The sequence below is a fragment of the Sturnus vulgaris genome, chromosome 12 (genome assembly GCF_052056855.1).
Source record: "Sturnus vulgaris isolate bStuVul1 chromosome 12, bStuVul1.hap1, whole genome shotgun sequence".
In the NCBI taxonomy this organism is placed as follows: Eukaryota; Metazoa; Chordata; class Aves; order Passeriformes; family Sturnidae; genus Sturnus; species Sturnus vulgaris.
Window position 1 is genome coordinate 15,250,443 of NC_142254.1, and position 132,598 is coordinate 15,383,040.

Sequence of the window (132,598 nt, forward strand, 5' to 3'; positions counted from 1 at the left end):
ACCACTGAATTTGTGATCCCACAATAAAAGCGAGTAACACAGCAACACCCAGCCTGGTTTGTCACAAAGCACAGCCAGGTGACATCCTGCTGACAGGGGTGGCTCTGGCAGCCCTGGGTGGGTCCCCTCTGCCTCTCAGTGTGCCATGGGCTCCATCTGTCACCAGTGGCCACAGATGCCCCAGCCCACAGGGACATTACTCCCCATCCCCACTGTCAGAAATGAGCTCTACACCCTGCCTTGCTGGCTGCCCACTCAGTTGGAAAAATAAATAACTCTTAAATAACACATTAGCAACCTAAACCTTAACATGCAAATGGTCTGTGAGGCTTAGATCCAAAACTGTGTCTGCCCCAGTGCAGACCTTTGCTTTCACCAGGAATTGCTGGCTCAAAGCTCCCTCCAAGGCCAGTTTCTGGTCCCCTCTGTCCCCTGTCCCCTCCCCTGGCACACAGACACAGAGATACTCACTTGCTCAGCCCATAAGCCACCCGGCCGAGGAGCCTCATGGACTTTTCCCCTGTGATGTTTGGGAATTTGGCATTTCTGAAGGCTGCCTGAATGACCTGGGCTGTTTCCTGGTTCACTGTCAGTGGAAGAAAAGGGCAAAGATGTCAAACTGCAATCTCTCCTGGCTGCAAAGCCAAGTCTGCACTCTGGATTAAAGCACTACAGAAGGCTTTTATCCGAGGCGTTTCCATTAGATTCAGGAAGCACTAGAAGTAATTTCAGAGTAAATTAAAAAATTTTAAAATCCCTCACTGTCCCAGCTGATGGCAGCAAGGGACAACAGCATGTGTGGCTCGACAGCCACCAGTGGGAGCTGTCCCCAGGGAGTCGTGGGCACATTTTGGAAAGGTCAAAATGTGCTCATCCTTACACCTCACAAGCTGTTGATTTTACCCCAGTGCTTTGTTTGTTGCTGCTTACTTGTATTGCAGTCAGCTGTTGGGTCTACAAAGAAAAAATTCTGAAAAAATTTCCATGTCCATTTTTCTGAGTTAGGCAGCTAATTACAGCCTCAGACACGTGCTTGTACAGGACTTTTTCCTTCCAGAAATACCCTCTGTTAGTTCATGAATACATCTTTTTCTGCATGTACCACTGTCAGATGGGACAGGACAGAGCTGTTCCCACCCTCCAGAGAAGAATTAAGTTCTTCCCCCATCTGAAAAACTCCCAAATCCTTGCAAATAAGCCCACAGCAGGAGAGAGCCTGTTCCCCCCTTCTACATAACGACCCCAAGAGATGAGATTGCAATGAAAGAAGAAATCAAACACGCATTCGTTCAAGCTCTTCCACCACGCCAAGCCCCAACAGGAACAGCGCTAAATCCTTGGGCTGACGAGAGGGGCTGGGGACAATTTTCAAACTCCTTTGGCTGTTCAGGCTTTAAGCTGTGCTCCCAGGCAGGTGTTTTCACAAGAGACAGAGAAGCAAGAAGCCCCCTCACTTGGCTGGTCTGTCACTAATTTGGGGCAGACACGGCCCCAAGGAGCAGGCACTTACACAGCAATGCCGCGGGCTTGGTCATCCTGCAGACGATCCCTGTGGCTCTGTAGGGGAAGGGCCCGAACTCACAGGCTGCTGCTGCTGTGTGGAAAAACACCAGCAAGATGCTGAAGGTCCCCAGCATCATCCTGCCAGCCCAGCACATCCTCAGGCAGAGCAGAGAGCGCTGGAGAGACCAAGTGATCCTTGAGGGAGGCAGAGGCTGCTTTCATACCCCCAGCAGAGCCCACTCCAAGCAGGACATGACCTGCTTCCTCCACTTATCAAAACTCATCACACATTTCCTAATCTTCCTATAGTTTCCTTGACACCATTCACGTTGCACGCTGCCTTCCTCCCTCAGCAGGACTTGGGCTGCAGGGCTTGGTGCTGCTGCCAAGACTGCTCTAACCCAGGACATGTACACACCAGGGTGGGTGGGAAAAGCTGGAGGGGGATGGAGAGTGGAAGAGGATAAAGTCAAGGGAGCAGCCTCACATGCTGCCTCAAGCCACTTCATCATTTCTTCTTCATGCAGAGATATTCCTTATTTTGTAATCCTGCAGTAATTCCCCAGAAAAGCCCTGTTTGAAAGGCACTTGTATCATTCACTGCTCCCTCCTCCACTGATTTTGTACACACTGTGGGGAAACTGAGGCACACTCCTGGGAAGGAGGTGTTTCCTGCTACCACTGGGAGAACATCTCCTGCATCCCTGGAAAGCTCCATGACCAAGGGACTGGGATGCTTTTTGCCTCTTGTCTGGGTTTGTGAGCAGTCTGATTTGCCACCATCCCACTAAGGCAGATATTTTCATGCACCCAGACTCTCAGCTGCTATTTGGGGAACATCAGAGACCCAAGCTCACACCCACTCCTTGTGCACACCTGCCCTTTATGCCACTGTCCTCCTGCACCTCTGCTATGCTGCTGGAGCCCACCCCAACCCCAAAACCACCTCCAGCACAAAACAGAGCGGGGTTATTTCAGCAAGGAAGGGTTGTTTCAGCAGGGAGCTCCCTTTTGACTGAGGGAGAAGGACAGGTGAGAGCTCGGCAGTGCTGCAGAGCAGCCCCAAAGCCCTGAGTGAGATGAGGTGCCAGCCTCCCTCCCCTCCCTTCCCTGGCAGATGCTTCATCCTCCCTGGGCAGGGAGAGCACATTTCTGAGCACATTTCCCGTGGGGTCCCAGCTGTCCAGCAGCTCCCACCCTGCCGTGCTGTTTTCTTCCTGAGTTGAGAAAGTGAATGGCCTCGGGTACCCTGGGGGAGGGAGGCACTCCCGGTCACTGACCCCAGGGAAGCCGAGCATCTGCAGCTTCCTCCAGGCTTCTCCAGGAGAGCAGCGTGGTGGCCATGGACAGACTGCCTGCTGCCAGCCCAAAGGGCTTCATAAATGAGCAGCTAATTGTTGGAAACACAACGTACAAAGATGAGAAGGTAAAGAACTGGACACTGCATGGTTCGATATGAATCAAGCAAATGCTACTTTATTGTTCTCTTCTACCCTAATACAGAATTTCTCTTCCCCTGCACACAATCACACAACTTATAATTGGTAGAAGCCTTATTGCATGAGGCAAATGTGGACTTTTCTCCTTTTCATTGGCTTCAGAGTTCCTTGGTATTCACCTGTTACCTTTAGTTCTTCTTGTCTCACCCCTTGTTCTCTTGTTAGGCAGCAGCTGTTCTTCTCCTTTTTTTAAAGACAAAGATACAGGCCTAGCTCAGGCTCATAAAAGCGTTCATATCCCTTTCCTGGCTTGTTCACTACATGTCCATTTTTCTCTAAAAACATTCCCATACAAAGACAGCAGAGCTCCCACATGGCATCATCTCAACTTCCACAGCATCCCCGCTGCCCTGGCCAGGAGAGCTCTTCCCAGGGCAGCTGCACAGAGCATGTTACAATAGGATTGGAATTCAAGAGGATTTAACCATCTAACAGCTCTATTTTCTGTCCTCTCAGTTCAAGAGGTGTGTATACAGTGGCCAATGCCTGGCATAAAGGGAATCCTGCAGGCTCCAGGAGGCCACAACCACGTCTTTGCCCAGGGCAGCAATGCACATCAGCATGGGGGAAATGGAAAACTGGCATTTTGATACAGGGGTATTTGTCACCTGGGTAGATAAAAGCAGAAAGTCCAAGACCTCAGACCCATTGTGCAGGTCCTGGTAGATGCAGTGCATTCACAGCTCCCCTGGCCCAGCTCTGCTGCAGAGTCTGCTGTCAGCACACAAATAGAGCTCAGAGAGAAGGAGAACAGGGAACTGCCGGGCATTGACCTCCAGTGGGAACAGGAAGGCTGGAGACTTTCTGCCTACAATAGCAAAAGCGTGTGGAACACAGAGATGCTGCGAGCATCCTTGTCCTGGAGTAACCAGGCAGAGGCCAGGACAGCAGGGACACCACAGCCCACCCTCCTCCCAGTGCAAGGTCAGGCTAGGACAAGTCAGGTCAGATTTTAAAGCCTAAGGAAAGGTTAATTTTGGCTAGCGGGAGGCAGGGCAGGCTTTAAACCCCCAAGGAAAGCTAAACACCCAAGCTGCAAAGGGGATGCTGGAAGATGTTTTGATAAATATTTGCTGTGTAAGGCTTTATGTGAAGGCCATGCACGCACACATGTACTCACCACCTTGCTGTGGACTGTCCTGTAGCTGGGCTTGTTTTTCCCCACGTTGTCCAGGGCAGAGGTACATCACAATGCCATTAATCTTTGTGCTGCATTGACCAAAACATTTGGCCAGTACCAAAAAACAGGTCAATACCCTGCAGATGCTTCCTGAGAGAGCCTTCCAGGTACACTGGCTGCCCCTGTCAGCAGGATGGGCTCTAGCAACACTGCCAGCATTCACACAGCCCTGGGATGGTAGCAGGGTCAGCCTGCTTATAAACAGGGTTTATAAAACTGAGACAAGTAACATTCAAATAAGATTTATTTTATAAAGTAGTTAAAATCAATTAAAGTTATGCAATATTTGAATACAGATTCGTGATGCTAAATGAAATTGGTACTACCAGAGTTACTCTCAGTATTTTAGAAAGCAAGATTAACCTGGAATCCACCATCACACAATAAAATGAGGGCTCTCAGCCTCAAGGAGTCTCCTTGGGTGATGTCCTGGCCCCAGGGGAAGATTCTCCCACTGCAACTCCAAATTCTCCTCAACTCAATTTCTTCTCTTCTGTACCAGTATCATCCATAACAACTTCTGAAAAGAAAAAACAAGCTGGCACACACAGGTGGCCCTAAGTCAGCCCAGGCTTTTCACAGCTGAGGGTGCCCAGGGCAGCTGGGCTGGAGCTGGAAGTGCAGCAGGTGTGTTTCTGTGGCACTGACCCTGCACTGGCAAATCTGGATTGAAAGAGCAGAAAATGCAACTTTCAGTGCTACTGTAAGAAACTGGGGAGGTTCTTCTACAGCACATGGCCCCAGAAACAACATTTCCCAGGATTTGTGTGACCCTCCCAGGCAGGCAGCTGAACATGAGCTGAGCTCAAGCCCTCACTGCAGGTTTGTGAGGGGCTGTCACACCAGAACTGATTCACCCCCATGATATCACTCCAAATGAAATTCACGCCACATTAAACACTATCAGGCATTGCAAGAGCTGTTCTTATGCAGCAGAAGGGCTGGAGGGAGGTGAAGAAGATGCAGTTGCAGGTTTGGTAACACAGTGGGTTAGTGGCTGGGATGGCCTCTGAGGACACTCTGTGTGCACTGCTTTGCAAATCCCACCAGGCTCACAGCTAGAGATGGATCACAGGACAAAGAGCAGAGGGAAGTTTGACACTCAGCTGGGCACTTGCACAACAGCTGGGATGTCCCTGGCTGCTGAGAACAGGGACAACACGCGAGTCGGTGCATAAATGAAACAGCTCTTCAGAGAAAAGGGGAAACCACACACAAACAAACACACCACCATCACCAGCTTATCTGCTCAGCAGCAACCTCACTCTCATGAGGTTTACGTTCCAGGAGCTGAGGACAGGGTCATATCTACAGTGACAAACAGGACTTGAGTGGATCCCCAAGTAAGCAGCCTGTTCGGAGTTTCCACAGCAAGAACAAAGGTGTCTGAGAAAAAGAGATTGTACATTTTTCCCCAGTTTGTTTCTCATTGGGACAGGGGACTGCTCTCGACTAGGAGCAGCTGCCAGAGTGTATCAGGGGACACAGCAGCAGAGGAATGGCTTTAACCTGCGGCTCACTTTGCCACCCTGTGGAGCTTCAGAGGACTTTCACTGCTCTCAGGAGCCCCACACAACCCATGCTGAGCAGGTCAGGGGCTGCAGCTCACAAGCATGCAGAAGAGCTAAACCAGCAGCAGAATCAGAGCTTGAAATGTGAGCCAAGGCAAACCCAGGCTCCTAAATCCACAAGCCTCAAGGCACCTTCTGGTGTCTCAACTTCTGTCCCAGTAAAGGGGACACTCTTGCTCTGGGAGATTCAAGGCTCATATTTACCTTGTATCTAACCTGGATTCCCTCATTTTCAGGGCACCCACAGCTGGCATCCAGGCTCTGCCCCCTTCCTTGCCATCCCTCCTTACACACCGCACTGTTTACACTGACATCCCTCCAAGCTGAGCTGCCTCAGTCCTCTGCTTGCTCCCAGGGTCTCGGGGCTGAGTGACAGGGTTAGGGCCACCCCAAACTCTCAGCTCCACATAACACCAGGCTGGCTCAGTCACAGGTGCTTGGAGCCCTCAGCCAGGCACTGTTCCCCCACATCCCAGTGCTCCTGCCTGGGTGCACACCATTGGCAGCTGCCTCTGCAGGATTACACAGGATTTACTTCCCCATTATGTGTCCTCTGCTCCCCTCCACCCCAATGGCAGAGGTTATGCATTTCACAGAACCATTAAGGAAATGTTCTCTAAGGCTCAGGACTCTCACTGCATCTCTGCAGTGGCATCAGCTACACTTCATTAGTTTTTCAACTAGTTTTAAACCCATCTGCCTGCCCCTGGGAACAGCAAAAGCTACAAGACAACAGATGTTTTGCTGTCTCCGGTAAATTTTCAGATTAGAGATTTCACAAGTAATCCAGCACAACCATATCAATCCAGTTTATTTCTGGCTGCCAGAAACTGCTCTCTCCTGCTAAAACGGAGCACAGGCACAGCCCAGTTACTGAAGGCACTGTGCCAAGACACCCGAGTGATGGTTTGCTGCACCTCGAGGGAGAAAAATCCACAATCCACAAAGCACCCTTGATGTGGAACGTGCCCAGTGCAGCAGCTCAGGGAGCAGCTGCCATGTGAGCTGCAGCTGTGGGAGAGTGGCTGTCACCCACCCTGTGCCCACCACAGGGACATAGACTGTGAGGGTGTAAAAGCCTAGGGATGCCCTTTTTCAGGGAGTGCAATTCCCAGAGCAACACCCGACCATTAGCAAGGCAAGAAAGAGTGGGCACCTCCTCCAGGGACATCCTCAGAGGTTTTTACAGGATAGATCTGGGGTAACAAAACTGACCTCCTCCCAAGTAATTTCATTTTAAATACTTAATTATTTTACCACTGTCCCACCCATCTTCCAAGTCTCCAGTAAATATAGATATGGCAAAAAAAACAAGTCTGGAAAATTTCTTGTTCAAATAAAAAACAGCACCAGGATTAAATGGCTTCCACAGGTAACACCAACAAACCATGTCGAGCATTAGTCTGATCCAACATGGCAAGATCAACCATGACCTGCTACAACTTGTCCCAGCTGATGTATGCTGGCACTGCCAACATTCCTCAAATTGTCCTGCCAAGGGCAGGCAGCAGAGGAAAAGATGACAATTCCAGGAGCAGCAGCTGTTCCTAAACAGAACATTCCAAGCCAAGTTAAACCCTGAGCCAAGGCAGTTTGTTGCAGCTCCACCATGAGTCTCAGGCAGGGTTCAAGGAGCCCAATTTTCCAAATATCTACAGAATTACCCATTTCAACATGGCACCAGCTTTCCATGAACAAACAAACTCCAAGCTCTTCAAGGCACTTTATCTGCTGAAGAACACAGCCAGGCCAGGAACTGAGTTAAGCACCATTTCCCCCTCATATCCCAACTCCCTCATGATGACTTTTCAATAAAAACCAGACAAGAACAGACCCTGTGCCAAAGCACAGGTAGTCTTCTGATTGCTGTAGAGGATATAGACAAATGTAGAGATAGATGCCTGCAAATTTTATTGCAATAAACAGCCCTTAACCATATCAGAAATTAAAGGGAACACAATGAAGTAATACAAGAGGAGTTGCACTGGAGTGAGAATGCAAAGTTGAATACAGAAATTAGACTGCTTTAACTCTGCATCCAAAAGCAGTCAAGAAGTTTACATTTTGCATAAGTTTTTACAAAATATATTTAGACCTGAACACACTTACTATTCCCCCATGGAAGCAGGGCAGAGGGAAAGAAGGAAGGGCAGGGGGAATTAAATCTTGAATTTAAACTGAATTCAGCAACATGAAATTGAGTCTGCAGCTCCACTGAGGTAATTGCTAATCCACATCACCATCTTACAGTCCTCCACTTTGTCCAACAAGAAGATTGCACAATACATTCTTCATAGAGAAATATTTACAAAGAGAATTTAAAATATTGTTGAAGCAATTTAACAATAGGTCTTTCCTAAAAATCTGCTAATGCATATCTAGCAATTTTTATTTGAGATCCTACACTCAGTGTAATTAAAATAGCATTTGAAACATTCCAACAGGAATCACATTGCACAGAAGAAGCAATTTGCTTCCCAAACATTTTTGCACACCCACTCAGAGCCTGTGCCTTTAGTGCACAAGTCCACAATGCCAAGCCTCTACACAGGTACCTAATAAATGCTATGGAACAAAGTTCTTTGGAATGAGGACAAGCATCTCAGTCTCTGGGCTGTAATGATGTAAGGCTTCTTGCAGCTTTATTTGCTTGGTCAGTAAAAGCCAGAGGAAGTGCCATCCCTTTCCATGCCTGGTCTGGAGCTGGTATCCTGTTCTCTCAGGTGTCCACTGCAGTTTCAGACAAGCAGATTGGTGACAAATCAGTTGCGGGTCAGTCCAGGCCCTTCTGGAAGGAGGGATGCAAAGAAGGTCTTGAAAAAAACCCACACTGTGCTCATGAGTGAAGGGTTGGCCTGCTGCAGTTCTTGGAAAGCCTGCCCCTCATCAGGAGGTGTCTCAGACTCACTTGTTCTGCCTCCATTTTCCCCCTGCCAAAATAAAGAATATTTGGTAAAGGAGAATTTCAGAAATGCATTAGAAAAATCAGGCATCAAAGTGTGTTTTTGTTGCCAAAGTGTCACTGTTTGAATATAAAATTTTTCAAGTAGCCCCAAATACAAAGCCAAAAACCCAAGCTGCACACTGGCAGTACTGGTTAACTCACACTGGTGTCCAGAACTGCCATCAAGCACCAGATCAGATCAATTTTATTTACAGCTAATTAACTTTCATTGACATCAAAACTATCAGCTCAAAATGAAAGTCTCAAACTGCTTAGAGACTCAAATCCTACAGAGATTTAACTTGAACCCTGCCCTCAGTTCTACCCCATGACAGACCACTACTCATTAGAACTTCCTAAAGGACAGAAGCAGCTAAAAGATAATCTTCATCCTGAAATATTTTGGTATGGACGACTCAAGCAGCAATTATTCTGCCATGGTAGATAGTGTCTTACAGAAGTTGCAAGAAAAGTTTGAGGTTTTTTCTACTATACAATTATTATACCAAAAGCAAAACTTCACAGGGTTTCATGGTTTAAAAATACAGCAAGACAATACCTGAAAGTTATTGTTCTGGTCCTGGTTTAGAGCAGCTTGAGGAGGAACATTGCCTGGGAAGGGCTGAACTGGTCTTCGTCTAAATGGGAACCATCCAGCATGGTGCCTGGGGAAGGCAACAGGTTCATTAATTAATTAATGCTGTTTCAACATTACTCATCCTGTTACACAACAGCTGCACATTTGACTGCTCAGAGCTGCTGGCAATCATCAACATTTAAGGACTTTCAGTGGAATAATTAACCTTCAACTCTCCAAGTCTACATAGATGTTGGAAAAGCTGCTCCACTTTTAACTCCTAGACCTACAATTCAGACACCTACATCACTTGTTCCACAGGTGATCAAAGAATTCTGGAGGACAGATTATCCTTCTCAGATAAAACATCCCAAGCATAGCAGCTGAGGGTCCATTACCATCTGTGTTTTCATCCTAATTATATTCCCCCACACAGAGAGGTTCAAAGGCAGTTCAGGACACTTCATTCAGTTCAGCCTGGTCTGCTCTCCAGAGGGGCACCACAGCAGAAAAACTGCATGGATGCATGACTGAAACAGCCAAGTGAGACCCTTTTCCCAGACTTAACCACTTGGTTCCCAATAAGAAACTAATTTTCAACACTGAACCTACAGGTCTGTCTGCTCTACGCTGCTGGAGTTTTACAAGAGGGGCTACTTTGGCTTCAAGTAGTTTCCTAAAACAGAAAGCCACACCAGAAACTGCAAAACCCCAGTGAGATCAGCCACAGGCTTAATTACCTTTTTTTCTAAATAGTGTTATACCAGGATATAGAGGAGTGGTTTGCCCTTTCCAGGTCCCAGAGTCCTATGAAGCTCAAACACAAGGACAGCACAGAGCTCAGTACTCCAGTGAAACCCTCCTGAACAGCAAATATTAACACCATACACTTACAGATACATCAGAACAGTGCCACCCATGACGAGGAGGAGTCTGCTGATACTGGAGTAGAAATAGACCATGTTGACAAAAACATATAACAGCGTTGCTGAGTAGAGCCAGTCCAACCAGTCTCGGTTGCCACCCTCCTCATCTTCCTCCATGAGGGGCCCCCCTTGGGCATTCATCCTCAAGTTCTGGTCAGCCACTGCATTAACCTGAGCAGCAACATTCTGGTTTCCAGGTTGGTTTTGGGCAGGAAACGGGTCTGGGAGAGGAGCTGGAGGTGTCACTGGTGCCACTGGTATCTCCTGAGAATGCCGTGCATGGGATGGGTCAGCAGATGCAGCAGTAGAAGCCAAGCTGGAACCAGAGAACAAAGTACAGAATGAGGCTTAGTCAAACCCTGCCACACTTCCCACAGGCCTTGTGTGTGAAAATCTGTCTATCTTTAACAATAGTCAGATCACATGCAAGTAGAAAACATCAAGTTTAGAGGCTACAGAAGCATTTAAGACAAGTTTTAGTTCTACCCATAACAACTGCATAGTGATTTCAACAAATCAAACCAGGCACTATCAACAGCAATGCCAATTCTTCACAAAAACAATTTAGAGCAATCTGCAGGTAGTCTAAAAGCCTTCTGCAACTCTCAGCTTGACCTGTCACTGATGTCCAGTCAATGCTGTGTGCACTTGGAGCAGTCAAAAAAAAAAAAAAAAAAAAAGGCTCATCAGCAGGATCAGATTTACTCTGGAGACACCTGCCCTCACAATGAAAATTCAGACAGGCAATGGGCAAGACTCAGAACCACTGGCCTGAACAGCAACAGAGCAGCACAGTTAGGGGTACATTTCCACAATATTCAGCACAAGTTACAATGAAAAAGTCTCCAAGCATCATTTAAAGATGAAGAATTGCCAGGAGCTCTCAAATTTTCTTGAATTACAGTTTCTACTTCCTACTGGCAGCTTGGAATAGAACACTTACTATTGCATGTAATACTGTCTTGCATAAATCTGCTGGAACCAGGACATCTGAAGCATGCTGTAGGTTGTGTAAGCAGAGAAGCCAGGAGCCACACTCTGGAAGGGACGCTGAGCTGTTTCCAGCCTGGGTCAAAATTTGAACACATTCATTAGCAAACACCAGACTAACAGCAAGAGTAATTTATTACAGAACTATGTAAATAGCTTCTGCCAATTTGTGTACCCAAATAAAAAATTAATTCTTCCTTCTAGACACCTCTTTACCCACATGAACAAAGGGAAAATTTTCTTCCTAATAAACAGAACAGTGCATTTTCCTTTAGATGCCACATCCTTGGAAGTGTTCAAGGCCAGGTTGGACAGAGCAACCTGATCTAGTGGAAAGTGTCCCTCATGGCAGAGGGTTGGACTAGATGGCTTTTAAAGGAGCCTTCCAATCCAAACTATTGTACATCCACTAAAGCTTTTATATAAAGCCTCATCATATTTGGCCCATGTTCTATGGACTTATGACAGTCTATGTGGCATAAGGAGCTGGCATCCAACACAAACATATCATTTTAAAAATCCTAAAGATGTACATAAAATTGTACTTACCCATTACTGGCTTCTGCTGAAGAACTCCTCAATCTTCCACCACTTGAGGAAGACACACTTGATTCCTGTCTGGCTTCTGAGGGTAACTTGGGCTGATCAGCTTTAACCTACAGACAGCAGTGCAGCCAGTGAGGTTTACTCAAGAGACCCCACACATTTTATGCAAAAAGGCTGAACCCCACAAAGTATGCCCTGGTTTTAACACCCATTCCTGCACAGCCCCTCTCAGTGCTGCCCCTGCTCTTGGGCACCACACCACAAGCACCTCTGTCAGTATTTTAAAGCTCCTGGAGCCAAATGACTGGGGTGCAAGACTGATTTGAGGCAACTCTTCCCCTTCACAAGATCTATATTGTATTTGTTATTTCTTATACACACACTCAGTGTCCATCTGGTTATAAAAATATAAAAGACAAAAGACAGTTTGGCTTTTTCCTATGGCAAATTTATACTGCTTGCACAAATTGCTGTACACAGAGTTCAAGAGCTGTCCTGTGGTGATACATCTAATACCCAGCCAAAGCTGGCTCGTATCTAGCAACCACCAGGCACGGGTAGGATTAGCTCACAGTGCCTTTAATGGGCAAAAGGAACACACTTCTAGAAACCATAGCCCAGCCACTTTACAGAAAGAATGGGTTTTGGCCATTTCTACTTGAGACCATCCCTACTGAGCTCAAGCACTAAGGCTGAGCCTGTAGAGAGGAAGCCAGAGATGAGTCATTAATGGGAGCAGTTAAAGTGCCTGCAGTTCTCAGCCTTCTTCCCTCCCCACACAGATCAGAACCACTTCCCTCCACTTCTCTCCTGACCACAAGCTCCATCTGTTAAACGTGCCTGGGACATAGCAAGTCATAGTCTATTTAACAACACTGAATCTACCAGAAAGCATTTCTCCCCTGAGCAGCACATCACAACTAAATCTTTCTTAACAAATGTCATGAGAATATTTACTAATGAACTGTAGAGGCAATTTTTTTACTCAGATTAATCAAAATTCTTACATTCCCAAACAAATTATCACAAATACTGCTGTTGCACTAACACAGAAAACCTGCAGTAACAGAGAACTTTAAAATGGTCATCCAATACATTTTGTTTTCACTTACAAGCCCAAGATTCAGAATTAACTTAAGTCAAATTACCTCTGATTTGGTTTCTTGCATATTTGCAGGAGTCTTGAAGTTGTATACCAAATGAAGAGCATGCAGCTCCCCATGCTGAAATATAAGGGAAGATCTGTTATAAAATAAATCCCTTCTCTGGGTATATTTAAGCACATCATAAAAAATACTTTTTAATACCTTTGGCAACAATTCTCCCAGGCAGTGGTGATCAAGCAGCAGCTTCCCAGAATAAATCAGCTTTTGGTTCTCTTCAGGCTTTGAAGAAAGAAAACAAAGAATAGGATTACTTGCTCTGCCAAGCATTAACCAACACCCCTTACACCTGGTGGAGAGAGGCAGGGAGCTTGGAGCATCCCATATACTAAGGTGCAGAAGGAATTGTGCATATCAAAATTCAGCTGAAGTTATGAGAACAACTGAATGCCCAAGTGGGATATTATCAAGGTGCAAACCTGCATAAGAATCCAAAGTCCCTTGAGCAAAGAACTCAGTTACATGCTGTAACTTTTATAATGCCAATAAAAACATGTGTGTTTCTTAAAAACAGAAGTTTGGAATTCCCTCTAATCTGATCAGCACCAGAGATGGTGTAAAGTAAATCTGTTACACCCCATCCAAGGGGAGCCAGCAGCTCTACATCAGGAGCTGCTGGAAGCACTTGGAGCCTGTTTTGGGTAATCACCACACTCTCAGGAAATCAATGGCAAAAGCATGGGAATCAGGTCTTTTCTCAGGAAACTAGTGACAGGACGAGGGGAAACAGTCTTAAATTTGCATGGCAGACTCCAGTCGGATATTGCGACAAATTTCTTCACCGAAGGAATAGCTAAGCATTGAAATGGGCTAGCCTGGGAAATGGAGTCAGCTTCCCTGGAACAATTCAAAAATGAGTATAGACAGGGCATTTCACAGTGTGGCATTCAGTCGAAGGCTGAACTTGATAATCCTGGAGGTCGTTTCCAAGTTTGTTGATTCTCCGAAGGCCACACACCCTCCTGCGGGAGCAGCGGGACGCGGGGCGCAGCTGCTCGGGCAGCGCTCCCGCGCCAGCTCCGTGTCCTGGGGCTCAGGGGGAAGTCACACTTCTGCATTTCAGCCGCGCCGCCCCGCCGTACACAGCGCTGTGCCTCCCGTTCAATGCGAACGCGCCCCAAACCCCCAGAAGGGCCCTGGCCGCTCGGCTGGGCGCGGCGCCCGGCGCTGCTCCCGCTGCCAGCGGGCTCTGACGTGCCCGCACACCTGCGGGACGCGCCGTCCCGGCAGGCCGGTTAATGATTAACCGCGGCCCGGCCACAAACCAGTCCCAAAATAGCCCAAGCGCGGCTGATGCAACCGGGACACCCCGCGGGGCAGGTACCGGTCCCGGAGCCCCGCGAGACCCCCACGGCAGCTGCAGCCGCTGCCCCGCGGGGAGACAGTTCCTACCACCCACCCACCGACCGCACCGGCGGGACAGCGCGCAGGGACCCGCCCGGAGGGGTTGCGGGAACAGCGGGTTGCGCACTCACCGGCGCGTCGGGCAGGAGCCGGCGCAGCTCGGTCTTGAGGCGGCGCACGGTCCAGGCAGGCTCGGCACTGAGGCGGAGGTCGCGGTGCCGCTGCGCGGGGCTCCGGATCAGCAACGACAGCGACTCCTCCATGGTGGGTGCGAGGCGGGCGGCGATTGCAAAACCTCCCCCGTGAGGCCTTTATAGGGGCCCGCCCCGCCGCAGGGCCGCGGTGGCTGCGGCTGATTGGCCTCGATCAGGGCAGGGGCGGGGGCTGCCACGTGGGCCAATGGGACGGAGCCTCGCGTGCGGCGCTGTGAGGCAACGGAAGCGCTGATTGGGCGGTGACAGGTGAGGGGCGGGGCTATGCGGTCACCACGGTGACCGTCACCCGCCCCGCCCGGGCCCTGAGGGGCGGAGGCCATCGCCGGGCCGGGACTGCTGTCACCCCTCCCTCGTTCCTTCCCTCCACATCACCTCCTGCGCCAACTCAGCTGTTAGGGATCCCTTGCTTCGCTTTCCCTCTCCCTCACAGCTCTGTGGGGCCCTGCCCATGCTTCATCCACAGCCTGACGCAGGTGAAACATTCCCCTTTTTCCATATGGTTATTTTACCCCACCTGTGTAGCTACTTCGGCAGGTTTGCTGCTGGCTTTGTGGGTACAGGACAAACCATACTTCTGGGTGGAACCAAAAGAAGTGCGCAAAGATGCTGGGAAAAGTTAATAATTAATGATATTTTTACTAACAAAAAAAAAAATAAATAAAAAGCCATAAAAATGTAGACCAGCCGCTTCTGAGTGCTCCTCCTCATGCCCATCTTCATGTGAGATGCGATCCAGCACTTAAATGGCCGGTGGTAATGATCCTGATACACCAGGAGGGGGTTTTCGGGTCCTTCAAAACAACTGTAGGAACGTGAGACGTCGGGTTTATCTCTCGGCACCAGGTATTTACTCTGCGTGCTTCAGGAGCTGCTCAGTATTCTTTGGCAGCCAGACCTGTTGCCCAAAGGCACGGATGAGTCTGCAGCCAAGACTAGATTTTGCAACTAGGAAAGGCACTCTGCCACGGGGATGCATCACCCCGGGCAAGAGCCGAGCCGAAGGGCAGCGCTGCCGGGAGAGCCGACTAAACAAAAGCACGAAGAAATGAGCTGAGCCCGGGTCTGGTCGGGTGAACCCTCCGCAGCTGCCAGGGTACGTCCTTGTGAAGGTGGAGGGTTTCACTGGAGCCCACTCCTGTCTCACATCCACATCCCACAGCCAGCACTGGGCTGCACTCCTGCCTGCTCTGTCCTTGCTGTCCCTGGGAGGGACAGCCCAGGTGGGCTTTGCCTCCCCGACCTCTGCTCTGTGTCCCACCAACCCAAGGACACAGTGTCAGAGCTATTTGCTGCTCTTGCTCCATCAGCACAGATCATGATCCCCGTCCCTCAGCTGGCAGTGGGAGAAGACAAACACAGTGTCCAGAGCCACGCTTGCCATCGTCAAAGTCAAGGTGACTTCACTGCTGGCTTGGTTGCAGCCTTTGCTCAGAGCGCCAAGACAGGGGTGGCAAGGACAGGGTAAGGCTGTGCAGGTGTTGGAGTGAAACCAGGATCTTGGACTCTGTGTGTTTTATCTGGGACTCCCTGTGCTGTTGCTGGCCTCTGGACCAGCTGTGCAGCTGTAGCCGTGGTGCTGATCCTCCCTCGAGCTCAGGCTCCTGTGCTTCTCCTTCATCACAGACAAGAGGGGCAGAACTCAGCTGAGCTGCTCTCTGCCCATTCCTTGTCTGAGCCATTGCTGGGAAAAATACGTGTTCATTGGACAAACTTACCTGAATCCAGCACTGACTTGGCTTGGAGGAGCAGAGGCTGGAGGAACAACCTCCTGAGGCACCTGAGTGCTAAACCTCAGCAGTCTCCCTCCATGTCTGCGGTTGCTGGACCCCCCAGGCCCTCACTGCCCTCACCCACAGCTGCCAGGAACTGGTGGATCTGGACTCAGTGGACACATCTGGACATCGGGTAGCACAGTAGCACATGCTCCAGTTCCAGAGGCTGATTCAGAGTTCCTGGGACTGAGGCAAAACAAACACTTGCCCTGATACTGTCTGCTTAGTTTAGCTCTCTCTGTGGCAGCAGATAAGGGGCCACAGGACAAACCAGAAGGTGTGACCAGCACATCATCCCACTGTCCTGCTGAACAATTAACTCCAAGTTACCAAAATTGGAGATGAAGGGCTGCAATCTGTTTTTGTCGCCTGCGTAAATATTAACCACGATGTAAATCAGGATTATCTCTTTGACCTCAAGACAATTACTCTGTTTAAAAAAAAATCCCCAAAACTGGGGGGAGGGCTGAGCGGGGTATTGCTGATGAGTTTACAGCTCTATTTGTGGTCAGGCTGATTTTCATGGTGTGGCAATCACTTGGCACAGCAGGAACAGCCAGAGGAGAATTTGCCAGCACAGGAGGAGATGCTCCACAGTCTCGCATGCTCCTTTGCTCACCCAGGCACAGTGACACTGGGGACGAGTCTGCCATGTGCCACAGACCAGCTAACGCAAGCCTGGTGCTGTGGGGATGCCAGGGTGTGATGCAATTTTGTCCTGACCAAAGGTTGCTCCCTGGGCCAGGATCAAAGGGCAGCAGAATCCAGACAAGCCAAGCTGATTCTCCAGGCTTGGTTTGATATGTTTGTTCTGGCGGAAGCGCTGTGCTCGTTAGGTGTCTGGCTTTAAAAACTGTTTCGTGGTGCTGCTGTCATGGTCCCTTTGGCTCCAAAATTCCTCAGAGTCCATGGAAAAGAGTTTGGTTTTGTTCAGGCACTGGGGCTGGTGACCCTGATACTGGCAGGAAGGAGCTCACAGTGTGCCCTGGCATTGCCAGCAGAGCTGCACTGCAACGGGTTCTGCAGGGAAGGGGTTCTTTGGCTGTCCCTGAGTGTTTCTGTGCCCGAGCAGAGCCAGTTCTGCCACAGACACATCCCACAGGCATCACCTGTGGACACAGCCTGGTAGCACCAAGGAGATGTGCTCTGGCTGCAGGTCCTGGCAGCCTGGTCCTGGGATGGGCACGGAGAGGCTTTGCTGCACACCCGGTGAGCTTGGTCAGTTTCCCTCCACTCGCTCAGCTGTTCCACTGCTCAGTAAAACAAATCATCCCCGAAGCAATGAACCCTGCCTGGCCCACGCTGCTCTGGGGCAGCACGAAACTTCCCTGCCAGACAAGGGAGAAAAACCAGAAGGTGGGGAACGAGGGGCACAGCTGGAAAACATTCCTTGCTACCCGGGGTTGCCTCTTGCCAAAGGCCACCAAGCCAGTGGCATGGGAAGCCCCCCGCCATCACGGAGAAACGCCGCGATATTCCCGGGCAGGGCCGAGGCTTCCACCGGTGACACTCGCGGGGATTCCGTGCCGATGCTGGCCGCGTGCCGGAGCTCAGTGTCCCCAGAGAGGGGCCGCTGTTGGGTTTAATGTGTCGCTAATGAGGTTCCTGACTGCGATGAGATGCCCGAGGTTACCGGAGCGGTGCCCGGTGCCGTCCCGGCGCGGCGGCGGCCCGGCGGGAACCGGAGCCGTGCTAGAGTAGACGGGGTCGGCGTGGAGGGGATTGGGATGGGGACAGACATGGGGATGGGGACAGGGATGAAGATGAGGATGGGGGTCCTGCCGCCCGCCCGTTCCCACCCCCGTTACCACGGCGACGTTGTCAGCAGCCGCCCGGCCACGCCCCGGCCCCCGCCTGGGCCAATGGCGCGGCGGCGCCCGGCCTGCCCGCCGGTGACGTCATGGCCGGTGAAAATCCCCCGTGGCCGCGGGAGCGGCGGTGGCGGCGCGGCCCCGCGGCCCGGCCCGGCCCGCACCATGGCCAAGCACCACCGCACGCCGGCGCGCTCCGCCGAGCCCGTCATCGAGGTCAAGAGCAAGGTAAGCGCCCGCCGGCAACGCGGCCAGTGATGCTGATGCCGATGCCCGTGCCGGTTCCTCCGGGTCACGACCGAGCGCGTCGCCCCCGCGTCGGGCAACACACGTGGGGTGGCACCGCGCACCGGGGAGCGGCGCGGGAGCCAGGCGGTGCGGGCGCTCCGCTCCCTGCGCTGCGGCAGCGCTGCCCGGAGCCTCCCCGAGCCCAGCCCGGCCCGGCGGCTGCGGCGTCCCGCCACCGTGGGCTCTGCCGGGCCGCGGGCTCGCTCGGCGCGGCCGTGGGAATGCCGCGCCGGAGCGCTCGCCAGATGCGCAGGGCGCCGGTGCGCCGTTCCGGCAGCCCCGGTGTGCGGTGTGGCCCCGCCGGTGCGGGTGTGCGGGGTGTGCGGTCACCCCGGGGACACACCTCGCCCAAATGTGCGCTCACCCAGATAGATGTGCGTGCTCGCCAAGACATGCTCATCCCCGGCCATGCCATCACCCAGATGTGCACCCTCAGCAAGGGACCAGCCCCTGCCATGCATCCAGATGTGCACACCTGCATGACTGTGCGTTCGCCCAGTTGTGGTCTCCCCCAGACGTGTCTGCTCATCTAGATATGTGCTCACCTGGCACACCCTTGTCCAGATGTGTGCCGTCACCCAGATATGCACCATTATCCACCTGTGCCCACCCACCCATCTTATGCTCAGCCAGATGTGTGCACTCCCTTTCTGTGCCCTTATCAGCTGTGCACTCGCCCAGCTATGCCACTGCCTGCTCGGGACCCCCGGCAGGGTGCAGGATGCCTTCCTTCCCAGGACGTGGTGGCCACCGCCTGCCCCAACAGCTGGGGTGTGACCCCCGCGGGCAGCGCGATCCTCGCAGTGTTCCTTAGCTCGTTCATAATTGGCTTCCCCTTCGTCGTGACGGAAGGAGGCATTAATTAGCGCTGTTGCTCACCAGGTGCTACGGCAGCGCCCGTGTCGCAGGGAAGGGCCTCCCGGCAGCACGGAGTCTGCCACGGCTGGTGGTAAAGCCAAAGGGTCCTTCCTCTGCCGCGGGGCCATCTTTCTGCCCCATCACTTCGGCGTTTGGGCAGAAAAACGGCTTCGCTTCTTTTACTTTGTTTTTGGGACGGGCTCTCGGTGCTGCCAGGCTCCGGAGCTCTGCCTGCCCCGTGGCAGCTCTGTGTGGTGCCCTGCCTGCATCAATCCTGCTGGCCGGAGCCAGCCCTGCCCAGAGTCACTCTCTTCCTCCTCTTCCTCGTCTTCTTCGTCCTCCTCTGCAGTTCGACGCTGAATTTCGCCGCTTTGCCATGAAGCGCTCTGGTGCTGGCAGCTTCCAGGACTTCTACCAGCTGCTGCAGACAGTGCACCAGATCCCACGGGTGGACGTGCTTCTGGGCTACACTGACATCCACGGCGACCTCCTGCCCATCAACAACGATGACAACTACCACAAAGCCCTGTCCTCTGCCAACCCCCTCCTCAGGGTCATCATCCAAAAGAAGGGTAAGCGGGGCTTTGGATGTGTCCTTCTATCAAGAGAGATCAGCCACATCCCACGGTACTGCTGGTTCCACCTCTGGACTGTGCCAGTGGGGGCATGGCTGGTCACATACCCTCCAGCCACTGCTTTGGTGGATGGATGTGGAGATGGTGGCACCAGGAGGCTGCCAGAACCCTGCCGGGGCTGTGGCACCCACAGGGGCTCTCCCTGGCTCTCTCAGCCCAGCCCCGTGTGACCTGGTGAGCAAAGGCAGATCCTTGCAATTCACCCCTCTGAAGTTGTGTTTTCCAGCCAAGCTTGCGTGGGCTCCCAGATAACACCTGTGTTATTCCTGTGAGCTCTGTGCCAGCAGCCCCATCCAGCTCCCTGCCCTGAGGAGGCAGCAGCCATCATTTTGGCAGAGTTCTCAGGGTGCCAGGTGCTGCTGGATTTTTGGCGTTGGGAAGAGGCTTGGTGCCTCCATGGCAGATCAGGAGCTTGCCCTTGCCTCAGTGGCATATTCTCACAGGTACACCTCATAGCATCCTGATAGCAGCATCCTGGCAGGATGAAAGCCTCCAAGTGACAAAATCTTCGAGTATTTCTCCTATTTGCAGGGAAAACAAGCCCTTCCCCTTCCACTCAGTTTAGCAGCACTGAAGTTTTCTCTTTCATAGCATCATCAGTCAGCAGTTCACAGAGCCAGAGTCTGACCTGGAGCCCTAGTTTTCCCTGCACAGCATCCAGAGTGAGTCTGTGTTTCCAGCTCATGTTAGTGGTATGAAGCCTCTGGGTGAGGGGTGATGCTGGTGGCCAGCCCTGGCTGCTGTATCAGTTTTCCTGGGTTTTGCATCAGGGTGGTGTGGGATGCCCTGGACATGTGTTTCTTCTGCGGCTGCATGGTGTGGGGGCTGGCAGCAGTGATCCAGGATGCTGGAGCCCATGGTTCACTCAGGGGATGTCGCTGCCCGTACTGAACCATCCCCTGCTCTTGGCCCAATGCTTGGACCCAGGCTGTGGCATGGAGAGCCAGTGCAGGGGTGGCTGTGCCAGAGCTTCTGTGGGAACTTCACTCCTGCTCCCAAGAGCCACCCTGTGAGCTGCTGGAAAAGCCTGTGAGGGCCCACGGCTGACTGTGCCAAGACAGCCCAGTGTGGAGAGGGAGCAGGCAGTCTGACTGCATGGGCAGCATGATAAGGAAGGTGGTGAGCAGGCAGCACCAGGGAGCCCCAGCACCCAGCTGTGCCTGCAGGAGAGGGTCCGTGGCGCTGGCACCACCACAGGGAGGTGAGCAGAGAGGCCAGGAGCAAGTCCTGGGTGAATCACAGCTAATTTAAAATGGATCCAGGTCATCCCGAGGCTGGGCTGTCGTTGAACCGGTCTGGGTCGCTGAGGAATGTGGCTGCAGAGCCTCTCACGCCGCCGGGTGCAGGGAGCTGTGCACACACACAGGTGTGCTCCTGGCAGTGGGCTCTGCAGCAGCCAGCCCTGCCACAGCAGGGCAAAAAGCAAAGGCTGCAGATGGGCTCCCCTCTGTGCCATCACCCCGCTGGGTGAAGCCACTCCTGCGGGGCAGCCCAGCTGGGACAATGTCACTGGCCTTCCTTGGCTGGGCCAAAGCTCATGGGAAGGGCAGGGGAAAGTGTGGGACATTGCCAGGGCCACCATCAGGCTCATCCTTGGCATGCTGGACCTGCCTGGCCCAGCCACTCTGCACCCCTTGGAGAGGAGCTGTGTGCTGAAATAGCTGTGGGAAAGCCTCCGCCGCCCTTCCCCGAGCTAAAAATATGCCAAGACTGTGTGTGCAGTGAGATATTTATAAGCCAGGAGCCCTGGCAGGCTGGCTTGCCTAGGGAGAAATCCCATGTCCCCTGGGCTTGGGGACATCCCTAGCAGCCCTGCAGCTGGAGCAGGGTCCAGATGCTGGTGGGAGACACTGTGAGGAATGTGCTGACCATGGATCTGGGCTCCCCCATGGAAAGAGATGGGGAAAAACCAGAGAGGAACCAGGAGACACTCCTCAGCACCTGGTGGATGAGGCCAAGGATGATGGGTTGGAGTTGGGCCCCACAGAACAGCCTCAGGCCATGGTACAGGAGGAGGGAGTCAAAACCTGTATGAAGGTGCCTGATGGTGGAATAAGAGACATGGGCACAAATCACAGTCTGGCATATTCAGGGGCCTGAGGATGCTGCAGCCCTGGCATGAATTTCCAGGAGGTGGGGAGTCTCTGTCCTTGGGAATGACAGAGTTCTGCAGGACACAGTGGTGGCTATCACCAACCCATGCCAGTGATAGCCCTGCTCTGGTGGCACAGAGGACTCTGGTGATGTCTCCTGGGGTTGGACTTGCCCTAAGGGAGTTGGCTGCCACCACAGCACACATGTGTGGAGGATCCTCTCTCCCCAAAGCCAAACTGGGGCATGGCTGCAGCTACCAGGCCATCAGGGCTGGCAGCTCTAGTGTTAAACTGCAGAGTTTGGCTTAAAGTGTGATTAAGGCTGAATCACTGCCTCGATCCCACTAATCCTGGCCTGTGTGCCTGTGTACACTGGGTAATCCCAGGAGATGGGCCCCAGCAGAGACAAGCTGCAGGGAAAGCCAGGCTGATGATCTGGGGAGGAAAAGCCGGTGAGACCTGTGAGCAGGGCCCTTCTGCTGACTGCTGCCCCACCACCTGGGGCTGAGGCCACGCGTCCACATCCCCAGCAGCTGCAGCGCCTGACCCGTGTCCTCCCTTGCTCCCTACAGCAGAGTCCGATGCCAGCGTCTTCGCCTCCAACTCCTTGCAGCGGAAGAAGAAAGGGCTGCTGCGCCCGGCGCACTACCGGGCTAAGCCTCACCTCCTGATCGGGATGCCCCAGGACTTCCGTCAGATCTCCTCCATCATCGACGTGGACATCCTGCCCGAGACGCACCGGCGCGTGCGGCTGCACAAGCACGGCTCCGACAAACCGCTGGGCTTCTACATCCGCGACGGCGTCAGCGTGCGCGTGGCCCCGCAGGGCGTCGAGAAGGTGCCCGGCATCTTCATCTCCCGCCTGGTGAAGGGCGGCTTGGCCGAGAGCACGGGGCTGCTGGCGGTGAGCGACGAGATCCTGGAGGTGAACGGCATCGATGTGGCCGGCAAGTCCCTGGACCAAGTGACGGACATGATGGTGGCCAACAGCCACAACCTCATCATCACCGTCAAGCCGGCCAACCAGCGCAACAACGTCATCCGCAGCAGCAAGGCCTCGGGCAGCTCCGGCATGTCCACGGACAGCACCCCCAGCCAGCAGACCCCCAGCCCGGCCTCGCAGTACCTGAGCAATTACAGCACGGCCGAGAGCGACGAGGAGGGCGACCTGGTCATCGAGAGCGACAGCGCGTCCCACTACATCCCCGGGGGCTGCCCCAACGGGGGCCCCGCGGACGGACCCCTGCAGCGGAGCCTGTCCCCGCACAGCTCGCGGGGCTCCCTGCAGTCCCTCGGCAGCCACGACGGCAGCCCTGGCAGGGGCAGCGGACGGGAGGATGGCACCCTCCTCACCCTATAGCTGCAGGGGCCTGTGCCACTCGGTGGCTGCCCAGGTTTCCGCTCATCCGGGCTGGATGTGGACACCAGGGTGATGATGTGGCCAGCGAGCAGGGGTGGAGAGGGGCTGCCCGCTACCCTCTCCCACCCCCCGTGACCCCGGGAGCTCCACTGTGGCACCCACTCAAGCTGGGCACTGCCCCTCTGAGCCCCCTTGCCTCTCCTTCCAAGCAAGCGGGGGTTTTTAATTGTTTTATTGAAATATGCATCATTAATATATTGCAATGGACAGTAAAACTTTTTCTAGAAAGCACCACGCTTGTCTCTGATTCATGTCACTGCAGAGAGGAGAGGGACAGTACCCCGGCCCTATGCATGGCAGGCAGTGCCTGAGGGCGGTGGCCTTGACTTAGCACATTTTGTGACTTCAATGCTGTGCTGGGTGATCCCCACCAAGACCCATTATGCCGTCCCAGGACACGTGTCCAGGCTGTTTTGGATATCCCACTTGGCCTGATGCAGTCAGCCTCGCTTGGGCCCCCGCATTCCCACCTTGTCCCTGCTACTGGGCCCTCACTAATGCAGGGGAGGGACACCTGATCTGGCAGCAGCACCTTGGCTGTCACTCAGCCCTGCAAAAGCTGCTGGGGATAGTGCAGCCCCATCCTCCTTCTTCAGCTCCAAGCTCAGGGCAGGGGGCGTCCACACCTGCCCTTGCTGCTCTGCTGGGGCTCCCAGCACAATCAGTCCCTCTCCCAAAAGTGCCAAGCTGATGGAGGCACTCACTGCTGCCAAGGGCTTGTGGTGGCACTGGCAAGGAGGAAAGACCTGCAGTTCTCAGAGTCTGAAAAGCCCAGCTCTCCATTAAGAGCCTCAGGCCAGGGCAGGCACGGAGTGCAGCAGGGGCTGAGGACACTCATGGCACACAGCCAGGGCCCAGACAGACCAGAGAGCAGATCTGACAGCAGGGCTGGTTAGCCCAGGCTTGTTTTGGGCAGGGAGGTGCCCAGGGGCTGTGCCCATGGCCTCCAGTCATTCTCACCCAGCCGGCTCAGCCTGGCTGTGGGGTTTGCCCTGAGGTGGCCCCAGGGCCACATGGGGTGATTTTTCCAGTTGGCATCTCACCTCCTCCAGCCCCTGAGTGCCAAAATATTCCTCAGCCCTTGGCAGCAGCGTCAGCCCTGACATCCTAGGGCACTGCAGTGTGCCAGGTGATACAGGCAGGGCTAGAATACTCCACAATATCCCCCACCCCACAAAATCCTGCCCAGAATGGAGCAACCCCTGCAAAAAGGCAGCTCTTGAGGGATCCATGCACAGTATCCCCACCCTGTGAAGCAAAAGGAGATGGAACAATGGCACAAGCCGCAGGAAGGGAAAATTTGATGGGATTTCAGAGGAAAAAGTGTTTCCCTGAGGCTGGCACAGTCTGGAGACAGAGCCCAGCAAGGTGATGGGGACAACCCCATCCTTGGAGATTTTCCTAATTCAGCTGGATATGGCTCCAAGCTGTGGCACCAAGCCCTCCAGCTATCACTTACAGCTTAAAATTTTCTTTGCTTCATGCAACAAGATCCCTGCAAAGGTCTGCACACGTTCCTGCATGGCATCTGAAGGCAAGGTAGCAGTGAGCTCACCTACATGATAGCACCTTCCCAGCTCTGTCCTGCCAGCCTGTGGATGGAGATCGGGCAGGATTTTGCACATTCTCCAGTGCATGTCCCATCACCATGTCCCAGCACCCAGCCCTGTGAAAGCCAGGGTTCATCCCCTGCCTGCACTGTGCCAATGCTGATGATTTCTGCTGCCCACACCATTCCTCAGGCCCTGCTGGGCCCACTGGGAGCTGCACACACACTGTGAGATGGAAATGATGATTTATTGGAGTCTCTCCTGCCACACAGACAACAAAGGCTTCTCCAGACATCCAACCAGACCCTCCTGACAAAACAGCCCTTCCCTGGGCAGAACACGCTGAAGCTCTGTACCTCTTTCTTGTCCCCAAGCTGTCCCCTGAGCCCTCAGGTGCTCAGGATGAGCCATGACCATGGTCCTGCTCAGAGTGGTGAAAGAGGATGACAAGGAATACCACAGGCAGCACCACAAGAGATCTCCTACCAGTTTCTAGAAGTAGGAAAAGAGGGAAAGTAAGAGGTGATGCCACAGATCCAAAGCAGAGAGCTGCTCTGTGAAAAGTCACGCAGCAGAGACAACTGTTCTCCAGACCTGAGCAGGGCCTTAATTAAGGCATCTCCCTCCCTTTCCTGTGGACAAGATATAGCACTGAAAGGTGAGCAAGAGATGCCAGCTGCATATTGGATACTGTTATGGGCATTTGCATGGGCCCATGATCTGGAACTCGGCTTCCTCTCCTTCCTTCACAAAAAGTGATGTCCATTCCTGCCCAGCAACAAAGGATGTTCAGGCAGAGCAGCGCAGCACACCTGGTCCCACCAGCTCAGGAGTCCAACTTGATGAAGACTTTCGGCCTTGAGAAAATTTTGATTGCCTCATCTATCTGGGAGAGCTTCCTCTCAAGCTCTACTCGCCTCTTCTGCATCTTGAGGCTGTCTCCACGCATTGGCAGCAGAACCAGGTCCTTTATCAGCTGCTCCTGGCCTGTAAAAAGAGAAAACAAGAAGTTTTGTAAGTTGAGGAGCAAAGAAATCCATCCTTTTTCTAGTGCTATGATCATGAACACAACAGCAGCACTGGGAAAAGGACCTAGAATCCTTCAACTTAAAGCTCAGCTGGATGAGGACCTGAGGGACCGGCTCCAGCTTTGAGAACCAAGGATTGGACTAGAGACCTCTGAACGTCTCTTCCAACCAAAATCTTTCTAAGATTTTAGGAGCAATAGCAACCCTAACATCAGGTCCACTGGACAAGTCTGCTCCAGAGAGCCAGTCCTGTAAGCTGCAGGACGCTGATTGCTCTTTCCATGCACACAGCTCACACCCTGCCTACACATGCCTTAATCTCCGAGTGGTAGGAATCTATGTCCCTGTGTCTCTTCTCCCTTATCCTGTCTAGGGTTGTGTGTTTTTCTGAGCTGGAATCCCTGCTTCTTTTCCTCTTACTCTGTTTCAGACTGCTGAGGGTGTCCAGGCGCTGGCTCTCGGGCATCATGGTGTGGCCGGGTGGCGTGTCGGGGTCCGGCAGGTTTCGCAGCCGCTCCTCCATCTGCCTGCGCCACTGCTCCTTCCTCTCCACCAGGCTGCAGGCAAAGGAGAGCAGGTGTCAGCACATCTGGCACGAGGGGTGGCCCAGGGGCACAGGCACAGGCCAGGAATGTGCCATTCAAACCCTGCCAAGTTCTCTGTCACCGGCTGAGGACCCCTGTGCTGGCACACACCGTCATGGTGGGGGATACACCGTGTTTAAACCACACGTGTGGACCAGCAAATGTGCTCCACATGCAACAAAGGGCTGCTGGGAGAGATGCACTCAGGCCAACACGTGCTCCTGGGAGACAAGGGCTGCTGCTCCTCATTTCTGGCTCACTGAGTCCTAACCAAACCATCTGTGGGTCAGTGGCAGAATGAAGTCAGACAGAGCAGCTCATGGGGAGGGATGCTGGCAGAGGACAGCACAGCCAAAGGACTGGCACCACAGTCAGTCATAGGATCTGTTTCCTATGCAGAGCCCCAAAATGCACAGCACTAGCTGGATGTTCCTCAGAACCCAGGTCCAAGGCAGGATGAACACTTGTGAGGCAGAGTGAGCTCTCTGCCTCTCCAAAGCCAGAGCTTTTAATGCCAAAGCTACACCACATAGAACAAAGCTTACAAAGGGGCAGGAGCACATTTCTCAAGGTACACAGAGCTTCCCCATATCAGCATCATTGTACAACAGCAAGCAAGGGAGGAGGAGAGAAAACTCCCTCTGAGCCCTGCGACACTGGGCATGGGACGCTGGTTAAGTCAATAAAGCAGGAGGGACAGCGTTCACACCCCAGGTCACTGCTGCACTCTGTGAGTGCACCTCTGTGCCCAGCCCATCTCTCTAGGCAGAACCTGGGGGGTGCAATTGAGGTCTCATGGAGCACAGGGGGGCACACATACTACTGGGGGACGTGGCCCTTTTGCTTGGTGTTGTATTCCTCCTGCTCCCGGTGCTTCTGCTCCATCAGCTCAGCCAGCGCCTGCAGGGACTGGGAGCGGCGCAGCGGGGCTCGCTTGGCAGTGCAGGCGTTGTGCCTGATGAAGTCAACGCTCCTGCCCTCCACCTGCATCTGGAAGAAGAGAGAGCAGGGCATCAAGGGCAGGCTGGGCACCTGCATGCAGCCAGCTGACACTGTTCACATGAGGAAAAAAGCAAAAATGCAGCACACAAGATACTGAATTGTATGACAGCAGGACAGGCATAGCCCATCTCAGTGTGCAGCCACAGACAGGCAAGAGTTATGGCCACGGTTTGGGAAGGAAGGCAACAAAAGCCAAGCCTAAACCTGGCCTCTTCAAGGTCCCCAAGATGAGAACATGCCTTAGAAAAAAACAGGCATGACATAGTCCCCATGGCTCCTACTGGTGCATTTTGAGGGCAGAGGAAAAACAGGTTGGGCGCTCACCAGGCCAGGAAATGCAACAGAATCCCTGGCAAAGCAGGAACTTTGCTGATCCTTGGGGCACTTCCCCACTGACAGCACCTCCACCACAGCTCCTCTGCTGGACAAAACAGTGGAGAAGGTGGCTGTGTTTGCATTTAAGATTTCCCTGGTCTTCCTCCTTTGAAGATCACGTCCTGTTTAATTAAGTCATTCATGGCATTTAGAAGCCAACAAACTGACAATCTCACACTTGCCAAGGGAAAAGGACATGAGTCATGGAGCTGTTTAGGACCTCCCAAATAGACTACTTGAAAGGATTAACTTCTAATGTTGATTTAACTCTCCTTACTAAAATGTACACTCATTTCCCAAATTTTTATCTAACATTCAGAAGCCTCAGTTCCTTTGATTACAGTGGGAACAGCCTCCAAACCCCCAAGACCTCCTGCAAAACCCTTGGAAGAGCAGATTTGAGATTGCTGGCATGAGGAGGTGGAATTTTCACTGGGAACTTCATGATCTCCTTAACTATGAGTGAGGATGAAGCTAGAATTATCAGTCCCTGATTATCTATCTCACCACCCCAGTGATTAGGACCCTGTTTCTTCCCTTCAGCCAGGAACAGTATTTACAGATCTCCCACTCATGCAGCACATCTGACCCAACAGTTTAGAAGACATGAAGAGTTCAAAGCAGGAGCAACGGATCAGTGCCAGAAATCCCTGGGATGCATGCAGTTACTGTGTAACTCACCTTGTTTTCAGCACCCTGTGCCTCTGGAGCCTCTATGTCTGCTCCTGCTTTTGCTCTGGCAGGCCTTGGGGACAGTGGTCTGCATGGCTTGATCCCAGAGCCACAGCGAGAATATGCCCTCAGGAAATTCACAGCCTCGGGATTTGTAGGTGGGGAGGTCTCCTGGGAAAGACAAGAAAAGATCCACCACTGGAGGGAAGCTGGAGGAAAGAAAAACCCTCTCAACCAAGTTTGGGTGGTCAACCACCAGCTCAGCCACAGGTTTGCAGCAGGCACACGACAGCACACACCTTCTGCTATGGCCTGGCAGAAGTTCTTGGGGGAGCTTGGCTGGTAGTCAGCCAGCAAAGGCCAACAAACAGCAACAGATCCAGGCCTGGACACTGAATGAATTGCTAAGAAACAGGGGGGGAACTCTGCAGAAACACATTTGGATCAAGCAGGTAGGCACGAAGCTGCCTGCCGAGGTGCTGTTCTCAGGTGCTGCTCTGCTCAGCACCTCATATCTGTGGTTGCATCACTAGAAAGAAAAAGGAGCAGAGAGTGAAGGAGTCTGGTGGAATTGCATCTGAGAGGCATCTTCAAAGGCTGTGGCACAAGGTGACAAGACTTGATGTCTAGCAGTTAGTCCGGGCCTATCTCAGACAGTTTTGCTGCAAACCAACCCTGAAAACTGAAAGTTGACGCTGTGGCAAGTGGGTGACCTTACGAAAAATGCAGCTGGGGCACTGCTCTGCCCTTGGGAGTGATGGGAACTGCACAGGGCCACCCCCAGATCTTTACAAATGCCCAAGGTCTCAGCTGAACTGCAGCTCCCTGGGGAAGAGTCCTCCTTGCCTGGCCCGTTCAGCTGGGCAGAGCTGCAGACTGATGGTGGAACTGGACAGCCACATTGGTGGGTTTGGTGTGAGGAGCAGGGTATGGGATGCCCTCAGCACTGCCCAGATTGTTCATGCTCCAAAGATGATCAACAGGAGATCTGGATCTCTCTGGTAAGTTAATCAGAATTGCCTTTTCCTAGCACAGTTGACTCGAAGTTCATTGAGTCTGTGACCTCAGGAGCACAGAGCACAGCTTGCCCATCTCCCTCCATGGGAGCACTGGGACTGCCAGAACCCTTTCCAAAACAACTGCTAGAGTTAACAGCCTCGGGGACAGATGACAGAGAAAAAACTCTGCATTAGTCATCAAGATCCAGCAGAATCAACTGAAACTCTGAGCAGCAGTAGCAGCTCCACAGAAGATGGAGATCCTTCACAGGGAACACCTCAGCTCCAGGAGAGCCACGGCAACAGTTAAAGCATCATGAGTCAGTGCCAGGGCCTCTCTGGAGGAATACACAGAGCACAAGTAACACACCACGCAGAAACTGCCTGCGCAGAGACCACCCCCTTTCCCCAAAACAAAGGAAGAAATGAGCTCAATCTTCCTCTAACCAAGAGGATTTGTCAAACAAGAGCGTAGGCTTGTGTTCTTGAAGCACTCGTGGGTTTGCTCCCATGTGTGGAAGGGTCACAGATATCAAAGAGGTTGGTGACACACCAGGAAGAAGGGACACAGCAGCTGGAACCACTGGCTTGGGAATCATCTTCCCAATTTTTGCAGTTCTTATCAATACACGTCATTTTAGCATCAAAAGCTGGCCACAGATGAAAGGGAAGCAATGCAGAAATGAGGAAGAACTTAAAGGCTCCAACTCAGCACCCTCACAGGCTGTGCTGACCCATGAGGCCTCAACCTTGACTGCCTGGAGATGTCTGTGTGCCCCCCCTGAGCAGTGGTTATGCACCAGGACAATCACTTGGGGAATAAGGTGTGCATACACACTGCCCACTGTGTATCCACAGGGTGGGAATAGCTGGACTGAGGCTCAATGCAGCCTGCAGATCTGCCTCTGAGAACCATGATCCACGGGGTGAAACACCACAGCCTTTAGCACAAACCCCAGAGAAGTGCTGCCCCAAACATGGGGAAGCTGAAAAGCAAGATGGGAGCATCCCTTGGCAGAAAATATGGCTATGAGGGGGAAGCAGGGCAGGGATTATTGCAGCACACCCACTGCCACATCTGCCCATTGTGCTGAAGCACTGAGATGCTGCCAGATCCTGCAGGCTCCAGGATTCCCCTGTCTCCATCATCCCACCCCCACTCATGGCTGAGCCACACCCCAAGCCTGGAGAGCTCAAGTGCTCCTCCAGAGATACCAACCTGCAGTTTGGCCTTCACCTTGGACTCCACATTTTCATATTTTTGGGATTTCCACAGAGCTTTCACAGGTTTGGGCTGGCTGCGCTCCTGGGCTCGCTCCTTCTCCTTGCACTTCTTCTGAATCTCCTTTATCCGCCTCACATTTTCCTTCTCGTAGTCCTTGGCCTCTTTTCCTGCTCAGCAAGGGGAGACACACCTTCACCTCCCAGACACTGCCACAGGATGCAGGCTCTCAGAGTGCTGGCACCAGAGCCACAGATCCCTTCCCAAGCTGGTCCAACAGCCCACAGAACCAGCAAGTTCTTCCCTCTCCTGCAGACTAGACCATCTCTGCATCCTGCCCCTGTTAGATGCACACTCCCAGACTGACTCTTCTGCCACAGGATCCCACCGTGCCCAGATGAGCATCAGAACAGGTCTGTGCACACTGCTGCTGTTCACAGACTCCCTTTTTCTCCACTTGTCCCAGTATGGACTATGCCAGACAAGCCATGCCAGCATCCTCTCAAGAGCAAGATCAATTCCCAGTTCAGCTCACATGGTGTTTCTGAAGTAGAGAGGGCTGCAGAGCCCTGAACTTTCACTGTTCCTGGTTTCAGGGTCAGCCATTGTCCCACTTTCAAGTGGACACAACCAAGATTACAGATTAGGGGTTTGTTTTGTTTAGCTTTTGAATCAAAAATTAACCTTCCTCGGGCCCCCCAGGAGAGGGAATATCTCAGCTGACATAACCAGATGCTCATCCTTCCCCCCCTGTATGGGCACAGCAGTTGTGGCATCTACCACACTGGCACCAGCTCAGGGCAATGCCAGCACATGAAATAAATTAAAATGACACACAGGGCTCAGCCTTATCTCCTTCCTGGACCTCTGAGTGTCTTCTGGGTGACATCCCTGCCCTGGAGAAGGGAACATTTTTTGCAAAGATGTTCTCACATCCACATACACAGACACTCTTCCCAAATCCTGCCTGGCTTCACCAGCTAGGAACTCACCATGTTAAACATCCTCAATACATCGAAGTTTTGTTTGATTCATATAGAAGTTTGACTACAAAGAAACTCATTTTTTTGCACCTTTTCTCCAGTCCCTCTTCCTATTCTAAACCTGAGACAGGAGCCAAAACATCACTGGTGACTCCACAGCCAGGCCAAAGCTGCAGATGGGGTGACCAGCACTGCTCAGGCAGCAGATCCTGGGAATCCACCCCAAATCCCTGATGTTTCATCCTTTGCCACAAAGGCAGCTGAGGCCAGCAGTGATCTGGCTGTACTTACTCTTAACTGGCACCCCCTCATCAAGGGAGATCCCGTCAAGCTGCAGTAAGAGGCTGAGTGTCCCTTTCTGTCCCCTCTCCAGGAATTCCTTTCCGCTGGGGCGAATGTGAGGGGCTGGCTGAGCCTGGCGGGCACTGCCCAAAGCAGAGTAGGGGTTGGGAACTGGGTCCAGGGGGCCACAGGTTAAATACAGCTTCTGAGCATTTCCTTCCAGCCTCCCTCGAGCTGCAGAGAAAGAAAAAGAACCTTGTCAGGAAATGATCTTACCTCAGTTTTCTGCTGAGGTAACAAACAATGTCAAGGTCCCCTCTTCACCTCTACCTTATGCTTTCCCATCTTTCAAACAGCTGTACAAACCACTTTAGGATCACCATCAGAACCACCCTCATCAGTGTGAACAGAGACTCTCCAGGACACCAAGGGATAAAGACATCAAGCTGTGTCATGGCAAAGCACAAACCCCCAAACCTGTAACAAGCATCAAGGACTCACCTGAGGAGGGGCGTTTGTAATACTCTGGAAAGAGCGTTGGGTCTGGAGGAATGGGTCCAGAAATCCTGGATGGCCCTTCACACATCCTGCCACACGTTGAAGCCAACCACCACTGAGAACAGAAATGAACAGAGCTCACTGAGCCACTGAAAACCGACATTTTATATATATATATATATATATATATATATATATTTACACACACATATGTATAGGGCAATTTCTTACTTTCATTTGACACCTCACCCCCAGCTCCAGAGATGTCCTGCAGTTAACAACCACCCCAAACTGGACTTCATGCAGCTGAAACAAGGAGTCCAACAGCACTGTCTCTATTGTGGCTCTAACCAGTGTTTTTACCAGTGCTGAAAATGTCCACAGTTGCTGTAATATTGGTACCTTCGGTACAAAAAATCCTTCCGGGCTTTGATCTCCCATATGGGAACATCTAATGCAGAAACAGAAGTGAACAGGAAACACGAGGTAGCTGGCCATCATCTGACAGGTTTCAGGCTGAGATTTGAATTATCCTGCACCCTGAGTTCCCTCTAAAAGGCCCATGTGGTTCAAACACAGTTTGTCCAGAGGAAGCTGAAGCTCCTGCCCCACATGGCCATATCCTCCCTGAGAACACATCTGTGCTGTCACCACCCCTGAGCAGGCTGGGGCTGACCCCCAGAAGGACAAACACTTCACAAAAAGACAAAACATTTCACTCCAGGACCATGTGGGGCAGAGACTGGATTTCTGGGGAAGAGCCCAGATGATTCCTCAGGTCTTGGAGAGAACAGAGTTACCTGCTTAGAGGAACACGTTTTTCATTTCTGAAGTACTTTTCAAAGCAGCACAGACCCACAAATCCCTGCCCTCCCCACACGAGTCCCTGTTGCTTCTCTTCTTTCCATGACAGAAGCACAGACCCTTCCACCAGGGAGGGACAGGAGAGCCAGCATCAATTTCCCTGCGCTGTTCATCAAGATCTCCTGGATAGCATTTTTATACCTACAACAAACCCACTCAGAACATGAGTCTGCAGGATGCCACAGCAGCACGCACAGACTGCTGCTGAGCTCTCAGCAGATGCCACAGGAGCCTCATCAGAGTCACACCACGACTTTGACAGGCGCCAGGGCAGCCTGGCTGGAGTCACTGCTGTAAGAGCTGGGACTACAACCTGCACTCCCTGACTCCTGAGGCAGTAATTTAAACATTTCTGAGACACCTCAACGGGAAGAACCCCTTCCAGGATCCTTGGCATGCCAGCACTGACGGGACGCAGCATCTGCAGTTTAATTTATAAACCAATAAACGATCAGCGCAAGGCTGAGTGAGTCTGAGTCACAGCAACTAATGCACTGCAGTCTTCCTTGCTAAATCACCCCTGTTGACATGAGACCCATTAGCAGAATGCTGTTATTCATCTCCTGGACACAACAGCAGAGGCAATGCAAGCAGTGCTGACTGCTGCACACCAGCATGCATGTGCAGCCTGCAGCCAGCTGCTCTGGAAAAGCTATTTCTGAAAAGCAGGCACAGACTCTCAGCCAGAGATAAAAGGATGCTGGCTTGGTATTATTTAATCTCCTCAATAATGGATCCAACTAAGCCAGAACAGCCTTTCTTATCCTAGAGAAAAAAAAAAAGCATTCACCATGAGATCACTCCAGAACAGCTACTGGCTTTGAAATGCACATCTGGTCTTGATCTGAACTCGAGTCCCAACCCAGTGATTTACATGCAAAACGACAGGTTGAAATCAAGACCTGTAACAGAGCAGACAATTACTGTGGGGGATTGAAGGAGGAAAGGCAAGTTGATGGGAGGCGGGGGATGGAAGGCTCATTTTATACCTTCACATCCCAACTGCACCCTGCCCTGCTGCAGGGAATTTGCAAATGACACCCACTCCCTGATTTGCAAGTCACATCACCTCTGGCTTGGGATCTTGCAAGATCAGACAACCTCATTACAATAGGGAGCACCTTGCCCATGCAGGGACTCGGGGGACACAGCCCCCAGCCGCAGTGTCCCAGCCCTGGGAAGCAGCTGCCAAGCCTCAGTCAGCAACCACTGGCACAGACTTCCCAAGCTGTGCTCTGCTTCTGCTGACCTTGGGCCTATTTGGGGGACACAAGTGAGGGACCCTCATGGCTCTCTCCTGCCAAGAGGGCCTGTTTGACCTCTGCTGTCATTCCCAGCTGCTTCATTTCTCGGGACAGCTTTGCAGCACCAACAGTCCTGTGCTGAGCCAGTTCCATTCACTGCCCCTGCATCAAACAAGTCACTTCTTTCACTCGGTTTGTTTTCTGCCTTTTGTCCAAAAGGAACACGACTTTTACATGCACAGGGGATCAGAGAACCACTGGAGCAAGCACCAGGGAAATACAGCAGGAGCCATACTTATGAACACAGAGGAGAGGGATGAAGGAACAGGATCAGCCCTCCTGGGCAGCGACCTGATCACTGCCTGCACCCCGGAAAGCATCTGCTTTACCACCACATCAGAAACCTAAACTAAGCAGTACCCGACCTGCTGCCACCAGACACACACCATTTAAGCATTCACAGCCTGTGAGATGCAGGCACACTCTGCACAACCAGTTGAATAAATCCAGACAAGCAGATATATATGTGCCACTCCTCTCTGTTCCTCCCCCCCTCTGCCAGCCTTTGGACTTCCTAGGGAAGAGTCACAGCTCCCAGCACCCTGCACAGCTACAGCAGGCACAGAGCAGTTACTGGAGTAACCCAACAATTTCAACACTGCTCATTCAGCCCAGTGTGCTGCTCCCTTCTCCACCAGAACCACGGCTTTATGCTGGCCTAGGAGCCAAGCAATGCAGGCTCCAGCACTCTCTCTCCCAGTGTCTGCAAGTTTAATAAACATTAACTCGACTCTATGCCCTTTGCTGCAGCTGACCAAGTGGTAAAAATGCTACTTATTCCCCTGGTAAATCAAGCCCTTTCAGAGCCTGTAAGAACCACAGCTTCCTTTTGTGGCTTGGTTTTGGCACTGTAGTTAAGGTAACTGTAAAACATGGGAACAGACAAGCCTCAGGCAGGTGCATTTCACAGCCTTGAACCCTCGGCATCTGACTTTGAAGCATTTCCTCTTCTTCACAGATGACATTTTCACTGTGCCTGGGTCCCTGGCCAGGAAGCTGCTACCACACACAGAGCTGATGCCAGCCCAGCTTCTTGCCTTCATGAGCCAATCTCTGCAAAAAGCATGGGAAAAAACATCCCACGGTTGTGATAAGCTGTGATAAGCAGAGCAAGTCATCTGCAGCAAATCAAAGGGCTAATCTCAGTGCAGCTGGTCTTGCATGTTTGATTCCTTCCTCAACAGTTTTAGCTGAATTGGAAAGTCACATCAGGATAACTTCCATGCCCGAGGGATGCACCAAAACAGCACCAATGGATCTGTGACCATTCCCACTGAACAAATGAGGTTTGGGACCAGAGGTCAGTGTGCTGTGAACCTAACCAGTGGTTTTTGCCCCTGCCTAAGCCTTCTCCTTGCTGACTACTATGGGAGAGATTAATATTCTCATTTTAATACTATTCTCCATGTGGGTTTCCCCAGTTCTTCCCCACCCGCGAGTCTCAAAGACTCATTTTTCTTTTTGTCTCTCTGAAAACAGAGGGGCAGGTACAGCCAGGTGCAATTCTGGCATTTACATTTCTGGGAGCTGGTGTCTCCCAGCAGTTCTTTAGTAATAAAGCCAGCTTGGACAGTCTGCCCAGGGAGTCAGACGCATTTCCTGCAGCAGCCGCGGCAGGAGCTGATCGAGCGCCGTGCTCGGCACTGGAAGATGGGCAGAGACTGATGTGGCTGTAACAGAGCTGCAGCCCAGTCCTCTCTGCAGGGCAAGGACAGATGACGACACGGAGGCCCCACCTCAACGCGTGGGATCCCTCTGGGATGCAATTCCCGTGCTGAGATTGGAGCTTGTGGGGCAGCCTCCAACTCCGGCGGCCGGGCTGGCCCGGGAGATCAACACCAGCCCAGCCCGGGAACACGTGCTGAGAGCCGGCACCGCGCTGAGCGACAGCGGGCACCGCCAGGGGACCGGACACCGCTGGGGGACCGGACACCGCCGGGGGAACCGAGCACCGCCGGGGGACCGGACATTGTCCGGAGAACCGGCGGAACCGAGCACCGCCGGGGGAACCAGACATCCCCGCGGGACCTTCCTGGCTCCCTCCGCGCGGGGCTCAGGGCTCGGGAGGCGCTGCCAGCAGCGCGGTACCGGGGCCCGCAGCCTCCCCCCGCGGGCGCTGCCCCTGGCCCGGGCCCGGCGTTTCCCGGCCCGGTTCCCCGCCGTCCCCGCCGCCGAGCCCCGGGCCTGTGCCTGTGCGGCTGCCCCAAGAGAACTCACCGAGGGAGGCCGCGGAGAAGCGCTCCCGGCCGGGCCGGGCTGGGCTGGGCCCGCCCGCCGGCAGCCGAGGCCCCGGCCCGGCCCCGGCGCTCCCCGGCAACCGCCGCTTCCGCCGGCATGGGCGGGCCCGGACCCAGCGCCCCGCCGGCACTGCCCGGGCTGCGGCAGCACACGGGGGACAGCGAGCCCCCGGCCGGCCCCGGTCCTTAATGCACAACATCTGCATTAAACGCAGAGGGATGGCACGGGGAAATCCAGGTTTCGCGGCTGGAATGTGCCTCGTCCAAAGGGGCGCTCCTGGGGTCGCCATCCCCCTCTGCCTGTGCCCACGAGAGGCCCCTTTCACCTCTCCGCGCAATTCTCCGATCATCTCTTTCTCACCCAGGAGTCTTGGCATTCTCCCTCCCTTCACGGGGATCATCGGGAGATGTTTTGTGCTTCCTTCTTCTAGAGAAGGAGCTGCACTTTAGATTTTTTTCTGCCCATTACAAACCTAGTGACAAAGGCACAAAGGAAGGTTCTCCATTCCAGAATGACACCTTCAAAACCAGACCCCAAACTGGCATGAAAACAGTCAGGGCTTTTCTATCCGAATGAAGGTAGTGATTGCAAGGTGAGCTCAGGACACATTACCTCATCGATTTTACATAGCACACACACTCCATATCATTAGATGCTTACACCTATGGCAGGATCATTGAATACAAATCCTGGCCCTGCACAGGACAACCCTAAAAATCCCACCCTGTGCCTCCCAGAGCTTTGTCCAAATTCTCCTTGAACCCTGGCAAGCTTGGGACCAAAACCACTTTCCTGGGGAGACTATTCTAATATCCAATCTAATCCTGCACTTCCTTCATACCTCACAGAGATGAGATGGCACACAGCACAAGAGCAGCCGAGTTCCTAACCCTTTAAAACAGCACAGCAGTAGACTTGTTTCAGTCAGAATCTGGAAAGTAAATATCCAAAGGTAAATACCTAATTTACACACCAAGCAAAGAAAGTGGTCCCATCAACACTGCAGCGATTTTGTTTCTTTCTTGGTGTCTTCTGGTAACTTCTACAATAAGTTCTTTTATCACCAGATACTGAGTCCCATCTCTGAGTCTCCTGTTCACTTTTATTAAGATGGTTTTAGCTTTACCAAATCAAACACACGCACACAGCTGCATAGAGAATTCCCTCAACAAACACAACCTTTTATTTCTGTAGAAAACATGATACTTTTCAGGAAGGTCCAGCTTATGAAACAGCAGCGTGCATGTTAATATACATAAATACACAGGGTTACAATTTAATGGGAAATACATTTTAAAAAAAGCTTTCAAGTACACAAAACAAATGTAGTAAAATTAGACTATCCTTTCCACATACCTGCCTCAGAGAGAAACATTCCTCAAAAGGAATGAACTTCCACCCCATCATCTGCCAACAAATCTCTCCACTGGACACCAGCTGCAGGAGAGTGTGAAGATGAGCTGGACCAGAGGGTTAATAGCGAGTGTTTGAGATCAAGAGCACATTTACCCATGGCAGTTCAGTCCCTGTTCTCTCAGCTATCAGGATGTGTGTAGTGTGACAGTTAGCCAGCCAGCACATTAAGATTGCTGCGAGAGGTAGGAAATACCTCCTTCCTTCCACTTTCAGGTCCCTGAAAGGTTCATGCTGTACAACTTTGTTCCGACGCTGTGGCAATCCCGTGACCCTGGGAGGCATTTATTTATTAACAGTCACAGAAATGAGAACGTGGCCCCACAGGCACGGCACTGGTGCTGCCAGGCAGTAAACACAACTGACATAAGCACAGAGCTTATGGAAAAACAGCTGCTGGATGCAGACAGCCTCTTGAGTAGAAGAAATAGTGTCTACAGATATGGAAGAATAGCTCAATGCATCACAGACTTCCCGAAGATTTTCCTGCCAAACATCAACAACAGAGAATTATAGTATCATTTAAATAAAACATCCGTTTGAATGAATTTGAAAGACATTTACCACACACAGGAAGCCAAAAGGCTGATCCTTATGTTATTAATTTTAATCCATTCCTTCTACTTTTTGTCCTATAGGAGTTTAGAGACCTGTTACATCACTAAACTCTTTCCTAAAAGTTTACAAACTGAGGATTGAAACATAAATCGGTCTCCAAGAGAGAAGAAAAAGGCATCTGAACAACAGATACTCCCTGATCTTGCTCCACATGCTCTCATGGTTAAATCAGCAACCTGTGCAAGAGGGGTTGTGTCCCATTTCCAAGCCATGCAATGGCAGAGATCCCATAATTCACTTCAGCTACTGCAAGTGCAAAGGGCAATTCAAGTTTTCCTACCAGTTTCCAAGACAAAAATTAAATGTTTGCAAAAAACAGAAACATTTAAAACTCTTTAAACAATTTAAACCAGAACTGTTCCTATCAGAACACATTTTACATGTTTTAAAAAACCAAGAAACTCACGCTATTAAATAAGAATCTACATATCTTAAAAACTGGGTTTTTTTACATTACAGCCAGAAGTGTTAATTGTCCTATTTTCCAAGGCAGGAATGTTCATAAGTTATTTCTTTGAAGTGCCTCACAGAGGTTTTGGTTGGCATCTGGTTCCTCAGTCATCACCTCCACAGTCTCCCACTCACCTGACCTACTCGATTTCTTGATGGCCTCTACCACACTCTGCATGTACAGCCCATCTTCAAAAGAGGCTGCCATGGACACAGGTTTATGATCCCATGTCCGACGGTCCTCCTGGTCTTGGAAAGACTGCCGCAGAGCTTGCACCATGTACACCATTCCCTTCAGGTAAAGCAGCGGGATGTCCTTGAACCCCTTATCCAAAAGGCCCTTGTTGACAGGCAGAGAGTCTGTAAACAGTAGTTCTTCCTGGAGAGCAGTGTTCTTCTGCCCGTACAAGTCTGTGCCACGAGCTATGAGGCGACCAGCAGACCCCACAATCATGACCTCATGGATGAATGATCCGGGCATGTTGAAGTTGAGAGTCACAGTGCAACAGACGCCGTCACCCATGAGCATCTGGAAAACGCAGAAGTCATCGCTGGTGACGTGGCGGATCCCGCTGATGGCCGTGTTCTGCTTCACAAAAGTCTTGAGCAGACCGTGGACCTTCTCAGCCCTCCTGCTGGTGAGGTGAGTCAGGAGGTCGATGATGTAGGTGCCCATGGTGTGCAGCCCGCCCCCTCCCATGAGCTCGTCACAGATCCAGTTGTACTTGTGGCTGAGCAGGCTGCCCCCGTAGACGCGCACGTCGCAGATGATGACGTTGCCCACGTAGTGCTCCTCTATCAGCTGCTTCATCTTCACAAAGGCGGGCAGGAAACGCAGGACGTTGCCAACGATGCTCATCAGCTTGGGGTAATACCTGGCAGCTGTGACCATCCTGAAGGCATCCACAGAGGTAGCAGCTTTCTCACACAGCACGTTCTTCCCTATTCCTGCAACAAATGAAAAAAAAATGCAATATTTAGCACACATGAGCAAAACATGCTCAGATGCCTCAAAGGTTGTCAAGAAGTGGTGTTTTTAAGAGTTGCTGAAATTTCTAAGGTAAAGGTCTGGGAACTAAAGTAGGAATGCCAAGTGCAGCAAGACTCAGTGTTGTTCCCAAGATGCTCCAGTTGCAGAGCTGACAAATTCTCACAGAGGGAGGCTCCAAATAAAAAGAGCATTTTTACATCATGAAAGAAAAATGTCCAAATGGCATCACATGGCATCAAAACAAGACACAATATGAGTGCTACAGTTAAAACATTATTTGAATATATTTGAATATAGCCAGAAGAGGAAAAAAAGCCAGGTACTCTACAGAGAAGAGGTGGGGAAAGGAAAGATTTGATTTTCACTTTGTATTTCACCATCACTATACCATTTTATTTTTAAAATTAATTAATATAAATAGGACATACCATTTACTTAAATATAAAAATGTATATATATAAAAGACATACATACAGATTCTGTGTACAGAGCACAAGAATCTGAAATAATGTTTTGGTAAATGGACTGTTTTAAAACACCTCTTCCTAATTAGAAAGCGAATAATTTTGGTCTGCACATAGAGCCTGTTTGTACAATCAGACAAAAGGTGACTGAGTTACATGGACAAGAGCTGCACCCCCAAGCTGACCCACTGCACTGTTATTGCTACTGATGCACTTTACATCATGCTCAGCCTAAATCAATGGAGGCAGTCAATAATCCTCTTTTTCCCCCTAACTTTAAATCAGAAATAAAGCAATACAAAAGAGCATGACAGTACAAGTTTTAACCAACTATTACATTTGGAGCTTTTCTGGTATTCCCCTTCTCGTGGCAGGGCTTTACTTTTACTGTTTTTTCCTGTTTTACATCTGTTCTCATCAAATACTTATCTAAACATTTTTCAGTGTAATAATAATGTTATTCCTAACATGGTTATTACAGACACTAACTGGGCATGCCAGACCTGAAGGTCAGTCCTGGCACACCACAGTTTCTGCCCAAGAATTGCAGGAATCACTGCAAACGGTGGTGGGCACCTCTCTGAGAGCTCCTCCTTAGCCAGGAGCAGACTGTGCTCCCTGCTCAGAACAGCTTTTAGCTGAGTCCCAGTGAGAAGGTACCAGCACAGGAACCTCAATCGGTGTCTGGCACGCGAGGGGAAGGCAGATCCTGCTCTCCGTGCTCCCCCTCCCGGCTGCACCCAGCCAGCCCTCCAGGAGCCCTCCGAGCAGGCCAGGGGCCAGCAAGCTCCTGTGACACAGGAGCCCGGGGACAGCTACAGGAGACCCAGAATCTCTGCTTCTAACAGACACAAGTGAAATCCAGGCAGAAAATAAGAAGACTACAAGTGAAAAATCCCCTGTATTGATACGAGCCTACAGCAGCTTTAATGAACAAAGGGTCAGGTCAAACTCCCAGTGTACACCCTGGCTGTCCATTGGTAATCTCCCATTTCAGGGACCATTTCTGACTCCCCTGTCCCCAGTCCTACTGCTAAGGCAAGGCACAACACTAATTTCAATATTTTTCAGCTAGCTGAAGCACCTGGGCAAGCATCTAGAGTTGATTCAGTCCAGTTATCTACTTTGTTTCAATGGTGGTTGTCTCCAGGCAGGTTAAAGCACCACCAGAAAAAGCAAAGGGATGCTCACAGCATGCTGAGCAGATCTGCCTCCTCAGAGCTTGCAGAAAACCACGCTGACTCTTGCTCCATGCACACCCTGGTAGAGCTCTGCAGCCAGTGCTCTGCTGGTGCTGCTCCCCTGCCTGCCCAGGCCTGGTCCCTGCAGGGGGACTGAGAGCAGAGACGGCTGAGCCTGGGCACAGCCCCAGCACGCTGGGCAGTTCCTCACACCGGGCTGTCCCTGCCCTGCTGACCAGCCCCGCCCTCGCTCAGTGCTGTGCCTGTTGTGGCAGCCCAGGCCAGGCCACTTGAGCAGCTAAAACTGGCTGATGCCTTTTTTTGGGATGGCAGCCAGTGCAGAGCACTGACACAGGCCACTGTGTGCTGCCAAGTGCCAGGATGGAGACCTGGGAACACACAACAGCTCTGGGATAATCCTGCTGTTGCCTTCAGTGGAACATCCCTCCAGCTGTCCCCAAGCTCACAGAGATGGCCATGAAGCAAGGACAAGGGCCAAGTCAGAGATGGCTACAAGGTCCCTTACCAACGTCATGGCCATGCCTTTTGTTTTCCAAGGCAGTGCAGCTTAAATCCCTGGGATTGTTACTATTGTTTTGGTAATGAATAACCTCAACTTTGTACCATATTGTTTTCCTAAACCACAGCTGCAAAATTTTCAGTTGAGGCCCTCACCAGCCAGGAGATGAGAGCATGGATGGGTGCATTTAACTGTGGGACATGAACCACAACACAGACATTTGGTGAAATGTATTTAGCTCCTCTGAGATCAAAAGAAGCATAAATTTAAAGAGAGCTTCTTGCTTTACCTGGTGTGGAGATAAACTACAAGATTACACTGATTTTCATGTGAACTATCCCCTGGGCTTTGATCCGTTCTGTCTGGTTCATGAACTCAAACCAGTGTCACTGCTTTGTCCCCAGGCTTGTTCATGGATGCCTGTCAGCAAGAAACTTAGGCAAGGAAAGTGCACCACCTAGAAAAACTGGGTTTTTTTCTCTTCTTTACCAGGCACAAAAATGGAAGCACAATTTTTAAAAAAAGTAGAAAAATGTGCAAAAATAAGTGATAAAAGTGTCACCACTTTAAAACAAACAAACCAAGCCCAACATAACATGCAAGACCATTATTACTGCACCACTTCTGACATTTCCTAAAGCCCAGTCTCCTGACAACTAAACACCAATCTGTTATAAACAATTCCCAGCTGATAATTCTCTGATTATAACCATCACTGTATTAATCTCAACTTCCAAAGAAAATGTTGTTGCCATCTTTGGCCCTGACATGGTTCTGTGCTCCTTCAGAACATTCAAGCACAGGAAACCACCCTACACTGGCTGTAGATAAATCATGATATACTGGGCAGTAGGCCTACAAGTACCACTGCAATGAACCTGGAAAGCTGAAAGGCAAGGTCAGCATCACATTGGTCTGAGATGTCTGCATCAGTTTGCAGATCAGAACACCTGAGGACAGAGGAAGTAATTGTTACCCTTTCCTGCTACATCTATCTATTTCCCTGGTTTTTTCAGCCTTCCACTTCCTAAACTTGCATTCAAGCATACATATAACCTCTACTCCTGCACCAGCTTTACCTCTCTTTCCTCCTCTGGATAATGCTATCTTATGGGTTCCCAGCCTTCAATGAAGGAATCTCAATCCCTTTTCGTTAATAATTCACCAGAGAAGGTTCAATACTCTCCTTTTTAGCCCACTTGATCATCAAGAGCCACAAGACCTAGGGAAATGCATATTACCTAACAAGTGCTTTAAAGAGCTTTTAGCATATTTGAAGAGATAAATTCTAACTTACAGTTCAAATAATTAAAAATCAGAGTACCTTAAATTCAAAGGACAATACTCTAACGAGGTAAACAAACAAATCTAACAATGTAAAAAAGAAAAGGGAAAAAAAAGCCTGAAATCTCTCTTTGTATATCTAAGTGGCATTGCAAATGTTTGTGCAGGGACTTATTTACTTCCAAAATAAATTACTATAGAGAAAAGAGGCACAACAAACAACCCTTGCTCACATGGTCTGAGATTACCTGTCCTAAAATTAACTTGTGTATCTCCTGTAAACACAGTAAAAATATCACCCTTGTTATTTACAGAATTACACGCAAACTGACACCCACGCTGCACTACAGGAGGGGACATTAACACTACAAAGTCACACACTGGGGAATTAACAAATGTCAGGATGCCTGGGCAGTTGGCTCCCATCTCCCTGCCCAACCAGTCTGGGGTGTCATCCCTTCTTTCTGATCTAGCTGGATTCCTCCTGCTGTCCCCAGCATCTGCCCTCCTGAGTCAAGGAGAAGGATTCTTCTACCTGGGACCACATCAGCCTTCTATGGACATGCATGTGCCAAGAGGGGTCTCCAGGTAGTGGCCAGGATCACAGCTAGAACAGCATTTCTTAGCTGCTAATTCACAAGATTCTACTGAGTGCACACAAATATTTTTTCAAAGACTTTCAACTTTCAAGTTTGATTTTACGTGTGGGGAAAGCATAAAGCAGAGCTGAATAATCTTCCCCTTCCAGGTAAATCTCAGTTTCCTAGTACAGAACATGGGAAAATCTAAAATGAATTAAACAACTGAAGTTGTTTTGTTTGTTTCTGTTGCTCTGGGTTTTTTTAATGGGAATATAGCCATTTACCCTCTCATTAATATCCCTGATACAGCTGATTTTTATTACAAACTCCCTACCATAACTTCAGTCTGAACTGAGTAAGATATTTTAGTAAGATATTTAATTGGTTCAAGCAGAGCTATAAGCAATTATTAACAGTATTTAAAAAAACAAAAAAAACCAGGTAATCTTTCTCACAAATGCCACACTGCATTTGCCTGTTGGTGCAACCAGAACTATGGTGGGGTAACAGCTTCAAATTTCCATCTGCCAACAAGCTACAGATTTTTGATCCAACTCAAGGATAAGAAGGTACCTAGAGCCTTCACAGCAATTTGCCGAGTTAGTGGTGGAGGGATGTTGATGCAAACCAAATCCACATCCTGATGCAGCAAGACATCATCAGTCCGGCTCGTGTAGAAGGAGATGTTCATTTCCTCTGCCAGCTGTTTGGCTTCCTCTTCAGTCTTCCCCCAGAGAGCTTCAATGGAGAAGCCTTCTGCCCTCAGCAGGGGTACCAGGACCCGGGCAGCACTACCAGTTCCAAACACACCCACTCCAGGGAGCATTTTCATTCTTCATTCATTCATTCAAGCATCAGGGTCTACATACAGGCCTTCAATAAAATACTCGGCTCCTCAGCTTGATGTTCCATCCACAGTTCCTAAAATGTGAAAAGTTACAAGTCATTATGAGGAAAAGACACATTGTGGTATCAAACACACCTATCCTGAATTCTACCTTTTGTCCTTTGTATGGCTTTCAACATTCTCAAACATCCTAATGACAAAAACCAAAATCCTCAAAAGGTGCAGTCTATAGAGATACAGTATTAAGGGACAAGTCTAACAAACCTATTGCAGAAGAATGGTAAGAAAGCAGCTTGACAGAATCATCTCCTCAGCTTCAAAACTCAGCACATGGGGACAGAAACACACACAAGAATGCAGGATAAACCAGACACAGGGAAGCACGAACTGGGAGTGACAGGAAGCACCAAGAGGACAGGACACAGAGTCTGTCACACTGGCAGTAAAAGCAGTGCTGCTCTATTTGTGATGATGTAAGTCCCTAAATGAGATAAAGGTTTTTGAGATGAGGCAATATCTTTTATTAGACCTATTGAAGTAGCCAGAAATAATAGACATGCTTTGGGACACATAAATCTTTCTTCCAAATTAAATACACAAACTGAAAACAACTACTTGGACCTTAACAATTTTATGGCAAATAGATAAGTCAGTCTAGAGAAGATTTAGAAAATATGTCCTGTGGGGAAAGCCTAGATTCAGTGAGCTTGTTTTGCCTGGGGAGAAGAAGCCCAAAAGGAGGGAGAATGCCAGTATTTAAATACCCAGAAAGCTGCTTTTTGAAAAAAAGAAAAAGGGTGCTCCTCTGTTTCCACTGTCAGTAGTTAAAAGCTTCACTTAGGACAGTTAAAAGTATCTCCTTCTGCCAATGCCACTTAATCTCGAGGCATGCAGGGCTTGCACAGAATTATTATATTCCCTACACACAAGCATTTGTCAAGTCACACTCATTTTGTTCTTCCAAATATTTCCTGGTAAATCATTTCTTCGATCCCTACCTGCCAGTCTGTCTTAGCACAGCTGCTGCCTACAGCTGGCCAAACTGCCTTTAGCACTTGCTTTAGCACCAACTTCAAGGAGAGATGTCAGAAGTCTCCTCAATCTCTGACACCACAGAAAGCTTCAATCCAGCTTTTGTTCTGTGCCTTTATGAATTCTCATCTACTACACCCACTTGACCTTTTTTGATTTTTTTTTTTTTTTTGAGAAAAAAACATGATGAATTCAGTTTTCGTTAGAAGCTTACAATGAGAAAGCAAAGACCACATTTGAAAAGAGAACTGGTACCAGCACCAGATCAACACCTTTGGAAAAGACACCTTTAAGCAACAGAACTGTCTCAGAAACAGTGTTACTCATGTCCCCATGCCAAGATACATTCAGTTACAACACATGAAAGCAAACCCTGACACAGCACAGGGCAGTGAAGTGAAACTACTCCCAGTGCAAGTGCTTTGTTTGCAATCAGCATCTCATTAGTCTGGGGGTGCCTACACTGCCCAGCATGTGTTATAAAACTGAACTCTGACTGAATTCCTAGGTATTTCTGTATAGACACGAAACTAGAAAACAGAAATGCTTGAGAATATTTGTCTTGCAAAATGCACAAATATTTACAGGTGCTATAAAACAGCTTATGAAATATTTACTTAATTCAGTATGTTTTTTCTTATTCTGTGTGATGCAGCATTTGAAGTGATACTGTCACTGTCATTCTTTATAAGGATGAACAAAGTTCACTGACAAACTCTTTTTTATCCAACATTTAGCAGGACACTTAAATAAGGCAGTGACAAAGATCAAAAGGATCTTGAAAATATTTACTAGTCTACATAAAAGGGTGGGATCCTGGGATACTGGAAAGAAGGATGGCTTCTACCCGGGCTTGTTTGATACAAATCACACAAACAAAACAAACAAAAAACCAAACCAAACCAAACAAACAAAAAACACAAAACCAAAACAAAATCACCCTTGCAACTGGATGGAGGCATACCTATTGAAGCCCCCACAAATCTGTTTAGCAGTTTATGGTCTAGAAGAATTATAAATTCTTACAGCAGAAAGAACATCATCTGAAGGGACACAAAGTGAGGTGGAACAGAGACCAGGTGAGTGTCTGCCTTCTTGCACCAAATCACACAGATGTGTCTCACTTACACAACACCACGTTTAGAAAAGGCTGAATTAATTGAAAATGCTCTAGGAGAACACCACAGTATGTGCAACAGGAGAGTCCTGCTACTCAGATAAGCTGATTTCTGTAACAATCATGCAGTTTAAGTGTTACCCTTTCATGTTTTCCAACCAACTGCCTTTTAAAAATAATCTCAAGTCAGGTGGAATTAGTCTTAAACTCATCCCAAAACATAGCATGTTTCTACATTGGTATCACTAGGAGCTCTTGGCACAAACCTACAAAATCTAGTGATTAGCTACCATGCATCAGCTCCTGATGCTGCAAGAACTTCAGGTCACCAGCTCACCACTAGTACTACCACAAAGCAAGAAGTGGCCAACCCAGCCTCAGCAATGACTTCCAGCAGGGCAGCCCCAGCTCTCTGGGTATGGGGACACAGCTTGCACAGTAAAAGGGCTGGAAACCCCAAACTTTGCAGCCACAAGGCTCTGCAGAGTGGCCCTGAGCAGAGGACAAGCTTCTCCTCCCTCTCCTGAGAGACACCTGCAGCCTCCTCTTCCCCCACCAGACTTTGACCACCCGGGAAGTCCTGGTTTGGCAGGCACAGCAGGATGGATGTGCATGATGAAGGGCAGCAAAAAGATAATCCTTACGAAAACCACAGAGCACATGGAGCACGAGCAGAAGTGAGCAGATGCTCAAAGACCTGTAATGGGAGCTTTCAGAACGGGGCACATGGGGGTACTGCAGCCTTCACACACACACTGCAGATACACTGCAGGGCTGGCAGGAGAGGGACTCCAGCCCAGGCCACCCTGAGGAAACAGCCTAAACCCTCTATGTCAGAAAAAGGCCACTGCTGAGGAGAAGAAGCTGTAATTAAGAGTTTAGGAAGAAGGAACGGGGATCTCAGAAGAACAGCACTGTGCAGCCACAGAAGTCCCCAGAGCACCATCATCTGGAGCTCTGTGTGCACATCTGGTACTTTTCCTCTAAGCAGGGGGCGAGCAGGACTGGAAGTCCTGCAGAGGTGATCAAAAGCACCAAAATCTTCTGAAAAGGAAGACCTATGTAAGGAAAGATTCCTCAGCTGGGAGGAGACATCACAGGCAATAAAATCAAGAGTGGCTTAGGATGGAGAAAACCGCAATTTTCACTGTCCTTCACCATATAAGAGCACATCAAATGGAGCTCAGAGAAGGCTGGATCAAAACAATCTGAAGAAGGTGGTTCCTTGCAGCAGACTGCTTTAAGTTGTGAAGTGCCCTTGCCATGAGACAGTGCAGACATTTGTCATTTACAGGGAGTGAAAAGAGAGACTCTTGTCTATCCACTGAGGCTCACTGAATGCACAGAAGTCACATCTAGCATGGAACTGAAAACTAGAGAAAACTGGTTTCGGCAGAGCATGGGAACAATTCTGAGAAAGAAATGTCTGAAACTGGTACCAACACCAGCTTAGAATTAGGTATAATTTCTACATATTTATTTTAGAATCCACCAAGCCTCAAACCTTCAAACAAGCCTAAGCAAATTAGTTACAAAAATTAAAATCATAGCACATCAACCTCTCCAGTAGTCAAACATTGGAATGAACACTTTAATGAGAACCCTCCCCCGGAAAACCCAAAAGGCAGAGCTTTTAAGGGCAACTGAAACCATACTGTAACGGATGTCTTGCATGTCAGGAGATAAAAATCAATCTCTTTTTGACAGAGAAGAAATAATCAATTCTGCAACATCATTCTGACTTAAATTTTCAAACAGAAGCACTTAAAAGCTCTGCCATTCCTTTTTTTGGTGGCCACAAAACACCTTCATTTTTGCTGAATTTCATAGTGAGTTTGAAGTCTCATCCTGGTCATAGAAAGGAGTTTTTTGACTCTTTTGGTACACATAGCAAGAAGTTGGTCACCCAGTGCAATGAAAAACCTGATAGCTCCTACAGGATCCCATTCAATTCCACATTGAAGCAGTCTGGGAGCTCCAAAGGCAGAAATCTCCAAAACTAAATAGGACAGTCAAGGCTCACAGGGCTCAGAAACTTCTGTGGACCATTACAGATGGCCAGGTAGTGAAAGGTAGTGAAAGAATAGCAGCCCATATTCAGAAGGGTGCTGGCCAGGGTAGCACTGGCTCTGCATAAAGACAAAGCTTTTCACATGTTTCCAACTTATCTTAAAAAGTTCCATTTGGGTTCCAAGAAAGAGGAGGCACATGGTGGAGGAGCACACCAGCAAGCACATCTGCCCTCTGAGGCTCTGTATGAAATGGTTCACGTGTAGATGTCAAAACTGACGTGCTTTCTTTACTAAATGTGCTTTTGATTCAGGGCCAGCGGGCTGTGCGATAACCCACGAGTCCACAGCCTCAAGGAACTCCCACCACACCTCGAGACAAGCCCAGCACAGCGTTCTGTCCTTCCTGCTCTGGATGCACAGCAGCAGAGGCCCCGTTCCAGGCACAACACTTCCCACAGGTGCCGCCCGAGGTCGAAGGTGGCAATGAGGACCGTGCCGGAGCCAACAGCAGCTGGAAAATCCTGGAAATCAAACCGGACTTCATGCACAGCTCATGGCACGGCCATGGCAGTCCCGGGGATGTCTCTGGCATGGCCCACGATGCTCTGTGCTGCCCGGAGTGCGGGGCTTGGGCAGCTGCTCTTCGTGTGCGGGCTCCTCACAGGGCTGGATGGGACAGAGCTCACCTGACCTCGCCTCACCTCTGGAACAGGGCAGGGCTCACCTCGCCTCACCTCACCAGACCTCCCCCCTTCAGGGGTCTGGACGGGACAGGCCCCACCTCACCCCACCGGCCCACACGGAGCTGGTACCCCCGGCCCCTTCCCAGCCGCTCCCGGCCCCGCGCCCTCTGGCAGGACCGCGCCCCGCTCGCCGCCCAGCGGCCCCGGGACAGCGGAGGAGCCCGGGGGGGGCTGGAGGGGTCCGAGCCGCCCTCACCTGTGCCCGGCCGGGCCACCGGGGTTGTCCCGCCTGGCGCATCCTCGGGCCGGGCGCGCTCCCGAGGCGGCCGCGCGCTCCCGGGGCGGCGCCCCAGCCCGGCCCGCGCATGCGCGACAGCCCGGCACCGTACCGCCCCTCCGCCGGGCAGCAGCCCCGAACATGGCGGCGCCTGGGGGGCTTCAGGCGCAGCGTGAGGGACGGCCAATCCCGCCGCCGGACACGGGCGGGGAGGCGGGGCTTACACTGACTGACAGAGACTGCAGCCAATGGGAGATCAGCATGGGGAAGCGTCATCCCCGCCATGGGCGCTTAGTGAGGCGCTGTGGGCTCTAGGGATGTGCTCGGAGCGGTGTCCTGGGGGTGGCAGCGTTCTTACGATGCTGTGCCTCAGGAGCACGGGACACCGCTAGTGTTTGCAGCACCTCCTGCTCGGTGTCACCAGCACCAGGTACTCTGATACTGGCTCTTCCGTGCCCAGCTCCGTGAGGGCTCAGGGGCCTCAGCTCAATGTACCCCCGAGCCTCGTCAGCCCCACAGTGCTGTGAGGTTCGGGCCGAGGGCAGGGTCGCTTTTGGCGGCCCTGCGGAGGGCAGAGCACTGCGCCACCCAAGGAAAAGCCTCTGTAAAGCCACCACCGAGGACAGGACTTCTCACACCTCTCCTCATCCTCCCCAGCATCACACGGGAGGCTCCTTGCCAGCTCCCAGCAGTTGGGAGAGGAGGACCTTGATGGCACGTTCTGTATTTCCCTCGTTCGCTTCAAGGCAGTGGGATCAGAGGAACTATGCAGCTTCCCTTTTGCTGTGGACATTGTGTAGTGCCAGGCGTAGCTGCTGCTGACACGGGGCACCCTGTTATTAACAGCAGCATTGTCATTTCCTGCTCTCTTCTCTCCTTGGCAGAGAGCACCATGGAGTGTGGCTGTGGAGCTGGAAGGGGCTCTGGTAGGAGAGCAGCTCTGTGGAGTCAGCAGAAGGCAAGACGTTAACCTTTAGTTCCACCAGCACCACAGCTGGGAACACAGGGAAGGCATTTCCTGCTGAAGAAGGTCTTGGCCTCATCAGTGCCAGGAAACGTGAGAACCAGAATAGAAATGAAAAGGAAGGAAGCAAACAAGTACACATCATTATGCAGTTGTGAAATGAGAGAAGATGAAGACTTGAATGCAGAGAGGAAGTGAAAGTCAGAAAGAGCATGGGAAGAGATGAAGAGGTCCAGAGGGGAGAGCAAGAGGGATACAGAACCTCTCACTTGTCATTCTTGTGGATCTTGTACCCTCTCATCAGCAAATATCCTGCTGGTGTTGCTGTTTCCTCATGTGGGTTGGTTTGCAGATGACATCTCAGCTTCAGCCAGGAAGTTCCACTGGCTGGTGGAGCAGAGTGAACACCCTTTCTTCTGGAGAGACGTGTGGCTGGGCTGTGTGTGCCCAGCATGGTGTGGAGGGTGATTGCTATGGATGCTGATAGAAACTAATGGGGAGGAAATGGCAGATGGAGGAGATTTTGCTCTGAGTATGAATAGGAAGAGTGGTGCAGGCAGTGGGGAGCAGCAGAGATTGCACCCACAGAAGCTAGGGAGACAGAGGGGCCTGTGCCTGCTGACTGCTGCACATATGCCTTTGGTGGCAGGGGTGACACAAGCAGTGTCTGGCCTAGTGGATGTTCATGTCCTAATGTCCCTCATGCCAGAGGTGGCAGGGGAGTACAGGGGCTGGGCAGGAGCTGGGATCTGGGTGCTCATGGCCAGAAGGGGCGCAGGGCTCTGCAGGGCCGTGTACACAACCAGAACAGTGATCAAGCCCATCCCCGTGTCAAACCACCATTCCCTGGGGGCTGGCAGGGTGTGTGTGTCCCCACCTGGGCTCAGTGAGCACAGCCGATCACCAGATGGGTGTGGGCATCACCCCACCCCCCCTGCCGTGACGGCAGCACTGCTTCCTCCAAGGGGTCCATTCCCTGGTGTAAAACAAAGCAGACTGGTGGTGTGGGGAGGTGGTGCTGTAAGAAACTGGGGAAGTGACAGGGAGCTGCTGGGCTGGGCCCTAGACCAGTGGGAAATGGCCATCAGCAGCTCCTGGGGCATTACTCGGGTCTCTGGGCCAACAGTATGTGGTCAGGATGAAACCAAAGGAGGAATCAGAGCAGAGAGGAGATAAGAACTGGGCTGAGACAAGAGAAGGGGAAGAGAGGGGAGGCCTGTGAGCACAGAGGGAACTGCCTGGCCCAGTGACAAAGGGGCGAGGTCCTGACAAGGCTTCAGCTGAGCAGTGACCCTGCACTGCAGGGAGAGATGGAGACTCTCAGCCGATCCCACCAGGCACCCAGCATGGTCACCACGAGGCTGTTGGGAAGTTTGGAGTTCTGGCTGGCCAACACCTTTCTGCCCCTGCTGCTCTTCACCTGGCTGTCAGTTGGTGAGTCCCCCAGTGCCTCTGCTCTGAACTCTTCCCTCTTTGCTTATGCCTGCAGAAGGTGTGGAAAGCGCCTGCTGCTGCTTTTACCTCTCCTCCTGCATCATTTAACCCCTCTTCTGCAGCAGCACTTTGCCATGTGCCTTGCAGAGGGGTCTCCCTTGCAACTGTGCATGCACAGACTGTGAGTTCCAGGGGCTTTGAACCAGCTTTGCCTTCAGCAGCAGGGAGAGTAAACAGCTGGGGGGAAGGAAACAGAAATGCTTATAAGCCTGATTACTGAGGAGAGGGGTCTGCTGCACATGGCAGATGTGGATATTCCTTTAAGACAAAACCGACTTCTATAGGGTGGTTTGTTTTTTTTTTCCAGCAGGACTTGCTCACCAGATTTCAGCCATAGTTGATGTGTTGGTTGGGTTAGATGTCATCTTGCAGTGTCTGCCTCAGGCAGGCTTGAGCAGCACTGCCAGGGAGGTGAAGCGGTTTAATGTCACCTGAAACAATGGAAAACAGCAGAATGGAGGTGGTGTAGAGAAGAAAAATTATCTGACCCAGCTCATCTTTGCCACTGTGAACAAAGCACATGCAGGAACATACACATGTAGGGTGGAGAACACAAAGAACACATCCAAGAACAGATGTTCTGAACTAAGCAAGGGTGGTAAGGGACAGAAGTCCACTAACACCCCTCAGAGTGGATAGAAAGGACTGAAGAGAGATGAAAGAGGGAGGACTCAGCTGAGAATCTGAAGTGACTCAGGAGGTCAGGAGTGATTCTGAAGTACTCCAGGGTTAGAGGGTGGGATGAAGTCAGAGAGGCTGCAGGGAGCTGTTTACTATATTTTCTTTGCTTCTCTGGGGCTGACTATTGTCCACTGCCAATCCCCCAGTCCTGCTTCATGCTCTGTGAAATTGTGGAGCGTGAGGCACTTCCTGCTTGGGTGCCTATGTCACAGGTGGAGGAGGTGCCTTCCCTCTGATCCTCATGTTTTCAGTCCTTCCTTAGACACAGAAAAGTTTGTGCAGTGCACAGCATCCAGTGGCACAAGTCAACAAGCAACATTTCAGTGTTGAGTGGTGAGGAATGGTTAGCAGCCAGGTTTGGAAAAGATCATCAGCTGCTGCAGAAAAGGATGGTCACTTCACTGTGTCTTTCATGAGTGACATGTGGGACAAGACCCTTCAGGATCACATATATATATTTCAGCTATCACTTCTGCTTTTGTTTCCCCCAGGAGCAGTCAGTCTGCAGACAGAGCCAGTCAACACTGTGCCGTCCAAGATTTGTTTGGAGAATCTCACAGTGCAGGTGAAGTGCTACAATCCTGAATGCCTGGAGGGGGAGATTCGAACCAACACTGTGGTTCTGGTAGAAAACTCTATGAATTTCAGCATCTCAAAGCTTTGTACTGCCTGCACAGAAATCCCTGTGTGTAGGGTCTCCATCACAAGACCAAACTCGACAGACACTGGAAACAGTACACAAAGAGCAGTTGTCGGAGAAAACTGTATGAATTTCAGCATCTCAAGCCTGTGTACAACCTGCACAGAAATCTCTGTGTGTAGAGTCTCCATCACAACACCAAATTTGACAGACACTGGAAACAGCACACAAGCAGCAGTTCTCAGTAAGTGGCAGTGGGTTTGTTTCTGTGAGGGAGATGAGTGGGCAGACAAGGATGCTACGTCCAGCACTCCTCTGGTTCTTCCATGCATTGTTCCCCCTGAAAGCATCCTGAGAACTGGAGGAGCCAAACCGGCACAGTCCCTTAGTTACAAGAGTGGAGGGCAGGAGGAGTCCTCGGGGAAAAAAGAGGGAGGAGCAGTAAGGGGGAAAATAGCCAGATGTTTTCCCATGAGTAGGTGGGACCCACTGCCAAACTGGGGTAGGCACCAGTGGATCAGAGGCTGTGATGCTGGGAAGGGGCTCTGATGCTCCAACTACCCCCTGGATGAGTTTGGAGACCATTCCCCACAGGATTTTGTCAGCACCCCGAAGCTGGAGGTGGTTCGGGGTCTGGAAGCCCAAGTCTGGGAAGAAGCTGACCCTGCCATGAAGGAGGCAATGGCAGCATGTGTCCCTGCATGGGGGGATGGTGGCTCACGAGTGCCTCTGTGCTGTTGTGTGTGCAGACTTCCTGTGCATCCTCCTTGGCTTAGCGGTCGGGACACTCCTTCACATGCCGGTGATTGGCTTCCTGCTGTGGCAGCGCAGAAGGAACACAACAGGTTGGCATTTCTTCCTCAGCTTCTGGTCTGGACAAAGCCAGGCTTGGGAGATGTCCATCTTTGAGATCCTACTGCTCTTGCTCACTCTGTGTTCCCTTCACAGGTCTGAATAAACTGTCCCAGTGTGGTGAGAAGGTTTACCCCCTTCCCTTCCTCCTGGCTCCTTGCTGGTGGGAGTCTGGTTATGGCACTACCTGTTGAGTGATTGAGGTCTTGCATATCTAGAAGTGTCCATCTCAGAGCTCTTCTCCAGCCCTTCCAAGGGCTTTTAGGCCCTTGCCAACCCCTCCAGCCCGTTGACCATCTTCAGAAACACATAGCCAGTGTCTCATCCTTTCCCACAACACAAGCAGATGTTTGCTTCATTCTTTCATTATTTTCCTTATTTAAAATAATGATTATTGTCACTATTTTAACTACTATTTAAACTAGGTTTCCTTTTTCAGGAGACCTTCTGAGTGAGGAAGTGGCAGAGGAGAATCAGACCAGTACGGTAAGCCAGGGAGGGCTTTGCACATACTGCTTCCTCCTCCCTGTCAAAAAAAGCATTGTCTGTTGAATACCCACTTAAAGGATTTCGTAGTAAAATCAGCTTTGCTTTCTGAAAACATGGTCCTAAACACTTATTAATTCCTATTAAATAAGGGCTTATGAGTGTTTGAGTAGGTGGCACTTCTGAGCAATCTAGGTAATGCTTGGGCAGCACAAAGAATTGTGCCAGTGGAAATATATTAGGAGGGGAGACACAGAAAGAAAAGCCAAGGCTCTACTTATTGCTCTCTCCCTGCAGGCAGCTCCGGTGACAGAGGCTGAGGACTTGACCTATGCCAACCTGAATTTTGAAAAGGGGAAGGGGACAGGACCTGCCTCCTCCAATGTCATTTACACTGAGATCAAGTCATTGCAACAGAAGCAGAGTGGTGGGGATGGCAGTGCTGCTAACACAGATGTAGATGTCTACCCCAAGGAAGAGGGCAAGTGAGGGAGATAAGGAACTTGTCCACCTCTTGGGGTTGCCCTCCTCAAAAACTAGGTGTTAGCTCATATAGCAGTGCAGTCTTGGTGACCAAAGACCCCTATCACCCCTGAGTGGCTGCAGAACCCTGCTTTATATTCCCCTGAAAGAAGCCATGTCTCACGGTGAGAGCAGGGCTCTTGAGCCCATTTTCCCCTTGCCTTCTGCAGCTCCAAGCACTGCCAAGCCTCAGCAACTCTTTTCACTGTCTCCAGTCACTGGCAGGCTCCTCTAGCTACTTGCTTCGTGTTCAGGAATGACACTTGTACACTGTGTGGCCAACACGGTGTTCAGGAAGAGCTTGGTCCTGGATGTGCTGGGTGGTATGGCCATGAGAATTCCTGGAGCAATCTTCTGGATTTTTTCTAGAGCAGGCACCTGCTGTGATGGGGGTTGACCTTACTCTTGTTCACTCACTTGAAACACAAGGGACAAGGATGGAAAAGCATTGCTTGCTTCACAGAAGTGCTGCTGCAGTGATGGACAGAGATCTGCTTTGTACTGGGACTGGCTAGGTATTTTTGCTGGTTTGGTGGTGAATACCCTTCTCGTGGGTAGAGCACTCTCTTTTGTGCCCTCTATTATTGGTAGTGTTGTGTTTATTGTGAGTTTTTCAATAAAATTGTGATTCCCACTTGTGGCCTCACCTGGTGTTTCCTCTGCTGTTGCAAGAGGATGGGGGAAGAGGAGCAACTTGACTGGAGTTAATTTTCCCACTGAGTTTGAAACCAGCACATAGATCTAATGATTTAGTGTTACAGCCACAACAGATGCTGAGGTTCAGAAATGACCCTGAAAAGATAGTCCAGATCTTCTGGATTATTCTCAGAGCATATGATCCAACTTGGGCAGATGTCCAACCATTAAACAAACATCAAACAACTAAGTGGTGTTTGCCTGACACAAGTGTGTGAAATCCAGGAGTGCAACCAAAGAAGGGGAAGAAGCTGCTGGGGGAAGACCATGGCCAGTGGCTGACCCAGAGTGGGATCACAGAACAGAAGCAGTGAGGAACACCTGGAGGTGGTGTGGAGATGGACTCTGAGAATCCTGGGATTGAGTAAAATGAAAAACAACAAATCAAAGTAAAGTGAAGGAATGTCAGTAAGGGTTGACAGAGTATCCACTGGATTTTTGAGTTAATTTAGCTAAACAAATGAGAATGTATGGAGGGGACAACCTTGAAAATTGATCATTAAAATTGACTTAGAATTATTTATAGGGGGATTGTAGACAGAACGAATAAAGACCACCCCTCCCACTGAGTTGTAAGCTTGAGTGGAACCTCTTGCTTTTCAACCTTTCTGGGACCACAGTGCAGCTCAGTCCAATCTTAATCTCAGACTAGGACAATGCTTTATGCCTAATGAATTATCCATACAAAGTTTATTATAATTTGGAGTAACTATATGGATTAGTAATGTTAGTAATTAGTAATGTTTCATCATATATACTCAGCAAACTCTCAGTGACTTACTTGAGGATTTGTCATAGGTGGATACTGAGGATATCTGTCATATCTCCAGCTTGGATGAGGAAGGGTTCTCTTCATCTCAGGTAAGGTATTTGTAATTTTGAGAGGGCTCCCAGTTCAAGAGGGGAGTCACTGGCGTGCAGTCCAGCTGAAATTCAGGGACAGCTCTAATTGGGCTTTTCCTGGTAATGATACTGGTAGAATGAAGTACTGGCATTCTGGTCAATAGGACAGGTAAGATAGATTTCTGCTTAGTACTGATATCCTGTTTGGTGAGGAGTGTATCTGTCATGGGCCAGGTTCTCACACCCACCCCATCAGCTTCTCTGCCAGGCATGGCATGATCAGCACCTGCATGACCAAGTTCCATTCACTGTCCCATCAACATTCCTGCCACCAGTGACACAAACACCTGGCTGTGATGGGGTAACTGTTGGACTCAAACAGTTACCTGTCCTAAAAGGATCCCATGATTCTCTACAGCCAGGATGGGTGGCGCTGGGGCTGGACTAGCATAGCCCTTCTCTTGTGTCTATAGTGTGAAATTACTTAAGTTGTTATTTTAAGGAGAAAAGGGTGTTTAAAAACCTTCAACTAAGAGACAGATTGCTCATGAATTCAAGAAGAGCTGAGCCAGACACCTGAGACTTGTACTAACAACCTTGGTAGTTACTTATTTGCTGAGTGAGGGGAGGAAGTTTCAGAGGAGGCAAATATAGCCGCAGAGTTCTTCAGAATCCCGCTGCTCAAAACAGAAGGCCATGAGGAAAACCACAAAGGACATGAGCAGAATGACATGCTCACTAAATTGCAAAGAGGCAAAATTGGAAAGCTGAGGTACAAATCAAATTAAGACTAACAATGGCTGCCAGAGGCTCTGCATTTGCTTAACTGCCTTAAAAAGAAAAGGAGGGAAAAACATGGCCCATTGCTTCACTAGGGAAGAGTTACTGATCAATGAAATGGAGGAAGCTGGGACATTCATAGTGCTGCATTTGCATCCTCCTTTATGGCCAGGGTTAGTGAGGAAGCAGATCTGGGATAGCATTTTTAACAGGGAATCAGGCAAGAAGCCATGAAATAGCCTTGGAGCAATAACACCAGTGAGCAAGGGGCAGGGAAAGGCAGCCAGGGCAGCTGGAGGAACTCACTGAGGCCACCTCTCCCAGTGCAGGCAGGAAGGGTGGGGGCAATCTTTGCCCATTGGCTATTTTTAAAAAAGTGAAGCAACTTCTACAGGCAGAGCTGAGCTTCCAGATTTCACTTCTCAGAAAGATGCTATCACAAGCAGTTAAGCAAGTGTGTGAAGATAAAGCAATAATAAACACAATGGCCTCCTTGCCCCATACTCCTCCATATTGAGAGGGCCCCTTGTCCCTGTGTGCACCCAAGGCAAGTGGGTGAAACATCCACTATGATTTTTCCTGCCAGGAGCAGGGAGTGTGTCCTTGCTGCCCCCCAGGCTCTGCTGGCTAAAAAAAGGAAGGCTGACTCATGCAGAGAAACAAAAGTAAAAGTGCTGTTTCTCCCAGTTTGGACAAGAGGAAAGCAGAGTTTGGGGTAAGGGCTGCCTTTATCAGGGACCTCATAAAGAGATCTGATCTTCTACTACCAGTGAGGCTGAGAAAAGGCAATAAAACCCCCAAAGGCTGTAAGTGTGCAGAGGCTTTTGCCCATTTCCTTACACCACTAGCAAGGAGCAACAAGTTGGTTGGACATGTGGTTTATCACATAAATCCTGTTGCCTTGGGAGCTGTTCTCACTGATAACAGAGAAAGGGACTGGGGAGGAGTGAAAGGGGGGTCTGGAAGCTGTGCTCTGGGGCTTCAATCCCACCAGTGACAGCCTGGGGCAGTGCAAGTATGATTCCCAGAGTAGCATCTGAGTGGTCAGAAAGGAGTTTTCTTAAGTTTTCATTAAGATCTGTTGTTTCCAGAGCATACCACATCTTCAAGTCAAGTTTTCAGAGGAACAATTCATGGAGAACTCCAAGATGCAACCTAACATTTGAACAGTTTAAGAAGTCACTGAGAGGCTGAGTAGAAGGAGACACACTTAGAATACCACTAATACCAGCCTTAAAACAAAGGCTTTACTCTTGGTCACTTTTATTTCAAGAACAGAACAGCCTTTCATCCCAGCCCCCTCCATGAGTTTAGTAACTCAGGTAGCACACAACAAGAAGTCACATCCTGTTGAGCAAGAGTTCCAAACAAAGCAGTCCCCACTGAGACACTGGACGTGGGCTTTCCTCCTCCCCCTCCCTGGGTGAGAAGCAAGCCCAGCACAAAATGTGAACAGCACCCTCATCCCACACCTGCAGGATGCTTCAGTTGCAGTAACTACACAAATAAATAGGACCTCGTGGAGAGGGAGGAGAGGGCCACCACAGATCATCTAGAAATTAAGTTATTGCTATGTTCTTATGTATTTGACACTGCAGGTAACTCACTTGGGTAACCACCAAGAGAGGTGACAGTCTCAGATTGCCCTTGTGTAATCAGTTCGTGTTGGACTGAAAGCTGTGGGAAGACAAGACAGATCTTGTTTCATCAGCTCTGAGCCTTAAAGGCAGGAGTTCTTGGTGGGACTGAACCTTCCTCATTTTGCTGAAAACAGCTGGGGGTAGGGACTCCCAACACACTTGGAAATTCATCATGCCTGACAGCATTTCCCATGCACACAACTAAGAGTACATACTGCTAAGGGTACTCCCTGCTCCCGACTTGCCACAGGAGCTGCCGAACCACCTCCACATGACAAGGGGCTGCAGGTTCAAATTTCAAAGACAGCAGGAGCCCGGTCACTCCAGGGGTTGAGCCAGAGCTGCTAATTCACCAGGGAAAATCAGGACTAATTAGAACTGTAGAACGTGGGCATGGGAAATGCCACAGGCACACAAGGACAACCTGACACGTGACTGTACCTCCCTCTGCTGGTGGGACACGCTGTGACGGCCAGCGTCCAGGATCAAGTCAGGTCAGCCAAAACAAGGTGCAACATGAAGTCTAATACGTGACTTGTCACCAGAGGATCAGGTAGCCCAAGGCTGATGACAAGCGGTGAGCTCACAGCAGTGTCAGTGCCCGCAGTGTCCCTCCCCACATGGAGTATCAGCTGGAGAGCATGAGTTTGAGAGGATGAGGAGGACTGCAGGAAGAACCTCAGAGTGATGGAAAAGCAGCAGAGTCCTTGGCAGGACACATCTTTGTTAGGCATCGTGCAGCTGGTTCTCTTGCAGGAGAATCTTCTCCCCAGGCTTGAAGGCAGGCATCCCCAGGTAAGGGCAGCTGGCACAACGGAAAGCATCCCCCAGGTAGCACTGGCAAGGGAAAGAAAAGCACTGTGTGTAATCAGGTGCCACTTTCAGGTCTCCTCCCCTGTGATATGGTTTCTCCAGCTGAAGAGATGTCATGGTCCTCAGCATCTATGAGCACAGAGACTGCTTCCCCTTCTACCCCCTTCTCAACACTGATTAGTGTGGATGGCAGAGCTGTGCAGGAATTGGGCTCACACAGAAATGAGTCTCCACCCCACTTGGTGTGCCCATGCTGGGGCAGCCCCCTGAGCTCCCACAAGGCAATTCTCACTGGGCAGATCCCTGGTTAGGCTATGAGCAGACAGGGAAAGGCTCACTGCTCGCTCTGATTCTCCCAGGGAGTCAGGACAGCATGGTACATGTGCTGGTACAGAGCACATGGGCACAGGGCAAAGGCTGAAGCTCTGCAGAAGCTGCACAGGCAGCGTGTGGAAGCAGTGATCCAGATCATGCAGCAGTGACTAGGGAACACAATTCTTACACAGAGATCATATACTGCAAACCATAGTATAAAGACAAAAATTACTAATTACATTTCCACATGCAGATTTGGGCTGTGAGCTCCTCTTCTCCTGTTCTAATTCTTCAGCCAGGCCACACGTGCTGTAGAAAAACAAAGAAGTCACCTGCATCGTTCTGCTTAAAGGTCATCAGTCATCAACACTTGTGCCAGCCCTACCCACATGCAACAGCCCTCTCTCTGTCACAGACACAGCTGACTCTGGGACTCACACTCCTCACTTTGTTCTTCAACACCATGGTTTATATAACAAGTGTTGAAACACTCCTCAAGTTTAAACTGAGTGGGAAATGACACTAAAGCACTTGCTACATGTGCTGTTTCTCCTTGGAATGTGAGAAACCAGGGTTTTAGGCAAGCTGCACAAACTATGCAGCCACCTCCGAGAGGCTGTTGATAATATACACCATTGTGATTCGTAGCAATTCACAGGTCAATTCTCACTGTATTTGGATTTACATTCCAATAATTAAGATAAGAAAGGACATGAACCAAGAGACTTAGGCTATGAAGAGCAGCAAATTGCCTACAATCTTTTTTAAATCCCTCCAACTCTTAAGAGTTTAATGCTGCAATTGAAAGGTTCATTGACATATGAACTCCAACACTGACCAGTTCTTGCAGGCTTTCTTTTTGCCCATTTCTTTGCAGGATGGAGCTCTGAGGGACGATGGATCTGGCTTCTTCAAATCCTCTGAATCCAACAGCTCATCAGAGTCCAAAAGATCCTGAAAACACCATGGGAGACAAAATGCAGGAAATGGACTTTTCAGTAGGGAATGATATTGCTGAGTTATGTTCAAAGAAATTGTGCTATCTGTACACTGGCATCAAAGTGCTGCAGCTCTGCCCTCCTATCCCTGTCTCCTCTCTGCCCTCACCACATCACTGAGCTCTCCAGACCTCACGAAGGAGATGAGCTGTTTTGCCTTAGGAGGGTTTTTCTATCTCTGAAGTTGTAAAGCTTCCCAAGAGACATGACTGGGAAGTATTTAAAATAGGAAAGAATGGGGAGAGAGAAGGAACAGCAAAGCTTCACAAAGAAAACAAACCACTTACCATCCCTTCATCATTCATATCATTGGCAGACAGTGTCCACAGCTTGGCAGCAGTTGGGTCCACAGAGGGTTTTCCTGGAGCCAAAACAAAGGAAGAAATAGCAGTTACTCCAGCCTTTGCCCCATCTACTCCAAACAAATAAGAGTTCAAGCAACTTTGGAAAACCCCACTTCATAGGTTTTTACTGTAGCACTCCCTAATAGGGAACTGCCTCCCTGTTGAAAGTGATGCCTGTCACTGAGAGCCACAAAATCCAGACATTCAGCATGCACCACTCCTTACCTGAAGCACCAGGTGTCTTGGCAAAGGAAAGTTTGAGCTGACTTGAGGACCCCACTTCGAAATTGGGCTTCCTGCCTTCTATCTGAATGATGAGAAGGTCATTGCCTTGGTAACCCAGATGTTCTCCAACAGACTGGGCCTCCTCTGGGGTCAGCACTTCCTTTTGCAGCTGCCAAGTAAGATTTTAGGTTAACCTGATGCAGAACCCCTTCTTTTAACACCAAGCCCAGCATTCCAGTGAACAGATAGTCAGCATTTGCAATCCTAAAGAAAAACACTATGTTGATAGTAACTAAACTTTGTGCCAGGCAATGGCCATGCACATTTATAGCAAACAAGGGTAGCTAAAGACCTCATCATCCAGCAAATCCCCAGGTAACAGCATTTCTGGAAATGGTAAACACATCCCTACCTCCTTCACTTCCACCAACCCAGAGAGAGTCAGAGTTGTGAGGAGCTTGGCTGCTGTCTTGATTTTGCCATTTTCTCCTGCAAGACACAAAAGCAGAGAGTAGGAGAAGGCAAGAACAAGAATACAGCTCAGAGAAAACTGAAAGAGCAAGAATTTTAGAGGCAAGTACTTGAGCCAAATTTCTGCACCAAAATTTGGCCCTTTCTAGTCCACAGCAGAACAAACCAGAAAAAGCATCAGCAGCTTGTTCATCACAATAACAGTGTGGGGTCACAAAGCCATTCTAGCTCCAAATGTGTTCTACATATGCCAAAACATTTCTCAATCCAATCAATACCCATCAAAAAAAGATTTAAAAAAAAATAGCCAAACTCCAAACAACTTCCTCCCAAACATTTTTATGTATTAAACTACTCATGAAGTTTTCAAAACATGGACTCCTAAATGAAGACACTACATTAAGAAATCATCTCGTGTTCACCTTCTCATGGCTCATCCAGCTGTCTCATGGCAGGTGCTATGGCTTTTCTCTTAAAACTCAGTCCAAACACTTTTAACCTTCTCTGAATAACTATTTCTCAACTGACTTCTGGGGCAATATCTTCAGCATCTGTCACCTGTTTTTAAAACCACTCAGAAGCTCCTCAGAAACACACCATCTGCAACTACTTAACACTGCATCTTGAGGAGAAAACAGTGGTCACTGAAGCTTTTCAGTGCAGTTGAGGAACAAGCCTATCCAGCATTTTTGCTAGGAGAGTGAATGCAAACATCTCTGATGGATACCAGCTTAAGCACAGGATAAAAACCTTGTGATTTGGGTTAGTGTGTCAGCAGAATGAAAAATCTCTCAATGTTGATTGGGGTTCCTGTCCTTTCTGTTTCAGCCTAATCCTCATGAGAAATGCTATGTTGTCATGGAAGGAAGATCCTCTCACCTGATTCTGTAACCACTGGTTCCTTCAGGAGGACACGGCCCCCTGGCTTAAGTATCCGAGCTACTTCTGCCAGGAGCTCCACACTGTGCTGTGCTTTACTGCCTGGGACCATGCCAGAGAGGATTACATCAAAACTGGACTCCCTGTGAGCAGCTGCAAAGAAAGAGGAAGATGGTACAATTTTATACATGTAGCACACAGCTTAATACACCACTCCCACCTCCCTCATGATTAAAGACAACTGATTAAAGACAACAATCAGGGTGCATCACTTCCCCTGCTGCAGTGCCCAAGGTAAGAGTCAGCAGCAGGTGCTGTCGATGTTCTGAGTGCTGACTCCCAAAGCAGGAAGGTGCTGGCTCACACAGCAGCAGAAACTTTTAAGGAAACAGTGAAAAATTAAGCTCATTCTTACACTGAGACAGCTGGTTAACGTTTTCCACAGAGACACGATTATCAGCTCCCACCAGTGCCTGGACTTTATCCACCAAATCCTTCAGGGCTTCAACAGGCGAGGAGCTGTCCCAGACGATGGCCACGCGCTGGCCTGGAGCGACTCCGTACTCCCCCATCTCAGCAGCAAAAACCTGGCTGGGGGAGGAACAGGGCAGGAGACAGAGAGGAAGGGTAAGTGCCGAGCACAGCACAAACCTCTGTGCACTGTGACTTAATCAGTTGAGTTGTTTTATAAATAATAATAATTTTCTGGAGGTCTGCAGTTCCAAGTTCCCACAAGCTGAGTGTTAGCAGGACATGAAGAAAGAGCTAAATTTCAGGGCATAATTCAGTTTCTCTCCAATTCAGGCACTAGTTTTGCTGGAAGACTGCAAACCATATTTTAAAGAAACCAACAAAATAACAAAAAAACTTACCTTCTTTCCTTAAAAATCTGAGTAAGACAAACACAGGATTTCTGGATTTCCTGAGCAGTGACAGCTATTTGACATTAAACACTGCCTTGTCTCTCCTACTCCAAACACAACCTAGCAGAGTTTGCTTACGCAGTACATGAGAAGTAAAAAGTAACTTTCATCATTCCCAGCATTCCAGATTGAGGGCTCTTCCCACCGTTATGATTGGTGGCACTGGGTTAGCAAATTACAGGGAAGGAGGAGCAGAACAGAATGTGCGGTGACAGTTTTGAGAAAGCTGTCTCCACTGATATTTTATATGACTGTATTCTCTGTATTGCAATAGCAGCCCATCATCACCTGTTCTCATAGCAACACCAGCTACTGAACCCGATGACCTCCCCTCTTTCCTGTATCCAACACAAACTTTATTTCTTCCTAATTTAACAAGACCACAGAGAACAGAGAGGACTGTTGACCAGTTGCCCAGTGTATCTTCAATTAGCTGCTAATGACACACCTACTTCTGGAGAGACAGTTTCAAGCAAGGTCTTTATCAGGAATCACTACATTACACATCCTGGGTAATGCCTTACTGCCACCACCAGCTCATGGATATGCTGTACCAAATTTAACTGCAGTGAGGTAGGGAGGGATTTTGAACCACAGTTCTTTCTGGCTCTGTGTGCTGTGGACTCCCCCTCTCTCCTGGAAATCGCAAACAACTTCAGAATGGGATAATCTGTGCCTTTTCTGAGCTACCGTGGTAGGAATTCACACTAAAACAACCACAGTGCCAACCCAGCAGGGAATGTACACTGCAGGTTGTAACATCTCACAGCTGGTTTTGCATGTGTAACGCAAGCTAAGCAGCTACAGCAGACAGTAATATTTGTAAACACACATATTAATTCCATTAAAAAGTCACCTTTCTCAAGAAGAAGGCTGAAAATCTCGAAAGATACCTAAGTTGCTATGCTAAGGGTGGGAAAGATAAACCCGAAGTCACACCTTCCTCTCTGAAGAGCAGGCTATGACCTTGCAAGATCAGTGAGCCCAAATTGCATCAACAGCAACACCACCTCCCTGAGCCGTGGGGAGGAGGCCGAGGATCCCGTGTGGGTGGTGAGGAAGGGCCCTTATCTCCATGGCACACACATTTAACAGTCCCTGAGGAACAGGGCAAGGAAAGGGGTTAAACAATAGCGCAGGCTCGGCTTCAGTAGATTAGAAAGTCGCTGTGCTGGAATGCGATGATCGTGACGGTCCCTTCCAACCCAAACCATTCCGGGGTTCTGTAGCACGTCAGGGCTGTAAACTGCAACCTCCTGACGCAGCACAGCCAGCTCCCAGCGGCCGGGAATGCCCCGGTTCCCAGGGCCGGGAACGCTCGGGCTCCCAGCGGCCGGGAATGCCCCGGTTCCCAGGGCCGGGAACGCTCCGGCTCCCGGCGGCCCGGAACGCTCGGGCTCCTGGCCGGGACGCGGCGCAAGGCTGCGGGCCCTACAGCAGGTGCGCATTTTAAGCACATGGAGAATGGGCGCAACAAATCTTTCGATCACCACAGTTCAGAAGGAGCAAGGACAGGATATGTAAGGAAATTCTGTGAAGGAATTACTTACGCGCACACACACAGATCTTCGAGCTCCCTCCCCTAAACTTTTAACGGGTAAAAAGGGGGTGCGCGAGCGCCAGCCCCCGTCCCGCACCGCTCCCCGCTCACCTCCCGCGGCCCGGCCCGCTCGGCTCCGCTCGCTCGTCCCGGTCTGACGCCGTCACCGTGACGTCATCGCGCTCTGCCCGCTTCCAAGATGGCGGCGGCGGGCGGGCTGCGGCGCGCGGGCTGGCGGCTGTGGCGGGGCCGCGCGGGTGAGGGGCGGGGGGGGCGCGCCCGGGCCCCGGGGCTGGGAGGGGAGGGAAGGGGAGGCCGCGCGTGCCCGCCCGTGCGCGCCCCCGTGCGCGCGCCCCGGCGATCGGGGCGGGGCGGGGCAAGGTGAGGTGAAGGGCACGAGGGGAGTGAGGGAACCGGAGCCGGCACCGAGCGGGTGGGTTCGGAGGAGGGGTTGCTCAGTGGTGGTCTTCTTTAGAAGCATGGGTCGTGAAACCAGATTTATTAAGAAAAAAAAAAATAAAAAGGCTAAGCCCCCAAACCAGCAGCTAAATGAAAAGTTTCCCCCGAGCGTCGTTGAGTAATCACTCAGTGGTCAGTGTGTGGTGTCTGTCAGGGCTCTTCGGCTCCCGAGTCGGGCTTGCCTTATATCCCCTGCTCGAAGATCAGCACCTTCCTCCCAACTCCTTAATCAGGAACCAAAATGGGGAGAGGGCATGCTTGGGTGCCTGCTTTCCAGTCCAAGATTGGGAAGCTTATTTGCAATATCTGCCATTTCTACTTTTCTTTCCCTCACAAAACATTTTTGCTTCATTCACACGGACATGAGCTCAGCTGAGAGCGGCACTTATCAGAAGCATAAAAAAGACGCTGAATTTGTGTTCTTTTCAGTTGCATTCACCACAACTCTCCTCACCTTAATTTTCCGTTATTCGTGGTGTTGGAAGGAGATGCTGATTCTTGATTTCCTTTGCAGTGGTCAGCAAGGGAAGCCAGCACTGCCCACCACTCCGTGCTCTCCAGGCCTCGGCCGTGCTGAGGAGAGCCTCTGATGAGCACAAGAAGGAACCATTGACTTCTTCCTCTCAGCAGCACTTTGATTCACCTCCAGCTGGTCACCAGCCTGAACAGAAACCTCAGGGACCTCGCCCCAGGTAACTCAGCAGCTCCTTCAGTACTGTGCTGCCGACAGAGGGCTTTTGCCTTCCCGAGCCTCACATCTGAAACTTGAAGACAATAAGATCCAAAGTTAAGGAGCCCCAGAGTGCAGCAGCTGGAGAAGTGGTTTGCTGTGCCAGTGCAAATTCCACCATGGAAACAGTTTGGGACTTGCTTTCAAGAGGGGAACTCTCTCATCTGCAAAGCGCAAGTCTTTGCTTCTGATTTTTGTGTAAATCTATAAAAACAGGGACCATATGTTATCCATATGCCTCTAGTATAAAGCCCACGTTGGAAAAGGTTATAGTTTAGTTTTCTGTAAAGAAGGGGGAATGTGATTGGTCTCCATGTAGGCATCTCCACTGAGCCCTCCTTCCTTGATTTTTCTCTCACAGCAAAGGTTCATTAAGAATCGTTTTTCTAGACAGGGAAGGATTTTACTGGAGGAGGCCAGATTTGTACTAAACAGGTCTCAAAATGTGCCTGGTGTCAGCGAGAGAGTGGCAGAGCCCAGGGTTCTGATGTTTGGTGGTGACATTCCCCTCACTGTAACAATACCTTCTCATAGTTACACTGGCCAGGGCGGCCAGGAGTCTGAGGACTATGAGAGCGAGGAGCAGCTGCAGCATCGAATCCTCACAGCGGCGCTGGAGTTTGTGCCTGAGCATGGCTGGACTGCAGAGGCCATTGCAGAGGGAGCCAAGGTATGTGGGGAGAGAAGCAACAAACCAGTTGAAAACTGGATGGAGCTGAAGTGCAGAGACAGCCAGGCCTGCATGCTTCCCCCACATACTCTTGGGCGATGCACCCTAGTCAGCAAATGCTACTGGGCAGGAATGAAACCCAGCTGCTGCAGGATAACCCCTTCAGAGTTAGACTAAGGCACAATGTGGAGTAGTGAATCCTAAAGAGAGAAGAACATGTCTAGGAAGTGCTTTTTAATGCAGCGTTGCTTTGTTTAAATTCACATAATGTCTTTCACAAAATAAATACAACTTTTTTCTAGCTGGATCCTGCTTAGCAGTGTCTGACCTGGTCTGTGTTTCTCTTTTCTTCCCTACAGACCCTGGGCCTCTCTGTTGCTGCAGCAGGGATGTTTCACAGTGATGGCAGTGAACTGATCCTGCACTTTGTGTCTGAGTGCAACTCCAGGCTGTCCGAGCTGCTGGAGAAGGAGCAGAAACTAGTGCAGCTGGGTGAAGCAGAGTGAGTACTGGGTGTGAACAAATGTTTTCCTTTGCAGATTTTGGGACCTGTGTAGACAGAGAAGCCATCTGGAACACAGATACTTTAAGTTAAAAATACTATTTACCCAAATAAAACCATCTTCCCAGATACAGACTAGGACCAAGGGCATGAAGGATTATACTTCGCTTATCTATTGCTCAGCCAGGTGGAGATTGGTCTTTCAAGATCAATCAGAATTGAGTTTAACTTGGATATTCTTCCTAAGTTTTTTTTTCCTTACTCAGGAAGAAGCCTATAGATGAATTCCTGAGAGATGCTGTGGAGGCCAGACTGAGGATGCTGATTCCATATATTGAGAAATGGCCCCAGGTATAAAAGTACTATCAACATTGTCTCCTTCGTGTGCGTGTGTTTTAAATACCCTGTGACTTCCAACATAGCCTCTCCACCAGATTAGTTCAAGGTTGTAAATTAAACCCTGACTGGTTTTAAATGATTAGTAGCCTTCAAGAGGAGAACAGCCTTGGAAGGAGGCAGTTAAAGGTGACCTTAGAGCAACTGTTTCTCGCAGTTCTGGAAAGGCAAAGCTCTCTGTTGTTCACTCCACCCGTCTGGCATCTCCAGGGGATTACCTGTGTCTCTGCTCAGTCCTATTTGCAGTGTCACTGCAAGTCAAGTTCTGTGCAGCGTTGTTGTGGCTGCACCGGGATCACCTCACACCTGGAAATGCAGAGCTGCTTTGCTGTAGGAAACTGTCCTTCGAGTATGTGGCTGACAAACCCTTGGCTTGAGGGTAGAGCTGTGAACCGAGAGGGCTCCATGCTTCTAAATTCAGATTTAACTCTCAAGTCGTTCTTCCCACAGTGGGAAGGGAATTGAATTTTGGCTACAGTGACAAGCAAAGAGTTCCTAATCTTGTGCTGCAAAGATTGCTGCAAGGTCAACATCTGTCCAGAACCACTGCTGGCCTTTGGGCAGCTGAATCCTGCACCCCATGTACAGAGAGAGAGTACAGGCTTCATGTTCTTCTTTCAGATTAGCATAATTTGCCTTGTGAAGGATGTGGGTGGTTTATGTCTCTGCTGGCACTGTGTGATTATGTTCAAAGGCTTCAGGATCCCAGTAGGGCCATTATGGCTGGTGCTGTTCTGCCCTTGGTTGCCACTCTGAGTTCAAAGTCAAATTCAGAAAAATGAGAGATGTGACTCCCTGCCCACAGGGGCACAGCACAGTGTGAGTCAGCTCAGCCTCTGATGTTTCCATGCCAGAGAGGCAGCTCAGGAGAGACAACACAGGGATGTTTGAACTGAGCAGGGATCTTTCGGCTCCAGTACAGGCTGAGGCCTGAACTAATGAGCCACCCTGTGTGTTCCCTGCACATCCTGCTGCTTGTAGAGACTGCAAAGAGCTGGGAGGACTTCTCACTGGGAGCTGGAGGCAAGTCAGCAGCAACAGGGAGAAGATAAGAGGGCAGAGCACTGTTGGTCTCCTTTAGTGTTACAACCTTCTCTCTTCACCTCCTATTTGTGTTTGTGTTTCCTTTGCAGGCCCTGAGTGTCCTGTTGCTCCCGCGTAACATCCCTTCCAGCCTCAACCTCCTCACCAGCATGATCGATGATATCTGGCACTATGCTGGGGACCAGTCCACAGATGTGAGTCCTTGTGCTTTGGGGACAAGCTGGTTCTACCCCTCAGCACTTTGGCAAAATCATGGGTTCGAGTAGGAGTGGGGCCGAGTCCCTCTGCAAATGGTCCCTTTGTTGGGTGAAGAAGGCATTTCAGAGGCACCCAAGGCTCCTTATAAACTACAGTCTAGTTTCTAAAGGCACTTAAGAACCACTGAGACTAAATGCCAATTACTACCAATGGGATTAGTGTACATTAAAAGGACCTACTTTACTAGGCTCTTAAGTGCTCTTCGCTTTTCTTTTTTGAAGACACAGACAAAGTTGTTGACATTTTAAGACTAAGAAGTTGATCCAGTTTTCAGGGAGTGAGCAGTGGGTCTGTCAAACAGCTCTCATCTACCAGCAGTAGCATTTACAGACTTGACTTGAAAACCTTTAAAGAACATACCTAAAAATACCAGTAGCTTATTAAAGCTTTCATCTTTCTGGCAGGAAATAAAAGAAAATTATAACCTTAATTATAGCAATTAATAAATTACTTTAATTCTTATAGATGTAGAGAGAGATGGAAAAAGCTAAATGAACCATTTTAACAAACTACTTTAATAAGCTTCTTTTATCTGTGTCTAAAAGAGAAGCTACTGCAGTGAAAAATAAATAAGACAGCAGAAAAATTAAAGGAATAAACCAGAAGACAACTGAAAGAACACAATTGCTTCAGGAACTGAAAGTCTCTTACATTTTATGCAAGTCAAATCAACGTGTTAGAGCCAGTGTCTGCACTGAGCTGTTCCTAAAGTCTCACTGATGCAGGGATTAGGAGAGGTTCTAAAGTTGGTGTTTTGTTTGCACCTCCTGATTGGTTACATGAGTTTTCTGGGGAAGCTGTGGTGCTGAGCCTGCTCCCTCTCCCAGTAATGGGGTTTAAAGTTGCTCACAGCAGATCCCTCTTCCCAACACCAGGAGCCAGGCCTCAGAGACCCTTTCAGGTGGGTTTTTAGGAGCAGGAAGAGAACAGAAAGAATTCTGCCTCAGGCCCTGAGAGATCCAGCTGCAAATGGCAAATTCCTCTGTATGGGAAGGAACGTGCTGTGGGTGTGGGATTTTCCCTTGCTGTTCACTGGTAGCTTCACTCTCAGTGTGCATTCAGGTCACAGCTTTCTCTCTGCTCCTGTGCCCCTGCAGTTCAACTGGTACACTCGCCGGGCTGTGCTCACTGGCATCTACAACACCACTGAGCTGGTGATGATGCAGGACTCATCTCCTGGCTTTGAGGACACTTGGCGTTTCCTGGAGAACAGAGTAGCTGACGCCATGACCATGAGCAATACAGCCAGCCAGGTAACCTTAGGGACAGGTGTGCATGCAGCAAATCCCTTCTCCCCAAGGATATATGCAGGCACACCTGGCTTTTCCATCATGCAGATCCCACATCTGCTGAGAGACCCCCTTGTTGCTGTCAGTTCAAAATCAATAAATGATCATGTGTTTTTTAGTAAACTGACATGTAGGTGCCCTGTTTGTCCCAGTGGTTAGGAGACATCTCAGGAAACCCCTTCCATGTGCCCTGTCTGTGGCTATCACTTGTCTGCAGTGCTGTCAGCACCTTTTTTTAGGAAATACATGCTTGTCGTGCATTCTCTTTCTTTGGGGGCCATGAGTGCAAGTTCAGGAAGCAAAAGGTCATGTTCTCCCTGTGTCTCCCAGGTACAATCCACTGGAGAAGCTGTTGTCCAGGGCCTGATGGGAGCTGCAGTTACTGTAAGTAATGCTGAAACCAGCAGGGCTGTGAGAGCAGAATTGCTTCTGAATGTCAACATGTGTTTTCCTCCCAAATCCAGAGGACAATGAAAAGTGTTGTCCTCTAGATTTGTCTTTCATAACTTTTATTTATTTAATGGTGATTTCCTTGGTAGCTTGAGGTTAGTTCACTGTTTTGTGGTGAAAGAACTTGAATAGATCATAAGGAAATTAAGTCTGAAGTTGCAGAGTGAGCTTTAGGGATGAGAGGTGATGAGAATAAATACAACTGTTCTCCATTGCTTGTCACAAGATCTCTCCCTGTGCCAGGCCCTGTGCTGGAAATCTTGACAGAGGGGCAGTGGCCCCATGGATACTTAGGAAGTGGCACCTGCCCCTGAGCCACAGTAGGGTGACTTCCTCAAGCTGTTTCATGTGACCAGTGTCCTTCCAAGAATTCATTCACCTCTTGGTAGTGTCCTGGACTGCTTTCTGTCGGTGCAGAGGGGACTGTACTTCCTCTGGGATACAAAATAACCCTTTGTGTACCCCAGACTTTTGAAGAGCTTCAGGGCCTCCCTGTGATTCTATTTTTGGACAATTCCCATTGCGTTTAGCAACAAAGTGATTTCCTTGTTATCAGAAATACATTTACCTTGTATCAGGACAAGACAAACAGGCTGGAACATAAGTTAGACATTATTTTTACTGATGAAGCACTTCTCAATAATTTCTCCCACCTCCTTCCTCCTACAGTTGTGGTGGAATTTAGTGTTTCTCAGCCTCTCTGCTCTCTCATACCTGCATATGCCAAAAGGATCCTCCACTAGAGAAATCCTGGGCTCTGTTTTACATCCACACAATGCTCTCAGGTCTGGGATGTTTCCCATTGTCCCTGCAGCAGATCCACTGCACAGATAAATGGGAGGACCTGGATGGATTCTGAAGGGTGGTGGGTGTAGTCAGATGGTTTAGGGTAGAATCATCCCAGTACATAACTGTTAGGGGAGCACATTCCGAACCTCCCACGTCCAGGGTGTCCCGAGGTGCACTCTTTTACAGGAGTGCTGAGTTCTGCGGGTTTCTGCAAAATGGATGAGCGAACATAATGCCCCAAAAGCATAAATTCACTGCCGAGGCCTGTGTGGCCGCAGAAATAAACCTAAGCTGAAACCTACTGACCAGGAGAGCAGGTTCCAGTCAGAGCGGTGGCCGGAGGTGGCTCCAGTTTGATTCTTGCCCATCCCCAGACCACAGAGATGCCTCTCGCCCCCGCATCTCTGCTCGTAGCACACGGGCCTCCCCTCGGCTCCTGCTCGGGCGGCAGCCCGGGACAGGGGCACTAAACTCCGTTCTCCCTGTGCCCACAGATCAAGAACCTGGCGGGGCTGAACCAGCGCCGGTGAGGCGGCAGCGGCGGCGAGCACCGGAGGGGCCGCGGCCGGCCCTTCCCCGGCACCAATAAAGTCGTACTCAGCCTGGCACGGACTCTTTTTGCGGGCGCACCGGGGCCGGGGGGAGCGGGGCGGGGACGGACCGGCCGGGAGCTCCGGGCGGCGGGAGCGGGGCCGGGAGCGGGGCGGGGCAGCCATGCCGTACGCCAACCAGCCCACCGTGCGCATCACCGAGCTGACGGACGAGAACGTCAAGTTCATCATCGAGAACACAGATCTGGCGTGAGCACCGCTGAGGGGCCGGGCGGGCCCGGGGGTGAAGCGGCCGCGGGAGGCCCCGGGAGCAGCTCCATGGAGCCGGGCTCCCCGCGGGCGCCGTCGGTGCGGCTGGGCAGGGTCTCTGAGGCAAAGCCCTCCAGCAGCCTCGGCCAGCGTCTGTGCGGGTCCGCCGCCTCCCTCATGCCTAAACACGGGTGTTTCCCTCCCTCAGGGTGGCAAATTCCATTCGAAGAGTGTTCATCGCAGAAGTCCCCATCATAGGTGAGGCCTTTCGCTTGCCTGTGGTCGCAGTCCCTTGGACTGCCTCCGTGTGGCCCCCATCACTTCCCTCCGTGTTCTCCCGCACCTCCCCTCTACTTTTGGCTCTTCTTACCCGTGTTCAGCCAGTACTGTACCCTGCAGATGCTGCCTCAGTCTCTGTAATGTTTTCTGTGCCCTCTCAAGCTGGATTTCCCCACGTGAGTATTTCTCAGTTTGTGACTTTCTATTCTCTGCAGCCATTGACTGGGTCCAAATAGATGCCAACTCCTCTGTGCTCCACGATGAATTCATTGCACACAGGCTGGGTGAGTGCTGTGGTGGGGAGGAAGATGAAGGTGTGTTGTGGACAAAATCAGTCCCGAGATGCTGAAGCACTTTTGTCAGGTACTGTTCCTCTGCCTGTCTTGGCAGGAGGGTTAGAGGCTCTTGTGGTCTCAATCAGACTTTCCTCTGGTTTCCTGCTTCTCACAGGTCTCATCCCACTCACCAGCGACGACATTGTGGATAAGATGCAATATTCCAGAGTGAGTCAAGTGAAATGCTGTGGGGAATCATTTTGAGGGTGGTGGGTGTTTGATCTGACGGGAAGCTCTGGCAGTTTCTTGCATAAAGAACCCGTGTATGTGCCAGGACTGCACGTGTGATGAGTTCTGCCCCGAGTGCTCCGTGGAGTTCACGCTGGACGTTCGCTGCAATGAAGACCAGACTCGGCATGTGACATCCCGCGACCTCATCTCCAACAACCCCCGTGTCATCCCGGTCAGTGCCATCCCACTCTGCATTCCTGCTGAGCAGGGTGCAAATACATGGAATGTAAACACTCTGAGCACGTTTCACTTTGCCTGAAGCTCCACTTAAACTGTAGTGGGAGAGCAAAGCAGGAATGTCTGCAGAAGCAGCGTGTGTGCCCTCCTCATCTCTACCATGCTGTCCTTCACTTGCTGTCTGATGGGGTGCAAAACAGTGTGGCCTCATCCTGCACTCCTCATCCCAAATTCCTTGGCTGCCCTGTGGTCTCTGGCTTGCTGGTTCTTGGCTCTCAGCATGGCAGAGTGTGAGGAGCCTGGGCCAGGGCAGTGCTGCCAAACAGCTCCTGTGCAGTTGTCTTGGGGGGGGTTGGTGGTGCCAAAGTGGGACAGAGGCAAAGGGACTTAGAGAGAATGTTCTAGTATAATGTTGAGGTGGATCCAGATGTCACCACAACCTGGGCTGCTCTTGCTGCCTGGTGACAGTCTGTGCCTGGGTAAAGCCCAGCTGGAGATTGCTGTTACTTGCTTTTGGCTGAGTGCTCTGAGTGCTGTGTGTCATCTGTAGCAACTGTGGGAGTGACTTTGGGTACTAAGCAGATGTGCTGTGCTGGAGCACTCATCCAAGCTGATCTCGTCCCTAATTGCTTGGCTTTCTGCTGCTGCAGGTGACATCTCGGAGCAGAGACAACGACCCCAACGACTACGTGGAGCAGGATGGTGAGTGGTGGATCACTGGGAATAAGAACTGTAGGAGGAAATTAACTTTTCTCTCAGGTTATTTGAACTCATTCTTTCTTTACTCACTGTGCAATCCTAAGGTAGTGTAAATATGACACTTCTGAGCAATTGGTGTCACTGCATGGGTGGGGTAGCATTTTGTCTTAATCCCACTCAGATTGTCCCAGAACTGAAGTCCCCCACCTGTCAGAGGGTGCTTCTGTCTCTCCTTGTGAGAGCTTAGAGACAGCAAGGAGGTGAAATGGTGTGTTGTTGCTGTTCTTTGGGGGCCTGTGCAGCCCCTTTTTACTTAGCTGTTTGAGGACACAGCTGAGCCTCTATAAGAATCCAGGCAAACCCTGGATGCTGGTGACATCTTCCTGGGCACCAAAAATCTGCCTTTGCTGCAGTGTGATCCCACACACTCATTTCTCCTCTGCAGCCTTCTCACACGGGCATGTGCTTTTCCAGACATCCTGATTGTGAAGCTGCGGAAGGGGCAGGAGCTGCGGCTGCGGGCCTATGCCAAGAAGGGCTTTGGCAAGGAACACGCCAAGTGGAACCCCACGGCCGGCGTGGCCTTCGAGTACGACCCCGACAACGCCCTGAGGCACACGGTGTACCCCAAACCAGAGGAGTGGTATGTCCTGCTATCTGTCTGCAGGGACTGGGAAAGGTTTTCCAGGAGGTGACAACTTAACCTTCAGCCCTGGGGATAATTTGGGTCAGTAAGTGATGAGGAGCGTGCCTGCTACATCCCCTTGTTCAGACTCTGCTCCTGGGGTTGGGTAGCAAGGCCAGTCACTTGTTTGCAGCTGCACACAAGGTGGACTGGTTTGTGGCCATCTTTTGTCCTCCTTCACGTACCGTCACTGCTGGTTTGCCTCACTTTCATGCGCTTTTTGACCACGTGTTGCTTGATTTTTTTCTTCCCTCTTCAAGTGTTTTGTAGGTTAGAGTAAGGTCTGAGGAAGGAACAGATCGATGTGAGATGAAAGAAATTGCTATGAGAGGAAAGAGTGGAAGGTTGGGTTGCAAGACTAATTTTTCAGCCTGGCTTGAGGAAGCTCAGTATGGCTGTGATTTAACCCATGCATCTCCTCATTCCTGGAGCCTGAGCTCTGGCCCTTTCCTCTCCTCTGAAATACCATTCTGCACAAGTTGCACACAGCTTCTTATCTAAAAGTGACATGATTTTACTTTTGGAAAGCTGCTGCCCTGCTTTGGCCTGGGTGAGGACTTTACCCAGCATCACTTTTCATGAATGGGTACCCTGAGCTGCTCCTGGCTCTGTACCCCAATGATCACCTAGCAGACATCCTGTCTCTGAGCACGCTGGAGCCAGAAGCACAGTGAAGAGCCAGGTTCTTTAGGCAGGGCAGGCTGAGAGCAGGGACTGGGCAGGGTAGTGGATTGATCAATGGCAGGCTCAGAAACCTGGTATGGCATACAACAGACTGGGCACTTTTATATGAAAAAGTTGGAAAAATCCCAGAAGAGGATTGATATTGGAGCTGCCAGTTCTTGATGATATGTCTGTCTTTTCAAGTTCATCTGACTCCCTGTGAAGACAATATAGAGCCAAAGGCTTCTGCTGTCCAAGGCTAGCTATGATTTTTGGTTTCGTTTTTCATGCTAGTTGTTTTTTGAGGCTGTTGGCAGAGCACTGGCATGCAGCTGGACTCTCCAAACAGCTGTCAGGGTCATGGAAACCTCTGCACTGTTTTGGTCATGGGTGGTTCTGCAAGTAACAAGAAATCCGATCTCCATTAACACTTCATCTCTCTCAGTGGTTTGTACAGGCAGAGCGTTTGTTTGAGAAATACAGTTTTATTTCAGGCAGCTGATTACAGGGTGCTGGGATCAGTGTTTCTGGGCATTGCTGGGGCAAAGGAAGGCCAGCAGGAGACCTTGGTGGGTACAGGATTTTCTGTGCTGGCTTCTCAGACAGCTCAAGGCTTTGGGTTTTCTTACATAGATTAAGTGGTTCCACACAGTCTCTGGCGTGGTGCTCTATAAACCAAGGGATGCAGCAAGTAGAAAAATGTGTTTGCCTAACTGATGCACAGGTATTGCAGTGATTGTGGGAGAGAAGTGGAGGTGCAGGACATCAGGATGGAGCTCACTGATGCAGCTGGTGTCTGTTGAGATTTTTTTCCTGCTGGGTCCAAGACAACTATGCCTCACAGATTTCAGTGCTGCAGTACTCCAGTGCTCTCCTGGCCTGGTGGGAAGTAGAAAGAAAAGATAACCCAAGATCCATTACTCCATAAAAGCATCCAGGCTCCATAAACACAGTCCCTTCAGGAATCAACATCCCTTCACTGTAAGCACCTGCCAGATGGTAGCAGTGTAGGTGGATGGAGCCACAGTACAGGGCTTGCTGAGTTTGGGCAGAGCAGGGCTGATCCCCTTCTTCCAGGGCTTCTGGATGACTCTGGGGCATTAATGAGGAGCCTGAAAGCACAATGTGCGACTGACCTTATTTCTGTGACTTGGTGTTTGATAACCACCCTGTTGTGTGCTGGATGTGAGCTCCAATGCTTGCTCCTTGAGTGCCTGGGCTCTGTGGGGCCAGGCTGGAGCAGGGGCTCTGTGTAACCTCTCCTGCTTTCTGATTCCAGGCCCAAGAGTGAGTACTCAGAGATCGACGATGAGGATGCTCAGGCTCCCTATGACCCCAACGGGAAGCCAGAGAGGTAGGGAGCTGAATGCAGTGCTGCAGCTGGAAGGTGGGGTGACTGGCTGGGTGCATCTCATGGGCTCTCATTAATAGAAGAATGTCTACACTGTGCTGAAATTGTTAGTCCAGGGAACTGACATTCCCTGAAAAGCAGGGCAGGAGTTGGCATTAGGTGGAGATATACCCAGATGTGGCAGGTTTTCCCCTCTGGGAGATACTAGACAGCTCTGAGTTCATGTTGCCAGGCAAGGTGATGCACACTCAGTGAGGTGTGAGGCCTGTGGGGGAAATACCCTGGCTTAAGGTATTAATTCACTTGTGTGTGTCTCATGCTCTGATTGCTGGTGTTATTTGCACTGCAAAAGTGCCTCAGCCAGCCTTAGTCTCTGGCTTGGGGCTGCTTGCTCGCAGGTCACAGTGCTGAACAGAAATCAATCTCAAAGTGCTCTTGCAGCCCATGAAGTTGTGAGTGTTGGTGTGATGGTTGTAGAGAGGCAGCACTGGCTGTTGCCTTCTTGGGAGATGAATGATGATGATGATGGTTGGGATTCCGGGCAGATCTCCCTGCTGTGGGTGTGGATAGGCTGGGATGATGTGCAATCTGGGTTTGCACCTCCTTGCAGAGCTGATGGTGACTTAATTTCCTGCCTTGTAACTCAGATTTTATTACAACGTGGAGTCCTGTGGTTCTCTGCGCCCTGAGACCATCGTCCTGTCTGCACTGTCCGGCCTCAAGAAGAAACTGAGTGATCTCCAGACACAGCTGAGCCACGAGATCCAGAGCGATGTCCTCACTATCAACTGAGGTGGCCCTTGCAAGAGAGTACTGTGAGCTGTGAGTGACGCCTGGCTGAGATCTGGGGAGAGGCTTTTACCTCCCCATCATCTCCCTCTGCCTCTCCTGGCCCAGCACGTGGTTGGTGACGCCTCTTTCCTGTCCCTTCTTCCCAGGGAAAGCCATTGTGATGTATAGGGTAAAATGTGTAGGGAAGGGAATCAGTCAGTGAGCATCTTAGCTGGGACAAACTTTGTCTCCAAGTGATCTTGGAGTTTTGGTTCTGGTGTTGGATTTTGGCCATGTGATGTTTGGGATTGGGAAACGTGTACCTTTGTTACACAACCCTAGCTTATTCACATGTCCATTCTTTACTGTGCTGAATAAAGCCTTACCCCCAAATTTTTTTGTCATCCGTGAAAGCTCATCCTAGGCTGCTGGAGGAGATGTCACATCATTTACTTCTCTCCAATAGACATTAACTTAATGAGATCTGCTTTGGAGGGAGCATTGCTGCTGATGCTGATTGCTGCTTGTGACATTATCTCCTGAGGAGAGCAGCACCCCTCCTGCAGTCAGCCCGTGGTTCATTGATCCAGTGCTGTGTTTAAAGCAGATGTTTGAGGCCAGGGTGGGCGAAATGCTGCAGAAGGCAGCGCTGCAGGGGAGCCCAGCAGGGCCAGGCAGGCAAAGCTGTACTTACAGAATCCTCTGGAACAGACTCCACCCCTGTGCTGTATAACCCTTTTCTGAGGAGCTGGGTGTGCCCACAGCCTCCAGTGTGTGCTGGGGTGGAGTCTGGTGCAGGTCCCATGCCCTGACCCCCCCGGTAGTGGCTGAAAGCAATAGCCTTTGTCACCCCTCCTCTTCCCCACTGTCCAGCATGACTTGGGATGAGCTTCTTGGTGACACTTTGCTGGAGAGACCTGCAGCTCCTGTACCATGGGGGCTGGGAAGGAGGGGAAGGCCTGTGTGCTCCTGTGCTCATCCCAGTGTGGATGAGGACAGTTCAGGGGGTGGTGCTAGGGTCACACTGAGCTGAGGAGAGCAGCCCATGTCAGCATTGCCTTCTCCTCCAGGCAAAAGCTACTGCAGCCAGGCTGCTGCTTCCATTTCCTTGCCATGGCAGAGCTGGCTGCAGCATGGCTCCCCAAGTCCCTGTCCCTGGATGGATCACTGTGCTGGCTGGCATGGCTCTCTTACCTTGAGGCCAGTGCTGCCAGGCAGTTATGGCATGGATAGCTTACCTGGCACAGCTCTGGGATAGCTGGGAGGTGGTGTGCCTTCAGACTCCTTCACCTGGGGACTTGGAGCCACAGGCAGCTGGAGGTGAGGGTGACAGTGGGGTGCTGGCATCCTGTTCCACTCAGAGTTGTTTGATGGAGAGTGGCAACTCGCTCCAGCCTTCTTCCTATCCCAGCAGTTTTAGGGCTTCACTTGAAATGTCCTGGCCATAGCTGGAGGCAGAACAAAGCCTTCAGCCAAGCATGCTGCCAGGAACCTCAGGAAATCTCCCCCCATCAGCATTTTTCTCTCTGGCAGGCACTACTCCCACTTGCGCTTCCCGAGCACGCTTGGATGGAACAGACAAACAGGAAGGGTGGATGTGGATAAGGGTTGTTTATTCATTGAGCAACTCCTTAAAAAACAGAAAACCCAAACGTTTTTGGTAACAAATGTTAAATCTTTTCCAGATGAGGTGTGTAGCCAGGAAAAGAGAGCAAGTACCACCTCTCACCCTAGGGAGGACACACTGCTGGGCAGTGCTAGGATCCAGAGCCCCTCTGTGCCCTGCCATGCTGCGAGGAGCAGCCTTTCTCTGTCCCCATGTCCCCTCAGCCACAAGCTACATCACCCTGAAACACAGTATTTACAGACCACAGATTCCCACATCACGACACTCCCTGTGCCCAACACATGGACCTGGAGCTTTAAAGGGCAGAAATAAAACCACCAAGCATCCAACCCAGACGGAAAGAAGACTCCAAAGGAACACCAAGGTTTGCACGGCAATAAAAAGATAGCCCTTCTAAAGGAGGTCAATAAATAGGAGAACTAGAAAAAATCAATTGCTTTTAAGTTCAGCACATAAAGCCCAGTTCCACCCCCAGCGGGTGAGGGGGAAGTGAGGGCCATGGGAATGCACAGAGGAATGTGGCTCTCTCCCCATCAGCATGGGTTTCTCTGCCCTGGGGCTTCTCATATCCACAAAGCTGCCCCTTGAGAGACAGATGCTACTGGCCAAAACCAGTCCCATGGTTGCCCACCAGCAGAAAACCAGGGGCATGGCAGGGGGACACAGCTGTGGGAGGACTGAGGGGTGTTGGGGTGGGAGAAGCCAGGGAGCTCAGCTCTATGTGGCCGCTCACCCCAACCAATCCCCCTGGAAGGAAAACCAGTTTCTCCTGAGACATCTCAATTCTACAGCGAGCATTTAAATAGCTTGAAGTGCAAAAATCAGCTCAGGGATGGCAGGGTGTCCTCAGGAGCACCCTGTTCTTCATAGAGGGGTGGGACCCTGCACCATCAGCCTGGCACAACTGCATCCTCTGCCGCTGCTCCATGGCCATGGCAGAGTGATGCTCCAGCCGTCCTGCCACGCAGAAAACTCAGAATTTCTTGACCCCCCACCTCTCTTCAACCTCCCAGTTGGATCCCCAAGAGTCAAAAACCTCTAGGCATCCGCCCAAGGGCTCTTCAGCAGCCACCACATTTGCATTCATGTGAGAAGGAAATACCTCTTACAATACGGATATTCAATATATATTTGAAGTCAGTTGAGGCTGAGCCAGCCATCACCTCCACTAATGCCAGACCAGGACGTGAGCCAGTGCCTGCTTCCTAAGGTCTTGGCACCGAGGTGCCCCAGCTCGGTCTCCTGGAGGTTCTGAGGGGTGACTGCCTGCATCCTTGTCACCCCTTGGAGAAGAAAAAGGGGACCCCCTGACACAGTCCCCCCACACCAGCTCACGGGGACGATGTGGGCTCCCTGCTTTCAGGCTTGTCACTTTTGGAGGACTTTGGCTTCAGCAAGATGAACTTGTTGAGGAGGTCGGTGTCCGAGCTGGCCTGGGCACCTGCATACACCTCCCCTGGGGACAAAACAGAGGGTGGGCTCACCTGGTGGGGAAAGCTCTGGGGGCTGGAGGAGCAGCATCTCCTAGGGGTGGGGTGGGGACACTCACCAGCATAGCTGGAGGACTCGGCCATATTCTGGGAGCCAGTGATGTGGTGCCAGTAGGCGCTGCGGGGCAGCATGGTCGTGGGGGTGCAGGGGTAGGAGAAGTGCTCAGTGCCCTTGTTCAGCAGCTGCAGTAGATGGGGGGAGGAGGGTGACACAGGGCCCCCAGAGTCTTCCCCAGATGTGTCCCCCCTCAACATGGGCTGGAGCTCACCCTGACGTTCTTCTCCATCTCCAGCAGGACCCTCTTGTGCTGCTCAGCGATGGCCAATGTGGCACTGTGCACACGCTGGTAGATCTGCTCACCCTCCTGGGTCTGGAAGGTGTAGAGACCTTCTCCTGCATCACACATCCTGTGGGAACAGGGCACAGGATGTCACCAAGGTCTTCAAGCCAACGGATGACAAACAAAACCCACCCCAGATGGCAGCTGGCACAGCTTCCCATACTGTTAGAGCTGTGCCTTTCATAGTGTTGAGCTGGGAACCAGAACGGGCACATGTACAGGCCATGGCCATCACCCCAGCCTCAGGCATGCTCTGTGGTGATGCCAGCAGTGCCACTGCCTGGAGCACCCAGCTGGATGAAGGCACCCAGCTGTGATCCCTGTCCTGGCAGGGGTGACATCTCACCGTCCAGCCTCGAAGGTGAAGCGGGTGGCGTCGCGGCCGTAGCGGCGCAGGGAGCAGAGGGGCCAGGAGACCAGCTTCACCCGGGGGTTGTGCGTGTCCCAGAGGTAGATGTTTTCGTGGGTGATCTGCAGCTTGCACTCGCCATAAACGTCCAGGTTGGGGCAGGGGAGGAGGAACACGTTGAACCGGTCTGGAGAGGGGAAAAAAAAATAGAAAATAAAATAATCTGCGGGGGGTGCAGCGAGGCGGAGCCCCGGGCGAGCACCCGCCGCCGCGCTCACCCGTCTGCTCGCACTGCACGCCGGGCGCCAGCAGGTCGGGCTCCCCCAGGCTGATGTCGTTCAGGCGGGCGCCCAGGCACTCCACCGACAGCGTCTTGTACCACTCCTCCGCCTCCAGCTCTGCAAGGCACCACGGCAGCCCCTGGGCGACCCTGGCCACGCCGGGGTGCCCCACCCAGCACCCTCAGCCCGGCTCCCCTGGGCGCTGCCCTGTACCTGAGTCGCAGGTGAAGGTCCGGGCGGAGTCGTCTGTAAAAATGATGGCCACCGCCTGTCTCTTGGTCTCCTTTGGCAGCCGCGTGATGCACTTGACATTGCTGATCTCAGTGACCTGCACAGGAGTTGGGGGGGGTCACTAAGGGCTGCACCCAGACCCTCACACCTGCAGCACCCAGATCCTGTTCCCTGCTGCTCCCAGACCCTGACACCTGCTGCACCCAGACCCAGCTCCATCCCCATCCGGAGCGCAGGGGCTGACAGCCTCCCAGCGAGTTTAGCCAGGGAAGGACCTGCCCTGGCATGGGTCCCCAAGCAGTGAGCAGCACCCCAGCACCCGTCCAGCGCACCCCCTCACCTTGGGGCACCCCCGCAGGCACGCCGACTTCTCATCCGGGTATTTCTCTAAGCGCTGGGGCCCTTTGCTGGAGGATTTGCGGAAGACCAGCCAGCACCGCCGGTAGATCTGCCGGACAGAAAACGCGGCTGCTTGGTGCAGGTGGGGGTCCCTGTCCCCACCACATCCCCACGTCCCCCTGTCCCCATCCCCAGGACCCGTGCCTGGTTCTGCTGATCCTGCTGGCCTGGGGACAGGAGGGGATGCTAGGGATAGGGATGTGCCGGGGCTGCCATCATCTGCCCCCACCCCCCGCCAGTGCTAATTACAGAGCTTAATTCATGAACACAGACAAAGCTCCCAAGGGGACCGCTGTTCTGGCATTTCCCCGTCCCCTCTCCTCTATCCTCTGTCTCTGAAGGTGGTGGGGCCACCGTCCCCAGGCATGTCCCCCCCGCCTCGAGCCCGCTCCCTCTTTGTTCTCCTTAATTAGCATGAAATTACCCAGCATGCTCGTGGCTGCCGGCTCCAAACCACGGAGATGGGCGACCAAACCCCCTGACCCCCCACCTATGGGTGCTGCACTCCCACACCACCCTAATTTGCACCCAGCAGCTTCAACCCCTCCCGGTGTGGGGCATCTCCGATGTCAAACTGTGTGTGCAGGGAAACTGAGGCACGGGGGGAAGGGAAGGCTCTCAGATATCCCCCAAACCCTGGGTGACCTGGGACAGGTGAGCGGGTGTTACTCGGTGCAGGATTCGGCCAGTGCAGGAGCTGGACCCCTGGGGCTGCTGGGTGACTTGGGTACCAACAAGTGGCCCGTCCCTGCCATCCCCCACCCCTCTGCCTCCACAACCTCCAAAAGGGGGGCTGCTTATTCAATCCCAAAACGGGCACAGGATTCGGCAAGAGGGACCTGTCCACGTCACCTCACTGGGAAACCAGCACCTCAAATCCATGGGTGTCCCCCCCATATCTCCCCATTCCCCAAGATCCCCACTCACCCCCAGCTTCTTGCTCTTCATCCTCACATAGCCCTGCTTGATGATGTCGTTAAAATTCGTCGCCATGGCGATGGCTCGATAGGGTAGGGGATATTTTGGGAGGGGGGGGCTGCCTTCACCTTCGCCCCCCCCTCTCCATCCTCTTCCTCCGTACCCCTCCTGTCTCACTACCGGCCCAGCTTGCTGCTAGCAGTGTCCCCCATGCTGGCTGGAAAAGAGAAATGACAGATCGACGGGTGACATCTTCCTCGTCCTTCTCCCCCTCCTCCTTGTCGTCCTCCTCCTCCTCCTTCCCCTCCTCCTCCTCCTCCTCCTCTTCCTCCTCCCTTCGCTGCCTGAACCATCCGAGTGGAACAGTCCGGTGTTAACCCCTGCCAGCACGGTGGAGCCACGGTGGCACAGACAAGTGGTCAGTCCCCTGCCGCCAGCTCCAACATGTGTCCGAGGGGACACCCACACCTGACCTCGCCCACAGGTCTCCATCACCTCTCGCACTCCCCCTCCTTCCACCCGGGCTTCTCGCTTGGGCAACAGCATGGCCCCGGTGGCAGGACACGGGCTGGGATCAGCGGTAGCGGCCAGGCCAGCTCTGCTGTGGGGTGCCAGGGGGCCCCCGGCTTCCAACCTCGCCCCCCTGGTGTAACCCAGCCTCCCTCCTACCCTACCATGAGCTCGGCCTCGCTCAGCCTGGTCCCTGCTGGTTCCTCCAGTCCCGACTGCTGGGACCAGGTGGGGACCAGGTTCTTTTTCCCGTGTGAAGAAATTCCAGGTAGAAGGCAGTAACCCAGGAAACAGAATAGGGCCGTCCCCGGGGATGCTCCTCCATGCCGGCGACACCCTGGTCCCCAAAGCCCAGCATCCAGAGGAATCCGACTGGGACAGCACCTTGGGGACCGCCCGCTGTCTCGAGAGAGGCCGGGGGCAGCGCTCCCTCTGATGAGAATATCCCCCCCGTTCCCCATCCCCATCACCTCACCCCACGCACATGAACACCCCCAGGGAGCTCAGAGATGCTGGGGGGCACCTGACAGGGCGACCTGTCCCCTCGGCACCCCCACACCTGGCGCCCCCCGACCCCTCATCACCCATCACTCCCGGGTCTCCCAGCGGGACGTCCCTCCGGGCGTTGTCACCCCCCCGGCCGTCTGCCCCCGACTCTTGTCAGCCCGAACCTCGGTCCTATGTCACCCCCTGCGCCCGTCCCCCTTCCCCCGCCGGTTCCCCCGCCTTACCCGGCTCTCCGGTGCCAGCGGACCCGCCGGAGCCTCCGCGTCCTGCGAGTCCCGGAGCCGCTCGGCCCCGCCCGGTCCCGCCCCGCCCGGCCCCGCCCCGGTGCCCTCCCTCCACCCCCGGGCTGCCCAACCTGAGCCACAACCGCCCGCCCTGCAAAGAGGTTTCCATCATCATCCGGCTTCAGAGTGAACACCCCGTAGCGACTGACGGGCGGCGGCAGCAGCCTCCTGTCTGTCCCTCCGCTCAGGTGTCACCTCATCCCCTCTTTGTGCCCCGCAAATTGGTTTCCAGGCCTCTCATTCAGACTGCCCCCAGGCACCCCCACCCCCTGTGGATTCACTTGTTGAGCCATAAAAATATGAATAATCGCTGGAAATAAAAGGGAATTAAAAAACCCCATGAGCAGCAAAGAGCTGTGCTTTTAGCCAATCAATTAAAAGGCAGAGCGAGGGGATTAGCTCACCGAAATATTAATTTTTAATAAGGTTGTGTCTGAGCGCCTCCAAAGCCCCCAAGGCCGTGTGCTGGGGGGCTGGGCTGAAGGGGCTGTGCTGGGGTGATCAGCACCCACAGGTGAGCACCTCTGCACCTCCCCAGGGTGAGCACCCCTCACTGCACAGGCCCAGGGACAGGCTTTACCCCCACACTGGGCTGGTCTCCAGGCATGGGGACAGGGATGCCACTGGGTGACATCCAGGCCCATGCATGGCTGGTGAAGAAATGCCAAATATCCCCGATGTGTCCCCTCCCCACCCTCGCTTCTGTGTGGGGACAGACCAGCAGCTCACACCGCCACCAGAGCCACGGCCCATCTGGGCTCTGTATTTTTAATAAAAAATCATATACAAATACATACATATATATAATATATATATAAAAAGAAGTGGGCAGTTCGTGGCTGCCAAGCTTGGTGCCTCTCTCTGCCTGCGCCTCCTCCTCCTGGGCTGCTCAGTGACGCTGGCTTCGGTGGCCACATCAGTGCTCCAGGAGATGCCAGTGGCCAAAGGGGCATCCAGTACTGTCCAAGAGGCGGTGGGTTTTGGAGCACCCCTGGGCAAATTTCTCCCCACCGCTCCGTGCCTCAGTTTCCCCATCTATACGAGGATCACCGCACAGCTGAGCCCCGTGGCGACGTGCACTTGAATGCAGAGGACTGATGTGGGACGTGCTGCGGTGGTGGCACTGGCCCTGGGCTCTAGGGCACCTGTATCTGCAGGTCCTCATCCTCGTCGGGGTCACTGGTGCCGTCCCCAGCGTCGTCGGGGCCGAAGCGGGCGCTGCGCATCTTGCCGAAGAGCGGGGCGCTCTGCTGCCGCCGCAGCCTGCGGGGGACAGCTGCTGGGGCGGGGTGGCAGCGCGGCCCTGGGGGGGGGCCCTGAAGCCAAGCCCATTCCCCTGCACCCCTACGGCATGACTGCACCCCAGAGATTCCTTCCTGCAGCCCTCACTAAGTGCTGAGTGCAGGATGAGCCCCCGCAGTGTGGGGCCAACACTACAGCATGGGATGGGGAGCTGTGGATGGTGCTCGGCACAAAGTGGGGCACAGGATAAACCCCGCCCTGGCTGGACATCACTGTGCTGGGCAGCACAGACCTAGCCAGGACTGCAGAGAAGGGAGGTGTCATCCCCCTAAACTGAGGAACCCCCCAAAAAGCCCAGGAGTCCCCATTCCTAGGAACCTGTGATGGTTTTAGCTCTTTTACTTTTCTTGCCCTTGCGTGAAAATTTATCAAGGAAAATTTATGAATCAAATTTGAAATCCAAAGGCCCAGGATCCAGTGAGATCCAAGCAGCCCACTACATTTTACTGGAAAGCATGAATTATTTAGGGTTGAGCGCACAGGGAGCCTGGGGGGGGCCGATGAATCCTCCATTATGCTTCCATGATTTAATGCAGATGTCCCAATAAAATAAAGGATGATTATAAACACCCCCCCCCAGCGCCTCTTGGAGCCACAGCATTGATCCCACAGCCATTTCAGCTCTTTACTGCTGGAGAGGCAAAGCAGGGCCAATAAAATTTTAAGGGCAAGAAAACTCAGCTCCCACCTCCCCCAACGAGTGTGGGATGCTAGGAGCTTGCCCTGGCCATGGGTACTAGTGGGTGCAACACTAAGCAGCATAAAACTGGGCTGAGTTGGTCTCTGGGCAGCCTTGTGCTGGTTTAACTGGGAGGTGAATGCCACCCAGCTCAAAGTGGGGTGAAGACTGCTCACAGGAAGGCTGTGCCCCTTCCGAGGGTGTCGGAGACACTTTGGCCATCCTTAGCCCAGGGTTCAACCAGGCAGATGCTGGTTGAGGGATGGTGGCAAGGAGAACATCATCCCATCTTTGCTGCTCCTGGTGTGGCTCACCCAGCCCCTGCTCACCGTGACTGCAGATGCTCCAGCTGCACCTGGAAGCTCTCGCTCTGCTCCGTCTGCTCGTCCAGAGAACGCTGCAGCTTCCGTGTCTGGTTGTGGGCCTCATCCAGCTGTGGGAGGGGATGGGATGGGATGGGATGGGATGGGATGGGATGGGATGGGATGGGATGGGATGGTGCTGTTGGCAGCTGCATAGGGAGCAGAACAGCTCCCTGACCCTCTCCACCAGCATGAGCTTTCCCACCTCATCCTCAGCTTGGGCCAGCTCCTTCTTCAGCTCCTCCACCCTCAGGCGCAGCTTCTTCACCTCTCCCTCGTGCTGCTCCACACGGCGATTGGCATGGGCCAGCTCGGCCATCTTCTCCTGGTACTGCTTCTTCAGCTTGGTGTGGATATGCTTCAGGTCAGCCAGCTCCTGTGGAGGGCATGGGGAGAGGGCTGAGCAAGGGACAGCCACCCCCACCACTGAGTGCCCCCTCCTCCCTCCCCAGGGACCTCTCCCATTGCCCCACCCCATGACCCAGGAGCTGATGGAGCGAGGATGGGGTCACCACCATCCCTTGAAGGGTGTTAGCAAAATTTGGGCTTGAGGGAGTCACAACAGATTCACCCAGGGATGCAGTGGTGGAGGACAGCACCACCCCTGTGGCACCTTGTTCTTCTCGAAGAGCTCAGCCTGGATGGTTTTGAGGTCAGTGTCCAGGGCACTGGCTGTCTGGCGCCGCTTGCGAGCCAGCACCTCCTCCAGGTCCTCGATCTGTGCCCGCAGCTTCTTGTTCTCCCGCTCCAGGTTGAGCTTCTCCGTCTCCAGCCGCTCCCGCCGGCCCCACTCAGCCGCGTTCTCTGCCTGCAGCCGCTCCATCTGGGACAGGGACAGGGCGTGGCTGGGGGCAGCAGCGCCCCTCTCACTGCTCCCTTTGGCCCCCACACTGGGGTTTGGCCTCACCTCTGCACGCAGTTCAGCCAGTTTCTTGTCCATGCTGGAGCGAGCACCCAGCTCATCCTCCAGGTCCTCGGAGATGCGCCCCAGCTCATCCTGATGAATCTCCTTCAGGATGTTGAGCTATGGGGGGGGACATGGCAATAAAGGGAGCTGTGAACACCCACCTTCCACCTGCCCACACTATCCACCCATCCTCTATGGATGGACCCACTGCATCAATAGCATTAACAAAGACCCTTAACAAGCAACCTGGAGTCGGGGAAGTGGCTGTGAGCCACTATGTCCACCAGGATGTGCCACTCTCTGAGGGACAGGCCACCCCCTGGGGCAGCTCTGCTCCCCAGGCACCTCACTCACCTGCTTCATCACCTCCTGCTTGTTCTTGTTGAGCTCCTCGTACTTGATCTTCCATTGGCTGAGCTCGCCCTCCAGCTTCTCGATGTTCTTGCTGAGTGCCAGCTTGTCCCTGGGGAAAGGCAATGATAGTGACACACTGCAGGACCTCATTGGACATGCCATCCCAGTGGGGACCAGCCTGGGATCAGCTGGCACCCTGCAGGGTGATGTGCCAAGCACTCACTCCCGCTCCTTGAGCAGCACTTTTTGGGACTCATCCAGCCTCAGCTTCAGGGCAGTGACTTTGGTGGCATCCTCCTCCACGACGCTGACGTCCTCCCAGAGCAGGCGGCTCCGTTCCTGGCGGCTGAAGGAGGCCCGGGGGCCCCGCTGCTCCCAGCTCTCCTCCTGCTTGCTCGTCAAGATGTTTTCCATCAGCTCCAGCTCCTGTGGCGCCGTGGGTGGCCCAGCACAGGGGACATGGTGAGAGGGCTTCCCAGCCCTTACAGCACCCAGCTCTCACCCTAAACCAAGAGCATCCCTCCCTCCATTCCCCAGGGATCCCCTAAGGCTGATGAAGAAGGACTTGCCCTCTCAGGGGTGCTCCCACATATCACCACACTCTGCTGCCGGCTCCCTGTCATGCTGGAAATTTGGTATCAAAAGATTTAAAAACAATTTATGACACTGATCTCACCCAGGACTGCGACATGGGTGACCTTCTACCAGGTGCTCTGAGCACACAGTAAATGAGCCACTGGGGTTTCTGGGGGACAGGATGTCCCTGGGGACCAAGTGTGGAGCCCATGGGGGATGCTCACATTAATCTCAGATTTATCACCTGGCAGCTGTGCTGTCAAGTGGACTGAACTGTTATAGCATGGCACTCCGAGCAGTGACTTCTGCGCTGTTACAGAGCCAACAGCAGCAGAGGAGGGATGGCTGGAGCAGCTGGGAGCATTCCTGAGGTGGCTCTGGTGTCCCCTCCTTCCTCCTCCCCCTCCTTCCTTCAGCAGAAACTCCTCCCAGAAGCCCCTATGAACACCCTGACAGTCAAGCCGTGGCTGGGAGATGCCACCAGCACTGCCAATGCCACCATTCCCTGTACTGGCACTGTGATTTTTGCCTAGTGCCCCTGAAGAGAAAGCCCCAGGAAACGGACTGGTGCCAGTGCCAAGGCGATCTGCGTGGGGCTATGATGGTTCTGGATCTCTTCATGACACTGCTCTGAGGAGTCTGATCCCCCCAGTGCTGTTCCAAGAGGGATCTGACTACCCTATACTGCTCCAAGAGGGGTCTGAGCCCAAAATCCTGCTTGGAGCAGTCTGACACCTCCCATACTAATCCAAGAGGGGTCTGACCACCCTGTACTGCTCTGAGAGGGGTCTGCCCCAAGAGCAGTCCCCTCCCACACTGCCCATCTTTACAGGACAGGCAGTGGTGGTTTGGAGGTGCACATGGGTAGCAGACAAGGATGAGGAGCTCCCCTGTTCCCCTGCTCTCCCTGGGCAGCTCCGCACCCCCACCTTGGCTTTTTGGGGAACCTCAGTGCCCACATCCCGCACAGGCTCTTGCTCAGGGCCGGTGTCTCCCTCTGCTCCATCAGCGGGTGGGCTGCCGGCGCTGGCTGGTGGCGGCGGCGGGCGCTCGTCCGGCCGGTCCCGGTCCCGGTCGCGGTCCCGGTCGCGGCGCAGGCTGGCCAGCTCCTTGGTGAGGGCCTCCAGCCGGTGCCGCAGCTGCCGCACCTCCTCCCGCGCCCGGTTGCGCTCGGCTCGCACCTTGCTCCACTTCTCTCTCCAGTTGGCCGTGCAGTCCGACCACCACCGCATCGTCTTCTCCATCTGCGCCGCCCGCGCCCGCGCCTCCTCCAGCTCCCGCAGCCGCAGCTCCTCCCGCCCTTCCCAGTCCCCTTCCAGCAACGCCGGCGGGGGCCCGGGCGAGGGTGTCCCGCTGGGGGGGGACGGGGACGGCTCGGGGGCCAGCAGGGCCAGGAGCGAGCCCCCCGACAGCGGCGGGGAGCCGGCCAGGCGAGAGGAGGCCCCGCTTTGGCTCATGGCGGGGATGCCCTAGGGCATGGCCTCACCGTCCTGCAGCCAGGGACCTGCAGGAGACAGGAGGGGTCAGGTGGCGACTGCGGTGGGTGGCTGGAGGGAAGGGGCGGCGGGGGCACGGTCCCTGGTTTTGGGGAGCGGCACACTGAGTGACAACATCCCTGGGATGGTCCTCAGTGAGGATTCTGGCGATGTCCCCAGCCAGGTCCTCAGCAGGCAGCCAAGTGATGGCCCCAGGCAGATCCCCAATGAAGACACCAGTGAGGTCCTCAATGAGGACCACAGCCCACAGCCCAGCCACCGGCATCTGGTCTCAGCTTGGCTCCGCAGACACCTCTGCCAGCGCACCACAACGAAGGGAAGACAGGCTATGAAGATCTACATGCTATTCGCATGATGTCATCTGCATGAGGTCATCTGATGACATCATCCGCGAGCCTCCAACACCATCCCCGGAGCTGGAGTTGGGGTACTCAGCTGCACCCCAGCAGCTCCAGCGAGGGTTACAGCCCGGATCCGGCGCCAGCAAAGCAGGAACAGCTCCGGAAGGAGAGCCAGAGCTGCTGGATTGGCGTGGCGTGGCGGCAGGACGCGTGTCGAGGCAGCTGGATGTGCTCCCCGATGATGCCGCAACAAAGGGTCTGAGTGTCTCCATCCCGGCATGGACCTCACATCCAGGCACAGACCTCACATCCCGTCCTGGATCTCACATCCCGGTGCGGCCAGGCAGGCAAACCGCCCCAGGAAACCTCAATGGGAGGCTGCTGTGCGTCCTAATGGGATAAGTACAGGGTCCAGCCGCGGCTGCCCGCAGCCCCGGCAGGTTTTTGGGACGGTGCAGCCCAGACCTGCTACCGAATCCGGCTGGGCTGGGAGAGCCAGTGCTGGAACAGCGGGAGCAGAGGCCGCTGGCAGTTCTGGAGTTTGCATGGGGGAAAGAACTATTTTTTCTGGTGATATTTGCTGAAATGGTGAAGTTTTGCTAAAACTCAGCGACAAGCCCAGGCCCGTGCTCTCTTGGGCTGCTCCTGGAGGAATCTCAGGCATTGGCAGGACCCGGCACAAGCAGCGCCCACGGGAGCACAGATGGTACACAGGCACCCAAGCAAAACCCACGGGAACACATGCAGAGAACCGGCAACCGTGCAGCGCCCGCGGGGAGCACGCGTGGACCTGGGGCACCCCTGGAACATCCACGGGGAGCACGTGTGGAGCACGAACATCCACGGGACACCCGCGAGGAGCACGCGTGGCTCATGGACACCCGCGGGAAGCACGCGTGGGTCACCGGCACGGGCGGATCGCGGCCCCTCTCCGCGGGCTCCCGGCGGGGGCGGCCCCACTCGCCCCCCGGGCTCTGTCACTCACTGGCCGCGGCCCGGGGGGCGGGAGTCCCACATTCCTCCGCTGCGGCGGAATTCCTGCCGGTTCGGCCGGGAGGCACCGCTCGGCCCGGCCCCGCCCGGTTCGCCACGGCCCCGCCCGTCCCACCGCGGCCCGGCCCGGCCCGGCGCGGCCCCTCCCCCGCCAAAGTTTCTCGCAAGTTTCCCGGTACGGCCGGTGCCGCCTCCCGCCCTCCAGCCCAGCCCGGCCCGGCCCGGCCCGGTCCCTCACCCGGCGGTGTCGGCTCGGCGGCGGAGCGGGCGGCCCGCGCGGGCCGGGAGCTGCGGCCGAGTCTCCTCCTCCTCCTCCCCCTCCTCCTCCTCCCCCCAGCGCCGCTCCCGCCCCCCGCCCGCGCCCGGGGGCCGGTCCCGGGCCGCGCTGCGTGTCCTGCCCCGTGGCACTGCCGGAGGGCACGCGTGGGGTTCCGCTGCTCGGGGGCTGCTCACACAGGCCGGGCCTGGCGGCTCGGACACGCGTGGACACGGGTGGGGACATTGCCCGTGGCTGGGCTGGGCTGCACACACGTGTCTGCCCCAGGGCGTGGGCGCCTGGCTGGGGACACGGGGCCCCCGGCTGAGCGGTGGCCGCGCAGCATCTGCATCCTCACGCATCCCCGCGCTGGCTCCTTCCTGGCCAAGCGGCAAAACCCCAAACCTCCATTTTGCCCCTGTCTCTTTCCCTTTGCTGGATGCCTTTCAGACAAAAAATTGGCCAGTATTAGCGGCCAAGAGGATTTGTGTTCCGCCGCACGTGGAATCGATGCCATGGGACACCAACACCTTTTTCTCGCCCAGGATCGAGCGAAGCAGGGAAAACCAAATCAAATTAAAGCAAAATTGCAAAGCTCGTGCGTGTTCTTTCCAAGATCAGATTTTTTTTTCTGCTGGAAACAACCCCAAAAAGCTGGAGGCGAGGGATGCTTTGCTCTCCTACGCCCCTATCCCAGCGTCTTGTGCCAGGGGAACCGGCGCCGTCTCTTGCAGCCGGTGAAGCGATTTTGCAGGCGGTTTGGCCAGAGCCGCGGGTGCGTGGTTGCGGCTTTAACCCGCTCGCGGCTCTAAAACCGGCAAACTTTTTTCCAAGTGTATCTTTACTCTTTGCTTGGACATACGTGTCTTGGTGACACCAGCAGGCTCGAGGATGCATTGCAGCATCCTGCGATTTGTGGGGTTTACCCTTTCAAAAATCAAACCTCCTTGGTCTGGGGTGCATCATCTAAAGATGCGATGCATTTCTGCGGTCCGAACATCATTGTCCTGGCGTCCTTCTCCTCTAGTTCTAGGTTTCCAGCCTGGCCATGGTCAGCAGGCCCCCTTAAATCTGTTCGCAAGGAGCCCCCATTTGGAATAGGTCAGACTGAAGCAGATGGTTGCCCTAGGTCATGAACTGAGACCCAGAAATATTGCATGAGTGGCTGCAGGCGCTGGGCAAGCACAGAGTGGCACTGCAGCCCCACAATGAGCACTGGGGTTGCTGAGCCATCCCTGCTCCCCACACCTCTGCATATGGCCACAGCTCTACAGTAGGACCCAACAGCCAGGATGAAGCACAAGATGAAACCTTTTAGGGCAAACCTAACATTTTTGGGTAAAATAAGACTTTGTTCCCTCAGCTAGGCCAGCTGGCATTGCTGGAGAGCTGTGCTGTGGTGACTGGGGGTGTCTTGGAGTATGCTGGCTTCATCCTGGCAATAGCATCAAACTGTGGTATCACAGAATCAGACTATCTTGAGTTCGAAGGGATGCATTAGAAACATCGAGTTCAATTCCCTGGTCCTTGCAGGACAATCTGGAAGTAAACCATATGACCAAAACCATCATCCGGACACTCCTTAACTTGCAGGTTTGATGCCGTGACTTCCCTAGGGAGTCTGTCCCTGTATCTCACCACCTTCTCAGTGAAAAGCCTTTTCCTAAAGTCCAAACTTCCCCTGAAGCAACTTTATTCCCTCTCCTGTGTCCTTTCGCTGGTCAGCAGACTGGAGATCAGCACCCCAGGAATCCCTGGCACACTGTACATCCCAGGCTGGGCACAGCACAGGCTGCAGACACAGCAAGGACGGCAGGCACAGCTTGCACGGCAGGCACAGCGGGACAGTTTGAGCACCCTGGCACTCTGGGTACAACACTGGGGCTAAAAGCTGAATCTCTGGACAGTTGGAGCTGCTACTGCTACAGCTGGGGGGCTGCAGCTCGGGGTCCCTGGGTGCTGGGTCTCCTGGGGACCGCGGCTGCCCGCCTGCTCGTGGTCCCTCTGTTAGCGACCAGCACTGACCGCTGCTTCTCTTTAGAAGCGCCCTTTGATTGCCCATGTGGGTCTCCCCCACCGCCGGGTGAGCCGGGGGCTCTGGCCGGGGTCTCACCGCCCGCTGCCGCTCGGACACCCCGCAGTGTGCTTGGTGCAGGTCCCACTAGATGGCACAAGGATCGCAGGAATGGTCCCATATCGGGGATATGCATGCGCAGGGACGGCCGGTGACGATGCGGGACCGCGGCGGTGCCGAAGTGTCCCGACAAAACGGGAGGGGACCTCTGAGCCCCCTTGAGGAGCTGCCACTGCGCATCTCACAAGGCACGGTCAAAAGCGGGGGGTCCCCGGCTACATCCCCCAAATCCTTTTAGTGTCAGCACGGCTGCAGGCTGGCAAGAGTGGCTGTAAGGCTGTGGCATCCCAAAAACACCACGACCCTGGGCTTTCACCCACGACCGCACCACAGTAGAAGCCCTCCTGGCCGCCCCAATTCCAGTGCAGGGATGGAGACCACCTGCAGCCCTGGGACGGCAGGAAAATGAGTGAGCGGGGTTTTGTCTTGGCATCGGGCAGACGAGTTTGGGTGGAGGAGAGGATGGGAAGTGAGTAAGTGAGCTGATACTCGGCTTTCCTCCCGCTCTCACTGAGGAAGGCAGATACCAAGCAGAGCTCCTCAAGGTGACCAGACGCTTTCGGAGTTAAAGCAATACAGCCTGTTGAAATAAAAAAACAGGACAAATTGTAAGGACTAAATTAACCAGCTGGGGGCAGCGAGTCGGTCGTGAGCCTGTGGTGCATCTGCATAAAGCCAGCTTCACCTGGAAATGTTCACGAGTTTTTGTCTCTCCTGGTGCCTGAGGTTTTGGAGCTGGACAACCCACTCCGCCTGCTGGAATGAAGACCAGCATCGCAGCATGGCAAATCTGTCTGTGGTGACATCAGGGTCCCCGCCGCCCCCATGCCTGTACCTGCAGGCAGGGCCAGGGAGGTGACATTAGCTGGCGCTGCCCGTTTCTGGCCCGGTGGCAGGACACCGAGCACCGCCGACACGCTGCCCATCTCTGCCGAGTGACGTTTCCCTCTCTGGCTCCTTTCCGCCTGTGGACAGCGAAGGAAGCCCTCTGACTGTTCTTTGTTCCATGCACAAAGGGCAGCCAGCGCCGCCGCGTTCCCGTCAGTGCCGCCGGCATCCCGGACAAAGGCCGGTCCCGCCGGGGCTCTCTGCTCCCTCCCTGCAGCCCCGCGGTGCCCCCGGCTCACATCTCGCAGTGCGGGGATGAGCTGTGCATGGCTCACCGCTCCGGCGGTGACTTCAGCTATTCACCGAAAGGCCTGCGGGTTTGGTGCGGTGCCAAGTGCCCGACTTTCCCCATGAGCCCCACTGTGGGAGGGGCACATCCCAGCACTCTCCGTGCCCTTCTCTCCATCTCCAGATTTCTGAGTTTGTTGTGTGAGTCACGCTGGCTGCCGATGCCTTCATACATCCACCTTGTTCCGGTATCCGGTGGCGCTTGGAAAACAATCACTCGGTGGTTGCCTCCTGGCAGCGGGAACACAGCATCCCTGGGTGGTCCCCAGGGAGCTGAGCCTTTTGGGGGCTGGTGGGACATGCTGGATCTTGGGTAGCACTGCTGGTGCCCAGGGGTGACCCTTTTCCCACCCTGCCGCACCAGGAGCAGGGTCGAAGCACTCACTCTCCGAGCCCCCCGGGGTGCACGGGTTGGGATCGAGCGTCCCACCCCTGCAGTGCCACGGTGCCAGGGCCGGCAGCACGGGCAGAAGGGGGCCCAGCCTCTATAATCCTCTCAAGAAGGAATGGTGCCATTTACCTTTCTGGGCCCCTTACTTGGCAGGAGGCCAGGGCCAAGCTGCTGGAGGGGTTATGCCATCCTTTTCTCCCCAGGAGAGGCATCACGGCGCCTTCAGGCTTCAGAGCCAGCCGTGGCTCCAGGGGCAAAGCTGTGGAATTACAGCAAAAGCTCCAGATTTTGGGGAAACAAGCAGCCAGGAAAGACACTAAATCCACATGGGAAAAGGAAGGTTTGGAGAAGACCTTGGCTCTGGTCTGAGATCTGCCTTTGGGACTTGTCTGCTGAGGAGCTGATGAGCCTAGTTACTGCTTCCCATGGGAGCATCCTCACCTGGTGCTTGTGCAGGTACCCGCAGGGACCGATTTCGCCCCAGACTTTCCTGACATCACCGGGGGTTTATTTGCAAAGCCGAGCCTAAACAAATAATCAGGGTTTGTTGCTGTGCCTACGGGTTCGGGTTTTACTACCCTGACACCTGTTGAGTCGCTGTTATCATTGAGGGAGAAATCCCGACGTGGGGTGGGGTGGACCCACCTCCCCACCGGATGTTTTTCCAGAGGAAGGCTGAGGGAGGTGGAGCAGCAGCAATGGGGAGTACGAACACCCACAGCCGCTCAAAGGTTGCTGAGGCACTGCTAAAGGATCACCACCCTCCGAGATTCCCAAGGCTGTCCTGGCATTGCTCACCAGATTTGGATGAGGCATCTAGGAGCTTCGCCTCCCATTAGCACCTATCTGCGTCCTCATCCTCATCCTCCATCCACCGGGGCTGGGCTGAGCCCTGTTGATGGTGGCATTTTGCTGGGAGCACCCAAAAGGCTTCGAGGGGGGTCTGGGCACCCTGGCACGGCTGGGCAGTGGGGCTGGCAGCTCTTGGCAGTGGGGCTGGCACAGTCCTCGGCTGCAGACGGCGCCAGGGCTCCCCTGCCCACGCTTGTCTCACTTGTTTGGCAGCAGCCTGGTGCGACGTGCCCTCCCCTGGTAGTCTGCCCATCCCCTCCCCACGCCGTCGTGATCTGCTGACACACTCCCTCCCGCCCGCTGCCGGAGCCTCGAGGAGCTTTTAGGAAGATTTAGGGCTTTTAGAGGATTTTGGAAGTCTTAGAGTTCTTTTGGAGCTTTTAGGGATTTTAGGAAATTGAAGGGGGTTTAGGAACTTTAGGGCTTTTTGGGAACTTTGAAGGGGTTTAGAAACTCTTAGGACTTTTAATAATTTTTTAGGGCTTTTAGGAACTTTAGGGATATTCAGGAACTTTTAAGGCTTTAGGGGGTTTTACGGCATTTAGGATGTTGTAGGGGTTTCGGGACATTTTAGATCTTTAGGAGCTTTCAGGGCTTTCAGGGTTTTCAGGATCGTCTAGGACTTTCAGAAACGTTAAGCATATTTAGGAGCTTTAATGGATTTAGGAGCTCTTAGGATTCTTAAAAAGTTGTAGAACTTTCATAGGAATTCCCCAGTTTGAGCAATAAACACTTATCAGGCCGAGCCCAAGGGCAAATGTCCCTTGCAAGAGACAACACAAGGATTTCCTCCCTCTTCGTGCTCGGGCAGTGTCTTTGAAGGTCTGTCGATTTACAGATAATCCCGACAACACCAGCAAGTGCAGGCGTTGACCTAAAAATAACTCCTGATAACGTCAAATGCGGACAAAAGACTCTTTGTTCCACGAACAGCAGCAAAGAGTCCTTTCCTCGCTGGTCCGAGGGGTCTGCACCTAACTCCCCTCTCCAGCAGAGCCTAATGTTGGGTTTAGCAGCGTTATTCCTGGGAAGTGGATTTATGGCGTTTCCCGAAGGAGCCGGTCGGGATGACCTGCAGTGGGAGGCTTGGCTCACCGCGATGCTCCCGCGGCTCTGGCTGCTCCGAGCGTGCGTTTCTGAGCTGGCTCAGCTCCCCGAGGCGTGGGGACGGCCGCACTTCAAAGGCGGCTCTGTTAGCCACGGTCCGGCCGCTTTAGCCACGGCCCGGCCATGTGAGCTGCTTCCCATGGGAGCCTTGTCCCGTGGCAGCCAGGGAAAGTGGGGACTTGGAGCTGGGAATTAAACCAAGCAGTGGGGTGATGCAAACGTGCGGGATGTCCTCTGCTTCAGGGATCCCGAAGCAGCCATGGCACCTGCGGTGGCACAATCCTCGTGGATCAAGGTCCATCACCTTCTCTTCTGGAGAGGGAAGTTGTTTCCACCCTTCCTCTTGCAGAAAAAAAAGCCTAATTCAAGCCATTGAAAATATCTGCAAGAGCAACTATTTACCCAGGGCACTTCCCGGAGCCCTCCCCCCGCCCTGCTCCCTCCGCTCCCTGCGTCTCGGCTTTCTCCAGCCCGGCTGTTTTCCCGGGGCAAACACAAAGGGCTGGCGCTGCCTGGCAGCAGCTTTGCCCACTCCAAAATCGCTGCCTCGGAACTTCAGCTCAGCTCCCCCTGAGGGCCGGGGTGTCCATCTCCAGCCTTGGGGTGGTTGGTGAGGGCCCCGTGGTCGCATCCAGGCTCTACCCCTCACATCGCAGCCCACCTGCTCCAGGGGAGTGCTGTGTATCCCTGGGATCTGGGCTCCTTGCCCTGCTCCTTTCCTCCCTCACACCCTGCGGGGAGAGGGATAGGGGTCACCGGGACACTCCGTCCCGGCTGCTTTCCCATTAATTGTTATTTTTTAATCCCGTTGGCAGTCAGGCGTGCAGCCTCCTGGCTCCGGCTCCTCCGGCCCCAGCCTGCCGCTGGATGCCGGCCAGCCCGCAGCTGAAGGGCGACTGAAGGGCTGTCCCCAGCCGAGGTCCCCCAGCCCATCGTGGTGCCGGTGCCAGCCCGGTGCTTCCAGCCCGGTGCCCGCAGGCTGCGCCGGGCCGAACCGAACCGAACAGGTGCCGTGACCGAGGGCAGCGGCTCCGCAGCCCCCGCAGCGATCTCGGAGGGTCTCGCTGGGGGACGGGGAGGGGCCGCTGGTCCCGGGCTACCGCTCTGAGCCGAGCCGGGCTGCGATGCGCTGAGCGGTGCCGTGCAGTGCCGTGCCGAGCTGAACCTAACAGAGCAGGGCCAAGCCGAACCGGGCAGGTGCCGTGACCGCCGGCGGTGACCCCGCGGCTCCCGCAGAGATCGCAGAGGTCTCGGAGGGGTCGGTGCGGGGAGAACAGTCCGGTACCGCCCCGCTGAGTCACCGCCCGCCGGGGGGACGGGGCGGGGCGAGGCTCCCGGGGCACCGCGCTGAGCCAGCCGGGCTGAGAGGTGTGCAGTGGTGCTGAGCCGAACCGTGCCGAGCCGTGCCAGCCCAGCCGAGCCGTGCCGTGCGGAGCCGGGCGGTGCCGGGCGGTGCCGGGCTGTGCCGGGCCGTGCCGAGCCGAGCCCGCTCCAAGTCCAGGTATGGGAGCGACGGGGAGTGGCTGAGCCGGGGACGAGGGAGGATCGGGGAGCCCGGTGTCCGCCGTGGGGGTGCCAGAGGCCGCGTTGAGGGACCTTTTCCCGGCACCGGGAGCCGAGGGGATGCTGCGGTGCTCCGGGCTCGGGAAAGGCGGCGGGAGGGGAGTGAATAGGGCGGGCATCAGCCGGGGCTGGGGCAGCCCAGCGGGGCTGGGGGCACTGGGGCTCCGAGCGGACGGTGGCTCCGGGCAGCGCCCCGGCTTGCTCGGGCAGGGAGCAGCCTGGATGGATGGATGGATGGAGCGGAGGGGTGTCCGTGGGGGTGCTGAGCGGCACCCCGCTCCGGTGGGTGCGAGGGCTCGGCTGTGGGTGTGATGTGTCCGGCTGGGCAGGGCCCGGGGACTCTGCTCGTGGCCATGGTGCCGATTATCTGCGAAACCAATCTTCATCCCTGCTCCATGGAACTCACACTCGCCTTCCCCGGAGCCAGGATGGATTTCTGGGCCATGGAGCCACAAAGCCCCCTGAGCTGCCCAGGACTGGCTGTTCCAGGCTGCTGCGAGCTGCAGAGCTGAGCTCCACGGAGCCCCGGCCGTCGGCCCGATGTGTTGCCATTGCTCCCCACTTTTTGGGAACCATCAGCGCACCCCATTCATTCCTCTCCTCCCTCCCGGCGGAGGGTGCAGCATCCCGTGGGATCACCGGCATGTCTCGACAGGGTGATCTCCCTTCCCTAAAATGCCTTTTGGAGGGATTCTTCCTGCAACAACCCAGTCTGCTGCTGCCGGTTCTGGCATGTCGCTGCAGGATATGGGATGTAGGATGCTTGGGGTGGTCTCTACCCACTGTCTGTGCTGCCCCTCCAGAGAGACCAGCAAAATTCAGTGAGACCAGCTGGAGAATTGAATTCAAGTCTCCTGGAATAACCTCCTGGCAGCAAGTCCGAATGGCTGTTGTGGAGGGAAGGGAGCCAAAGCTCATTTCATGGTCTGAGGGCTGCAGTAACCACCCCCCTCACCCCCGCCCCCAAGCTCCACCGCCAGCGGGGAGCCAGGAGTGTTTCGGAGATGGGAGGGGGGCAAATCCTTTGAGCCTGGGACTGCAGCCACAGTGGGGTTTGCCGTGTCCCTTACTGGGTTTGCAGCTCCCATGTGAATTAAGCCAAGGACTGAAAATGCTGCATACTTGGTTGCAGTCCAGCTCTTAATCCTGTGGCCTGGGGGCTGCTATTCGCAGAGTAACAGGTTTGCAAGCAACTGTGTGTTGCCTGGACGGGGATCCCTGGGATTGGCCATCCCTGCACCTTGCGGTGGCACCCGTGGGTGCAGGGTCAGAGCTGTGTGGTTCACAGACAGCAGGCTGGGTCGCTCCCAGCGTGCCAATGTCTGCACGGGACCAGCTGGGCACAGCCTGCCGGCGCCTGTTTTTCAGGAGTGCTTGGACTCACCAACTCCTTTCCCATCAGCTCACCCGACAGCTGGGGTTTGGCAGGAATCTGAGAGGCCCACAGTCTCTTACCTGGCTCCTTGGGTGCTGCAGACTTTGCCTCATTAAGCTCCAGCACCTTGCTTTCTGTGCCAAATACCTGGGAGCCTGATTTGGGGTGGTCCTGAGCTACTTTGCACTGCTCTGCACCTCCCTTCCCTGGCACCTGTAGCACAGGCAGGCGATGAGAACCTTGCTCATGTGAAGGGGGATAAGACCTGGGAATGGACAGGGTGTTTTGGGAGCCATTTGAAACCCAAGGGAGTGGTTTGGACGGGGGATGTGCAGGAGGAAAAATGGCGCTGCTCTCTAAGAAGACTGTGTGGTGGGAGTGGATGGCAGGGACAACTGTCTGTACCCCCTGTGGCCAGAGATGTCTTTGCATTACTCTGTCGTGTGTCACGTCAGCCTCGGTGTACCTGGTCGTTTGCAGAGTGTGTGTGGCTGCTGCTGAAGCCACAAGGCTTCGTGTGCCACCGAGCCAGGTGCCGTGTTGCCCTGGCATTGGAGGAAGTGCTGGGTTAGTTCACCGTGATATTTCTGTTTGTGGTGTTTTTTAGGAAATGGAAATTTTTAAAAAAAGTTTTGAATGTCAAGACCCAGCTCTAAGCAAGCGCTCTGTCTCAGGAGCCCCAGGCACTGGCAGACGCCCGTGCCAGCCTCCCCCTGGTGCTCCCCATGCCTTTGTGGGAAGGGACGGCTGCCAGTGGCTGGCAAAGAACAGATCTGGCAGGGAGTTGTGCCGCTCCCGTGGGAATCACTACCAGATCTGGTTTCATCCTGTTGGCAAGACTCATCTTGAAGGTGCTGGGTGTTCTGTGCAGAGCAATGGCCCGGGAAAAGCTGAAGCGCCCCGTGGCACAGCTTGGCACCGCCGGGCTGCTGGCTCAGTGCAGCTGCCCCTCGACTCCTCGGGCATTAGCAAACCCACCCGGTCGGCCCCGGCCGCCCACCGGTGCCGGGAATCACATGCCAATGTCGGGAATCACATGCCAATGCCATGAATAACGTGGGGCTGGCCCCCCCGGACACGAGCCACTGGCCAAGGACAAGGGCACTTTGTGAAGCACTCAGATACTGACACTGAGGCATCCCCTTGCAGCGGGACCCCGATGGGATCCTCACATCCTTGGACAGCTCCATACCCAGGGCACACCGTCTTTGGTCCCTACGATGAGGGGCTGGTTGTGCAAAGCTGTTTTGCATCTCCAGGAACCCGTCCTGGCTTGCCTCTCCGTGCCACAGTTTCCTCACCGTGTTGCTGAGTCTCTGCCTGAGTAACCCACTGCGGTGACGAGCTTCAGACTCATTAACATCTCGAGGAACACAGCGTCACTTTCCTAGCGGACCTGGAAGGAAAACAGATAAAAGCCCCTGGATCTCCCGATTTCCGGTGTTTGTTTGAGTCATCAGAGCATCTTCCCTTCTCGGGAAAAAAAAGTCATATCCAAAACCACGTGCCACCTTACTTAAATACCTGCTGCCAAGTCACCCAGAAAGCAGTAAGGTGGTAGTAGACACTGGGCTTTTTGTTTGTGGGGTTTTTAGTCTTCCCCCCGCCATTCACCATTGAGGTTTAGAGACCTCAGTATAAATGCTTTGTCTTTTCTTTCCAAGACCAGTATGTTAATGGGATGGGAGGATAAGAACAGGTGCCCAGGAATAAGCCTCCCTCTCTGCTGGTAAGGGAGCCTGCTCTAAGCTCTGCAGCCCTGGCAGAGTGTCTGCCACCTCTTTGTACATAATTTGGTTGATTTTGGTTTTTGAGGCCAAGACAGGAATTTTTCCCCACTACCATCGGGGTATGGGAAGATGATGAGGCAGGATTCAGCCCTGATGAGAACTCAGCACATCCGGCTACCTTTGCTGTACTTATTGCCAGCGTGGATGGAAGTTGTAGTTTGTCACCGTGAAACCATTTTCAGGGGATTTTCTCTTGCTATTGTTCGGCTCAGGAAACGGCAGTCGGCGTCAGGGCGAGCGGGACCGTACAGGGCTCGGAGGGGAAATACCGGCTCCCCCACCCTCCTTCCCACAGGGATTTCTGGTCCCAGTTGAGTAACGGCTGAAAGGGGCTGATCCTCTCCTCTAACCATCCCAGGAAAACCTTAAAGATGCCAGCGCAGTGGGGTGGGCTGAAGCCTCATTAGGATTCAGCATTCCCCATCCAGAGGCAATGCTTTATTGGCGTGCCAGCTCTGTGCTGCCTCAACACGGTTGGCATTCAAGTGAAGCTCCCCTGCTTTTAAGTGATCCAGGTGTTTCCCATCACCAACAGCATTTTGCCACCCCAGGTCCGTGTTTTTTGGATGTATGCGAGTGATTCCTAAGTGTGTGGCAAGGCACTGGGATGCCAGCCCCATCCAAATCCATTTACTGCTGCCAAGTCATGCCGGTGCCGTACCCTCCCAGCTCACACTGGGAGACCTCTTTAGTGTCACTTAGTTACAGCCACGGCAGCAGGTTAATTAACAACCCGGAGCCCCCCTCTTCTGGTGATAAATTACCACAAGAAATAGACGGGGGTGGGCTGTACACCCGTGCAGGATGTGAGCTGGCTAGAGAAACTTCCAGATAAAGCCTGTGCTGCTGGGAGAAATCTGCTAATGAGTTTTTAAGCATCTGGTGACCCTTGAGCATCTGGGAGAGCTCGTAAGCTTTTGCAGGTGATGCTGGCTGGTGCCCCGGCACCTACTCACAGCAGTAACTGTGTTCTATCAGTAACAAAACAGGACTCGACTGCTTGGTGGGTTTTGAGGGGGTGCTCGAGAGCAGTGCAGGAGTGGGGTGCAGCAGTGGCAAATGGTGCTGGCTGGCTTCACTTTGGGCATTGACAAGTGTTGGGCTGGGCCAGCTGCTCCGGCAGCCCCCCCCCCGCCACCAATGCTGGTAACCAGAGCCTGGCAGGGTGTGTCCCATGGCTGAAGTGACAGCAGGGCAAGGAGGAGGAGGTGACACTTGGTGCATCCCAGCAGAGCTGGAGATGCAGTTGGTGGCCTGGGGCAGGCAGAAAGCGCAGAGGAAAAGGCTGAGAGTGTGAAGGCTGTGGCTGGGTGAGCGCAGGGGTGTGGCAGCACTTGAGGGTGCTCAGTGCTGGCCTGGTGTAGGTCACAGGAGCCTCGTGCGAAGACAAAGAAAAGGGTGGTGGGGCGGAGTGCCAGATGAAGGGATGGGCAAAGGGGCTGTGCAGGATGTGGCCCAGCTGGCTGTGAGCAGCAGATTTGGGCAGCCATGGCTGCTGTGCTGCTGCCTGGGAGAGCCTGTTTGTGCAGGCTGAAATGTTGGAGTGGTTTGCAATGTGCCCAGCTCCTCAGCTAATCTGCAGGAGCTGAAAGCATCCAAGTAAATAATTTTAGGGCTGGCGAATTAGGAAACCACAGTTTCCTTCTGTTCATATCATTTGTGATAGCAAGTCAGGGCGTTAACTGAGATGTGGAGCTGAGAGAGGAAGAGGGGACCCTTCCTCTGTGGACTCTTTGGTGACTGGAGCCTGTGCTGGAGTGGGGGCACCCTCTCCATGCTAAGAACTCAGGGGCTTCCAGCCTCTGCCATCCTTCCAGCCCACAGCCACTTTGGATTCTCAGGGGTCCTGGCTCCTCTGGAGGCAGAGGCACAGGGAGCTGGCTGTGACACTGGCTGGTGTCCCAACTGCACAGCCTTTGCTCTCCATTCCTGCCCTCATGGCATGGGGGACACTCAAATACTCATGTGGCCCCTTCCCTTTGTACCCTTTCAGGCTCTGCTGTCTCCTTGAAGGCCAAGCCAAAGTAGAGAGCTGCCCAGGATGAAGGTCCTCTTCCTGCTCCTTCTCTCCCCCCTCCAAGGTAGACTGTCCTGCTTTGGGATGGTGAGCTGGGTTTGGGCTGCTGGGAGTAACTGGTAGCCCCAAAACATTGGCTGGGGGGCACCATGAGATGTATGCAACCAAGGCTTCCACAGAAGTAAAACATCTCATAGGATGATGTGTCCTTTCCAGGGAAAGGAGATGGTCTCCATCCATCCCTTCTGGGAATGGAGAGCTCCTCTTTCAGTGTGTGCTGATGTGGGTGGTGACACATGGAGAGGGTGTCCCTGAAAGACAGGAGCTCCTGTTCCCTGAGGGGCCCTGGCAGATCCTTGCTGTGACACTGGGGATGTGGCTGGTGTCACACAGCCTGTAGGACAGGGTTGGGATAACTGGGTGGAGAGCTGGCATGCCACGTGTGACAGCTGCTGCAGGGCTGCAATGTTTGCTGGGGCTGGCTGTCCCTCCAGCTGATCTCTGTGTGCCTGTACGATGCAGGGGTGGGAGCCACTGGCCACAGGGAAGAGGATTTCCGCTTCTGTGGTGACCGAAACCAGACCCAGGAGAGCTCTGTCATCTACAAGCACAGCTCTGCCAACATCTCCATCGAGAACACGGCCCAGGCACTGATTATAAAAAGCCCCTTTTTGCCAAACAGGGGAAACTCTTCCTACAAGTACAGCTTGCCCCTCACCTTGGGCAGGTATCGCTTCTGCATCTACTGGTTTGGGTTCAACAGGACCTTGTGGCTGCTGTATGGGAAGCAGAGCATCCCCCTGGGTGGGGACCTATCCAGCAGCATCCCCCAGGGACAGGAGAGCCAGAAGACTCAGAGAACCACAGCCTACATCTTCAATGTGTCCTATATCATAAAGGGTGGGAAGAACACCTCCCTGGATGCTAAAGCTGAATACTCCTTCCCTGGTAAATGCAATTTAATGTTATTTTAAGGAAATTAAAGAGTTGTTTTATCCGTAGCCTGTTCCCTAGTCATCATCAGAGCACTGGTTGTTTCCCAGTGTGTGGTTTAGCCTGGTGATATGAAAAAAGATGAAGGGTCATTGAAGGGGATGTAGGTTTTCTTGAAGGAGCCCAAAGACAGGCCTGGTACCCAGCATCCCTAAAGGTTGAGATTTTCAGAATGCTGCCTAAAATCCTGTAAAACTGAGGTCTTTGCTGCGTTTTCTCAGGCTCCAGTCTCCACCATGAGGTCCCCATGGCCTCAGTGGGAGCTGAGCTCTGAGTGGCAGGAAAGCCCTGTGGGTTGGGGTCACTATCAGCTTCCCTGGCTTGGGGTCACCTTGAAGCCCTCTGCCCATCTCTGCTCCCACCAGGGCTCTGCCAGCTAGTTTGGAGTATGAGGAAACCCATTCTGCTCGTGCATTTCATGGCATCTCCTTTCCACCAGCCTCTCCAGAGAGCATGCCTGTCTGGGAGCAGGATGTGAAGGAGCAGCTCACAGACTTGGACAACCTCATTGCCCAGCCCCTGGCAGCGGCCACGGGAGCCACGGAGCAGCAGAGGCTCCGACGGTGAGTTCCCAGCTCGCCCCACTCCTGCTGCTGCCAGCGCACACCCACTGCATCCAGCTCACTGTGCCCCTTCTCCAACAGCAAACTGGGGGAGCTGCAGAAGATGCTGGCCAAGGTGGAGCTGGAAGGGCAGAACCAGACCTTTGGGGAGGCCACCGTGCATGCGACTGTCCTGAGGGTCCAGCCCAGTCGGGCTCCTCAGCACCTGACCTTTGCTTCCCAGAGAGAGGTGGGTCCTGGAGAGTCTGCCCTAGTGCTCTTGGCCTATCGTGCTCTCTCTCAACCTCTTTCCTGATTAATCTTTCTTTGCAGGAGAGTGGAGAGATCCAGGGATTCACGGTGGACCTGCCAAGCAGCCTGTTCATGATGGGGAAGGAGGAGGAGGAGGAGGTGGTGGAGCACAGGGTGCTCCTCATGGACATCAGCAGGCAGACCATGTTCCAGGTAATGCCCAGGTGAATGGCATGGTGGGGTGTCCCGTGGTACTGGGCTGCAGGTGTGCCACCAGACCGGGGTGCTGGTGCTCACTGGGAGAAGATGCTTCAAAGATAAGCTAAAAGCTTGACAGGTAAAGTCATGGGACCTTCTTCTTGGGAACTCTGCTCTGCTTCACACCTGGCAGCTCTCCCTTCCCACACTGCCACTGCCTCCTCTTGTTCTACAGGATGAAAACAGCAGCCATGTCCTGGGTGACAAGGTAGTCAGCATCTCCCTGGTGGACACAGTGGTGGCCAACCTCTCTGACCCAGTGGTCCTCACTTTCTTCCATGACCAGCTGCCGGTAGGTGGGGAAACGGCCTCATAGAACCTGATCCCACCAGGAATGGAGGGGGAAGGAGGGCTCAGGCCCTGCCAGCTTAGGGTGTGGTCACAGTCCAGCAAGTCCATGGCCATGGCCTGCCTCTGCAGGGTCTGCTGTGTCTTCTGGGGCCGTATCACAATCATGGCTCCACGGTGTGCACTGGTGGTGGCACTGCCTTCTCCTCCAGGAGATCCCTCATGGCAGATGTGTCCCATCCAGCACTGTCACCAGGACTGGGTACACTCTGTGCTAGCAGGCCCTTGGCTCATTCAAGGCTCTGTCAGGGGTGCCTGCTCAAAGATAGAAAAGAGGATCTGGAAGGAGGTATCTGCTCCATCTGTTGCTAGCAGAGTGCTCTCTGCCTGGAGCCGGCTCCCATCACAGGGAGTCTGGTTTATCTAAGTCGTAGTTTGTCTCCTGGGACCATCTTGTGTCCTGCCCCGTGTTGTCCCCTGTCAAAAGTGCTGGGCAGGCAACAAATCCACAGCTGCATCCTGACCAGGGCCTGTGGTTTTGTCATTGCAGAAGAACGTAACCCCACTGTGCGTCTTCTGGCAGGAGGACAGCTCTGGTGAGTGCCCCTGCCCTTGGGTGTGAAGTCAGTTCCTTTTCCCAAGGTACCACAGCCCCACCAGCAGGGTGAAGGTTGCTCTGCATCTCCCTACCTCACTTCATCTCCATAAGCCTTTCCCACAGGGCTGATGTCACTTTTTTCCCTCCATAGCTAACCTAAGAGCTTTGCCCTTCCCTAGGGATGGGCTCATGTGCTGACGGGGCTATTTGAGTATCTGTGCTTGGCCTGACACAAGCTGGGACACCCCACTCTTGTTCTCCCTCTTTCCATGGACACCTTGCCCTGAAGATCCTTTAGCCCATGGCTGATGTTCCTGCTGCTCACCAGACGCTCTCCCTTTCTCTTGCACAGCCAGTTCTGGGAGCTGGGACAGCTATGGGTGTACAACAGTGACAGGGAGCAGCCAGACAGAGTGCAGGTGCAACCACCTCACCTATTTTGCTGTGCTCATGGTGGGTAACACCGTCCCTCAGATCCCTCACATAATTCCCCGTGGTACTCTTCCTCACTATCTCTCATTCCTGCTCTTCCTCAGGTATCCTCTCCAGAGATCACCTCTGTGCACAGGAATAACTTGAGTATCATAACCTACGTTGGCTGCCTGATCTCAGCTTTGGCATCCATTTGCACCATTTTCTTCCTCTACTTCAGGTACAGTGATGGTTCACCCCCTGCTCCCTGTCTGTGTCCTGTCCCTGGCCATGAACACCTGGGTGGGCACAAGCTCTCCAAGCAGTTGGTGGCCTGGATAGAAGCATCCTGAAGGAGCCTTGTTTGAAGGAAGCAGAGTTCTCCTGTCCAGGATCCACCCTCTTGGTCAGGTCTTCTGCAGGGTGCTCAGAAACACCAGCTCTTTTCAATGATTTTGGAAAATCTTCTTGGTTGTTACAGATGCAGCAGGCAGAAGTCTGCAAAGATCTTTTCAAGGACCTGGAGGAGAACATGAGTGTCTTCTCCTGAGTCATGTCACTGATCCTAAGTGGATGATTCAGACCTAAAATCATAGAATCATAAAAATATTGAATGGTTTGGGTTGGAAGGGAAAATTACTCATTTCCAATCCCCCTGCCATGGACAGGGACACCTTCCACTACACCAGGTTGCTCAGAACTTCATCCAACCCAGCCTTGAACAATTCTACGGATGGAGCATCCACAACTTCTCTTGGCAAGCTGTGCCAGGGCCTCACCACCCTCACCCTCTGAATGTCTAATCTAAACTTGCCCTCAGATTGAAGCCATTCCTCCTTGTCCTGTCACTCCATGCCCTTTTTCAGAGTCTCTTCCTAGATCTCTTTAGGCACTGGAAGGTGCTCAAAGGCCTCCCTGGAGCCTTCTCCAGGCTGCACAACCCCAACTCACTCAGCCCTCTGAGCATCTTCAGTGCAGGGTCAGCTGCAGGGGGCTGGATTTGCACGTGGGATGGGTGATCCCACTTGTGGGGTTGGTTTCTCAGTCCCTGGCACTACCAAAGAGTCTCCATGCTCTTCTGCTGGGGCAAGTTGCCCCATGGAGGGCTGTGGGGTGTTGTGGGCACCGTTGGTGCTGGCCAGGCATGGTGGTGAGTTCTGCTGCCTTTGATTCTCCAGAAGCAAACAGCGAGATCAGATCACGAGCATGCACATCCATATGAACCTGCTGTTCGCCATCTTCCTCCTGGACATCACCTTCCTCATCTCTGAGCACTTGGCTGCCAGCAACAGCGAGGCCATTTGCAGAGCTGGGGGGTTGTTTCTGCACTTTTCACTCCTGAGCTGCCTCACCTGGATGGGCATCGAGGGCTACAACCTCTACCGGCTTGTGATCGAAGTCTTCAACGCCTACCACGACCATTTCCTCCTCAAGCTCTGCCTGGTTGGCTGGGGTGAGCATGGGGGAGGCAGGCACTGGGTAGGAGGGGCACTCAGGTAGGTCATTCCTACTGGATACCATGCCTGGATGGGGATGGAGACACAGCTGTGGGGGAGCAGCTCTCTGTCAAGAGCCTTGGTGGAGAAGCTTGAAGGCTGAGAGCAGAAGGTGGTGCTAAAGCAAGGGTGGGTCATCCTGGGAGATCACCCAGCAATGGAGACCTGTGAGATTCCACCTTTATGGCCTAAAGCTCCACATACCTGGGAGGTTCCCAGCTGGGGTCAGCACAGCACTACTCCTTGTTGTGTGTTCTATCCTTGGTTTCCCTTTGAGAAGGAGGATGTTGGTTGTGCTCTATGCAAGGAGAAAAGGGCAACAAGTCCTTCCAGAAGGCCAGGGAGTAGGGCAGCCACTTCACTCTGCTCTTTCCACCCAGGATTCCCCTTCTTGTGTGTGATGCTGATCTTCCTGGCTAGCTGGAACAACTACGGCCCCTTCTCTGTTCCCATCTTTGAATCCATTGATGGCAGATCCACCGATGCAACCATGTGAGTCCTGGGATGTGGGTTACCTGCTCTCCGGTCATCAGTGAAGTCAGCTGGCTAAACCTTCACCATGGCCTGGGGCTTTTCTGGGCTTTGTGCCAGAGGGATCCCCCTTCCCTGGGCGCTGGGCTGGCACCACACTTCTGTGCTTCTCCCAGCCCCTCCCTGTGACCCTGTGGGAGGGCACAGTGTCACCCTCTGCCCTTTCTCCTCCCTCCAGATGCTGGATCACCAGCCCCCTGATCCATAACATCGTGAACCTGGGTTTCTTCAGCCTGGTGTTCCTCTTTAACTCAGTCATGCTGGGGGCCATGGTACGGGAGATCCTCCGGCAGAACAAAAAAGGCCACAAGCTCAAGCATGTCCTGGCCCTCCTCGGGCTGAGCATCCTGCTGGGCATCCCCTGGGCACTGATCTTCTTCTCCTTCACCTCTGGTGTGTTCTGCCTTGTCTCCCTCTACGTCTTCACCATCATCAACTCCCTCCAAGGTGAGCCTGTGACTCTGGGCTCCTCTGAAGGGCGCCAGGATTTTCAGGGGTGTTGTTGGGATGGGGATGGTGTGGAAGAGGAGCTCTGGCAGGCTGGGTGGCTCTCTCTCAACTGCTGTTTTTCCTTCAAGGGGGCTCACCCACGTTTCCTCTGCCCTCTGCCAGGTTTCCTCATCTTCCTCTGGTACTGGACCATGGTGCTGCAGGCGAGGAAGTCCCCTGACTCTCAGAGCAGCTCTGACAGTGCCAAGCTGCAGCCCAGCAGCAGCTGAGCCCATGGTGGCCGAGCCGTGCCAGAGCTCCCCATGCCAAGGACGGCCACAAGAAGGACCACACCATCTGCTTTGCTACTGCACTTGCCCTGTAGTGCCACGAGGAGCCCAGGGACCCACAGTGGGGCTGGTCACCCCCCACCTCTGCTGGCCCCCTCCCCAGTTTTCCCACCCACTCCATCCTGACTGGCTTGGCACCCTTGGGGCAGGAGGGAAGGAGGGAGGGAGGGATACTTACTTGGGCAGTGGAGGCTGTAAAAAGTGGAAGGGGCAGGGACAGGGTCCCCAGTGCCTTTGGATGTCCTCTCCCATGTCCTGAGGCCAGGGATGATGGGTGGGAAAGGCCCAATTTTTAGCCCTTGCTGGTGGTCACCTTGAGAGTCCTTCCCCAGGGACGACAGAATGACTTTGCCCCTGCCACACCCTCAGGCAGCTGAAATAATCTATTTTTGTTATTTTGTTGGATGTCTATTTTTGGGTGATGTAGGAGTTCAGTGAGCATGCCTACACACCAGACTTGTGCCCATTAAAGTTGTTCTTTTCGGAGTGTGGCTTGCTGGGGTCTGTGCTCAGTGCATTGGTGGGCTCTGCAATGGGCTCCATCTCTCATCTGGGTTATCCCATTTCTGGGGCAGGACCCAGTGTTTCACCCTACAGAATTCTGCTGGGCTGGGGCTGATATTGGTGCTCCTGGCAGAGCACTGGCTGCCTGGTGCCATTGGGGTTGTGGTTATGGAGGGAGGCACCATGGGCTGGGAAGTGTCTGGGGACTGTCACTAACCAGCAGAAAGGGAGGCTGGTGAAGGACGGGGAGACATCAAAGGATGGGAATCACGCCCTCAGTGGCTGTGGGGCCAGGCAGAATCTGGCTGTGCCTCTTGCAAGCACAGCACCCCATTTCCCATCCCACCATTCCCCTTCCAGCTGGCTGCAGATCATCCCCCTCCACCCATCTTCCAGCACCCAGCTGGGGCAGGGGCACCTTGTCAGGAAGGGGATGTTTCATCCTTGTGGTGATGCCCAGTTTAGGATGAGGATGCTCCAGCATTTGCTGGGCTGGTTAGGGCCATCAAGCCCTTGGCAGGGCTGTGGGGAGAAAGGGAAAGCAAAAAGCCTGGAGTCGGTCGTGGGAACGACGTGGCTCTGGCGGTTGGTGCCGTTGCTTTGGGCTGGGACAGGAGGTCACTTGCCAGCCCACAGGAAGGCATGAGGAGTTCCCAGAAGGGAAATGAGGAACAGCTCTTGCCTCAGAAGTGCCCACAAGCCCTGAGGGAGCCTGGGGTAGAGCAGAGCTGCCGGGACAAGGGGAGCAGAGTGTGCTGGGATGGCCAGGTGCAGCCAGGAGACCCCACAAAGTGGCATGAACTTGTTCCTGGGCGCTGTCCTGCTGTTCCTGCTGCTGCCTGGTGAGTGGCAGGTGAAGAGGGGACAGGTATCCTTAGCACAGGAGGTGCATGGGCTTTGTGGGAAGGTTTTCCCATGGGAAAATGTTCACTAAAAGACCATATGGGGATTTAATCCTGAAATGTGCCAGAGGGGAGCGTCCCCACTGGGATGTGCAGAGGTGAGCAGAGTTGGGGGCTTTGTTGCTGGGGGCTTTTTTAAAACCTGGGTTCAGCAGACCAGGGTCTCCTTCCTGAGCCCCTCTGGCAGGCTGGTTTTGCCCTCACCAGCTCCGATCACGGTCCAGGTGTTTTTGAAGCCCACGTAACTCCAGGACTGTTCCTTTAAAACCTGCAGCTGCCAGAATCTCTTGCCTTCTCTGACCCCAGATTTTGGTGCTTACCCCCCTTTCTCCATAAACTCCTCTTCCAGATGTTGCCGAAGGACAGGACAGCTGTTCTGGTGAGTGGTCCCCTGCCATCCCTACCCTTGCTCCCAATGCCCCACCCAGTGCTGTGGTGTCCAGTGGTCACCTGCTCCCACCCTCCCCAGTCCCGGCTCGGGGTGATGATCACCGTGAGTGCTGCAACACGGCGGTGGAGCAGCAGAACCCAGGGAACATCCTCCGCCTGTCCCAGCGCTGCCCGGAGCTGTGGAGCTCTGCGAGCCGCGCCTGTGCCTGCCTGCGGGAGCACTCCCTCAGGTAGTGCCAGGGATGGCCATGACAGGGTTTGTGGGCTCAGTCCCCATGTCCACCTGTCCCACAGCGCCCTTGTCCCACAGGCTGCTGCAGTCGGGGCAGCACAGTTTGCTGGCTGGGCTCAAGACGCTGCTCCTGACTGTCAGCAGGGCTGTCACCGATGACATCCGCATCGCCTTCTCCCCCACAGAGGTGAGATCTGCCCCTCCCTCTTCCTTGCTTGGAAGGTCCCACACCTTCCAAGCATGTCTCAGCCCCTGCCCCAGGGTGTGATGTGCCCTGCTGTGCTCTTCCTCCTCCCTGTGTGGTTGCATCATGTGCCCACATCAACATCCCTTGGCAAGGAGTCATGTGAGGTGACTTGAGAGGAAAGAGCCCCAAGGAGCCATCCCAGCAAACCGGGTGGTCAGGGGGAGTGTGAGGTAGGAAAGGAAGAGAGACATGTGTGACCTGGTGCCTCCTGTCCATCCAGGCTCTGGGTGTCCCAGGGGACCATGTGTGGGTGATGGTGGGTAGAGAATCTGCTGAGTCTCACTCCCAGCTCTGTCCCCATAGCTCCTGGGTGCTGGGGATGAGGTTCTTCCCTTCTGCCCTCAGGGCTTCTGCTGATATTGCTCAGCAAACCCACCTGGCCCGGGCTGAATTTATGCCTGGAGCAAGATGGGTGGGTTCTGCACAGAGATGTGACCAGGCAGCAACAACCTCTCACTGTTCTCTGCTGCAGGGACCCAGCAGGCTGAAAAACACAGAGAAAGGGAAGGCAGGTAAAATCCACCTCCCCAGGGAGATATTCCGGTCCCTGATTAACAAAACGGTGCATGTGGTGGTGACAGTCCTCAATATCCAGCAGCTTGGCATGTTCAAGGTACAGGCTGGCATTGCCAGCATCCTTCATGCTGCCACCAGCACTTGCCACCAACCAGCTCAGCTCCTGCAGCATTTCCCCTCCACAGGAATTCAACCAGACAGCGCAGGTGTTGGACAACACCGTGGTGGGCATCACAGTGGGAGAGAGCAGCATCTCGGGGCTGCAGGAGCCTGTGCAGCTCACGTTTGCCCACAGGGAGCTGCCCCGAGTAAGTCAGCCCTGCCTGCCCTCCCTCTCCCCTCCAGTGCCCATGCCGTGGCATTAGCTGATCCTGCTCTCCCCCCTGCAGGGTGTCACCCCTCAATGTGTTTTCTGGGATCCCAGCAAAGGTATGCCCTTTGGGGGCAGGTGTGGGGCTGGCACAGGTGCTGTACCAGCACTCACAGCCGCTCCCCGTGCCTGTTGCAGGACAGGCTGGAGGCTGGAACAGGAGTGGATGTGTCACACAGCCCGGGGACAAGGGGACAGTCTGCTCCTGTGACCATCTCAGCTTCTTCACCCTCCTCCTGGTGATGATCCCGCTTCCTGCAGCTCCTGCTTGTGCCCTGGCAGTGCTGTCTGCCCACTTTTGTGGCCCCTTGGGTGTCATGAGTAGCCACACAGGGACAATTGTAGCTGTTTTCAGGCAATCTGAGAACCAAACACAGCCCCAGCTCAGGAGGGCAGCAGCAGGTCAGCTGAGCAGGACAGGGTGGAAAAGATCCCAGCTTTGTGCAGGCTCTGGAATAGCAAGGCTTGAGGTCCCATATCCTGCTGGAGACTCCCAGGAGGGTGCTCATGGTGGTCACCCTCACCTCCCCCTACCTCAGAGCATCTCCTCTGAGCCACCTCTGCCCTGCTTCCCTTGAAGGCCTTCTGGGGGCTGGTATGGGGTCTCTGCAGCAGCCCCTGGGGTTATCAGCCCCATGGCTCTGGTAGCTGCAGTCAGGTTTTCTAGGCTGGTCCAGGGCCTGTCTAACCCAACATCTTCATGTTTGGCAGATCCCATCTCTGGATGTCTCCACAGCAAAAGCTTTGACAGTTGTTGCCACCGCTGGCTGTGGGGTAGCCATGGCTTTCTCCCTCTTCACCATGGCCTTCTGCATCTTCATAAGGTGGGATGTGCCAGCAGCTCCACGGGGGCTTGCCAGGCTGGGAGAAATGCAGAGCAGTGCCAGTGCCTCTGCATGGACCTGCTGTGGTACAGCACGAGGCCCTGCTCACCTGTGACCCCTGCCCTTCCTGGCCCCTGTGGGACACTCAGGTGCAGGTTCAGGTTTGAGGAGACCGTCCGCATCAACCTGGGGCTGCACATGAACCTCATTGGCAGCCTGTTCCTCCTCAACCTGGCCTTCCTGCTCAACAGTGGGCTCTCTGGCAGGGCCCACCCAAGCACCTGTAGGGTCCTGGGGGGATTCACCCACTACTGCCTGCTCTGCTGCTTCACCTGGACAGCGCTGGAGGGCTGCCAGCTCTACCTCCTCTTTGTCAAGGTCCTCGGCATCTACATCCACCGCTACCTGGCAAAGCTGTGCCTGGTTGGCTGGGGTGAGCCTGGACGAGAGATGGGGGGTGAGAGGGGCAGTGGGAGGTTTGGATTGGATATTGGGGAAAATTTCTTCACTGAAAAGGTGGTTAGGTACTGGAACAGGATGCTCTGGGCAGTGGTGGAGTTACCATCCCTGGAGGTGTTCAAAAGATGAGTGGATGTGGCACCTGGGGACATGGTTTAGTGGTGAATGGGGCAGTGCTGGGTTAATGGCTGGACTTGATCTTAGAGGTGTTTTCCAACCGAAACAATTCTGTGATTGTGTCTCCTTTCTTCCAGGCTTCCCTGTTCTCGTGGTGGGAGTGGCAGGAATTATTGGCAGCTATGGAGAATACAACATCCATACCATGGACCACCAGGTCATAGCCAACATGTGCGTGTGCCACTGCCCACAGGGCTCAGGTGTCCCTTTGGCACAGGGAGGGGTAGCTCAGTCCTGCCAGGAGTGCAGCACTCAGGGATTGCACCCATGTGGTTTGGCTTTGCACCATGCTTCTGCTTCTGCTTCCTTAATTGTGATTGCAACACATCAGCCACCCCCACCTCTCATGCCAAGCCTCCTTGGTCATGCCTGCAGCCCTCCAGGTTATGGAGGGATGTCCAAGGTCCACTTGGAGCTTGGTCAGGCTCCCTCCCAGCTGAGCAACACAAGGGCAGTGGATATGCACCACTGTCCCCCTGCTTCACCCTGGCCTTGGAAAATGCCCCCAGGGAAGGCTCCCATAGGTGCTGATGATGCTTGCATGGCTGCTGGAGACATCATGGTTGTCTCTTTTCAGGTGCTGGATCACTTCCAAACATATTCTGGTCCACTACATCACCAACTGTGGCTACTTTGGCCTCATCTTCCTCTTCAACATGGCTATCTTTGGGGTGGTGACCCATAAGAGCTGCAGCTTGCAGGGCACTGGGGCAGTGCAGGGATACCAAAAGCCCTGGAAGGTGGCTCTGGTGTCAGTAGGGCTTTTCTGCCTGTTGGGCGCCACCTGGGCATTGGTATTCCTCACCTATGGCATCTCCTCCACAGCCATGCTCTACCTCTTCACCATCCTCAACTCTTTCCAAGGTCAGCACTCACTCTGATCTGGGTTCCCTGGGCTTGGGTGGGGAAGATGGAGCAGGCAGGAGCCAGCCTGGCTGTGGGTTGACCAGGGATCCCAAGGCACCAGTGTCTTCCCAGCATTGTCATGCCCTTTCTTTTGTCAGGGCACACCAAATACCAGCATGGAGCTGCTCATGGCTCCCAATTACACTCTCTCCGCCCATGGTGGTTTTCCTCTGAGAAAGACATTCCTTAGCAGAGGACTATGGACATTATCCACTCAGGGCATGTCCCAGCCAAAGGGTTCATGTGAAGGTGGGGCGGGGGGGGCAGAATTGAGCTGAGGCAATCCCTTGGAAGCAGGAGGAAAGTGTCATTAGCATCCTGGCAGGATGCTTCCCACTGTCTCCTGCTGCTGCTGAGTATTTGTCTTCCTTTCCCTGCAGGAATCTTCATATTCATCTGGTTGGTTGTCCTGTACTACCCAAAGACAAGGGAGACCACTGGTTCCCTCTCCTACATCATCAGACATGAGAAAACTACCACAGCCTCCCAGGACTAGCTCCTAGCTGGATCAGCTCCTGGCTGGACCTCTCTCCCTGCCTGCACCTGCATCCACTGAGAGCAGTCTTTGATCCTGGCAGATGCAGCTTCCTCATGGAGGGAGAGATGAGTTAACCACGCCTCAGTTTACCCTTCAGTGGGCATGATCCACCTCAGCAGGGCTCTTTGCTTTGTCCCTTTCATTCCTGATGGCCTGCCCTGGGCAAGGAGCTACAGGCTGCAGTTCCATGGTCTTGAGGTGCCCCTGATCTCATTCTCCAGGGGACAAGGAGGAAGCCCACAAAGCACCTGCCTTCAGCCAGGATGGAACCATCACCCTCTTCGTTAGAGGTGGCTTTTGGTGCTGAACCAGCCTGGCAGTGAGTTTCCTGCCACTGGAGGGAGAGGATTGACTTGCTCCAGCCCTGATGTGGGAGATTTGTGTCTGGGAAGCGACAACAAGAAGAGGAAACCCACGAGCTTCTTTGCAAAGCTTCTTTTGCTTCTATATTTATATTTCTTCTTGCTCTCTGGCAGAGATCTGCTGCATGTCCTTCCTGCAGCCCCTGGGGCCAGCAGCAATTCCCTCATGGACATTGTGCTCTAGCCAAAATGCACACACAGCTGCCTTGCAGGGCAACTGCTGTCTTCTCCTGATCTGTGTTTTGGTATTAAATCCCTGCCAGCCATCTGAGCACTGTGAATTTAGTCTTTAATACCTACAATATTGTTTGTTATTTGCTTTATATTAGGGATGTATCAATGGGAAAAGTCTTGCTGGCACTTTGCCATGAATGAAAAGAGCAATGTCATGAATGAAGGGAGAAATCAGTATGGATGGGTGCACACACACACGTGTGCATGCACAAAGCAGCCTTTTCTCTGCTAATGCTACATTTGTGTGGCACAGAATTATGCAAAGACAGCTTTGGTAGGGCAGGTATCTAGAGTGGGGCACTTCCATCTCCTCACACACCAGGGTGACTCTGTGGGGAGGAGGGAAGCAGGAGGAAGGACTCTCCCATCGCTGGGTACATACTCTGGGTTCAGTTATGGGCCCGGAGGGGAGAAGGTCCAAGAGATGCTGCAGGGAACAGAAACACTGTGATGCAGCTCACCCTTCAAGCACTGCTTGCATCCAGCCATTACCCCCTTCCCCAAAACACCCATAAAGACACAGCAAGAGCCTCTCTGCTTCTGTCATATTTATTGGGAAACAACTGTTTCCTAAAGCATCCGCTGCCTCACGCTGATGGCTGCAGCAGCCACAGTGAGCACAGTGAGCACACACAATGGAATGAGGGCCCTGGAGAGCCATGGGTTGGGTCCTGTCAAAGAGGAGAGACATTGGTTGTGTATCTGGGTCCCCTGAGCCAGCTCTTAGCCCTGGCAAGGCATTCCCTGACGGGATAGATTCAGGGAGGTCATCCCCTGTGGTGGGCAGGAGCCACAGGAGCTGGGGGTACTTTGGGATCCTGAGGGCACTAACAGGACTCGGTCACCTCAAATGGCCTCCACCCACCCCTGCTGCCTACAGCCCAGCATGCATGCCTGCTCTGAGCCATGCTGTGGATGGGCTTGCCCCCAGCCCTGCTCCTGGATTGCTGCTTGGATCTCCTGGACTGACCTCAGTGTTCAGGACACACGTACGTACCCGCCGGGTCCTGCTGGTCAGCGCTGGAATGATGGGTCTCTGCTCCCGAGGAAGGAGCAGGCAGCAGGAGGATGGGCCCGTAGGACACAATGCTATTGTAGTCACCTGCCAGCGCCCGCCTGCTCCTCCAGTGCCTGGGGCATTGCTGTCAACAAAGCCAAAGGGTGATAGCAGGGCAGGGAAGAAGCACCTGCACCTGGGCCATCCTGTAGATCTCCCTTCCTTTCCCAGGGATGAGGGAAAGGAGGTCTCTAGTGGGTTCAGGCCATTGTGCCTTTGGGCTGAGGTCCTGATTCGGGAGGTGTTTATTTTGTGAGGCCCCCAAAACAAGAGCAGAGCCCCTCTTCCAGGTAGAGCTAGTGAAGGGAGGTCCCACACCCACCCAGGGTCCTGCACCCACCCAGGGTCCTGCACCCACCCAGGGCATGGTGCAGACCTGCAAAGGAGCTCACCTTGGCACAGGGCTCTGGGCTGTCAGGAACACAGAGCTGGACACGGCAGTGCAGGAACACCTTGGGGTAACCAACAAACTGAAACATCTGGAAGCTGAACTTGGCAGCAGTGCTCTCTCCAATGGCATTCAGATAGATCACTGTCTCATCATGGGGACACCTGGGACATGAGGGCTGGATCAGTGGGTGTCAAGCGAGGTGGAGCATCCCATCCTGGGATACTGTATCCCACAGGGACGGGGTGCACTGACAGGCTAAACTGAACAGGCCCGTTTCTGTGTCAGTCCTTGACGCACTGTGCTGCAGGGACACGGGGTGTGCTGGGGACACTGCACTCACCCCTGCTCAATGAGCTTGTGCTGCATATCCTGGTGTGGATCCACGCTCGGCGTGGCCCAGCAGTCCAAAACACTCAGCAGGAAGTACTTGAGCTGGTGCTGCCCTTCTATCTTCAGCAGGACATAGACTGTGTCCGTGAGGGTGACAGCCACACCGGGCAGGTGATAAGGCTCGAGGTAGGAGGGGGACTTGTACAATCTCATGCTGACATTGAAGTGTCCTTCTCTGACCACAAACTGTACCAGCCTGAGAGGAGAGGATGAGAGCTCACGAGTAGGACAAGGAGGTGGAAAGGACATAGCAGAGGTGAAGTCACCAGTGTCTGGCATTGCTCTCAGAGCTCTCTAGGGCTCCCCAGGGCCTTTGCAAATTGTCTCACTGAATCTACTTTTCTCCAAGCTCAAAGATCACTGTGTCAGCAGCAAGGTGAAATGGGACACTCACTTGTCAACAGCAGTGAGAGAGAAGGGCAGTCTCACAATCTGCTCGTAGGCGTAGATGCAGGAGAAGTGCACCTCCAGCTGAAAACTGCGGGAGATCATGGCCCTGGCAGCCTCCTGCTCTGACTCCATGACATTGGAGTACGAGACATGGGAGCTGTTTTGCTGGAACGACACAGAAATCAAATCTCCAGAGGATGACTAAAGCCATACACAGAGCTGCAAGTTCAGAAGGCACAACTCAGCTATAGCTGCTCTGGGCCTGGATATCTGCTGGGCTTTCAGCTTGTGTCTCTGGCCTGCTGGGTCAGTATTGTGAGCACAGGTGAGCAAAGGACTCTTCTGTGCAATGCAGAGCTGGAGCGCCATTTCATCTGCACCCTTCCTGCTCCATGAAGCAAGTCAGGGACCAAGGGGACAAGGCTGCAGAGTTCAGAGGATGTCCCCAGAAAGCTGAGGGCTGTTGCCAGCCCACAATGAGTCTTCCTAGCTCTCCTAAATAAGACAAAATTTGCTGCCAGCAGGGGTTTGGTAGAGGCAGAAGAGCTTTCTGACATCCTTAGGGAAAACTTTTTAAGGGGAATGAGAACTTTTCAGCACGCAGATATAAAAGCAAAAGCCTTTGGGGTTGCCCTTTGCTGTCCCATCTCACCATGTCTGCTTCTCTCCTGGCTTTGGAGCTATGGATCCTCACCTGGATTACTGATCCACAGGCAGTGTGGTTTTCACCTGTGAGAGTGGCTGCAAAAAACAGCTCACCCTCTTCTTCCTTCTCTGAGACCTTGCATGCCTTGTTCTTCAAGTGGACAAGCTCCAGCGGGATTTTCAAGAGCTCAAACACCTCCTTCCTCACCATCATCTTCATGTGCTCTTCCTCACAGGCCAACTTCAGCACCACATCTGGGGGAAAAAGCCATCTGCAATAGCAATAAGGGAGAAGCCTGAAGGAGCCCTAGGGCAGCTGCAGGCTGGCACAGTCCCACTGAGCTCAGCAGCCTCTCATCCCAGCCTTGCTGCAGGCTGCTCTAGGGCTCTTCAGAGACACTGGCAAAAGACAGTCTGGTCCCTTTTGAGGGTTGTTCACACAACCCTGTCTGTCTAGGGAACTAGAGGGACAGAGACCCTCTCCTTCAGAGGAAGAAGACACAGTTTTGGGGCAGTGTCTGGAAGGGGCTTCACTGTATCTGTGCCAGGGTGCATGTGCTTGTTCTGAAACTGTGAGGCAGCTGTGCCCTACACCCTACACCATGGCACAGCCAAAGAATTAAGGCTTTTGGGGATGAAGAAAATGGCCTGTGGCTGGGTCTTGTACCAGCATGTAGCCAGGATATGGTTGTAGGGGTGCAGAATGCACCAGGAGCTGGGATGTGCTCCAGGAGTGGAGAGCAATGGTAACTCCATCACCTTTCCCTCGGTGCCCATGGACAGACTGGGGAGGGCTCACCAGCATTCCCAGCCCTACCTTGGCAGAATTCCCCTGTGAATCCTGGCTTGCAACTGCAAACTGGTCTGTCCACATTCACCTGGCACTGCCCCTGGTGCTGGCACGGGTTTGGCAGGCAGGCATCTGGGCTCCTCTTGACATGGAGGGCAACCCCTGGCCTCAGGCCATGGGTGCTTACCAGCTCACCTGCAGCAAAGGAAAGGCAAGAAAGATGAAATGCAACTAGAATATCTCCTTGATGAGAGATTTGAGAACTCACCCCAGTGCAGGAAGCTCTGCACAGCTCTCAAGGGCTGAGATCCTCGCCTAGAGCCAGAGCAGACACATCTGAGGAAGAACCTGCTGCCTCAGCTTGCTGGGAGGCTGAGACCTCCTCAGCCTGGCTGTAATCTAGACCAGAGCTATGGGGCCTGTCACTGTCACCAAGGAGCATGGTGGCACATTGCAGGACCTGGGCTCATTTCCATGGGTTACACACCCTTCATGGCTGGGATGGACAGCCTGCAGTTTCTGCCCATTTTGCTGGCTCCTGGACCTGGTTCCTGCCTCACTCAGCTCTATTCTCTTGTTCCTCCTAGGCAGCCTTCAGCAGTGCCCTGAATGAGGAACTTGAACATAGATCAGGTGAAGGTTTGACCTTTCCTTTCCATATTACCCATCCATGACCCAGCAGGGACAGAGCACAGGAAGACTCACTCTTGTTGCCTTCACAGCCAGCCAGGCAGAGCACAGAGAGCAGCAGCAAACATCTCACAATCCTTTCCTGGAAAAACAAGCAGGCTCTGGATAACTTGGATTTGTTATCATGCTCACTGGAGATGTTTGCAGTCATTCAGAAAGGCTGAATCCTCAAGCATGGGTGCAATGATTTCTGTACTGTATTTCCTAGGTTCCATGGCCCAAAGTAATTTCCCTTCCCAAAGGGCCAGATCAGTCTTCCCCCATCAGGTTAACAAAAAGGTCAAACACTATCCTGAATTTAGGTAGCTATTCCAGAAAGCAGGTGGGAGAAACCAGCCCTGGGACCCACAGGGATGTGCTGGCAGTGATAAAGGCACATTTCAGTGGCAACTTGATTAAAACTGCACAGCTGAGGCATCAGTCTGGGCTCCCCAAAGAGGAAAGGAGTCACCCTCTTCCCACTACAGTTCTTTTGGAGAGTTAGGATTTGCAAAAGGATCCTCACTGTTCCAGTAAGTCAACAAGGAGACAACGGGATAATAAAACACACCCAAAGCCTTGAATACGACTAAAAATAGTGTCAAAAAGACACAGATTAAGTCAATCTCTCCTGTTAGTACAGATAATGCATTTCTTTAGGGAAATTATTGTCACAGTGCTGGATTAGCCCTGGTCACCAGGTACTCCTGATCAGAGATGTGGATGCAAGTCAGCCAGGTGGCTGGGCAATGCTCTGTCAGAGCTCTGAGAGCAGGGCAAATCCAGTGCCCAAAACCCCCTCACACAGCCCACCCACACCCCCCTCCAGTGACCCTGCCAGACTGCTGGACAAGAAGAGTTAATTCCCCTTCTGCTCCTTGCTCACTGCAGCAATCCTGCGAGATCCCACACCTTGTTCTCCTGCCGCTTACCATTGCCAGGCTGCTCCCTGCTCCTCCATCCAGCGCTGTCCCGGTTCCTTCCCCTCAAGGGTGGCTCGGCACACCCGGGGCTGCTCCGTTCCTCCCGCCGTGTGCCTTATATCGCCTTGGGACAGCTCATCCCTCTCCCCCACGCAAACACGCTGCCTTTGGGATTGCACAAGAGCCTGCTCAGCATCCCTTGGAGACCGGGGAGAAAAGGACTCTGGAAGTCCATCCCCCCGCACGGACGGCCATTCACAGCTTGTGGATGCTGACCCAACTCACAGCCCTGACGGGGTCCCAAACAGGGACTATCAGCAAAACCCTCCGGAATCTGGGGTCTGTGCATCCAGCTGGTTTTGTGGTACCTGTTTTTGATGCTGCAATAACAACAGATATCACAGTGGCACACGAGAAGGCCAGATAACTTTGGGTGCTGAGTACACACAGTTTTGGAACAACATTCATTTGCCTTATCTGTTTTTTTATTGACTTCCGGCATTTAAGAACTGCTGAGAAGTACTGGTGAGAGATGGAGAGTCCTACCCCACTTTGTTTCATAGAATATCCAGATGTGATATGCACCTGCAAGGATTGAGTCCAATTCCTGGCCCTTGCACAGGACCACCCCAGCAGCCCCACCCTGTGCCTCTCTCAGAGCATTGTCCAAATATTCTTTGAACTCTGGCAAGCTTGGGGCATCCCCATGATCATTTCCCTGGGGAGCCTGTTCCAGTGCCCAACCATCCTCTGGGGAAAGAACCTTCTGAAATCCAACCTAAATCTCTGCCCTCAATACAGGTTCATGCCATTTGGGCAACAGTAACCATCTGCAAATGGTGCATTAATCACTCAAAATGATGCTTCCTGATACATTTTGACTGCAGTCTGTGCATCCTCAGAGCTTTAATTGCCGGGGCTCCCTTAACAGAATGCCTAATGTGGACATCCGTCCACCAATCCATATTTTTTCTTAACCGCAACAACAAACCAGAAAAAAAAGTGTTTCTCAACCTATCCTGCTTACAGTGTAATGGACGGCCGGTTAAAAATAAAAAGGAAAAAAGAAAAAAGAATTAAAAAATGAACACAAAAATATAAAAAGGAAAAAGAAAAAGGAAAAAGAAAAAGGAAAAAGAAAAAGGAAGAGAAAAAGGAAACGGTAAAGGAGAAGAAAATAAGAAGAAAAAGAAAAAAAGAAAAAAGAAAAAAGAAAAAAAAAAAAAGAAGAAAGAGCAAGGTGACTTGCCATCCCTTGATGCCAGTTTTTGGGTAAGTGCCTCCTCAACAAGGGATGACTGGGGGTGGCTTTCATTTTTCGAGAGCCGAACTCTGAGTTTCGGAGCAGGTGCCGGAGCCGTGGCGGCGGGCAGGGCTGGCCGCTGTCCCCTCCTTTGCCGCCCGCTGTCCCAGCGGCCCCGGGGCACGGCACCGGCGGCTCTGGCGGCGCTGGCGGGGCCGGGGCAGCGCAGGGGGTGCGCGGGGGTCCCGGGGAGCCTCGGGGGCTGCGGCGGGAGGTGCGGGGGGAGGGTCCCCGGGGGTGTCCCGGCTGGCCCGGGGCTCGGGGCAGCCGCAGGTGCCCGGGAGGTGGCGTTGCCATGGGGAGCGCTGCGGGCCGCGCCGGGAGCCGCGGGTGAGGGCAGGGCCGGGAGCCGTGCGGGGCAAGGTCTGCGCCTCGCTGTGCCCGCTGCGTGCCCCGCTCGGGGTCAGCCTGACCGCGGGGACGGCGCACAAACAGCCCCGACTATCGCCGGCCGTGATACCGACAGGCGCTGCCCTTGGGGCGGCCCGCTCCCTCCAAGGCCCCGCGGGCCGGGCGCGGTGCCCAGCGGAGGGATGGAGGAGGGAGGACACGGGGCACCCAGCCTGGATGTGGGGACGTGCTGTGCCCTATCGAGCCAGGCTCTGCCTGCTCTGCCACGCTTAGGGTGTCCAGGAACACGGAGCCGCTTATTTACCAAAGCCAGCCCAAACCCGGTGCCCTCCCTTTACTCTCATGGTTCTGGCTGCCTCAGCCATGCTCATACACCAAAACGCCGCGGCCACGGTGTGTTTCTCTGTTCTGTGTAGCTGGGTCCCACCCCTGAATTCACCCTGGTGTGTGCATTCCTGTAGTGCCAAGCAGAATGGAGGCCCTGGAGGAGAGAGAGGAAGTGGAGGAGGCAGCAGAAGACGAGCTCTCTTTGAATATCAGCGATTACTTCGATGAACTGGGTGAAGCTGTGGAGGAAGCCTCTGTCACAAGTGCTGAATCGTAAGTCTTTGCCCATGGCCGGGATGAACAGAGATGTTCCCTTTGGGCCCCACAGGGTGAATTGCACACGTGTGGGTGGCACTTGTGGTCCCCTTGCACAGTGCTGGGAGTGAGTGAGTTTCTTGTGCCTGACGAGTTTGTCCAAGAGTGTATGCAAGAAAGACAAGGTAACTCATTTGATTGTACATCCATTCACCACTGTATAAAGATCCCCTGAGACTCTGGGTATATGTCAGTTTGCCATTGCTCCAGAGATGTTTGGCTATGTCAAAATAATATCCTTGGATGGCCCCTATTTTTTACCTGTGAAACAGGGAAGTCCTGCCATGTTTTGATATCAGGTCATCCTGCCTGTATTGCTCCTGGCTTATTACTTGTGTCTCTCTGCCTCCCCCACCACGTAAGTGATTTTGACTGGAGCTCCATTGACACATCCCACTTACCATCTTCGTACAAGACAAATTCCCAGCAGGAAAAGGAACTGCTGCAGCTCGCTGACCATTTCTTCCAGCAATACACTCACCTGTGCCCCGACCGCAAGCCGCTCTTCATTCACCCGCTCAACGAATGTGGTGTGCAGGTATGGGGTGTGTGGGGCTGGGCCACAGCACAGGCAGCAATTGCCTTCCACTGTGCCAAGTGTGTGAAAGAACAGCAGCCCCTCCTGCCCTCCCTCCTGGCTAAAGGGACTAGGAACCTGCTGGCTGAACCCACAGCCCCTGAGCAGGCATACAGAACCCCGGGAACACTCTGTCTGTCCAAATCCATGAGCCATAAAAATATTGGTGTTGCCATGTGGGTTGCAGTGTGATGCTTAGGAAACAGGAGAGGCCACAGAAACATAAAGGGAAGGAAAAGAAACACATGAAATAGATAAGGTTCAGGCTCAGCCACAGATAGAGAGTATGGATCCAGAGTTAAGTGTTAATCTGAACTTCACAGAAGTTATAGGGAAGGAGTAAATGTGGAATTTTGTGGTCTGGTTTTGTTTTCTCTGGGCCCAAGCTGCACAGCTGTTGAAAGAAAACTGTTGAAAAGAAAAAAGAGTTGGAGGATGTAAAAGCCAAAAGTAAATAAAGTGGAATTTCCATCTTTGGAAGATGCAATTTATATGCTGTAGAAAAATCCTGAATTTGATCCAGGGTTGGTCTGAGGATGGCTTTGAACAGGAGACTCTGCCAAGGGCCTGTTGGCTAGCCAAACTCTTCTTGTTGCCCTACAGAAGTTTGTGAGCACAACAGTGAAGCCAACCCTGTTGCCTTTCCCAGACCTGTACTACTGGTCAGGCTGTGCCAGCTTTGTCTGTGATTACCTCATCATGGAGCCCCTCAAGTGCCCAATCACACCGGTAAGAAAGGGGCTGCACCCCAACAGAGACATTGCAGAGGTGGCAGAAGGGCCTTTCAGCAGGACACAGTGGGGAAGTCCCCGTGGCTGGGATTACAAAGGTCTTTGACACTTCCACCATCCCCTCACTATTTAGGCAACCCCGTCATTTTCCCAGACCCTGCCCCTGCATTCTGTTGGACCCACAGTCCCGGTGCATGTTCAATGTGGTACGTAATTACTTTTAAGTAATTAAGCACCATTTCTTCAAGACCAGACCCTGCTTTCAGCCAGCCCAGCTGGAGCACTGTGGGAGGCAATGGCTGACAAGCTTCCCCTCTGAAAACCAAGACACCTTGGAAAAGAGGAGCACCTAAACCCTAGAGGATGATACTTGGCCTCAAGTGACCTGTCCTTAGGGACTTCCAGACATTTCTTTTCCCATATCTGGGGATATTTTGGGATGGCTGAAGAGAGATTTCTAGGTTAGCAAAAAGGGATGATGCCAGAGCTGGGGTAAATTCTTGATGATAAGATGCTAGCAAGGATTGCAGAGCGACCTAAACAATCTACACCAGCCACAGGCTGTTCCAAGAGTCCCAGGGTCTTAAGAGGAGCTCTGGCACTTTGTGGCCACTCAGAAGGTATCTCCATTTAGCAGATGAAGACTGCCTTAGGTGATCACCTTAGGTGATGTCTGAGAACTGAGTGGGAGTAACACCTCTCTGTATGCAGTATGTGTGTATTGATACTTTTTATTGTTCACCAGAGAGGGCCAGAGGGAAGTATGTTTCCTTCTGTGAGCTATAATTTAGCTTATGGGTGTTTTCCTGGAAGTACTGTAGACAGAACAGCAGGAGATAGAGGGCAATCCCATTGCAGGATTGTGATTAGTGTTAGGTTTTCAGCAGTTTGATGAGTTTGTCATGTCTTTCCCTTCCTATGGTTAAATTTGTCACCTGGTTTGGGTCAGAGTTTCCCCAGATCACTTTGGAGGGGAGTTTTGGAGTCTGTGGCTTTTAAAGGAATGTTATACACTGGATTCCCTAAGGGTGCAGAGCCCAGGGATGTTGGCAATGCCTCTCTCCCCTGCTCTCTGCCTGGTACACGTTTCTGCTCCACAAGACAAGGACTGTGAACATGCATCTCTCTCTTTCAAGCCCAGTTCACTCTATTCCCCAACCACCATTCTGAAATACCAGCGAGGGAACTGCTTTGACTTTGCTGTGCTGCTGTGCTCCCTGCTGATCGGGGCTGGCTACGATGCCTACTGTGTACATGGATATGCCACCCTCGAGATGTGCTCCCTGGACCAGACTCGGGAGCTGTGCCCACTGCTCAGGAAGCCCCCAGAGGTGAGAGCTGCAGTGAGTGGCAGGGAGGAGCCCAGCACACATACTCAGCCTGTTCATGTCCAGTGAGCTCCAGAGCTGAGCTAGGGGGAACAGTTTCAGGTCCACAGTGCGTTTCAGTCCATACCAGGGACCTCACCAAAGGAATCTTTTGAGAAATTTTCTCCAGCTCCTTTGAAGGCCTTTTTGGCTTCACTGAATTTCTGCTCGCCAGGTGCAATATTGCAAAATTCCAAATGTTGGAAACTGGGAGCTACCTGTAAGCCATACATTTACTTCTTTCTCTTGATCTCTGCTGGGTTTCACAATAATACCCTGCTTTTGCAGGTACCAGAAGAGGAGGATCCCAACAAGTATAGAATTAAGTACCCTTTAGATCCACAGAGCAAGTTTGAGCTTCAGCAGAAGGCCAAGAAGGAGGAAGAAACTGAATCTCCACAAGAGGAGGAAAGAGAAGAGGAGGTGGTCACGGTGAGTTAGCAAGGTCCACCTTGCTGTGAGCTCCAGGAAGAAGAGCTGAGACACAGATAATGGCTGGCCAAAGAGAGGAGCTTGCACCCTCCTCTGTGAAGTGTGACACAACCCTGATCATGGCCATGTGCACTTGGCCTCCAGGAGCACAGTGTGTGCTGGCACAGGAACATGTGCTGGGTATGTACTACCTCACTCTCAAAGAGCATTAAGAGCCTGGAGTTCTTCAGAAGTGGGCAGAGGAAATGATAAGATTGCCCTTGGGTTGGATTAAAGTGTCAATAAAATGGCAATAATTATTGCTCTATCCTCTGTGCTACAGGAGGTGGGAATGCCCAAGCGAGACCCTTTGCATGGCTTACGGGTGCACGCGTGGGTTCTGGTTCTGCCTGGGAAGAGGAAGGTTCCCGAGACCTTCTTCATCAACCCATTCACAGGAAATCACCACAGCACCACAGATGAGTGCTTCCTTGGGATTGAGAGCATCTGGAACCACAGGAACTACTGGGTGAACATGCAGGACTGTCGCAAAGGCTGCAAGGTAGGGAGCCCTTAGCACCCTGGGCATGTCAGGGACAGCTGGGCTAACCTGAGTCCTGGTGAAGTCCAAGACCAGTAGTGGTCCAGTTTCCACTTAACCATTCCTTGTGTTGGTTTTGGTCATATTGCTCTGACTACAGAGACTATGGAACTACTCCAGGGCATCCCAGGCTCTGAGCTGGCAAATACAGATCACATCTATTAAATACGTTCAGTGTAAGAGTTTCAGCTTTTAAGGCTGGCTAGGCACTCCTCTCAAACAACGGCTTTTGAGGCAGAAGATGTTTTGGGTCTGTCAGGCATAGCTCAAGGCAGGTAAGACCTTGATTAGGTTCTTCTCACACCTCAGCTATTCCCCAGCAGACAGAAAGTCTGGGAAGTGAGGGTCTGAGCCAGATCAGCTTGCCCTTGGGACCATACTTGCCCTGAGGAAGGAAGCAGAAGCATTTCCAGCCACTTCTTATCTGAGGAAAAGGTACCACGAGGAAGGGGTTTGCAAGCTCTAGGCACAGGGACAGTCTTTGGGGTCCTACCAGCAAGCCAAGGGTTTGAGGAGCTCACCTCACTGAGGTCCGGATCTCTAGAGTGTCTGACACCCAGGCAGGTCCAGAGCACCACAGACATGTTTATGCAGTGGTCAAGTTTAGTGTCTGGCCCTTGACAGTGCCCTGTAGTTCAAACAGTTTTTCCTGTATGCCCTAGGATCTCAGCTTTGACTTGAGTGATTCTATCTGCTGGGAAATGATGTTTTCAGAGAGCAAGGAGCTCTCTCAGTCACCCACAGAGTCACCCAACAAAGACACAGATGACATGGTGAGTGACCCAAGCGATGCTGTTGAGCTGTGAGGACCCTGTATGGAACCAGTGTGTCCATAGGCCTGTGAATATCTGCCTGCCTGCTGCCCTCTCCAGGTCAGATCCCTTCTACTCTGGCCAGGTTTAGATTCCTTCTCAGTCTAGAAGAGTTCTGGTGCTTTCTGAAGCAGGACTCCAAGTGGTATTTCACAGGTCATAAGTGGCTAAGGATCTCTGTAAACCTCCAGTGGATTGGCCTTTGGGGTGCAATAATTTAAAAAATAAAATCGAGAATGAGATTTTTGTGGACATTCTTTCTATGCTGGTCACCTTCCCCTCCTGGCTGCAAGGTAGACCTGCCAACCAAGTGCAGAAATAATGTTTGTCCTCTAATATACAAAAAATGCTGTGTACTAGAAGCAAAAAATGTTGTCCTATTGGGAGAAGACAACATGATAAAACAGGCATTGCACAGCAGGACAGAGGAATGCAAATAATAATTCCCTCCTGCTATCTACTCTTCTCAGCCTGTGCCCATAACTGGGGAGCAAAGAGTCCTCCAGGGTTTACATAAAATAATCTGGTCATTTTGGTGATTGCCACATTTATTCCCCGCCAGCATGAGCAGTAGCCAGGAGAAGATAATGGCATCAGGCTCGAGTAGGGATGTGCTGTCATAACTGCTCACATGAGCTGAGCTCTGATCACTGCAGTTCACCAGGACCAAAATGCCTCCTGGCACAGTAAGAGATGCTGCCAAAACCACAAATCTCTGCTTCTGTTTCAGCAGGAAAAGGGAGAAATAGACACGAGCTTTGAGATGCCACTATCATGGGTAACCCAAATTAGGGTCTCCTGCAGAGGTAGGTATTCTTCTTTTGCCGTTTGCTTGCCCCCAGCTGCCCTTTCAGTGGATTTGGGACATTTGTCTCTCTCACTGGGATCTCCCTTCAAGGTAGTCAAACAGTATCAGTGAAGCACAGTAGATGAAGGCCACAACAGCTATTGGTTCAAGTAGCTGCTCTCAGTGCTGCACTGTCTCATCCCTCACAGACACACACCCCACACTGTTCTCCTGCCAGCTGGGAATTTTGCCTGGGATGGTCTTTCTGTTACTGCTATGCATAAGGAACTGCATCTGCATTATCAAATACCTGTTTGGGGAGAGAAAAAAGTTATGATACCATTATAACATTAAAGGACAACAGGCAGGGTGTGAACAGCTTTATTGCCAGCAGAACATAGTAAATAAATGCATATTGTCTCTTAGACCAGGGTATTTTCCCTCTTAAATTCTTTTTTTTTTTGGGCTGAGTAGAGGAGAGTCAATTTGTCTGACATCTTTCTTGCCCACTGCAGAATATGAGAATCCCTTTTCCCGGGGAAAGAAGGTGATCCTGTATGATAAAGCAAAACTGGAGAAATGGGCGGCGTTCGCGAATGAAGATGGGCTGGTGGAACGCCTCACTGTCTATGCAGACTCAGACTGTAAGAGGGATGAACGAACACACTCCACACACTGAGCAAACAGCCTGGGGCATGCTGATGGAAAGGGGCAGGTGGTCCCCTTCCTGCCAGAGTCTCTCTTGTGCTTTCTCATTTTCCTTTCACCTTTGTGGGCGAATTATTCACGATATCCTCAAACTCTTCATCACGCTTAGTCTGTTGAGCCCCTGAACTTTCCAGCATTGCTAGGGGTTTTCACAAGAGTTTGAATCTATTTTATGCACCAGTGAAACTGTTCGGTGTCACAGGTCAGCTGCTTGGATTTTCAGTCTTCAGAGAAATGGAAGGCTGTTCGATTTGATCCAATAGTGTCACTATCCACATTTCATCATTGGTGTCAAAAGGGGCCATAGAAAGGGGCAGCTACAGCCTGAGGATATCTCTGTATTTGAAAACATTATTTTTTAACAGATGGTCCAAGAAACCGTGCAGATTCCTAACTGGACATACAGTGTCCTGTCCTCAGCTTTCTTGGATAGTGTGATGCTCCAATCTCCTGACACCATCATTTAGTATTTGGGATAGAATTGCTCTTGCCTATCTATAGCCCTTTGCTGTGCCATGTTCTATTCCTGAGCTCATTACTCTAGTTC

At 52.9% G+C, this 132,598-nt stretch overlaps 15 protein-coding genes across 28 annotated transcripts in view; 7 read left to right on the forward strand and 8 right to left on the reverse strand.

Annotated features, from left to right (window-relative positions):
* Positions 1–1,675, reverse strand: part of CETP (cholesteryl ester transfer protein) — an 8,170-nt gene extending 6,495 nt beyond the window's left edge. The window contains exons 1-2 of the mRNA XM_014889019.2: positions 1,511–1,675; positions 472–586 (exon numbers count right to left, since the gene is read on the reverse strand). Of these exons, the coding sequence (XP_014744505.2) occupies positions 472–586; positions 1,511–1,658 (263 nt within the window). The 5' untranslated portion in view covers positions 1,659–1,675. The remainder of the gene's footprint in view (positions 1–471; positions 587–1,510) is intronic.
* Positions 1,676–7,641: 5,966 nt separating this feature from the next.
* Positions 7,642–14,587, reverse strand: HERPUD1 (homocysteine inducible ER protein with ubiquitin like domain 1). Its single transcript, XM_014889072.2, has 8 exons — positions 14,375–14,587; positions 13,044–13,121; positions 12,885–12,959; positions 11,740–11,846; positions 11,144–11,266; positions 10,169–10,516; positions 9,257–9,362; positions 7,642–8,683 (listed from the first exon to the last, which is right to left on the reverse strand). Exons 1-8 carry the CDS (start codon positions 14,504–14,506, stop codon positions 8,516–8,518), a joined length of 1,137 nt encoding a protein of 378 aa, XP_014744558.1. The 5' UTR covers positions 14,507–14,587; the 3' UTR covers positions 7,642–8,515.
* Positions 14,588–18,145: 3,558 nt separating this feature from the next.
* Positions 18,146–23,566, forward strand: LOC106860931 (partitioning defective 6 homolog alpha). Its single transcript, XM_014889056.2, has 3 exons — positions 18,146–18,269; positions 19,537–19,759; positions 22,488–23,566. The coding sequence occupies exons 1-3, from the start codon at positions 18,207–18,209 to the stop codon at positions 23,273–23,275; spliced, it is 1,074 nt and encodes a 357-aa protein (XP_014744542.1). The 5' UTR covers positions 18,146–18,206; the 3' UTR covers positions 23,276–23,566.
* Positions 23,567–25,113: 1,547 nt separating this feature from the next.
* On the reverse strand, positions 25,114–37,004 carry ENKD1 (enkurin domain containing 1). 2 transcript variants are annotated; one of them, XM_088172039.1, is made up of 8 exons: positions 36,915–37,004; positions 32,533–32,644; positions 32,041–32,265; positions 30,764–30,936; positions 28,556–28,717; positions 27,318–27,487; positions 26,334–26,470; positions 25,114–25,872 (listed from the first exon to the last, which is right to left on the reverse strand). In XM_088172039.1, exons 2-8 carry the CDS (start codon positions 32,615–32,617, stop codon positions 25,712–25,714), a joined length of 1,113 nt encoding a protein of 370 aa, XP_088028165.1. In that variant the 5' UTR covers positions 32,618–32,644; positions 36,915–37,004; the 3' UTR covers positions 25,114–25,711. The 2 variants fall into 2 exon arrangements, with proteins under 2 accessions (XP_088028165.1, XP_014744538.1); XM_014889052.2 differs by lacking the exon at positions 36,915–37,004 and adding an exon at positions 34,184–34,295.
* A 1,084-nt stretch (positions 37,005–38,088) lies between these two features.
* On the reverse strand, positions 38,089–50,487 carry GFOD2 (Gfo/Idh/MocA-like oxidoreductase domain containing 2). 3 transcript variants are annotated; one of them, XM_088172042.1, is made up of 4 exons: positions 50,385–50,461; positions 49,815–49,966; positions 45,011–45,358; positions 38,089–40,364 (listed from the first exon to the last, which is right to left on the reverse strand). In XM_088172042.1, the coding sequence occupies exons 3-4, from the start codon at positions 45,267–45,269 to the stop codon at positions 39,466–39,468; spliced, it is 1,158 nt and encodes a 385-aa protein (XP_088028168.1). In that variant the 5' UTR covers positions 45,270–45,358; positions 49,815–49,966; positions 50,385–50,461; the 3' UTR covers positions 38,089–39,465. The 3 variants fall into 3 exon arrangements, with proteins under 3 accessions (XP_088028168.1, XP_088028167.1, XP_014744535.1); XM_088172041.1 differs by having other exon boundaries at positions 49,240–49,966; XM_014889049.2 differs by lacking the exon at positions 49,815–49,966 and having other exon boundaries at positions 50,385–50,487.
* A 1,946-nt stretch (positions 50,488–52,433) lies between these two features.
* On the forward strand, positions 52,434–56,678 carry LOC106860915 (uncharacterized). Of its 2 annotated transcripts, XM_014889025.2 has the most exons (5): positions 52,434–52,803; positions 54,036–54,428; positions 54,934–55,029; positions 55,476–55,522; positions 55,820–56,678. In XM_014889025.2, exons 1-5 carry the CDS (start codon positions 52,680–52,682, stop codon positions 56,009–56,011), a joined length of 852 nt encoding a protein of 283 aa, XP_014744511.2. In that variant the 5' UTR covers positions 52,434–52,679; the 3' UTR covers positions 56,012–56,678. The 2 variants fall into 2 exon arrangements, with proteins under 2 accessions (XP_014744511.2, XP_014744512.2); XM_014889026.2 differs by lacking the exon at positions 54,934–55,029 and having other exon boundaries at positions 52,439–52,803.
* A 2,931-nt stretch (positions 56,679–59,609) lies between these two features.
* CIAPIN1 (cytokine induced apoptosis inhibitor 1) lies at positions 59,610–66,756 on the reverse strand. Of its 3 annotated transcripts, none has more exons than XM_014889062.2 (9): positions 66,623–66,756; positions 64,464–64,639; positions 64,049–64,201; positions 63,111–63,187; positions 62,699–62,867; positions 62,417–62,490; positions 61,970–62,085; positions 61,371–61,440; positions 59,610–60,840 (listed from the first exon to the last, which is right to left on the reverse strand). In XM_014889062.2, the coding sequence occupies exons 2-9, from the start codon at positions 64,618–64,620 to the stop codon at positions 60,730–60,732; spliced, it is 927 nt and encodes a 308-aa protein (XP_014744548.1). In that variant the 5' UTR covers positions 64,621–64,639; positions 66,623–66,756; the 3' UTR covers positions 59,610–60,729. The 3 variants fall into 3 exon arrangements, with proteins under 3 accessions (XP_014744548.1, XP_088028170.1, XP_088028171.1); XM_088172044.1 differs by having other exon boundaries at positions 66,522–66,668; XM_088172045.1 differs by lacking the exon at positions 66,623–66,756 and adding an exon at positions 64,921–65,065.
* COQ9 (coenzyme Q9) lies at positions 66,685–73,703 on the forward strand. 2 transcript variants are annotated; one of them, XM_014889061.2, is made up of 9 exons: positions 66,685–66,768; positions 67,485–67,662; positions 68,235–68,370; positions 68,730–68,872; positions 69,139–69,223; positions 70,402–70,506; positions 71,668–71,823; positions 72,190–72,243; positions 73,593–73,703. In XM_014889061.2, the coding sequence occupies exons 1-9, from the start codon at positions 66,711–66,713 to the stop codon at positions 73,626–73,628; spliced, it is 951 nt and encodes a 316-aa protein (XP_014744547.1). In that variant the 5' UTR covers positions 66,685–66,710; the 3' UTR covers positions 73,629–73,703. The 2 variants fall into 2 exon arrangements, with proteins under 2 accessions (XP_014744547.1, XP_088028169.1); XM_088172043.1 differs by lacking the exon at positions 73,593–73,703 and having other exon boundaries at positions 72,190–72,468.
* Positions 73,704–73,734: 31 nt separating this feature from the next.
* Positions 73,735–79,482, forward strand: POLR2C (RNA polymerase II subunit C). 2 transcript variants are annotated; one of them, XM_014889074.2, is made up of 9 exons: positions 73,735–73,898; positions 74,107–74,156; positions 74,393–74,461; positions 74,628–74,680; positions 74,787–74,915; positions 75,571–75,622; positions 76,094–76,262; positions 78,247–78,321; positions 78,966–79,482. In XM_014889074.2, the coding sequence occupies exons 1-9, from the start codon at positions 73,813–73,815 to the stop codon at positions 79,108–79,110; spliced, it is 828 nt and encodes a 275-aa protein (XP_014744560.1). In that variant the 5' UTR covers positions 73,735–73,812; the 3' UTR covers positions 79,111–79,482. The 2 variants fall into 2 exon arrangements, with proteins under 2 accessions (XP_014744560.1, XP_088028172.1); XM_088172046.1 differs by having other exon boundaries at positions 73,774–73,898; positions 74,393–74,540.
* Positions 79,483–80,685: 1,203 nt separating this feature from the next.
* On the reverse strand, positions 80,686–86,040 carry DOK4 (docking protein 4). The gene is made up of 9 exons (XM_014889020.2): positions 85,967–86,040; positions 84,735–84,942; positions 83,749–83,856; positions 83,391–83,505; positions 83,175–83,294; positions 82,894–83,083; positions 82,476–82,614; positions 82,266–82,389; positions 80,686–82,172 (listed from the first exon to the last, which is right to left on the reverse strand). The coding sequence occupies exons 2-9, from the start codon at positions 84,798–84,800 to the stop codon at positions 82,048–82,050; spliced, it is 987 nt and encodes a 328-aa protein (XP_014744506.1). The 5' UTR covers positions 84,801–84,942; positions 85,967–86,040; the 3' UTR covers positions 80,686–82,047.
* Positions 86,041–86,763: 723 nt separating this feature from the next.
* Positions 86,764–92,887, reverse strand: CCDC102A (coiled-coil domain containing 102A). Its single transcript, XM_088172005.1, has 8 exons — positions 91,136–92,887; positions 89,854–90,056; positions 89,631–89,739; positions 89,277–89,393; positions 88,983–89,192; positions 88,575–88,745; positions 88,337–88,440; positions 86,764–87,289 (listed from the first exon to the last, which is right to left on the reverse strand). Exons 1-8 carry the CDS (start codon positions 91,661–91,663, stop codon positions 87,163–87,165), a joined length of 1,569 nt encoding a protein of 522 aa, XP_088028131.1. The 5' UTR covers positions 91,664–92,887; the 3' UTR covers positions 86,764–87,162.
* Positions 92,888–99,746: 6,859 nt separating this feature from the next.
* Positions 99,747–112,331, forward strand: ADGRG1 (adhesion G protein-coupled receptor G1). 2 transcript variants are annotated; one of them, XM_088172006.1, is made up of 14 exons: positions 99,747–99,959; positions 105,674–105,761; positions 106,220–106,645; positions 107,130–107,253; positions 107,335–107,482; positions 107,566–107,697; positions 107,918–108,034; positions 108,581–108,626; positions 108,981–109,081; positions 109,165–109,280; positions 110,218–110,492; positions 110,916–111,027; positions 111,245–111,513; positions 111,679–112,331. In XM_088172006.1, exons 2-14 carry the CDS (start codon positions 105,722–105,724, stop codon positions 111,783–111,785), a joined length of 2,013 nt encoding a protein of 670 aa, XP_088028132.1. In that variant the 5' UTR covers positions 99,747–99,959; positions 105,674–105,721; the 3' UTR covers positions 111,786–112,331. The 2 variants fall into 2 exon arrangements, with proteins under 2 accessions (XP_088028132.1, XP_014744533.2); XM_014889047.2 differs by lacking the exon at positions 99,747–99,959 and adding an exon at positions 100,280–100,453.
* Positions 112,332–112,465: 134 nt separating this feature from the next.
* On the forward strand, positions 112,466–118,543 carry LOC106860928 (adhesion G protein-coupled receptor G3-like). Of its 2 annotated transcripts, XM_088172007.1 has the most exons (13): positions 112,466–113,191; positions 113,601–113,630; positions 113,721–113,871; positions 113,952–114,060; positions 114,593–114,733; positions 114,822–114,944; positions 115,026–115,065; positions 115,145–115,245; positions 115,718–115,830; positions 115,980–116,263; positions 116,544–116,637; positions 117,044–117,330; positions 117,753–118,543. In XM_088172007.1, exons 1-13 carry the CDS (start codon positions 113,110–113,112, stop codon positions 117,866–117,868), a joined length of 1,671 nt encoding a protein of 556 aa, XP_088028133.1. In that variant the 5' UTR covers positions 112,466–113,109; the 3' UTR covers positions 117,869–118,543. The 2 variants fall into 2 exon arrangements, with proteins under 2 accessions (XP_088028133.1, XP_088028134.1); XM_088172008.1 differs by lacking the exon at positions 117,044–117,330.
* A 498-nt stretch (positions 118,544–119,041) lies between these two features.
* LOC106860908 (uromodulin-like) lies at positions 119,042–123,856 on the reverse strand. The gene is made up of 9 exons (XM_014889016.2): positions 123,771–123,856; positions 122,875–122,941; positions 122,197–122,364; positions 121,429–121,634; positions 120,739–120,899; positions 120,295–120,540; positions 119,956–120,115; positions 119,504–119,648; positions 119,042–119,177 (listed from the first exon to the last, which is right to left on the reverse strand). Exons 1-9 carry the CDS (start codon positions 123,771–123,773, stop codon positions 119,077–119,079), a joined length of 1,257 nt encoding a protein of 418 aa, XP_014744502.2. The 5' UTR covers positions 123,774–123,856; the 3' UTR covers positions 119,042–119,076.
* Positions 123,857–125,187: 1,331 nt separating this feature from the next.
* DRC7 (dynein regulatory complex subunit 7) overlaps positions 125,188–132,598 on the forward strand; it is a 13,026-nt gene continuing 5,615 nt past the window's right edge. For 2 of the 4 annotated variants that reach the window (XM_014889060.2, XM_088172051.1), the window contains exons 1-10: positions 125,188–125,236; positions 125,877–126,015; positions 126,421–126,595; positions 127,238–127,363; positions 128,502–128,696; positions 129,021–129,164; positions 129,487–129,705; positions 130,407–130,517; positions 131,287–131,362; positions 131,859–131,987. In XM_014889060.2, coding sequence (XP_014744546.1) covers positions 125,888–126,015; positions 126,421–126,595; positions 127,238–127,363; positions 128,502–128,696; positions 129,021–129,164; positions 129,487–129,705; positions 130,407–130,517; positions 131,287–131,362; positions 131,859–131,987 — 1,303 coding nt within the window. In that variant the 5' untranslated portion in view covers positions 125,188–125,236; positions 125,877–125,887. The remainder of the gene's footprint in view (positions 125,237–125,876; positions 126,016–126,420; positions 126,596–127,237; positions 127,364–128,501; positions 128,697–129,020; positions 129,165–129,486; positions 129,706–130,406; positions 130,518–131,286; positions 131,363–131,858; positions 131,988–132,598) is intronic. The other 2 variants (XM_088172049.1, XM_088172050.1) reach the window with 2 other exon arrangements.

Coding starts and splice junctions, on each gene's coding strand:
- ADGRG1 (XM_088172006.1), top strand. CDS start 105,722: ATGAAGGTCCTCTTCCTGCTCCTTCTCTCCCCCCTCCAAG. Junction 107,254..107,334: donor GAGCAGCAGAGGCTCCGACG/GTGAGTTCCCAG, acceptor CTTCTCCAACAG/CAAACTGGGGGAGCTGCAGA. Junction 111,028..111,244: donor AGATCCACCGATGCAACCAT/GTGAGTCCTGGG, acceptor TCCTCCCTCCAG/ATGCTGGATCACCAGCCCCC.
- ENKD1 (XM_014889052.2), bottom strand. Junction 30,937..32,040: donor TGAGGGGGTGCCAGTTAAGA/GTAAGTACAGCC, acceptor CTTGCTGAGCAG/GAAAAGAGGCCAAGGACTAC. Junction 26,471..27,317: donor AAGGGCCACGTCCCCCAGTA/GTATGTGTGCCC, acceptor CTTTGCCTGCAG/CCTGGTGGAGAGGAAGGAGC.
- LOC106860928 (XM_088172007.1), top strand. CDS start 113,110: ATGGCCAGGTGCAGCCAGGAGACCCCACAAAGTGGCATGAACTTGTTC. Junction 113,872..113,951: donor CTGCGGGAGCACTCCCTCAG/GTAGTGCCAGGG, acceptor CTTGTCCCACAG/GCTGCTGCAGTCGGGGCAGC. Junction 114,061..114,592: donor TCGCCTTCTCCCCCACAGAG/GTGAGATCTGCC, acceptor TCTCTGCTGCAG/GGACCCAGCAGGCTGAAAAA.
- CIAPIN1 (XM_014889062.2), bottom strand. CDS start 64,620: ATGGGGGAGTACGGAGTCGCTCCAGGCCAGCGCGTGGCCATCGTCTGG. Junction 62,491..62,698: donor CAAGACACCTGGTGCTTCAG/GTAAGGAGTGGT, acceptor TTTTGGCTCCAG/GAAAACCCTCTGTGGACCCA. Junction 61,441..61,969: donor AAGAAAGCCTGCAAGAACTG/GTCAGTGTTGGA, acceptor GTTTTTCTACAG/CACGTGTGGCCTGGCTGAAG.
- DOK4 (XM_014889020.2), bottom strand. CDS start 84,800: ATGGCGACGAATTTTAACGACATCATCAAGCAGGGCTATGTGAGGATG. Junction 83,857..84,734: donor TGAAGAGCAAGAAGCTGGGG/GTGAGTGGGGAT, acceptor TCTGTCCGGCAG/ATCTACCGGCGGTGCTGGCT. Junction 82,390..82,475: donor AGATGGAGAAGAACGTCAGG/GTGAGCTCCAGC, acceptor CATCTACTGCAG/CTGCTGAACAAGGGCACTGA.
- POLR2C (XM_014889074.2), top strand. CDS start 73,813: ATGCCGTACGCCAACCAGCCCACCGTGCGCATCACCGAGCTGACGGAC. Junction 74,462..74,627: donor ATTCATTGCACACAGGCTGG/GTGAGTGCTGTG, acceptor TGCTTCTCACAG/GTCTCATCCCACTCACCAGC. Junction 76,263..78,246: donor TACCCCAAACCAGAGGAGTG/GTATGTCCTGCT, acceptor TTCTGATTCCAG/GCCCAAGAGTGAGTACTCAG.
- LOC106860908 (XM_014889016.2), bottom strand. Junction 121,635..122,196: donor CACAGGGGAATTCTGCCAAG/GTAGGGCTGGGA, acceptor TTTTTCCCCCAG/ATGTGGTGCTGAAGTTGGCC. Junction 119,649..119,955: donor GCCCAGAGCCCTGTGCCAAG/GTGAGCTCCTTT, acceptor CTTTGTTGACAG/CAATGCCCCAGGCACTGGAG.
- CCDC102A (XM_088172005.1), bottom strand. CDS start 91,663: ATGAGCCAAAGCGGGGCCTCCTCTCGCCTGGCCGGCTCCCCGCCGCTG. Junction 90,057..91,135: donor AGGTTCCCCAAAAAGCCAAG/GTGGGGGTGCGG, acceptor ACGGCGCCACAG/GAGCTGGAGCTGATGGAAAA. Junction 87,290..88,336: donor CTGGAGCATCTGCAGTCACG/GTGAGCAGGGGC, acceptor TGTCCCCCGCAG/GCTGCGGCGGCAGCAGAGCG.
- GFOD2 (XM_014889049.2), bottom strand. CDS start 45,269: ATGAAAATGCTCCCTGGAGTGGGTGTGTTTGGAACTGGTAGTGCTGCC. Junction 40,365..45,010: donor AATTGCTGTGAAGGCTCTAG/GTACCTTCTTAT, acceptor CATTTGTTGCAG/GAATAGGGAAGAACGTGCTG.
- LOC106860915 (XM_014889025.2), top strand. CDS start 52,680: ATGGAGACTCTCAGCCGATCCCACCAGGCACCCAGCATGGTCACCACG. Junction 55,030..55,475: donor GCGCAGAAGGAACACAACAG/GTTGGCATTTCT, acceptor TTCCTTTTTCAG/GAGACCTTCTGAGTGAGGAA. Junction 55,523..55,819: donor AGGAGAATCAGACCAGTACG/GTAAGCCAGGGA, acceptor CTCTCCCTGCAG/GCAGCTCCGGTGACAGAGGC.
- COQ9 (XM_088172043.1), top strand. CDS start 66,711: ATGGCGGCGGCGGGCGGGCTGCGGCGCGCGGGCTGGCGGCTGTGGCGG. Junction 68,371..68,729: donor CCATTGCAGAGGGAGCCAAG/GTATGTGGGGAG, acceptor TCTTCCCTACAG/ACCCTGGGCCTCTCTGTTGC. Junction 69,224..70,401: donor ATATTGAGAAATGGCCCCAG/GTATAAAAGTAC, acceptor TTTCCTTTGCAG/GCCCTGAGTGTCCTGTTGCT.
- HERPUD1 (XM_014889072.2), bottom strand. CDS start 14,506: ATGGAGGAGTCGCTGTCGTTGCTGATCCGGAGCCCCGCGCAGCGGCAC. Junction 10,517..11,143: donor AGACAGTATTACATGCAATA/GTAAGTGTTCTA, acceptor CTCTGGTTCCAG/CTTGGCTTCTACTGCTGCAT. Junction 8,684..9,256: donor ACCAGAACAATAACTTTCAG/GTATTGTCTTGC, acceptor TTATTTTGGCAG/GGGGAAAATGGAGGCAGAAC.
- LOC106860931 (XM_014889056.2), top strand. CDS start 18,207: ATGGCCAAGCACCACCGCACGCCGGCGCGCTCCGCCGAGCCCGTCATC. Junction 18,270..19,536: donor TCATCGAGGTCAAGAGCAAG/GTAAGCGCCCGC, acceptor CCTCCTCTGCAG/TTCGACGCTGAATTTCGCCG. Junction 19,760..22,487: donor GGTCATCATCCAAAAGAAGG/GTAAGCGGGGCT, acceptor TGCTCCCTACAG/CAGAGTCCGATGCCAGCGTC.